General features: G+C 45.4%; 1 protein-coding gene across 3 annotated transcripts; it reads left to right on the top strand.

Moving 5' to 3' along the window:
• Window positions 1-29,767: 29,767 nt before the first annotated feature.
• ZNF831 (zinc finger protein 831) lies at window positions 29,768-139,752 on the top strand. 3 transcript variants are annotated; one of them, XM_070801369.1, is made up of 6 exons: window positions 29,768-29,987; window positions 65,713-69,261; window positions 70,360-70,499; window positions 82,743-82,894; window positions 133,692-133,852; window positions 134,634-139,752. In XM_070801369.1, the coding sequence occupies exons 2-6, from the start codon at window positions 65,749-65,751 to the stop codon at window positions 135,468-135,470; spliced, it is 4,803 nt and encodes a 1,600-aa protein (XP_070657470.1). In that variant the 5' UTR covers window positions 29,768-29,987; window positions 65,713-65,748; the 3' UTR covers window positions 135,471-139,752. The 3 variants fall into 3 exon arrangements, with proteins under 3 accessions (XP_070657470.1, XP_070657471.1, XP_070657469.1); XM_070801368.1 differs by lacking the exon at window positions 29,768-29,987 and adding an exon at window positions 46,789-47,301; XM_070801370.1 differs by lacking the exons at window positions 29,768-29,987; window positions 133,692-133,852; window positions 134,634-139,752 and adding an exon at window positions 46,783-47,301 and having other exon boundaries at window positions 70,376-70,499; window positions 82,743-82,880.
• Window positions 139,753-144,179: the final 4,427 nt, after the last annotated feature.

Below are 144,179 nucleotides of genomic sequence, written 5' to 3'. Positions count from 1 at the left end.
AGAGTGGCTACTCAGTTCTGAGAGGCAAGGCAGGGTGGTGGCCTAAAGCTCGTGCTGAGAACCACGAAAGCCTGAGCTCAGAGGACCCAGAAGTGAGGCCTTGGGCAGGTGGCCGGACTTTTCTGAGCCCCAAGCCCAGCAAATGTAAAATGGAGCATGATGGTACTGGACCCCCCTAGGTATGTTGTGTTTTCTGTCTAGATTAAATGAGACATCCCACATATAGCCTTTTATTTTTTTAAATTATTTTTTAGTTTGGCTGCGCCAGGTCTTAGCTGTGGCGCATGGGATCTTCCATCTTCATTGTGGTGTGTAGGTCCTTTAGCCGCAGTGTGTGGGATCTAGTTCCCTGACCAGGGATCAAACCCTGGGCCCCCTGCATCAGAAGTATGGAAAGTGGAAGTAAAGTGTTAGGCACTCAGCCACATCCGACTCTGCGACCCCGTGGGATTCTCCAGGTGAGAATACTGGAGTGGGCTGCCATTCCCTTCTCCAGGGGATCTTCCTTACTCTGGGGTCGAACCTGGGTCTCCTGCACTGCAGGCAGATTCTTTACTGTCTGAGCCACCACTGGGAGTGTGGAGTCTTAGCCAACAGACCACCAGTGAAGTCCCCCCACATATAGCCTTTATCACACAGTAAGTGCTTGGCAAATTTACATATTATTATTATTGTTATCACCAGCTTTTTAAAATATTCTAAAAATGTTTTATCATAAGACTAGGAAGCCCTGGATGAACAGCAGGCTGTCCTAAAGCAGGCAAAGGGCAGGTATATCCGCCATGCAGTTACGATCAACACCTCACCCTGCTCCACTGACCCAAAGGGTCCAGGTAAGGGAGTCATAGGAGATCAACGTTCCCTGCAGAGGATTTATTCCTCCTGCTCTTGCTTTGGAAGTAGGAACACCATCGACATTGTCTTTATTCTGTAGGAACACGTCTAAATAAAGATTGACCTTGCTCTGCAATTTCTTGGCTCTCCAAAGTGACCAGTCACCTCCAGTCCCCACCTCACCCCCCTTTTTGCTGAACAGTGAGAGCCAAAACCCCAAGTTAATGAGGGCAGGCGTCTGTCCCCAGACCGCTTCCAGGCCAGGCCACACTCATTCAGACCCTCCATGGAGCCATTTCACCCACAGCCGTGACCTCAATGCAGCCTGGGAACTCTGGCTCAGGAACGTGTAACTTTCCAAGAAAAAAGCTGGTCCCTGCCAAGAAATAGCATGGAGCCGTCCCCTCAGCTGACCTCCATGAGTGCTGGCACAAAGGCGCGCCATTGGGAGGTGCTGGCTCTGCCGTAGGAAATGTGTTTCTACTGGTTCTTGGGATGCTGCAAAATGCCTCTAGGGGTTTCAGCTGGGCTTCTGGCTTTTTCAAGGTCACCACAAAATCAAAGGCCACTGCCTAGGGCCAAAGTGCTGTCCTAGGCCCAATGTGGAGACAGCAAAGCAACACAGTGGCTTCATTTGCACAAAGCAGTGGTCCTACAGCTGAATCCTCCATGCCCAGCAACCCCCCCAAATGATTAGTCCAAGCCAGGCCCTGCCAGAGATGGGATGACCATGGATGTGTGACTCGTCCTGGCAGTAGGGGAGTCTAGGAAATATCCCCGTGGGAAAAAGCTCATCTAGAATGGAGGTCGCCATCTTGCTCTCACCCAAGGCTGAAGCTGACACCTGAGGAGGCCAGGAGCAAAGCCAATCACGTGCTGAGTCCAGAGTTCACCCACCTCTGGACTTCCTATTGGGCAAGAAATACATCCTCTTATGTTTTAACCTGTGCCCAGCTCTTCTGTCACTTAAAGCTGGGGATGAGCAACATTCACTGAGGTCTACTCCCAGGATGAGGAGTCAAGAGCAGGACCAAATGGGGCTCCTTGGCCTCTGGGATTCAGACAAGCATGTGGGTGATTACCATATAGCCACCATGCTAGGGAGAAGTGTGCTTTCAGGGCTCTAAGAGGAGCAGCTAACTTGGCTTGGGGAGATCACAGAAGGAGGTGATCTCCTGGAGGAGGGGGTGGCTCAGCTGAACCCTGTGGACCCAAGTCCCTAAGCGATGGCCTCCATCCCTGTGCCTGGTGGGATGGTGTCCCTTCCAACTGCAAGTCCTGCCCTGAACCTTGGACTTTGACCTTATTTGGAAATAGGGTTGTTAACAGATGTCATGAATTAAGATGGGGTCACACTGGAGTAGGGTAGCCCTAAATTCAATGTGACTGGTATCCTTGAAAGAAGAGGAGTGTGCATGCTCAGTCATTCAGTTTTGTCCGACTCTTTGTGGCCCCATGGGCTGTAGCCCATCAGGCTCCGCCATCCATGGAGTTTTCCCAGCAAGAATACTGGAGTAGTTTGCCGTTTCCTTCTCCAGGGGATCTTCCCCATTCAGGGATCGAATCCGTGTCTCCTGCATCTCCTGCTTTGTGGATGGAGTCTTTATAGCTGAGTCACTGGGGAAGAGGAGACAGAGTTAAAGACACAAAGGGAAGAGGCCACATGACAACAGGCAGAGACTGAAGTCCTGCAGCCACAAGCTAAGGGCACTAGGGATTGGCAGCAACCTCCAGAAGGTGGAAGAGAAGCATGGAGCAGCTTGATTCTGGGCCTCTGACCCCCAGAATTGTGATAGAATGAATCTGCTGTTTCAAGCTCCCCAGTTTATGGTGCTTGTTATGGCAGCCCTAGTGAACTAATACAACTGGGGGTTCCTGTGTATGGTCCCTACTTCCCCTGCCCAGCGCCCTCGTTGGATCTCAGTGGGAGGCGACAGCTATTGTTGCAGGATGCTGATGTTGTTGATGACAAGGAAGAGCCTTAAAAATGGGCTATGTTGGGACTTTCCTGGCAGTCCAGTGGTTAAGATTCTACCCTTGCACTGCAGGGGCATAGATTTCATCTCTGGTTGGGAAACTGTGATCCTGCATGCTACATGGCATGGACAAAAAATAAAATAAATAAATAAAAAGCTGGGCTATATTGACTCAAATCAGGGTTCATCTATTTGGGTTTTTTGACTTGGCCACATCTTCGTTACTCTGACAATATTTCTAATTTATTAGATTAGGCCCCTCCCACTCCCTACTGCACACGTGTGCACACACACACACATATGTGCATGTGCAGATGCACACACAATTTTGCTTCTAATACTCTGAGCAACAGTATCCAACTAGTGGCCAGAATAATCCTGAGATAGCAAAACCCCGGGGAAAAGCCAAGAAGACCACAGAGCGATGAAAAGTAATGATTTCTTAATCAACTGGCTTCAACAAAACACTGCAAGCCCGTCATGCAAATAACTGGAAGGTTGGTTCCATGTGAGTTAATCTGGAGAAAAGATAGTTTCTGGGTCAGAAATTGATGCCATGGAGCATGGGGATTGGAGTTGAGGTCCCAGCAAGGTGTTTTGGCAGCTAAGGTATGTCTATTTCTCCAAACACCCTGTCCTCGTCTCATTGTCTTGCTGATTCCCGGAGCATAACTTTGACTTTGCAGAGTTCTCCTTGGTGGGGCTCTGGCAGCAGGGGTTCTAACAAATGCAGTTCGGTGGTTCAAAGGAGCTCCATTTCCTGGGTTCACTTTCCTGTCCTGACTTCTCAGACTCCTGGATTGGCCCAAGAGGTTACTAAGACAGCTGTTTCCAGGTGCAAATGAGGCCCCCAAAGACAGGAAGTGATGCTGAATTCCAGTCCTGGGTGGGATTCAAGGGGAGCAGGTAGATGAACAGGTGTCTGCAGTGCCTGTGGATATGTTTTGGCCAAGGGCCATAATGCTACCCTTGAAAGTTTGGGTGGGCCAGTTTGTGTTACCTTGAAGACCTAGGGATTTTTTGTAACCATGGAAACAAAAATCTAGGCATTAAGAAGCCAGGGAGAAAAGCTGCTAGCGTTGCCTTGACAACAGATAAAAGCCCGAGTCTTTGTTGTTAGGAGTAGAGATAATGCACCTTCAATCTTTTAAATTCATTTCCTTGTGGGAAGAAACTCAAGTGGGCTTGAGTACCTTCCCAAAGCAGCTGATACTTGGAAGCCTTGATTGGGGAGGGGGTGTCTTTCCGAGGCTGAATCTGCTGAGGGGCGGAGTGTCCTGTTCTGCCTTCCGGTGGCTGAGATGTTCCTGAGAGTCTGTACAAAGGGCTATATCCTCATGCCCCAAGGAGGGCCTGATTTCTTCACTCTGTGGGTCATCAAAGTGCGTGACCTCTGTTCATGTGCTCTTTCCTGTTTCCAAGCTTACTTTGAGCAATGTGGCTTCTTACAGGGAGCAGAGTTCTTATTGTTATTGGGACAGATACTCAGATACCCTTTCCTCTTTCCAAATTCCCACTGCTCGGTGTTTGTAAGAACGGGTACAAAATGTCCAGATGGATTACTTCTGGTGAACCGAGCTCCCAGCTTTTATCACCCAGCAAAAATCACCCTTGAGCCTACAGATAAGTGCCCATAAATAGTCAATAGCTCTGGGCCACATGGAGACTTAATTACTGTGTGCCACCAAGAGATTGTTTTTCTTCCTTAATAACCTCAGAGGATATTGGACCTCGATGTGGTGTGAAACTTTGAGTTGATGCCCAGATGAAATCTGCATGAAGAGAGTCCTTGAGCCAACTTCAAGGGACCGGTGAGAGGCTTCATGTTCTAACTGGAAGAACAATGACGTTGCATCTTCTGGATGCTAAGTGCCAGTTCTCTGCGTGGGGGAAGACAGCACCAATACATGAAAGGAAAATTGGAGGAAAAGCTTTTTGAAAACCATTATACTGACATGTGTGGGATTTTGGACCCCCGTTCCGTCTAAAGGACACTGAGTAAAAGGAGAAAGAAGCTCACACCAACATGTTTATGACATGGCTAATGAGAAGGACAGGTGGAGAGGGTCCCCATCTGTCCCTCCCCAGACCCCAGCCTTGTCTCCAGAAGGGATGCCTTTCAACAGTTAAGTTATGTTTTTTAACCTTTTATTTTATATTGGAATATAGCTGATTAACAATGTGGTGAAAATTTCAGGTGGACAGCAAAGGGAGTTCGGTTCAGTTCAGTTGCTCAGTCATTTCCGACTCTTTGGACCCCATGAATCACAGCACGCCAGGCCTCCCTGTCCATCACCAACTCCCGGAGTTCACTCAAACTCACGTCCATCGAGCTGGTGATGCCATCCAGCCATCTCATCCTCTGTCGTCCCCTTCTCCTCCTGCCCCCAATCCTTCCCAGCATCAGAGTCTTTTCCAGTGAGTCAACTCTTGGCATGAGGTGGCCAAAGTACTGGAGTTTCAGCTTTAGCATCATTCCTTCTAAAGAAATCCCAGGACTGATCTCCTTTAGGACAGACTGGTTGGATCTCCTTGCAGTCCAAGGGACTCTCAAGAGTCTTCTCCAGCACCACAGATCAAAAGCATCAATTCTTCAGCGCTCAGCTTTCTTCAGAGTCCAACTCTCACATCCATACATGACCACAGAAAAACCATAGCCTTGACTAGACGGACCTTTGTTGGCAAAGTAATGTCTCTGGTTTTGAATATACTGTCTAGGTTGGTCATAACTTTCCTTCCAAGGAGTAAGCGTCTTTTAATTTCATGGCTGCAATCACCATCTGCAGTGATTTTGGAGACCCCAAAAATAAAGTCTGACACTGTTTCCACTGTTTCCCCATCTATTTCCCATGAAGTGATGGGACCAGATGCCATGATCTTCGTTTTCTGAATGTTGAGCTTTAAGCCAACTTTTTCACTCTCCTCTTTCACTTTCGTCAAGACCATACACATACACGTATCCATTCTCTGCCAGACTCTCCTCCCATCCAGGCTGCCCCATAACATTGAGCAGAGTTCCCTGTGCTGTAAAGCAGGTCCATTTTAAATATAGCAGTATGTACATGTCAGTCCCAAACTCCCTAACTATTCCATCCCCTCATCCCTCCCACTGGCAACCATAAGTTTGTTCTCTAAGTCTGTGAGTCTGTGTCTGTTTTGTAAATAAGTTCATTTTCAATAATTATTTTAATTGAATGTGTTTATATATTGAGAATAATGTGTGGAGAAATAAAGAGAAGGTGAGAAAGGACAGAACTTTTTATATATCAGTGGTTTGTTTTTTAGCTCCAGCCTACCCTAGGACTTTTTCTCCATAACCTGAGAAGCTGGGTACCCACTCTGATACTTCCAGAAAACTCAACATGAAGAATTCTGGATTATCCAGATTTATCAATTCAAGGACTACTTGTTACAATACTAAAGGAGTCTTTTAAAGTAGATTTCATTTATTCAATGGCTACAGCCAACCTACTCCTATGCTGGGGATATGGCCAGGGTCAATGCAGGAAGTTAAATATGCTTGTCTCAACTGTGCTACAGCGATTTAATGGACAAATGTGGAGATTTCACAAATGTATTATAAAATATGAAATATATCTGAATCACAAAACAAACACACAAAAACACACAAAGCCCATGGGGCTGAAAAGATTTAAACCAAGTTAAAAGCAATTATTTACCTAAATTTACAAAACCATGTTCCCTGACCCACCAGGTGACCAAGCCTCATACTTTTTTTTCACCAGTCTAATTTTCTCATATTAAATTTTGACAAAATGAAGCATTGTTGTTGAAATCAGAACATTTATAAATGAGAAAATGATCAGAAAGCATTAAAAACACAGGAGAGAAATCAATTTTGACATATTGCTCTTTTGTTGACTTTGTAGCCGTTGGACTTGCGTCTGAGCTGAGTACCTTTCATAAAAAGCTGCTTTATTAATAAAGATTAGACCGGATCTCTCTTATTATGTCTCTGGTAAGAGGTGAAGCCATGCAAGGGTTATTTCGGGTGACAATTTCCAGCCACTGTTTTCCACCCTGAGTGAGACAACACACGTTAATCGTCACTGCCCTGGGGATGCATTGTGCAAGTACCCTTAAAAAATAATAAAGAGAAAGTATCCAGAAAGTTCCATCCATCATCTCTTGTCTTCAACTTCTTCCTTTCACAGGCTGTCATGACTTCATCTGGTGATATTCTTCCTGGCTTCCGTTTAAAACATCCACCTTTGAGAAAAAATAGGCTTTCAACTGGGGATAAGGGAATTGATTACGCGGTGACATGGTGCTCCTGACATTTTCAGGAGTGGGAGGAAAGCGGGAATTTTAAAGTGGATGAATCACCGGGGAATAAGAGCAGGGGAAGAACAGCTGGAGAGGGGACCTCACAGCGGAGGGCACGGCACATCCCGAATGCTCACAGCGCTGTTCTGCATTTTGAAGGCCAAATGGTGGAGGAGAACTTATTTTACTGACTCATAAAGAACAAACGGGGAGGGGGTGATGGGGCACAGACAGGAGAGGTGGCAGATCCCGGAAGCAGGTTAACCCTCTCCTTGCTGCTGAGGGGGGATGCTGGGAAGGAGTCCCCTGGGCTTCTGTCTCAATCCTTCTCGGCTCTTCCCTGTCAGGCAGATAGAAGAGTTTTCACGTTTCCAGGGGAAAAACACCAAGTCACCCAAGGAGTTCTGATGCATGAAAAATTTCTTTTTACAATCTTTTGTTCATTAGTTTCTTTTCTAAGCACCCACCAGTGCCTGGGACACTAGGTCCCAGGCATCATAGATTTCAAGATTTCTGGGGTGTGGTGAGCGAATCAACCAGAACTTGGGAGGACCTTGTTTTTGGCCAGAGGGACACAGGGAGAGATGAGGCTGCAGATGCCATCTGTAACTCTAACGAGAGAGATGAGGCTGCAGATGCCATCTGTAACCCTAACCCGGACATACCTGAATCTATCTGCTTGAGGCCCACCTCTCTGATTTGATAAACTCCTTTGAGAAATAAGACGATCTTGGTTGGACTTCTGTCACTTAGCACCCAAGGGACATTGGGGAACAGGAAGCTAACATTTGCTAGGTGGTGGCAGCTCTGGGCATGCAGCAAGCACTCATTAGAGGGTGGGATTCACCATCATTTAGGGCAGATGGTCAACCCCATGTATGCCATGACTCTCCATTCTGTGGTATTGCATCCTTCATCAGCCACTAGAGAAAGGCAGCTACTCCTGCTTTCCTAGTCTAAGATAAGGCCTGCTATTTCTAGAGTTGGTTTTTAAGAATAGTTTTGATAAGAGTTCTGAAACCTGCCCCAGGTTCACAGGTGGAAGATATTTCACATGATAAGAATTCAGTCCATTTAAAGAGCAGACTGTTGACCCGGGGTGGATTCCTGGCTCTTGGCTGTGATGGTTGGACTGTTGGGTGAGACCTGCCATAGTCATCTGTTAATTTCAGCTGTGCAGCATTCATGTCCCCCCTCCGCCCCCCCCCCCTTTTTTTTTTCTGGTGACAGCATCTCTCTTTTCTACTGGGAACCTACTGCATTCTCAGTGCATGTGGATCAAGTGGCCTGATTCACAAGCATGGAGGGAGGTGATGCCACAGCTAGAATCTGAATGGTTGTGAGAATTAGAGAATCCAGAGCTCTTTCTAGAAGGAGCCAGGGAGATGAGAATTCTGAAGGTTCCATTTCCTTTGTACTAAATGATGACTTCTTGGCTATTGAAACTTGGTTTACATGTAATTGGTGCCTGAATCTTTCCACAAGAAATATGGAGATTTGTGGCAGATTGTTTGCTAAAATGGCCACATTTCTCTACCTCTTCTCTGGTCATCTCCCTCTCTTGACCCAGGAGCCTGCTTCCCTCTTGTGAAAAAGTCAGGGCTTGCTGAAGGATGGGAGACTCTGGAGAAGACAGCTGGATTGTTCTAGCTGAGGACATCCTCTTCCACTCTATGGTCTGATGACCCCCAGGTATGTAAGTGAGTTCAGTCAAGGTGAACCGGGCTGTATGTTCCCACCTGGAACTAACAACCCATGCACGAGTGAGCCTGGCTGAGACCAGAAGAACGACCCAGCTGACTTTTAGAGCAATCATAAATGTAGTGTTTATGTAGCAATCATAGATGTAATGTTTTAAACCACTAAGTTTTGGGATTATTTGTTACACAGCAAAAGCTGACTGTTACAGACATCATTAGTTAAGCTTGTTAGGTACTACATTTGTTGCTGTGCCTAAAAATTTGTCAAAACATACTTTATTTTCACAAGTCTCATGAAGCTTTGGGAGGTCACTGACTTTGAAAACTGCAAAGTATTCCTGTTGCTATGGATACCCCCATTGAGACAGGAGAGTGCAAAGAGAGAAACCTAGGGTTGCCTTGACAACAGATTTGAATATTCATGTCTGGAAAGCGCAAGACTATCAAAAATAGGAAGACTCAGGAGGAGGGGGGCGACATTAGTCTGGAAATGCTCACCTCTTTCAACACTTTGCCTCCATGGAGTCTCAGGCCGTTACAAGCAAGCATTGCCTGAACTGGGGGCTAAAAAGGGAGCAGCAGGAAGCTTCTCTTTCCATGGCCCATGCCTACAGTGGGAGGAAATTGCACAGCCAGCGAGTGGCGCGAGGCATAGAAATACTAAGTGCTGCCTTGAAGAATTTGTAGTTCGCTCTCAACCAAGTTTCATTCTAAGAATGAGAGCGGGCCTAGGCTGGGAGGGGTCTTGGAGTATCTGGTCCCTTCCTCCTTGTCTCCTGCAGAGAGGGAAACTGAGGTCCAGAGGGCGCTTGGGCTACTTGAGGTCCCCGTGACATTAGGACTTTGGTCTAATGGAGTGGCCAAGTGCTCCGGCTGTGGAGTCAGCCAGCCCTGGGTATATGTCCTGGTGCTGTTGAGTAGTGTGTGATGTTTCAGCAGCTTCCTGACCTCATAGAGTTGCTCTGTGAGATGGAAGCTGTAATAATAATGACTTCAGATATGGTGGGAACGCTGTGAGCTATTGCACAAAAGGCACTTAGCCCAGCAAGCTGGGTCTGACCCAGCAATGCTGACTATTATTTTTACTATTATCTTGTCACTCTGCCTCTGCTCTTCAGTATCATGGAAGTCATCCTGGGGAGGCCCTACCGGATCCAGAATCTTCTCTTGGAGACTTGATGGTGTCTTTTAAGATGCCCACTGTCATTTTCTGTATCTTCCAGTTGGAGGTCACAGCTTATAATTTTCAAAATAGCCATGTCTTTCATTTCCTCTCGTAGCAGCCTAGCCAGCCATGCAGGAGGGGGTCACAGTGCTTCAGTTTTTTCACTTTGTCAAGGAGGAAATTGTGCAAAGTCCCTTGGAAATTTCCATCTGCCCTGGGGGTTGAAGCCCTGTTCCCCAGACTGTATCTCCTCTTCCCCACCTCCTGGCCCAGAGGCAGCTGTCCCTGAAGAGTCGTGCATCCACACAGATGGGCCCAGACATGGGGTTTAACACAGCGAGAGGAAGGAAGTTTGGGACATCTGTTTATTCAAGAAAATCACCAGCCGTGCATGGACATCTTATGCATAGCAAATAATTGTTGGGCAAATATCACTTGCATATTCAGAGGCGACTTTCAGACCTGAACATCCAGTCCCACTGAAATGACGTGAGCTAAGAACTTTTGTAAGGGTGGGGTGGGAGAGGGGAGGGTTTCTGTGCGTGGTGTGGTGTGATGATGGAGAAGAGGGGTCCACAGTGGTCCAAGATGTTATCTGGGAAGGATGGTTTTGTGGAGCAAATTAGCAGCTCCAGCAAGAAGGAAGCAGGGTAAAGGGCAGTGGGCTTCAGTGGCAGGGTCCACACAGTGGAGGGGAGAGGGCCACCCGTCCATTCTGAGGGGGCTGGTGGGCTTCCCGAAGCTGCCCGAGTCAGCAAGTAGCAGCAGGGTCTTGTTTTCCCATGGACATCTCTGCTCTGGGTCTCTTCCTTACGGGATAACCTCTGGGTTCTGCCCAAGCTGCTTTTTCACAGAACAGACCCAGATTAAGAAATTGCAAAGTATCTTTGAAGTGGGGGCCATTTGAAAGGATAGTGAAGTTTCGACTTCTAACTAGCTTGGCACATGAGAGGAGGCAGCACAGACCTTCCTTCTGCCTGGAGCGCCTGTGTCCATATTCCCTCTGATGGTCAATGGTGTTGGTTCAGGTGCGTGGAGCGAGGAGCAGGGGAGGGAAGGCCTGTGATGCCAAATAATCCGTGTTGGTGGCAATGTCGGCTGATCAGCCAACAGCTCAGGAAAAATAAACTTTCTTCCTATGGCTGTTTCTTTTCATAAGGTTCTGAGTGGGAGACAGACACAGGGCTGTCTGTGTGTGTGTCCTGTAAAGTGAGCCCCCAGGGTTGTGGCTCAGGCCCCATTGGCAAAGAAGAATGGTCACTGTGTTGGTGGCCTCGCCTGGCCTTGGGTTAGGATGGGCGGGCTGGAAGCACAGCTGGCTACGCATCCCGGTTTTGAATAAGATTGTCACCTCTCTTGTCCCTCGGCAACACGCCACGCAGGGTTTGTTTTTGTGTTCCCGACTCGCCATCTGTCTCTGGGTTAGTGATTCAAGCTCTGTGATCATTCAGACTTCACAGTCGTGATTAGCGGTTGATCTGACTTTTATTGACCCTAAACCCTCAGATGGGCTTCCCCAGTGGCTAAGCCGTAAAGAACCCGCCTGCCAATGCAGGAGACGCAGGTTCGATCCCTGGGTTGGGAAGATGCCCTGGAGGAGGGTATGGCAACCCACTCCAGTACTCTTGCCTGGAGAATCCCATTGACAGAGGAGCCTGGTGAACCACAGTCCATGGGGTTGCAAAGAGTTGGACATGACTGAAGTGACTTAGCATGCACATAAGCAAACCCTCTCTGATGGGGAGGACCAACGTGTTGAAGTGAGCACAGCCATGTTGTCAGAGACCTTGGTGGGTACAGCATGCCTGGAGGGTCTCCTTCTCTCACGGGCTTCCCATCTGGGCTGGGAGGAGGTGACACAAAGCAACACTGAGCTTAGGATCAGAAGACAGGGCTCAGCTCAAGCCACCTCCCTGTGATGCTGAGTTTCCTCCGCAGAAAGGCGTGGCCCCTTGGCGAGGCCCAGCCTAGGATGCAGCGGCTGTTGCTGCAACAGGTATTGTTGGCCAGCTCACCTCATCCTTGGTGGTGGAAACTATCCGGTGTGGGTGCCCACCCTCCAAATCAGGAATGTGTTCAGGGGTAACAATCCCATCCCCACTCTGGGGTTGAATTCTGATTAGGGCCACTCAGCTTCGACAAGCCCATTGCTCTGACCAGCGCTAGCTTCAGGGAGCAAGTGTCTTGGGTCTGGCTAATGAGGCACCAAAGCGATCCATCAGGGCCCCTGGGAAGGGTTTATCGAAAAACGAGGGTCCAGTCTCTTGTATTTGGCCGGATGCTGTTGGGACTGGATATAACTCCTGGGATGGCTTTGGCCATCTTGTGACCGTGATAGCCTGAAGACAAAGCTTGCACTACAGGGCTGCAAGACCAGAGGGAGAGAAAGGAAGGACTCAGGCCCTTGATAGGGGCTCTGAGTTTGCCATCCCTAGTCCTGCCCTGCTGTGGGGGTCTCTTGTAAACTGAGATAAAAGCAAGTCCTTCTCCTTTGAGCTGGTCTGGTGTGCCGGCTGCTGTTACTTGCAGATCAGCGCATCCTCAGTGCCCTGTTCTTCTGAAAGTGGTCCCCGATTAGCAGCATTGGTGGAATCTCAACTCTGCCCCCAGACCCTACTCTTCATGGAGATTCACAGGTGATTCACGTCCACCTAAGCTTGAGAAGCCCTGCCCTAAAGGCTGTACTTTTGGAACAAGTCCTCCTGAGGAGAACACTGGTTTTGACAGTGATGGCCTCAGGTTCTCCCCAAGACAGGTAACAGGTGTTAGGGCTACAGTTTCTGACAAGTGCATCTCAGATATGCCAACAAGCTGTGGAAAAGCACAGGAAGGTGCAGAGGCCTTGACCGGTGCCTCAAAGGAACATACGAGAGAATGGTTGATGAGTTTCTGCCTCCCCAACTGTTTTCCATCGACCTGCATTTGGGTACAGCACTGATTTTCATCTAAAGCCATGAGGGCAGTAAAATCTCAGTAATTCAGGCCTCACCAATTTCGAAGTAATAATTTAAACTGGGGCCAGGCAGGCTGGACTGAGAGCAAGATTGAGAGCAAACTCTTGTTGGGACTTCGGCTTCCTAAGTGGAGGTGATAAGATGCTTCCAATTACACACGAACCTCGGTGTGTTCAAATTTAGGAGGAACTGTACTTGAAAATCAATCCATCAATAAATGTTTATTGAGTGTCCCTATGGACACATTCCTGGCCGGCAGAGCACGCTTGGTGAGAAATTACTTTTAATCATTATCCACGCTGGAAAGTAACGGATTTCTTTAGCTAACGCAATTTCTTAAACAGTCTGTGTTCCCATCAGTGGCCAGTTCTTCCATGTGTGTGTATCCGGCTTGCTCCTCACTCTCCTGAGTTGTCAGTTCCCCTCTTCCCAAGCTGTTTATCACTCAATGTTATTTCTGTCATCTTGAAATAAAAGGACTAATCTCCATCCACATTCTCCATCACCATCACCCTATTTCTCTGTTCCCCTTGACCTGAAATCTTTTCAAAGAGTTGACCATTGCCCCCATCTCTACCCACCCTCCGTTTTCCTTCAAGCCTGAGCAGGTGGTCACCTGACTCGTCTCCTTCCACCCCACACATAGTTGAGGGGTGGTGAACACCAGGTTGTCTGGGGACTTGGGCTCCCCCCACTTAGTGACTAAGACAGGCCCTGTGGATGTGCCCTCGGACTGCAGATGTGCTCAACTCCTCCCAACGTACGAGAGCAAGGAGTGTCCTCAGGACTTTCCTGGTGGTCCAGTGGTTAAGAATCTGCCTTGCGATGCAGGAGACATGGATTCAATCCCTGGCTAGGGAGCTAAGATCCCACATGGTGGCAGGCAGGTCAGCCTACATGCCACAAGGACAGAGCTCGTGTGCCTCAACTAGAGAAACCCACACACCACAATAAAGATCCCACTTGCTGAAACTAAGACCCAATGTAGCCAAAAGTAGGTAAAGAAATATTTCTTTTTTTAAAAAAAAGCAAGGTATTTTCTCTCCCAGAGCTTGACAGTGACCTTGGAAGCCACTGGAGAGTGGATTAATCCAAATCTGAGCCCCAGAAGTGATAAAATGTCACTAATTCACCCTGGGTAGGAAAACATCTGTAATTTGAGTGTTTAAGAGGTACTGTTAATGGTCCTTAGACGAAAGGTCAGGACCTTTCCCAGGTGTCCGCCTTTAGGACTCAGGACCCAGAATCCAGGTGGAACTCCTGTCTCTGCACTTACCAGCCCCGTTACATTGGCTGTCACTCAGGTGCTGTTCCCTTCCTGAAAGGGGAGTCCTGGTTACCTCCCAGGTTTCTGGGAGGCCCAGGAGAGCTGAGTGTGAAGCGTGGGGTGCACAGGAGGTTCTCAGCCTCCATTTGGGAAGCTTGTGGGAGGGTGAGTGGGATGCAGTGATGCTGTGTTTCTGCCCACCTGCCAGCATCTCTGGCTTCCCCACCCACATCCCAGGTTCCCGGTGGCTGACACCCAGTCCCCAGGTACTTAAGGTTCGCCTCCAGCCAGAGTCTCAAGTTCCTTGGGGGACAGGAACCACAGGCCTAATAATGATAGTGATTCTTTCTTACCATCTGCTCCTGCATGAAGCCCAGGCCCTGGTGTGGACACTGTGCTCAGCCATCTTGAGCATCTGTTCCTGGGATCACCCGATGTGATCTGGATGGAAGCAGAGATGGAGTTCCTTGCTCGCTGATGCTCAGCCGGCCAGATTGGTTCCAGAAGCCTGGCTTTCATTGGGTTTCCTGACCCACCCTGAACGATGCCCCAGGGGTGATCCTCACCTCCTCGTCCTGCACTTCCCAGACCCATGCGTGTGAGGGGTCTTTCTGGGGCCCTCGGGGAGAGCAGGGACCCTGCTTCCTGGTGCATGTGGCAACCTGTGCGTGTGTGTGTGTTGGGGGCTGGACTCGGGGGGCAGTAGCGGAAGGTCTGAGGCAGCAGGTGCAGGCGGCTATGGGTGTGCCGGGGTGAGTGGGTAGGGCAGCCTTGCAGGGTCCTGGCTCGGGAAGGTGTGGGGCCAATTCACCTCCCACCCAGATATGGCCACAGCCTGATTCTTTGTGCCTTACTGAATTCGCTCCCTTCTTCAAATGGAACCTGTTTTTAATTGTACTTTTTCTGATTATAAAAATGATACATGATCCTTGCAAAGAATTCAACACTAAAGTCTCTCCAGTTCTTCCCCCAGAGGATAACACCGCGGCCCTGTCATCTGGAGGGTCTGACTGCACACGGCACTCACACACCCCACTGCAGGAGCAATTTTGCACAAATGTGATTGTCATCGTGCCCTGCTCTGAAACTTGCTATTTTCTCACTCAATACTCTAATAGCAGTGTCTTTCTTTCTCAGCCAGATCATGTAGCGCAATACCAGCATTCTACATGACTGCGTCACATTGCAGTGTGTGCATGTCCTGTGATGAAGCTGGTCAAGCCTTTTATTGTTGGGGCTTTAACTTTAAAAAAAAATTTTATTGGAATACGGTTGATTTACAATGTTGGTTTCAGGTGTACAGCATAGTGATTCAGTTATAGATATACATATATTCATTCTTTTTCAGATTATTTTCCTCTATAGGGTATTATAGAATATTGAGTAGAGTTCCTCTGTGCTATACAGTAGGTCCTTGTTGGTTATCTGTTTTATATACAGTACTGTGTGTATGTTAATCCCAAGCTCCTAATTTATCCGTCCCTGCCATGTTTCCCCTTTGGTAACCATAATTTTTTTTTTTGAAATCTGGCAGTCTGTTTCTGTTTTGTAAATAAGTTCATTTATATCATTTAAAAAATCAGATTCCACATATGAGTGATATCATATGATATTTATCTTTGTCTGGCTTACTTCACTTAGTATGATCAACTCTAGGTCCATCCAAGTTACTGCAAATGGCACTGGGGTTTTAACTTTTTTCAGGGGGCATTTTCTGGCTTCAACAAACCACGTGGTACAAACACATTGTGAGTTTGTCTGATCACAATGTTGGGAAAAAAGTTCTGAGATGACTGATCGCTGTGCCAACAGTGCCAAGTTGGACTCCAAAAGGGTGACCGATTTCCGTGCCTATCAGCGGGGCAGGGGGAAGCCTGTCTCCCATGCCCTCTGCACCCCAAGTGTCAGCAACATTTTACTTTGTTGTGATCTCACGTTCACATGCTTATCTCTTGGTGGTCCTAGAGGTGAAGCATCTTATCATGTTCTTCTTGTGCATCTGCGTGCCTTCTGGAAACACCTTTCTCCATTCTGGGTTCTTTATTTGTAAACTGCTAAATTGCTAAATTGGTGAATTGACCCCAATCCTCGGCAAACTCTCAACTTTATCTCAAGCGGGCTTTGACTGGAGGAAGGAGAGCCAGTGAGGGGTGAAAGGCTGCTTCTGCAGCCACACAGGCCCCAGCGAGCGAGGCAAGACCCTGCCGGGCTGGGGTTCGGCTTCGCCTAGGGTCCCAGGACCTGACAGGGTCCCCTTGTGCTACTGACCGCAGCTGGAAGCTTCTCAACTGATCTGTTAGGGCCTATTCAACCTCAGGTCCTGCATGACTTCCGTGGGGTTGCCTTGGGCTATTGCTCTGCTTGTTTTTCCAGTAGGAAAACACACCTCACCTGTCAAGCTCTCCTCCAAAGTCAATTTTCGAGGTGATTTAAAGTGATGCAGGCTAATGCAGATCTGCACACAGGCACCTTCGTGCAGAACCAGACAGCCCTCCCCGTGGGCGGGCCAGTGGCCCCGTGTGTGGCTCCATTTGACAGCTGCCAAGTGGGAAGAGGGAACCCAAACATCCATGCCCAGTTATGAATGCAGGGCTGGGCACGCGGCAGGCAGGGACCACGGCTGGCTGAACTGGGGAGGAGTAAGCATGGGTCAGCCTCCAGGATGGGAAGGGGACCCACAAAAGCATCTCTCTTCCATCTTTCATTCTAAAGTTTGGAAAGCAGGATTCAGAGAGGGAGGGATATTGATGGCAGAGGCTGGCGCTGGCTGGAGACCTCACACCTTCCTCCTTCATGTCCTGCTGAGCATCCATTCTGCTGATTCTAAGCTTCCAGAGATTAGAGTATCATTGCCATGAAGCTGGGGTCACTGAGGACAGCAGAGAGGATGGTATTCTGATGTGGGGACAAGGTGAAGCCCAGACTCTTTCCTGGTGCCTGAGGGATGTCTTGGGTATTACCTTCATGCTGGCTTCCCAGGGCTTGGGAGGCCACCCCAGACCCCTCTCACATGGACAGTGATGCCTGGAATCTTACTGAACAGTGGACAGAGGGTAGTGGCGGCAGCAGCCAGTAGACCCCCAACTGCAGTCCTCCACAGGCCTTGAAGCGGCAGGACCCAGGCCAGAAAGTCTGCTTCTATCCATGAGATAGGATTTACTCCTATGGTTCACCTACCTTGCTTTGATCACTTACAATGGTCCTCGGGTTTCCCTGGGGGCTCAATGGTAAAGAATCTTCCTGCTAACGTGAGTTTGATCCCTGAGTTGGAAAGATTCCCCTGGAGAAGGAAATGGCAACCCACTCCAGTAAAATTGCCTGGGAAATCCCATGGGCAGAGGAAACTGGTGGGCTAGAGTCCGTGGGGTTGCAAAGAGTCGGACACGACTTAATGACTGAACAACAATAGCAACGGTCTGATTTTGATTCTTGCGCTGACCACTTTGCAGGGACCGTGTGCATCTTGCTCACCCAGCACCAAGGACAGTGGCTGGCATCTTGAAGAGGTCAGATGATCGGTGAATACATGGACGATCTCTGTTGGACTTTTGGTCTGCTTTTCTCTCTTCTGGCCTTTAAACAAATGGAAGTTGTGGCTTTTCTGCTTGAGCAGCCTGCTTGTGGAAGCTGAGCAGCGGGACCCCGGCTTCCCTGCCATCTGGGAAATATGAGAGGAAACCATCAGCTGCACTGTAGGCCATGGCTGGAAGGCTTGTGGTCATCATTATCTCAACCCAAGATCCACTTGACTCACTGCAAACTCTCTGTGGGACTCTAAGGCTCCCAGTTTCTTTTTGCTCATCTGTACAGTGGGGGTGGGCTGGGGACATCGGCATTCCTGCCTCCCAGAGCTCGAAGCCACATAGCTTGCGGTGTCATTTCAGCTTTGTCTCCGAGCAGCTGTAGAACCTTGGGAAAATCATTTCATATCTTTGTGCCTCAGTTTCCTCTCTTGCAAAAGGGGCTAAAATAGTTTCTGTCTCTTTGAAAAGATATATGCATCTAGTGTTCATAGCAGCGTTATTTACAATTGCCAAGATAAGGAAGCAACCTAAGACTGTATCAATAGAGGAATGGATAAAGAAGATGTGGTGTATATATACACCACACATATATATATGTGGTATATATATGTATGGCGTATATATAGAGAGTATATATATGGTGTATGTATACACACACACACACACACACACACACACACACACACACACAGTGGGATACTACTCAGCCAGTAAAAAGAATGAAATGTTGCCCTTTTGATGTTTGAGCAAATAAGCAGGGGTCTGGAATCTTGGCCGGGGTGGGGATGTCTCTTTTGAGTCCTGCTTTCCACAATCGTCCTGAAAGTAAGCAGTGGGGCAGGCTTCAAGCTCTGGTCTGTGACCCCGGAACCCATGCTGCCTTCCTCCACCCAGCTTGTCCCCATCCTCTTGAGTTCATGTTTAGGCCTCTGACTATCCTTTGCGGTAGATCCTGTAGCTCCCTCTGGATAGAAGTCCCCAAACTCCCTCCTCCTCTAGACTTCCGTCCTAATAGGTGTTTGGCTCATTCTAGGATGAAATGTTGGAATCCAGCCATGTGCTTTTCTGCCCCAGCAGACTCCACACTCCTGGAGGGCGTTGTGGCACAGCCTGTGGGTTGCCCGATATCATGTTTCCTTTGTATCTCAGGGTAACTGATTCCCTGGTTTTTATAAGAACACCCGGTCACCCAGAATAAAAATAAGACATTTCATCTTCTCTTGCAGCTAGATCTGGCCCTATGGCTAAATTCTGGCCGAAGAGCTGTGAAGAGAATGAGATATATACTTTCTAAGTCAAGCCCTTACAGGGAAGGAGTGCGCCTGCCTCTCATCCCTTTGTCCGTCTAGAAAGGAGACGGTGTGCCATCTTGGGTCACTTGGGCGGGACATAAGCTAGGAAAGCATACCAACCAGTTAGAAGAAGCCCAGCTCTCTGATCTGTCACCCATGTTTGCATTGCCAGTGTTGGAACTGTTATACAGCAGAAAAATAAACATTTATTTTGCTTAAGCTATTGTTATTTTTTATTGGGCTTCTCTTGTGGCTCAGCTGGTAAAGAATCCACCTGCAATGAGGGAGACCTGGGTTCGATCCCTGGGTTGGGAAGATCCCCTGGAGAAAGGAAAGGCTACCCACTCCAGTATTCTGGGCTGGAGAATTCCATAGACTGTATAGTCTATGGGGTCGAAAAGAGTCGGACTCGACTTTCACTTAACTATTGTTATTTTGGTTCTCTATTACAAAAGTTGGATGGCTTCACCAACTCAGTGAACATGAGCTTGAGCAAACTCCAGGAGATAGTGAAGGACAGGGAAGCCTGGTGTGCTGCAGTCTATGGGGCTGCAAAGAGTCGGACACGACTTAGCGACTGAACAACAAAAGTAAAAACTTTCATCCCAAGACAGCCATTTCCAGGTTGTTGACATGTCATATATGCTAATATGCCTGAGATGTGCTCTATAAACCCTTTTTTTTGGGGAGTGAATCAATGAAGCATAGCTGTCCGTATCAAAACACTTGCATTTCCATGACATTTTTCTATTTTGTGTGATAAATCCCTCTTCATTTCTGTCCACTGGTGAGGTTGGGATGAAGAGGTGGGGCAGTGATATTACCTGATGTCTCTAGGTCCCAAGAAGTGTTCAACCCCAAACTCAGTCTTTTCAGGTTCTCTTGGTGGCTCAGACTTTATGGGGATATGAAAGCTGGGGTCCTGGTCCGCACTCCATCCCCCAGAAGTTTCTGTTAGCTCCTCAGCAGTTAAGCGGGGTTAGGGCAAAAGGGTGCTTGTGTTGAGTGGAAGTTGTGAAGAAACAGCCCACCTGCAGTTTTCAATCCTTGATTTTGACAGCATCACCAACACAGCCACATCCTGGCAGAGTCTCCGGGTGAGGGGAGCAACATCCACAGAGGATTTACAGCAGCCCAGTGCTGGGTGGAGGATCAGAAAGTTCCTGTAGGTTCTTTTAGGGACAGCTTGTTATTCTAAAACAGAGTCCCTCTGACCTGTGTGGAACCCCAAGCCCTTCATTTTAATGCCTGCATCATCTCTGTGCCCTTGAAGAGCCAGGCCCCTCACTTCCTCAGTAACACCCCCTGGGCTTCACCCATTGGTCACCTGCTTCCAGACATGCATTAATTTCCAATTCCCAGGCGCCAGGTGTCAATCGTGTTATCAGTGACTCAGTAGATTTAGTTGCAGGATTAATGCCAAGACACGGTAAAGTATTTAAGGACATATTCCATGTATTAGTTTAAAACGGTGATTAACACTGGTTTTGGAGCATTTTGAAAGATTGATTAAATGACTGAAAACCACCTTCTGGCTTTGCCGTGTTTGTTCAACAAAAGCGTTTGTGGAAATTAGGTGTAATTCAACCACCTCATTATGCAATTAGTTGCTTAATTCTGTCTACAGGTATTCAGGGTCATAGTTAGGATGAAATGGTGGTTTCTAGAGCATGGCTGGGCTTTAGAACAGGTCTCTGTGCTTTTTAGGGTGCTGTGTCCTTCTGCCCCCTGTCCCTCCATCCCCACTGGTCCAGTCTCCCTGGCCTCCCCCTGTCCCCCCAGTCACCATGCTTCTCTGTAGCCCACTGCTTCGGTGCTGGCTCCTCTGCCTGCCTGTGTGGTCACCATTTCTGCCGTTCACCACGTCATTTTAGTTTTTCTCAGAAGCACGTGGTAGACGGCACTCCTCTCCCTACCCCTGGAAGCTAGATGGCCCTAGTAACTTGCTTTCACATCATAGACAGAGAAACATGTTTCTGGGCAGAAGGTCGCACAACCTGCATGAAATTTACCCCCATCCTTTCTGTTTGCCATGACAACTAGAGATCTTCCAGACAGCGTTTTCTCCATCAATCTTGGGTCTTGAAGTGAGAAAGATATATTGCAGCCTACAGGCTTATGGACACCAAGCGTAAATTGGAAACAAATCTTTATTTCTTACAACACAGAAACTTGGAGGTTGTTTTTTTCTGAGCATAACCTAACTTCTCTTGCAGATAGTAGGGGGCAATTTCCCCAGATTTTCCTTTGGCTAATGACTTTTTATTTTTGAGACTCTTCTCAAATATCTTATCCTCAGAATATTTTGCTTTGTCTGTCTCCTCCCAGCCAATTGTGATTGTAAGTCTTTTCTTGGTTTTCTTCAGAATACGTACAGCCACCTGACATTATTTCAGTTGTCGCCTTACTGCGTTCCATTATTTGGAAGTTGTGGGGTTTCCTTAGTAGCTCAGTGGTAAAGAATCCCCCTGCCAATGCAGGAGATGTGGGTTTGATCCCTGGTCCAGGAAGAGCCCCTGGAGAAGGAAATGTCAACCCACTCCAGTATTCTTGCCTGGGAAATCCCATGGACAGTGGAGCCTGGTGGGCTATAGTCCATGGGGTATTAAAGAGTTGGATATGACTTAGCAACTGAGCAGCAACAATTTAGAAGATAGATATTTTTTCACATGATCATACAGGTAAAATCAGAATGTATCTTACAGTCCATGCTGTGTTATGAAGGTCCTGACATTTTTGAATTGACCATGTGTGTGAACATCAAAATAACCATCATCCAAATCTGAAGTTCCCTTCTGCAGCGGACACATGTAACTAATATGCAACTGACCAGGGTCAGCATGCTACAAGAAGATCGTGGATTGGAGGGGAAGCTTCTGTAACCCTTATGCATGTCATGGTTGTAGGGATGGAGTGGAGAACTTGAGCAAATCGTAGACATTTAGCAACAATCCTGAAATGGGAACCAAAGCAGGAAAACCATATACGATTCTAAAGTCTGCTTTGAAGAGTCCAACACTTGGGACTTTAAATCCTTTGATGGATTCTTTAAAGAAATGCCACATCATCAGGGTTATGGATGAATGCATGGAGGATGGGAGGCCATGGAAAAAACCCAGACACTGATGACACAAAAGTCAGACTCTGTGTAAAGAAGTTCGAGGACTAATGACAATTTGTTTCACTTGTATTTTCATTTTTATGTATGCACAATAGTAATATGTGATAAAAAATATTTGTCTAAAGAAGTCTCAAAGAACCCTTTCAATAAGTAAAATTAAATGTTCTAAGTGATAAGAAAGCATTTGTATCATGGTTTAACTGGCAGTGTATTTTTCTTTAACAGTGGAACAAAAAATAACGGTGCCTATTGCAATTGTGTGTCTTAAGAGTTGATGAAATATGGTATTTCTGGCTGGGGCTGCTCTTATCTAATGACATCTGCTGTGTCACTCAATTCCATTTCCGTGGAGTTTAAGCAAGGCCTCTGGCCATTTAGAAAATTGGCTCGCTTGGCCTCAGAGGCGCTTTGATTTTAAATTTTACCACCTCAGAACCACAGAAGGGCTCGGATTTTGCTTTGGATGTCCACTGGATGCCTAAGGCTTGGATGCCCACAGGTTCTGCCCCGGGATGGGACTGGGACCCTAACCCCTAGAAGAAATTCATCCATTCCTAGACCTTGGGTGTGTCTTATGTCACTATCACAAGTTTTCTACTGAATTCATGAATCACCTGTACTATCACTGAATTAATACTTTTCCCTTTGGAAACCTTTTTTCAATAATTACAAAAAGAGTAGAGAGAGCTTCTTCACCCTCTTTCATTGGTAACATCATAATAACTATAGTACAATATCAGAAGTGGGAAGCTGACAATACAGCTTATTAAGGTGCAGACCTTAGTCAGGTTTCACCAGTTTTTGCATGTATTCATTTGTATGTGCAAATACAGTCTACGCAATTTTATCACACGTGGCCACTGTCAAGATACAGAACTGTCATCTCCTGGTTTATAGTCTGTGGGAAACTAAATAGAATTTGTATCCTGCTGTTGTATGAAAACTGCATAAATCTTATGTTGAATTGGTTCATAGTGCTTTTCAGGTCTACTATATCCTTCTACTTTGCTATTGATTCTATTAATTTTTGAGAGTATGATATTGAAACTCCAACTAAAAATCTTAATTCATCTACTTAAAAAATAATTGTAACATATAGTGGAACTATATGGAACTCTATTCTATATTTTCCAGGTCTTATGTAAATGTGTTATCATACTTTCATAATTTAAAAAAGAAAGAAGGAAAAGAGATATAAAACTGTCAGTTACTATGACCCCTTCGTGGTCTCACTCCACCCTCCATCCCTATGCCCCAGTCCACTAATCTGTTCTCCCATCTCTATAATTTTGTCATGTTAAGTTGAATCACACAGGATGTACAACTATTTTTTTTTCCACTTAGCATAATGCCCTTGACATTCATCCAAGTTGTTGAGTGTATCAACAGTCTTTTTTTCTTTATTGCTTAATTATATTCCATGGTGTAGACACACCACAGTTTATCTACCTGTTGAAGGATATTTGGGTTGTTTCCAGTTATTGGCTATTACAAAGAAAGTATCTATAAACATACATGGATGGATTTGTATGTGAAAATAAAATTTCATTTTTCTGGGCAAAATGCCCTAAAGTGCAATTGCTGAGTTGTCTAAATAAGTGCATGTTTGACTCAGAGAAGGGACCTATGGTTGCTGGGCTTGGGGGAGGATGGGGGAGGCAATAGTTAGGGAGTTTGGGATCGACATGTCCACACTCTATATTTAAAACTGATAGCCCACAAGGACCTACCATGTAGCACAGCGACCTCTGCTCAATGTCATGTGGCAGCCTGGACGGGAGGGGAGTTTGGGGGAGAATGGATACACATATATGTATGGCTGAGTCCTTTTGCTGCTCACCTGAAACTATCACAACGCTGTTCATCGGTTATACTCCAACACAAAATAAGTTAAAAAATAAGTGCACGTGTAATTTCGTAAGACACTGCCAAATCGTTTTTCAGAGTGACTGACCCATTTTTCACACAAACCAGCCACTGGTGGGTGATGCGGTTTATTCACATCTGGGTCAGCATCGGTACTGTGTTTTTTATTTCATCTTAGCCACTCTGACAGGTGCACAGTGATGTCTCATCATGGTTTTAGTTCACATCCCTTGTGGGAGATCCATTGAGCATCTTCTCAAGTACATCCTGGCCGTCTGGCCGTCCTTTCGATGGAATATCTGTTCATGTCTGTTGCCCATTTTCTAATTGGATTATTTTTTTCACTGTTATTTTTGAGAATTCTTTATATATTCCAAATACTAGTCTTTCGCCAGATACATGGCTTGCAAATATTTTCTTCTTCTTCTTCTTTTTAAAATAGAGACTTCACTTTGTGAGGAGCAGTTTTATGTTCACATCAAAACTGCAGAAGTCGGGAGAGTTCCCATATGCCCCCTACCCACCCACTCTGGGTCAATATCCCCCATCAGACGGTGCTTTTGTCAAAACTGATGCACCTACGCTGACATATCACTGCAACCCAAAGACTCTAGCTTTCCTTAGTGTTCATTCTTGCTGCTGTATTTCCTTGAATTTGGAAAAATATACAAAGACGTGTGCCCATCATTAAAGTAGGCTTCCTTATCACACATGCCCTGAGAACACTCTGTGCTCTGCTATTCCTCCCTCCCTCTACCCCTTCAGCTGTTTGCTATCGCTTGGATTTTTTTTTTAACTGTCTCTGTAGTTTTGCCTTTTCCAGAATATCATCTAAGTTTTCTTCAGTGCTATTTTCTAAGAGTTTGATAGTTTTGCATTTTGCATTTAGGTCTATGATCCACTTTGAGTTAATTTTTGTGAAGAGTCTAAGGTTTGTGTCTAGATTCATTTTTCTGGCATGTGGATGTCCAGTTGTTCCAGTACCAGCTGTTCAATAAAGCTGTTTTTCATGTTCTTAATAGCATCTTTTGCAGAGGAAAAGATTTAGTTTTAATGATGTCTAATTTCATTGGCTTTTTTCCTTTACAGATTGTGATTTTGGTGTCGTGTCTAAGAACTCTTTGCCTTGACCTTAGGTCCCAAAACTTTTCTCTCATTTTTTTTTCTCTAAAAGTTTTATAGTTTTATATCTTACATTTAAATCTACAATCCATTTTTGAGTTGCTTTTTGTATAAATTGTGGGTTTAACATAGATTTTTTTTTTTTTTTTTTGCCAAGACATCCAATTGCTCCAACATCATTTGTTGAAAAGATTATCCTTCCTCGATTAAATTGCTTTTGTGCTTTTGTCAACATCAGTGAAGCATATTTGTGTGGCTCTATTTCTGGTTCTTTGTACAGTTTTATTGATCTTCATGTTTATCTCCATCAATACTGTACTGTCTTGATTACTGTAGCTATAGAGTAAACCTTAAAATTTGATAATGTGATTGCTCCAACTTTATTCTTCTTTTTCAAAATCACTTTAGGTCTTCTAGTTTGTTTGGATTCCCATATAAGTCTCAGAATAGAATTTTTATTTAAATTGGCTATTAAGATGCATTTAAAAGGGATATACACAAGTTGGATCTGTTATTTTTATCAAAATAAAAATATAACTAGTACAATTTTGAAAAAATCATCTGGGACTTCCCTGGTGGTGCAGTGGATGAGAACCCACCTGCCAATGTAGGGGACAAGGGTTCGATCCCATGTCTGGGAAGATTCACATGACACGGGGCACCTAAGTCGTGTGCCGCAGCTACTGAAGCCTGCACGCCTGGAGCCTGCACTCTGTGATGAGAGAAAGCCGCCAGAACAAGGAGCCTTCACACCACACCAAAGGGAAGCCCCCGCTGGATGCAACCAGAGAAAGCCGTTGCTCAGCAACAAAAACCCAGTGCAACCAAAACCAAATACATAAAAATCAGCTGAAGACCATGTGACATGATCTCAGAAGCCACTCGATTGGCCCAGACGGTTCCCTCCTGGCACCCGTGTATTGGGAAAGGGGCTCTCTGTGGAATGCCGGTGGTGCTCCCTGGGAAAACACACAAGACCCTGCTCCCTCGTCTGGGGCTGGCTCAGTGGTGGCTGACCTCACAGTCATCTGTAGGATGGCTTGAAGCCTAGGAATTGGCCCAGAAGGTAGGCTCTGTCCAACTGTGAGGTCTTTTATGAACCAAGTGAGGCCACTGGATACTCCCTGGGCAAGTGGGAGTGTCGGGTGAAGGGGGCTGCCGGTGGGAACAGGGTGGCAGCCATGGGGGAGAGGACATAGGAGGGAGTGAGACACTCAGAAAGCAGCAGCCACTCCTGTGAAGAGCAGCTGGTTCCCCAGTGGGACACGCCTGAGCGGGGAGCCCTGGACCTCCTCTGGCACGTCCTCACAGGGAAGGCGGCAGAGCTAGACCACCAGGCACACTGTAAAATCCATTACTCAGAACTGCACTAGGTTCTGTTTTTGTTTTTTTTTTTTCCCTAGCATTTTATTTTGTATTGGAGTATAGCCAATTAACAATGTGATAATTTCAGGTGGACAGCAAAGGGATTCAGCCATACATATCCATATCCGTTCTCCCCCAAACTCCCCTCCCATCCAGGCTGCCACATGACATTGAGCAGAGTTCCCTGTGCCATGTGGTAGGTCTTTATTGGTTATCCATTTCAAATATACCCAGTGTGTACATGTCCATCTCAAACTACCTAACCATGCACCCCATGTAAACAGAAGCAGAGATTAGCTTTTGTTTATCCATCACCATTTTGCTCCTAGTGCCAAAGTGCTGGCATGGGGAATTTCTCAGATACACGGCCATTGCCTGTTCTGGTTAAAGAATGGGTAAGTGGTGAGGGTGGAGAAGGACATGGCAGTCCACTCTGGTATTTTTGCCTGGAAAACCCCATGGATGGAGGATCCTGGCGGGCTACAGTCTATGGGTCAGACACAACTGAGCGACTAACACACACTCAGTGGTTGGGGAGGCACTGGGCTGTCAAGACTCGCAGGCGGCCTTGCTCTGCTTTGGCTCCTGGAGGAAGCTGATGTAACTGGTGCTTGTGGGTCCCATTCTGTGTCCACACCAGAAAGCTGGCTGGTTGTTTTTCCCTTGAAAAAATAGGCCTGACCGGTCCTGACCCTCACTCCAGTCACAGCAGGACAGCCCCTACCTGCCTCTCCCGGGCTCCCACCTGTACTTCTTCATCATCCAGGAAAATCTGTTTCCAGGGCCAAGATCCCAGGTCCTGCCCTCGGGGTCCTACCAGAGTTGGGGTGCAGAGTGAGAAATGGGCAGTTTTCTTCCTCAAGGTTGGGCAGTCACCTGGAATACACATCTGAGCTTGAATTTCACTTTCCTTTTGTCCTCCAATAATTTGCTGTGTGCTGGGGCTTGCGTGGCAAGCCTGGCCCCAGATTTCTTTGAAAGAAAACCCCCGACCAGGCCAGATGCATTAGTATTGTCAGCACAACTGTTACCCTCCTTCAGAGAAAGGTCAACAAATAATTTCAGCTTTGTTTAAAGCTTCTTTAATGGATTCTGTAAAATGCTCTAATTACCAATGATTATTCATCGAAGTGCTTGCGAGCTTTTTAAAGCTTTTCTGCACCCATTTCACTTTGTTCACATGGAGTTCAAGTTCTCTGGTGTACTTAAGCAAGAGGAGGCATTTCATTTCTTTTTCTTATTTATTTATTTTTTTTAATCATGTGATTTGGAGTGTTTTCAGGGCCAGCAGGCTTTCTCTCTTCTTGGTCTGAAGCAGAAAGCTCTTACACGACTTCCCATCTGTTTCCATTTTGCCCCCCAATCAGAGATGAAATGCCACCTAAATGATAAGGAAGTCTCTTTCTTGCCAAATGTAACATAACTGCCTTCTGCTTTACTCAGAATCCTTGTGTGCATGGTCTCGCTTGAGCCCCACCAAGGGGGCTGAAGGACTCACCCGGACTGGGTCCTTCACTTCTGCTGGGCTGTTGACCTTCAGGATGGATCATTCTCTGTCTCGGGCCGCCCTGTCCATCTTCATGGGCATTCGACAGTATCCCCAGCCTCTACCCACCAGACGCCAGTAGCCCTGTCCCTAGTTGTGGCAACCAGAAATGTCCTCAGATAGTCTCAAATGCCCACGAGGGCAAGATCACGCTTGTTGAGGAGTTTTCACATGAAGAGGCCAACGCCCAGTGTCCAACGCCCCATCGACAGTGAGCCGTAGAGCTAGAGTCTGTCGGCACTGATGGGCCCAGCAGCCCCCAAATCCAGTAGGGCGCACCGTCTTGTCCTCCCCTACTTCTGTTCAACTCCCTCCATCATGGTCCCTTCTGACCTGAGCTTCTCTATGCAGCAGGTCTCTCTCTTGGAGTTTCTATGTTTCACGCTTCTTCTATTCTGGTTCCCTAAGTCTCACACTGTCCAGGATCAGATATGCCACCTGATCCTTAGAGTGTCCATCAAGGGTCTGAACAGGGTGCCAGAAAGCTCCCCCAGGGAGTCTGTCCCCCAACCCCACCTCTGCAACCCTGCCAGTTTGGGTCAGCTCTGACCTCAGGCAACCCCCATCCCTGGGCTGCAAAAGTGAGGTGGAGACCCACTGGAAGGGAGAGAAGCTGCACTGACTCAGCTCCACACAGCCCTGAGGAAATTGTCCACTTCCCTCATGTTCCTTGTCCAGCTGGAAGCACAGTCTCCAGTTCATGGTAACTAGCCAGAGCACCCGTGTTAGTAACAAGCTTAGAGTGTTCTGAGATGGTGACCTCTGACCTGCCTGGTTCCCAGGATCTCACTTTACCTGTCCTCTCTTGGCTGAAAGGGTTGATTTGGGGTCAGGCCTCCACTGGGGGTGGGGTACATGAATGTGTGTACAAAGTGTGCATACATATGAGTGTGTTGTCATGGGTGGTGGTGGTATTTGGGGAGAGGGGATTCTTTCATCTAAGGTCTACATGTTTTGGAAATATTGGATTAGACAAAATTACACAGGATTCTTTATTGAAGGACTTCTCAGTCTTTACTTGCCAACATGCTCTGCGACTATCTTAGAGTGATATGGGATGCAATAGTTTCCAAGGTAATTTGTCCACAGGATTTTTTTTTTTTCCCTTTTCATGGAGTATCTTATGCCACCATTCACAGAGTATTCCTTGAGAAGGCATTCACTGGATATGAAAGTGCACCTCTCTCCCGTTCGTCAGCCAGTTCCAAGGTAGCTTTGCAACCAGGAGGGATCCAGGTGGCCAAATATGGATGTACAAACCCTCCTTGGGTGTGATGGGTCTCAGTGGCTGGAATCAGGGCAAGACCCCAGAAAAGAGAAAATCCTTCCCAAATGTCTGGGCATGCCCACTGCCTGGGGGTTGGTCTGTATGACCTGACCTTCCCGTCCAGCTCAGTGGCCCTAAGGGTAAATGGTGTGGCCAGAAGACATGGGGTGATGGGGTGGGGGGAGCCGAGAGAGAAAGAAACCCACCCTTGCCCACCTTCTCCGAAACTCCAGAAGAGAGGTGCAAGGGAGAGTGTGTGGGGGGAAAGAAAAACAGAAGATTCCATTTGTACCGGATGGTTTTGTTTTTTTATCTGTTTGCAAATGTTCAGTGTAATGGTTTGAAACCCAGCCGTGTAGCTGCCGCCGCCCACACACAGAGCTGCAGTAGCACTGAGCATCGGCAGGCAAGCCGTATCTCCAGCATCGGCCATTACACCCGAACCCACACCAGGGCAGGCTGCACCCCTACCCCCCGGGTCCCTCCACCACCCCCCACCACCCTGCACCCCTGACACCCACCATCCTCCACACACACAATTAAAAAAAAATTTTCCAGCACTCGGTTTCCTCTAGAGAAGGCAGAAAGAGAAGCAAAGGCAGACATGGGACGAGGAGGGAGGAAACTCGTGCCTCATCGGAGCCACCAGTTTTCCGGAGAGCGCGGCAGCCCCCACCTGCCTGTGGACTGACCACTTCAAGGTGAGAGAGGTCTTTGTGATTTCTTTGTGCACCTGGAGGTCTGGGAGGCAAGGCCAGATGAAGGGAGCTTAATCACTGAGCCTTGTCTGTCACCTCCTGAGTGATTCTATCAGGCAAGCATGATGGATGCTCTCTTCCAAGCACACGCAGTTTTCTGTGACACAAGCCCCCACTCAGGTCCCCGTGAGTGCCTTGGAGTCAGGGGGCTTCTCAGGCCCCCTCCTCCACCTCTCAGCACAGCCTCCTGAGCCGAGACGTGGACTAAGGGCTGACCCTGCCTTTGGCTTGACCTGTTGATTTCCGACTGAGGCCACTGACCTTCCTCCTTGGAGTGAGCGCTGACCCCAAAGTGGGTCCCTACAGAGTGGTTCTCCATCTATGGGACTTTGGGAAACCTGTCTGCCCAGTGGCCCCAAGCCCGGTAATCAGAAGCAATCAGACCCAGCTGTCCAGCTAATCTCTATGAAATAGGCTTCCTTCCCAGTAGAAATCAACAAAGTTTAAAATAGAACGGACTGTAATCGGAAATGAAGCTATAGAGTTGTGTGTGTGTGAGGCAACACAGCAACATCCGTATGGAAAATATTAAGGACAAATTACATAGCTCACCGCCATGGGAGCCAGGAAAAGAAATGATTTCCTTGCTTATTAAGCATGTTTGTGGGTCGAAGGGGAACCGAGTGGGGACATCTCCTCTGGACACTTTCAACCTCTGGACCAGAAGGAGAGGGATTAGAGAAGAACGACAAAGATGGAGGGAAAGGAAAAAGGCCACAATGTAACGTACTTGGAGAAGAGAAGCAGAGAAAAAAAGCTCCAAATTCTGTGCAGTGAGGGATGAATCAGTTGGCATAGGTTTATTTTTAGTCTCTAAGATCTGCTGTTACAGTTTGCCTGGCATTAATTAATGTCATAGGCGTGTTTCAGATTCTGAAGGTCCTGAGCGTGTCATTCAAACCGGGAGGTGTCGACCCTCATGTCTGGGCGCTCTCGGGCCTCGGGGTCTGGTCTCCTGCACAAACACGAGTCCAGAATGTTGCGCTCTCTGACCTTGCCCTCTCCGGGTGTATCCGTTCATCTCCTGGCTCCAACCCGTGGAGGTCTGGCCACTGGCCAAGGGAGAATTGCAATTGTTATGCTTTGTTTTTCAAAAAGGAAAGGCTGTACGGAGTCGAAATTGGGGGGAAAAGATGTTGGATCATGGCTTGGAAAAAAAAAATGGCTTTAGAGGCATCTCTACCACTACAGAGAAGGACGGGGCTCCCTAATCTCCACACGGGGTGAATATTGACGAAGTGTGTTTTGTAAACAGAGAATCGCTCCCAAGGTAGTTCGGACGAAGCGTAATATTTTAGCAGGAACTCATCATGGGACTTGGAAGTGGTCAGATGTTGGCTGAAATCTCACCTGAGGCTACTTACCCTGAAAACGCCTGTTCATATTTTGGAGCCCAGGCTGTATTGAAAGAGCAGTTTAGATGCCGGAGCTGTCCTGAGCAGGGTGCCTCGCTCTCTGAGGTGAAAACAGGATAACAGCTGGCATGAGGAAGAGGCAAGCGTGAGAAACAACGCCGAGCAGTAGTGGAACCATTGAGACAACTGTCTTTGTACATTTGCAACAATTATTAGGTCAGTAAGAAAGTGTGAATGCATCCCAGCCCCTGATTCGAGAGGACATCTCTTGTCCTCTCTTAAATTCATTCAAATATCCCCCCGCGACCCTACAGTCAGACTCAGTCATTGACGACTAGGTGTTCAGAGCCGCCTATGTATGGTCTTCATTTAGCTCCTGAGTCTTTCATGGTTGGTCCATCTGAGACAGGGGAGTGGACAACCCCACCCAGGAACATTCCAGAGCAGTGGTTGACCTCTCTATCAAGTGAAGAAATACAAAGAGTGTGGCTGATCTCTGATGGCCACTGGGCAGGTTCAGTGCTCGGGTCCTCAAGAGAGATTAGCATCACTGAATTTGAGCAGTTCTTAAGAAGGAGGGTCAGGACCACCGAGAGGGTGTGAGTAGGCAGGGAACTGACTTGGGTGTTTTGTCGAGATTGGGTTCTGTCCTTCAACCCAGGCAGCGGACTCAAGGATCCCTAGTCCATGCATGTGAGCTGTGTGTGTCTGGGTGAGTCATTCCTTCCTGACCACACCAAGCTCCTTGAACATGGCCCATCACATCCTCTACCAAAGCTTCTTCAGCAACCACAGTTGGATTTTTCTGGGCCGGGAACACCTAGCTAGCAGGTGGTGATGAGTGGGGATCCAGTGGATGGGTAGCGGGAATTCCGTTCTAATGGGAACCTCTGGTTCCTTCCAGGTTTGCCATGTGTGTGGCCACTGATGTACGAGATGGGTGCCCACCTGGGCACATCAGACAGGGCAGATGACAGACCTTCAGGCTCTTGTCACCTGCTTGAGACCTGACCAGAGGATGCCCTTAGAAAATGAAGTGAAAGCTTCCCCCGGTGCTGAAAACCTGGAGTCTTTAGCAGCTTTGTAATTTGTTTAAGTGCAGAGAGGTCTGATATGCCAGGCCAGTTGAAGGGATAAATCCAAAACTATGATCAGAGAAGGTGACTGCTGCTGCTGACTCTGACTGCCCAGTGTTATGCCCGGGAAGGAGATGCTTTGCCTGCATCTCTTTTTCTAGTCCTTGTAATGCCTGGGAGGCTGCAGCCATCCCATCACCTTCTGATGGAGGAGGAAACGGAGCCTTATGTATGTTATTTTTTGCATTGCCTTCCATAGTAGATCCACCGATCTTACTATAAAATAACTCTTTCCCCTAAAAAAGGCTTGATGAAGGATTTTCCTCTCCCTCACTCCTGGGCGAGGCACCTGTTTACCTGTGGTGTCTGCAGGCAGAGTCCTGCCCATTCTGGAAGTACAGGGGCCCCATTGGAAGAGCCAGAGCTCAGCCCACTGGAGGGAGGCCTGTGGGGCCGGAGGGGTGGCCTCCCTGCAGGTGAAGGGCAAAGGTCCCCAGCCCCGTTCCTTGCCTGCTGAGTTCCCACCCCCAGCAAAGGTCTGCAGCTAGGCGACTGTCACCTATGGTCCTGGGAAGGGCCAGTTGTCTGCAGTGCAATGCGGAAGCTCGACGGGGTGCAGCGTGGAGGCGGGCGTCCCACGTGAGGGGCAGGGTTCTCCAGGGCCCCTAGCTCCCAAGCAGCCCCATCTACAGGTCCTCCCTGGCCCCCTCCTCCTCTGTGACCGCTGTGGGCCTCACATCCTGGGGGGGTCCCTAGAAACAGGGCCTGTTGATGCAAACACACGTGTCTCTCGCCACAGGAAACGTGGGCTCACGTCCACAGTGATAACCACCGCGCTCCTCCCAGACACAGAAGAGGAACAGCTTTTCAATGTTTAACTAAATTAGGAAACATGTGTTCTCCCTGCCCCTGTGTCTCCTTCTGGCGGTTCTCAGTTGACCTTAGGTGGAGCCTCTGCTCTAGCTTTCTATCCTACAGTGGGAAGCTGGACAGTTAGGCAGTAAAGCCCTGTTCCTCTGGTCTTAGCTAAAAGCTGGGAGAAAACATGGTTTTAGTGATACTAGAAACCAGTGGATCTGGGGTCCTAGGTAGGGCTGTCCGAGAGAATACAGGGTGCCCAGCTGGACTTCAGGGACGCTGTGAATTCTCTTATAGTATAAGGATTGCACAGGATATACTAGCTTGTTCTTTGTTGTTTCTTCTAGACTCAAATTTAACTAGGCATCCTGTATTTTTAAATTTTTTAATTTTAAAAACATTTATTTTTATGTATTTATTTGGCTGTACCAGTTCTCAGTTGCAGTACGTGGGATATTCAGTCTTGGCTGTGGCATGCAAACTCTTAGTTGTGGCATATGGGATCCCGTTTCCCAACCAGGGATTGAACCTAGGTTCCCTGCATTGGGAAAACGGAGTCTTAGCCACTGGACCGCCAGGAAACTCACCCTTCTGCATTTTTTTTCCTTTTCCCTTTAAAAAAAATAATTTTATTTATTAAAATTTATTTTATTTTTTTGGCTGTGCTGAGTCTTTGTTGCTGTGCAAGCTTCTGTCTAGTTGCAGCGAGTACGGACTACTCTCTGACTGCAGTTTTCTTAGGTTCCTCGTGCAGTGGCTTCTCTTGTTGCCGAGCACAGGCTCTAGGCAGCAGCAGCTTCAACAGTTGCAGCATGTGGGCTCTGTAGTTGTGGCTCCCGGGCTCTGGAGCACAGGCTCAGCAGTTGTGGCACTCAGACTCGGTTGCTTCTTGGCATGCGGGATTGTCTTGGACTAGGGATTGAACCCATGTCTCCTGCCGTGGCAGGTGGATTCTCATCCACTGAGCCCACCAGGAAAGCCCCCCATCATGCGTTTTTTTTCTTTTTTTTTAATTTTCCCATCATGCATTTTTAAAAATTGATGTATAGTTTATTTACCATATTAGTTTCAAGTGTGCAGCACAGTGATTCATTTAAAGGTATATATATGCCCACATACATATATGTTTTTTCAGTGCATTCCGCATTTTTATATATTTGCTACAAGTAGTAGTAGTAGTATGGGCTTCCCTGATAGCTCAGTTGGTAATGAATCTGCCTGCAATGCAGGAGACCCCGGTTTGATTCCTGGGTCGGGAAGGTCCCCTGGAGAAGGAAAAGGCTACCCACTCCAGTATTCTGGCCTGGAGAATTCCATGGACTGTGTTGTCCACGGGGTCGCAAAGAGTCGGGCAAAACTGAGTGACTTTCACTCACTCACTCACTCAGTAGTAGTATCTGTAGTACGGGGTATGCCCATGCAAACTTGAAAAACTTGCTCTGGGAGGAGCTGGGGTCAAGTTCTCCATCAGATTAGCTCCCTGGGCCCTGAGGAGAATAAAGTTGCCTATGTGCTGTAGTGGGTACCTGGCTCCGGGCACACAGTAACATTTTATATGCAGGGTGGTCTCCTTGGGTCTTTCCCGGGGAGGCATGATGAAATTCGCTGTCCCGGGGAGCAGCCAAGACCCAGGGATGCTGGCCTGACTTTCCAGGTGCTCAGATTCTGCCTCCCTGCCTAGGACTTTCTTAGAGTGGGTGGGTAAGCAGAGCAAGCGCCTAGGAAAACCAAGCTTTGGAGGAGCAGTAATAACAGGTTAGCTTGGAAACGCTCTATGCAGAGATGGGAAGGCTGTATCAACACATGCAAATTATATGCAAATACACTTGGCCGCCTGGCAGTGTGTACCTGTGGGAGGCCATGAGCTCATCCCACCTGCACCCCACTACTGTTCTGGGTCTCTGGCTATGGCAGGTGTACTGGGCTGAGTGCCACTGGGACCTGGTGAGGTCCACGTTCCTGGAGCATGTTTGGCCTGGAGCAGGAGGTGTGTGTGTGTGTGTGTGTGTGTGTGTGAACAAGCACACACACATGTTCTCTGGTGTAGCTGAGGATGCAAGGGGGCTGGTGTGGAGGTGGATGCATGAGGCAGGGGGAACACACTGATGTGTGCGTGACTTGCCATTGTGATCTGTGCACACCCAGCCAGAAACACAGCTCCTGTCTCTCAGGATAAGCCCTCCTCAGGATCTCTCTCCAGAGAGGAAGAGGCAGTCCCTCTTTCTGGTCATCCTCCTGCCAAGATGCCCAGAATGGGTGCTGTTGATGAGAATAATTGCAGCTGTAATGTTCCCACTGGCTTCCACCATGGCTTCCCAGGTGGCTCAGTGGTAAAGAATCTGCCTGCCAATGCAGGATATGCAACAGACGCGGTTCAATCCCCAGGTTGGGACAATACTCTGGAGAAGGGAATAGTAACCCACTGCAGTACTCTTGCCTGAAAAATTCCATGGACAGAGGAGCCTGACGGGCTGCAATCCATGAGGTCGCAAAGAGTTGGACATGACTGAGCACACACACACAAAAATGCTCCCATTAACACTGACTGGGGTTAGAGATCCACCCGCCTTTTGGGGAGCACCATGAACTTAATTAATTCAAGTGCCTGGGGTTATTATCGTCCCTGCCAGACAGAGCAGTCTGTGAAGGCTTTGAAAGACAAAGGAACTTGTCCACAACTAGTGAGAATGGAGCCCAGGTTCAACCTTAGGTGCCCTAAGACCCCTGCTCTGAGATTTTGGGAGCTTGGTAGAGCCCTGTCCACTGAGGATTGATACCTGAATCTTGGGCACAGACTTTTTGGAGAGAGTGAATTCTCATGGGAAAGTCTTCATGGAGATTTGCAAGTTTTAAGTGAGATGGTTTGGGATTTGTGCTTTTAGAGTTAACAGGGTTGGCCCCAAATGTTGGTGCCAACTGCACCCCCATATGTTGAGAGATGTTCCCCAAGAGAGTAACTGAGCCCAGAGACTGATGATGGAGGGGTGGGCTGCCCCAGCCCCTCTGTCTTGTCTGCTGAAGAAAGGAGCTCAGGTTAATGGCTAAGCATGGTGACATGAGCTTCTTCTCAGGCTCCCCAGAAGACCCCAGATCTGAGTTAGGTCTGAAGGTCTGGAGCAAGGCAATGAGATGTAGACGGAAGGACGGACACAGAACAAGTCATGGGGCCCCCACGCCAGCAGGAGCTGAAAGGCCATGGTGGGCTGGGATGCAAACAGGAAGTGGGGTTTGGGACGGAGCCGCAGAGGTGTGCAGAGGCCAGCACCCTGGCGACAATGCAGGTGGCAGAGACTACTTCAGGGAGCTGTGACTAGAGTGAGGATGTTGGACGGAATTTTGTTTGAAAATCAGCCCTCTGGTCATGGGAGGAGTGTGGTGTTTACAGGGGGCCTGGGGGTGAAGGGAGATCACTGGACCTTTGCTGCTGGTGGGCACACAATCCATTCCCATCCTGCTCAACTGCCTTCTCCACCCACAGCCCAGCAGGCTGAGCGGCCCCTGCAGACCGTGTTCCTGAGTTCACCGCTCTTGGCTCCCTCTCCTTCCCGCCTACAGAGAACACGTGCACTGGCTCCCAGCCCGCACTGCCCTGAGTTCTTCCCCTCGGGGCCAAACTCGGCACAACTGGACCCCACGAGAACAGGAAGAAGTCAATGCAATATTAAGCATGCCTGAGCCCTGCTGCCTGACTTTTGAGAAGGTCAGGGCCTGATTTGTGTTTGGCTCCCACTTCCCTGGGCTGGGCTTCCCATGGAGCAGAAGTCATGGTGGGAGGAACCGATTGCCTCACCGAGCGGTCTTGCTCCCAGGCCCACTGGGTGAAGTGCTTCATGGTTCAGGATGCTGCCCCCAGAAGCCTGGGTCTCCCAGCTGCCCAGACTTGATCGGGAGACTGGACAAACACACCTGATGGTCCTAGCCACCCCTGCCCCCACCAAGTACACCCGAGGAAGGACAAGTCAGAGGTTGAGCATCCCTGCCATGATAAGCTCTGGAGAACAGGAAGGTCCTAGAGGGAAAAGGACCTGGTAGGAAGTTGCTTTGGCCAGCCCAGCCTTGGAGAGGGAGTTACTGCCCCACTGTTTCGTGCCAGGGGGAACTCTTTCTTTGAAAAAGCTACAAACAACCTTTGCTCTCCCAGCACAGCTGGGAAGTCGGTCTGACAGTTGCTTACCAAGTACCTGTGTGGAGCTGGCTACATGTGTGTGTGCTAAGTCACTTCAGTTGTGTTCCACTCTTTGCAACTACATGGACCATAGCCTGCCAGGCTCCTCTGTCCATGGAATTCTCCAGGCAAGAATAGTGGAGTGGGTTGCCATGCCCTCCTACAGAGAATCTTTCTGACCTAGGGGTCGAACCCATGTCTCTTACATCTCTTGCATTGGCAGGCGGATTCTTTATCACTAGTGCCAGCTGGGAAGCCCCGTGGAGCTGGGCTAAGAAAGTTAAAATTTGTCACCATCTTCAAGGAGTGCAACTGGTGACAGAAGCTGATGGGTAAACCAATCATTGCAACATGCTGTTTGAAGTGCATGGGGAAGGATGTGCAAGCTACAGGAGCTCCCTGAGAGAGGACAAGTTCCCAGGGTGCCTGGACAATTGGGTCACACCTCACAGAGGATGCAACATCTAGCCAGGCTGGATCACTTTTTCCTGCTCCAGGGAGAGGAATCGTGAGTCCAGAACATAGTCACACACATGGGTCGAGCCTGTAGAATGAGTATGTAACACCTTTGGAACAGGAACTCATGTGGTCCAGTCTCAAAGCAGCTTTACAAGCCCCAGATAGGGGCTTGTAGGAGACAGCAGGTGATTTATCTGATAGGCAAACAGCAAGGTCCTTTGCTTGAGTTTCTTCAGTGCTGGGGAGGAGTCTCATGATCCACAGCAAAACTTGAAACATTTCTTCTTCCTTTTTCATCCACGTTCCCTCCTCCAATGTCCCTCTTCTCCAAACTCCAATGAAAAGCTCGTTCCTCTGTCCTGACCCTCTTTCTCTCAACAGATTTCCCAGCCTCCCTGCCATGTCTTAATGTTACTGTTAGTCGCTCAGTCATGTCCCACTCTTTGCGACCCTGTGGACTGTAACCCGCCAGGCTTCTCTGTTCGTGGAATCCTCCAGGCAAATACTGTAGTGGGGCTTCAGTATTGCCATTCCCTTCTCCCGGGGATCTTCCCAACCCAGGGATCAAGCCTGGGTCTCCTGCGCTGCAGGCAGATTCTTTACCATCTGAGCCACCTGTGGCCTCAAAAGCTCTACACCCCTTGTCCTCTGATTGGACTTTGGCCTCATCTTGTAGCATCTTCCTCTTTGCTATTGTTATGCATATCCATCAGCCTTCTGCTGGTTTTAAGTTGCCAAGTGGGTGCTCACCCTAGGACCTTTGCACATCAAACTCCCTCCATTTGGAACAACTCACCCTCAGATTTCCCCTTGGCTGAATCATCCTTGCATTTCAGCTGTCCTCATCATGTGTCACAGCACTCCATTCTTTTTTTTTTTATTCATCACTTATCTCTATCTGAAATGACTTCACTCACTTATGTGTTTTCTTCTATATGATTGTCTCCTACTCCAAAAGGTGAGCCCACAAGTGCAGGGGCCTTATCTTATTCTCCCCTGATCCTTTGACCTAGAACAGAAACTTGGAACCTGTTTGGTGTTCAAGAAATAGTTGGTGAATGTGTGAGTAGCTGTGGAATGCAATTTCCCAGGAGTGGTTCTATTTTCTTCTTCATGGCTTTTTTGGGTTGGTATCTGCCTGTTTGGTTTTTGTCCTTATTTTTCCTCAAGCATCTTGAACATGTATCACAGAAAAGACGAAGAGCAGTTTGTTATTGTCCAGTTCAGTCACTCAGTCATGTTCGACTCTGTAACCCCATAGAGTGGAGCGTGCCAGGCTTCCCTGTCCTCCACTATCTCCTAGAATTTGCTCAGGTTCATGTCCATTAAGTCGGTGATGCTGTCTAACCATCTCATGCTCTGCTGCCCTCCTCTCTTTTTGCCTTCAATCTTTCCCAGCATCAGGTTCTTTTCCAATGAGTCAGTTCTTAGCATCAGGTGGCCAAAGTATTGGAGCTTCAGTTTCAGCATCAGTCCTTCCAGTGAAGAACAGTTCAGTGATGGCAAAACCTTCTCTGGGCAGTGGGAGGTGACAGGGCAGACTGGACAAAGCACAGCTTCTCCTGGACAGGAAAACAAGCCAATCCACTGACTCAATGGACATGAGTTTGAGTGAAGGACAAGGAAACTGGGTGTGCTGCAGTCCATGGTATCGCAAAGAGCTGGACACAACTTAGTGACTGAACAATAACAACATGGAAGGGACACACCCGGAGGATGGGATGGTGGGAAAGAAAGCCAGAGCACGAGCTCAGAGGCCACTGAGAGAACAAAATCCCTGGGGTCTCCTAGGCCAGGACTTGGACTTGAGGAACAGTCATCATTCGGTTTCATGAGGACAAAGGGATACTTGGCTTGGAGAAGTAGCTGGCAGAGGCTGATATACAAATCTTGGTTTTAATCTGTTTATTGAAATGTTTAAACATATCATTTTTGTAAATACATCTGAAAGACACTGATTAATCCATCTCCCAAGGGGTGGGTGGGGTGGGGGTCTTAGCCCCACCATTTTGTTCCCCATCTGGATCAGTGAGCTCTTCCTCTTAAAAAAAAAAGAACAAGAAAACAAACTCATTACATAAGAAACTTTTGACAGGGGGTGGAAGAGGGGAACCAGTTTTTCTTTTTATTGCTGAAACGTGGGGCTTTTTCTTTCTGGTCTAAAAAATTAATCTACAGAAACAGTGGGTGACACTGACAAAAATCACTTCAGATGCTGGGAATGATTTCATTTTTACACTTGATGATTAAAAATCAGATCAGCCAAGTGCTCAAGAGCTCCAGCATGCCTTCCTAAATAGGGGTACTATGGGTAGGGAACGAAATGCAATTGCCTTCGCCTGGCTTTTGGTCTGTCACTCAGGCACTTCTGTTCTCTCTAGCTCTGGGAAAGCAGAGTCAGGGTGACCGTCTAGGAAAATGAACTGCTCAGGCAATTACGGCAGGAGCATCAACAACAAGGCAGTAATGGGCCCCGGAGGCTCTGAATCTTTCCCCGGATGTAGTACGATCATAGCCTGATGTGAGCCGGGAAGCTGGAGTGATGGGAGCTGTTCCGGAAAAGGGAGGGGGCATTTGTTTGCTGACCAGGGGTGGAGGAGGACAGTTTTGGGGAAACTGTCTTGAGAGTCAGAAGGACATTGTCCTGATGAACCTGTGCCCCCCGCCCACCGAACCACAGCCAGGGGCGTCTTCCTGCTTCCTCGTTCAACCCTCCCCTGAATGGGTCTGGACCAGAGAAACCAACCCAAACCCAGCCCATTCCCGATATCAGAAGAGTCTAAAGGGCTGGCACATTGTCTGACGTGACATTTCCCAAGATTGGTATCTAGACCTGGGGTACTGTATTTTTTTTTTAATTTCTTAACTTCTGTAAATTTAGGTGGAACCATTAAACACTATTATTATTTTTTTAATTGGAGGATAATTACTTCCCAATGTCATGTTGGTTTCTGCTGAACAACAATGTGAATCAGCTATGTGCTTGCATGCTAAGTTACTTCAGTCGTGTCCGACTCTTTGTGACCCCATGGACTGTAGTCTGCCAGGCTCCTCTGTCCATGGGATTCTCCAAGCAAGAAAATTGGAATGGGTTGCCATTCCCTTCTCCAGGGGATCTTCCTCATCCAGGGATTGAACCTGTGTTTCTTACGTCTCTGTCTCCTGCATTGGCAGAAGGGTTCCTTACCACAAGCGCCACATTGGAAGCCCTGAATCAGCTATACATATATACATTTGTGTCTATACTATATACATGTACAGATGTATCCCCTCCTTCTTGGGCTTCCCTCCCCTATGCCCCTCCCCTCGAACCCCACCCCTGTAGGTCCTCACAGAGCCTTGCGCTGAGCCCCCTGTGCTGACAGCAGCTTCCCACTGGCTCTGGTTTACACGTGGTCGTGTATGCATCTCAATGTTTCTCTCACAGTTCGTCCCGGCCTCTTCAGGAGAAGGTGTGTCTGCAAGTCATCTGCATCTCTGTTAAACATTTGAAGATAAACTTTATATCTTGGAGTCATGTTCCATTTACAGGAAAGTTGCAAAGTTAGCCCTTTGTCCCGCTGTGAGCATCTGACATGCACACAGGGCTGCACAATGACAGAGATGTAGTATGTTGACGCACGACTGTAACTGAATTCCAGATGTTATCTAGACTTTCAGTCTTCCCTGGATGCTGGCTTTCTATTCTAGGATCCAGACGAGGGTCAAGTGGTGTCTTCTGACATATCTTTTTAAAAAGTGACTACCTAGGGAATTATTTTAATGGATATTACAGAAGTATATCATGACCACATCAACTGTGATTACAGTTTGTAAACAATTAAATGACAAAAAAACATGTCAGTTTGAAGAAATATGTTAGAAGTATAAATGAAAATGACGCTCAGCTTGGGGATGAGGATCCGGCATGCAGTGGTCTGGCTCCTTTTCATCACCACCGCCCTTCCCCCGACTGAAAGGGAGGGCATGGTGTACAGTCCCCCAGAAATCTGGTTGTAGAATCCTGACTGTGGAACTGGCCCAAGGGAGCCTCCAGGCCAGCAGCTCTTCCACGATCCAACAGCGCCTCCTTCCTCAGCAGGAGGAAGGCAGGAGGTGGAGGTGGAGGTGGGGGAGCGGGAGACCCTCTGGTGGGAATAAAGTTTCCATCTCAATTATTCTGCTGACCCTTGACCTCCATTATCATGGATAATCAAAAACCGGCTGGATGCGGCATGTTTTAAATAAAAACATGGTTGAAGTGGCCCAGAGGACACTCAGGCAGTTAATTACACGACCACTCCTGCAACTGCTCTTCAGGGGAGTGCACTTTTCCATCTGCACAGAAATGAGAACAACGGCCGTGGGGACGCGTCCCAGCCCTGTGGAGGGCTCCCCTTAAGAGGAGCTCTACAGGTGAACCTCATTTCTCACTACACGGGGACTGTGGTTACAAACCTCTTTTGACAAGGAGAATGTTAAGGGAAATGGAATCCAGAGAGGAAAGAGGCTTAAATGAAAACCCGATTGCATGTTCCCAAGAGCGCGTGTGTGTGCCCCTGCCTCCCGCTTGAAGCCCGCTGTGAACACTCTGCAGTTGATAAGCTTGGAGACTTGGAGGTTTTTCCATCCCAGCAGGTCCCACCTGGCTGGTAGGTCTCTACGGGCCCCCATGCAAGGTCTGGGTTTGGCTCAAGGCTGGAGAAATCTGATGGGGTTTGTCTCTGGGTAGATAGTGTCCTCGGGCTGATCCTGTGCAGGCCATCAGGTGACAAAGAGGGAAGCCCAAACAATTACTTAGGACACCCGGGGAAGACAACCTGAGAGGGACAAGAAATGTGAGGGTCCATCTCAGAAGAGTCGAAGGAGAAGGGTGGCTGTCTGTCCTGACTGGTCTTGCATAGTCTCTTCACAAGTTGTCCTGCTGCTGCACAACAGTGAAAACAAGCAAACGACAAACAGACACATCCACTCATTTCCTTTCGTTTAACACATGCCCTGGGGACTATGATCTGCTCTGGACCCAGTTCAAGGCTTTGCAGAGGCCCCTGGAGGTAGGGGAGAGAAGGGCTGGCAGCAGGATGTGGAGAGAGGACCACATCTGGAGGCGTCTTGCAGTCACTTCAGATTTGACTCATCCGAAGCCTCGAGATCTTCTTAGCGCCCTGCTTGCTGGTGAGGCTGAGCCAGGTCCCCGGGCCCCAGATTTCCTGCACAGACTCATCCTTCTGCTGAGTCTTGGGGGAGAGCTGCTCTCAGAGCTGCAAGAAGGGGGCCAGGTGCAGCCACCCTGGGGATTTGTGCCATGTGGCTGCATCTCTGGGGGCCAGGGAAGATTCTGGGCACTGAATCCCAAAGGCAGGGGGTGATTAGGCTCCCCCTGGCCCCACTTCTGGACAGAAATTCATTGAACCCCAGAGGCACGGGGTCATTAGACTCCCCCCGTCCCCACTTCTGGAAGGGAACGTGTGTCAAAGGGGCACAGGGGCCATGCAGCATTGCTCCTCGTGTAAGTTCCTCTTCCCATCCAGTCTTCCTGGACCTGCAGGACATCTGCGTCCTGTCCTGGTTTTGCTGTCTTTTAGCTGCACCTGAGAGCTGTTCTTTAGAGAACTGTCATGACAGACTGCAATTTTGCCAAACGAGCCTTACTCTTGGCAAGGGAGTGATATATCTTTTTTGTTTGTTTCCTTGAGGGAGGAAAAAAAAAAAAAAAAGGCCCAAGAAAGCAAGTTCACAATAATTCGGAAATGATTTTTCTTTTTCTTTGGTGACTGTTGTCACATGCTTACTGGGTTAGTTATCTGGTTCCCAATCTGGACAGATGAATTATGTGACAGTACTTAGAAAAATTGGGAGGGGAGGGATTGTTTATTATCTTGAGATATAATTCACATACCATAATGTTTCCGTTCTAAAGTCTATGATTTAGTGGTTTTTAGTGTATTCACAAAATTGTGCACTTATCTCTATGATTGAATTCCAGAACATTCCACCCCCCTATCCCAAATAACTTCTGCACGTAGCAGCCGTCACTCCCTTCCCTAGCCCCAGCCCTAAGGAGCTATAACTCTACTGTCTGTCTCTGCAGATTTGCCTTTTCTGGACATTTCATATACATGGAACCAGACGACATGTCGTCTTTGGCGTCTGGTTTCTGCCGCTCAGCATAGCTCTGGGGTCCACTCAGTGTAGCTCTGGGTCCACTCAGCATAGTTAGGGGTCCACTCAGCATAGCTCTGGGTCCACTCAGCATAGTTCTGGGGTCCACTCAGCGTAGTTCTGGGGTCCACTCAGCATATTTAGGGGTCCACTCAGCATAGCTCTGGGTCCACTCAGCATAGTTCTGGGGTCCACTCAGCGTAGTTCTGGGGTCCACTCAGCGTAGCTCTGGGTCCACTCAGCGTAGTTCTGGGGTCCACTCAGCGTAGTTCTGGGGTCCACTCAGCATAGTTCTGGGGTCCAGTCAGAGTAGCTCTGGGGTCCAGTCAGAGTAGCTCTGGGGTCCACTCAGTATAGTTAGGGGTCCACTCAGCATAGCTCTGGATCCACTCAGCATAGTTCTGGGGTCCACTCAGCATAGCTGTGGTTCCATTCAGTGTAGTTGGGGGTCCACTGACATTGTTCCAGGGTCAGGATTTCATTCTTCTGTTGCCTCATGTCTCCATGGCATAGATATGTGAGATTTTTAATCTAATCATCCATTGATATGTTTATTTTCAATTAACTCCAAAGTCATGATTTTTTAAGTTACTTTTGTACAGGGAAACTTTCCCATTAAGCTATCTTCATGAAGTGTATTCACACTGTAACTTAGGAGGAAAGAGAAAATCAAAGCCCTTTCCGGATGTAGAGACAGATTCTTTTCTGAGGGCTTCCTTGGTTATGGGGGACTGTCTACCTACCGCCTTCTCAGTCCTTTCTGCATCCTCCCCCATGGCTCTCTACTTCTGGGAGTTTTGCCTTACTCCAGGGGCAGGCCCAGCTCTTCAGCTCTTCCAGTCTTCTCCTCTCTCTTCCTTGCATCCACAGCTGTCCCATGGCCCTCCCTCTCCCTGTCGGGGACAGCCAGACACTCACAAACCTTTGACCTTCGTGCATTTCCAAGCCTCCCCAGCTTGCCTCTTGCTGCTACACCTGCCCAGAAAATTCTTTAGCATCCTGCAACACCCAGCTCATCTATTTTATCCAGGAAGTTCCCCAAACTGTCTTTCCCTGGGCTTCCGTGATGCTTTATTTCTGTGTCATGGTCAGGGGGTGGTTCTATGATATTTAACAATGGGAAAATTGTTAATACCAATAAATTGGATTGGATGCTGGTGGCAGTGCTGGGATCTGGGATGCTGGAGGGTCCTGGGGAGGGGAAGGGACATTGGAGCTGTGCTCATGCTACACCACTGAGACATTGCTTCCGGCTTTCCCAGTTTTACCTGCATACTACCTGTGACCACTTGCACACCTGGTGGCTCACATAGCTGGGGAGGTGCCTGAGCGTTGATGCTAGAGGTATAGGGAGTGGAATCCATATGAATCTTCAGGATGTGGTTCTTCCAAAGACCAGCTCACTCACCCAAGTAAAATTCCTCCCCAAGCCCAATCTAGCTCAGTGTGAGGCTTAGATACATGACCAGCTGGAGGTTGACATGCAGAGAGTCTTAATCACTGGACCACCAGGGAAGCCCTGAGACTCTTTTTTGTTTTTTTTAACCATACCAATAGCTGCAATTAAAAAAAATTGAAGTTGATTTATAATGTTGTGTTTCAGGTACACAGCAAAGTGATTTAACTTTACATATATGTACATGTATATATGTATTCTTTTTAAAGTTCTTTTCCATTTTTGATTATTAAAGATACTGAATATCTTTAATATCTTCAGTTCCCTGTGCTATAGGTCCTTGTTATTTATTTTCTATATAGCGGTGCATGCGTGCTCAGTCTCTGAGTCACATCTGACTCTTTTAGACCCCATGGACTGTAACCCGCCAGGTTCCTCTGTTCATGGGATTTTCCTGGCAAGACTACTGGATTGGATTGCCATTTCCTCCTCCAGGGGATCTTCTCCACACAGGGATCAAACCTGTCTCCTGTGGCTCCTGCATTGGCAGGAGAATTCTTTACTACTGAGCCATGTGGGAAACCCATATATAGTGGTGTGTATCTGTTAATTCCAAACTTCTAATTTATCCCTCCCCACCCATTCCCCTTTAGTAACCATAAGTTTGTTTTCTATGTGACTTAGAGATTCATTTTGCCTCTCAACTTCCACCACTGAGAATAATTATTATTTATGTACTGAACTTGTACATACTGTATTCTTACATATTTATGGATTGTATTTATTATACTTTTCAATGCTCCATCACTCCTGTGTTTTCTCCTTACAAAGTAAGAGAGAGCAGGGCAAGGACTAGAGTGGGGAGTCAGAGAAAACTCCACCATGGATGCAGAATTTAGGGGTGCCCCAAACTGAAGTCATCAAGATAATGTTTTCATGCGATGTATTGAAAATAAAAATTAATGGTACAGCAGAAACCAACACAATATTGTAAAGCAATTATCCTCCAATTTAAAAAGTAAATTAAAAAAATTAAAAAATTAATGCAAGTGATTCCAAATTGAGCAAAGTACCAGTACTTTAAATAAAGACAGCATCACAGAGATCCTTGTCAGGCCTTCTTCACTTGCAGTGGAAATACCCTACCTGGGCCCTGAGAACCTGCAGTATTATGTGGGGAGGTTCTTGGACGCTTCTTCCAACCCCACCTCCAGGAAGACAACGACGCTGGCTCTACTTCTTACCAGCCTTCACAGGACAAACACGTCTCTGATATGCTGGGTGCCACACCTCCATTTCCCAGCAGCAGGCTCGGTAGATGCGCTGTTAGATCAATAGTCACAATTACTGAAGGTCTCAGCAGAGGCTGTATTTTTTTTCTCTCCCTCTCTGCATCTCTCTCTTCCTGTTTTTTAAAGGTTGTTACTGTGACATTAAGTGATGTATAGAAAAGAATTGACTTCCTATTTCTGAGCCAGACCAAGTTTCATCTCTGCATGTGTCTCCTCCAGGTTGTTCAAAACGGTGCTTTTCTCAGTTAAGCCCAGTGTTGACTCAAAGGCCAAGCCACAGGAGGTCATCCTCTTTTACTTTATTTTCTAATACACAAAGAGGGTGCCTCTGCCCTCGGAGATGCTGCCTGTAGAGTGGGCACCATTTCAGCAAAGAGGGTAGGAGGCAGGCTGGGCCAGCGCCTCTCTGCTCTGAGTTCTTTTCTGGGGCCACGGATGTCTCCCCAGCTTCAGGCCAGGTCATTCGTGTTTGAGTTGGAGCACCACTGGCCGCAGGTACCTCTCTCTCCATCAAGGTATGTAACATACTTCACGAGGTAAGCCTATAGATAATGCTAGTTTTTTAAAAAACAAACTCTTTTTTTTTCCTCACCCTGTACTCTTAATGATGTATTTATCTTCAAGCATACAGTTAAAAAGAAAATGCTGCATAAAACTGGGCTTGACCCAGTTCAGTAATTGTCCTGTGTGCTTACCATCACTGTTCTTTTTGTCAAAATATTTACTGCAAATCATAATGGCTGTCAGAAACCGAGTCTGCAATCCGTGTTCTCCTGAACATAGAAAAACCTATAAGGAAATTTGTTGCTGTTGCTTGGTAAGCAGTTCTTTTTTTTTTTTTTTTTAGTGATGGATCTAATTAAACTGAAGGTGTGAATTGGTTAGGAACATTAGTTCTATTAGCCCAAGAGTCAGAAAAAAAAACATACAGTATAATCTAAATATCAAGGTATTTGAGAGTCATACTATTTATAGCAGCTCTACTGAGCAACCACCCAAGGGGAGCATTTTTCAGTGAGATTTACAAGGGACCCTGGACCTGGGACCATGTATTTATACATATATTTGGGTTCCCAGCGTCCAAAATAGCTAAGAGCTGGAGGGTCTGTCAGATAAGCCCTGGAGCCCATGTCCTGAGAGGTGGCATGCCTCTCTGCTCCCGTCGCAAATCTTCCTGTAAGAACGAGAGCCAAGATGTTATCTGCCGGAATGCAAGGGGAGACAGGATGCAACTTAGAAAAACGATAACGTCGGGAGACTGGGAAAAGCAGAATCGACGTCAGGGCCAATTTAAAATAATGTGCCTTTTAACTAATTCTGGTACCCAACTAAGGGCAAGCTTTTAGGATCACAAGACTGATACCCATCAGAGCAAGCGTTTGGGTTCTGCACAGGCTTGGGGACTGTGGGAAGATTCAGAGAAGCCAAGAGATGAAGGTTTGCTCCCTCGGTTTTACTTTGACCAGAAAGACAGGGGAGGGGGAATCCCCCAAAACTTAAATAATCACTGCCTAGTTGCCAAGGGGAAATGAGGCCACCAGGAGAGCCAAGTGGGTACCAGCCAGAGGCCCTTCTCGTGGCAGAAACCACAAGCGTGTATGCAGAGAACCAAGACTGTAGAAGGGGGTGGGGAGGTCTGTGTCAGATTAACACAGAGAAAAACACCCAGTGCAGAGTGCTCACCACCATACACATCTGCCAGTTGTCCGATCCTCTGAACAAGTGGGCATAAGCCCTGACCTTCAGAGAAGGAAAACATGGCAAGGAGAGTCGAGGCAACTTTTTCAAAGCCGTAAGAGGTTGGGAATTCCCTGGCGGACCAGTGGCTCGGACTCATCACTTTCACGGCAGTGGCCCGGGTTCAATCCCTGGTTGGGGAACTAAGATCCCACAGGCCGTGTGGCATGGCCAATGATGCCTTGTATGTGCATGCATGTGTGCTCCGTCATGTCTGACCCTTTGTGACCCCATGGACTGTATCTGCCAGGCTCCTCTGTCCATGGAATCCTCCAGGCAAGAATACTGGAGTGGGTTGCCATTTCCTCCTCTAGGGGATTTTCCTGACCCAGGGATTGAACCTGAGTCTCCCACACTGGCACATGAATTCTTTACTGCTCAGCCACTGGGGAAGCCAGTGATGCCCTACAGTGCTTTAAAAAATAGTTTACAAAATCATAGAGCTTGAAGGGAGCTGAGTAAAGGGTCAAAGACAGGTATGGTCTTCGAGGTCTGGGAGTTCTGTCCTTCTGGGTGTGGCTGAGCAAAGATGACCAAGTTTCTCTGAATGGTCACAGTCAGGAATCTCTACAGAGTCTGTCAGGGTAGCCTTTCCTCTGCTCTGACTTGCAATGAAGTGAGAAGTCTCTGAGGGTCTTCACTGATATCATATTATCATTATAATCATTTGCACTCATATAATGGGGGAGCCTTGCCATTTATGGCAGTGATGTAAAAATGTCCTCTGAATATAAGGGCACCTGAGGACAAGTGAATTGACCTAGAGAAAATGATGCAGAGGAAAATGATATGCACCAAGTCAGTGTTTCTCCAAGGGCAGCCTTATGGCACCCAGGCCGAGGGATATGGTTTTAGGTCTCTAGATGCTGCAGTAAATAACATGGGCTCACATGCTATGAAGGTCACTTCCTGTTTCAGTGCTCTTTCTTTCTGTTTATTTACTATTTATTATTTTTATAAATTAGGCTTTTTGTTTTGAGATAATTGTAGGTTCCCATGCAGTTCCCATGCAGGGCTTCCCTGGCAGCTCAGATAGTAAAGAATCTGCCTGCACTGCAAGAGATCTGGGTTTGATCCCTGGGTCATGAAGATCCCCTGGAGAAGGGAATGGCAACCCACTCCAGTATTCTTGCCTGGAGAATTCCATGGACAGGGGAGCCTGGCGGGCTACAGTCCATGGGGTTCCAAAGAGTTGGACATAACTGAGCAACTAACACTTTCACTTTCTTTATTTCATGCTGTTGTAAGAAATAATCCAAAGAGATCCCATGTACCTTTTAGCCAGTTTCCCTACATGGTAACATCTTTCAAATCACAACCTGCATGTTGATTTAGTCAAGATACAGCCTGTTTCATCACCACAGGGATATCTCGTGGCCACACCCACTTCCCCCTCTCAACTCCTGGTAACCTTTCATCTGTTTTCCAGCTCCATAATCTGTCATTTCAAGACTATTACACAAGTGAAAAAAAAAAAAAAAAGAACTTCCACAAGAGGTAGCCATTCTACTCCTGGGTATATATTGAGAGAAACAAAAACATTAATTCTAGAAGATTGATGTACCCCAACTTTCATAGCAGCATTTTTTTTTACAATTGCCAAGGTATGGAAGCAACCTAAGTGTCCACCAAGAGATGAATAAATAAAGAAAATGTGGTATATACACACAATGGAATATTAGTCATAAAAGAAGGAAATGATGCCATTTGCAGTAACATGGATGGACTTAGAGATGATCATAAACCATAAAGTGAAGTCAGAGAAAGACAAATTAACTGAAGTCAAAGAAAGACAAATACTGTATAATATCATTTACATGTGGAATCTAAAATACAGCAAACCAGTGAATATAACAACAGAAAAGCAGACTCACAGATATAGGGACAAACTAGTGGTTTACCAGTGAGGAAAGGGAAGGGGGACGCGGCAACACACATCTAGGAGATTAAGATGTGCTAACTCTCAGCGGTAAAATAAGCTATGAGGGTATACAGTACAACAAGGAGACTATAACCAATACTTTATAATAATGGAATGGAGTGTAACCTTTAAAAATTGTGAATCACTGTATTATACACCTGTAATTTATATAAGATTATACAGCAACTACACATCCATTTTAAAATGGAAAAAATAAGAATAAAATAGGAAAAAAAAAGAAGAATGTCGTATAAATGAAATTACAGTGTCTGGCCTTGGGGTGTGGCTTTTTTCACACAGCATAATGCTCTGGAGATTCATCAGTATTGTTCCATGTAATAGTTCACTCCTTTTGATTGCTGAGTAATAAGGACATGGCTGGACCACAGCTAATTTAAATGTTCGTCTGTTGAAGGACATCAGGGCTGAGTTCAATTATCAGCTATTTACACATAAAGCTGCCATGACCATTTGTGCACAGTCTCCTGTGTGGATCTAAGTTTCCATTTCTTTGGAATAAAAGGCCAGGAAGGTAATCCCTGGGTTAAATGGTAGTGGCAGGTTAATTTTTTTTTTCAAGACGCTGCCGAAGTTGTGTCCAGAATGGCCTTATCACTTCGTATTCACATCAGCCATTCATGTCGTATTTCCACATTCTCGCCTGCACTAGGTGTTATCACTGTTTTTCATTTCCGCATCCTGATGGGTGTGCAGTGATATTTCGCTGTGGTTTTCATTTGCATTTCTCTGATGGCCAGTGGTGCTGAACATCTTTTCATGTGCTTGTTTCCATCTGTATATCTTTGGCAATGTGTCTTTCTTCATGTCTTTTGCTCACTTTTTGATTGGATGGTTGCTGAATTTTTTAAATTTAATTTTTATTGTATATTGGCATATAGTTTGAATTTTTTTTTAACTTAAATTTTTTTTTTATGTTAGGTTTTCATTCTCTAGGTTTAATTCCCTGGTCTAATATATGGCTTACAAATACTGTCTCCTGGACTATAGCTGATGTTTTATATCCTCTTCAAAGCAGGGGTTCTCAGAGAGGAGATATTCTTAATTTTGATGGGATTCAATTTATACATTTTCCCTCTATGGCTCATGCTCTTGGTGTCAAGTCCGAAAACTCTTTCCTATGCCCTGGATCCTAAAGAGTTTTCTCTTGTTTTTTTATTCTAGAGTTTATAGTTTTATAGTTTCCATTTAAGCTTGGTTCACATTTAGAGTTAATGTTAATATAAGTAAGGTCTGAGGTGTAGTTGAGGTTATTTTTTATCTCTGGATGTCGGTTACTCCAGCACTGTTTATTGCAGAGATTACCCTCCCCTCACCAAATTGCTTGAACTTATGTTAAAAATCTGTTGGGCCTACTTGTGCAAGTCTATTTCTGTTTTTTTTTTTTTTTTTTAATTCTGTTCAATTTGATCTATGTGTCTGTACCTCTACCAGTATGGCACTGTCTTCTTTACTGTAGTGCTGTAATAAGTTTTAAAATTTATTGAAAATTTAAACTGATTCCTCCCATTTTATTATCCTTCTTCCAAAACTGAGTTACCCTAGTTCCTCTACCTTTCTCAGTAAATTTTCAAATAATCTTGTTTATGCCCACAAAAAAAAGCTTATGGGGATTTTGATAGGAATTGAAGTAAGTCTCTCTATCACTCTGGGGAAATCTGACATCTTTACACCTCTGCTATGGCTAGTCTTCCAAACCATGAACACAATCTATCTCTTTATTTCTTTAGATTTTCTTTGAGTTTTTCATCAGTGTTTTGTAGTGTTCAGCATATAGGTCCTGGTTATGCTTTGTTAGTTTTACATCTAAGTGTTTCAGTTTTTTGAGTGCTTGTAAATGGCATTGCATTTTAAATTTGGGTTTCCGATTGTTCATTGCTAGTATACAGCAGTGGGATTGATTTTTGTGTGTTGATCTTGTAGACCATGACTTTGCTGAACTTGTTAGTTCTAGAAAGCTTTTTTCCTTTTCTCTCTCTTTTTTTCTGATTTCTTGGGATTTTCTACATAGATGATCGTGTCATCTGCAAATATAGAAAGTTTCATTTCCTCCTTTCTTGTCTCTGTATCTTTTATTGTCTTTCTTGCTGTGTGGCACTGGCCAGAATTTCTACATCTCTGTTACATAAAAGTGCTGAGTGATCTGTGTATAATCCTGTTTCTGATGTTTAGGAGGAAGTATTCAGTTTTCCATCATTAAGGATAACATCTTTAGATGCACTTCATCAAGCTGAGACGCTTTCCCTCTATTTATATTTTCTGAGAAAGTTTATCATGAATAGGTGCTGACTCTTGTCAAAAGCTTTTTCTCCAGCAATTGATATACATGTGATTTCCCCCCTTCTTTCCTCTGTAAATATGATAGATTACACAGATGCAGGCCTGGGGCCCTGGGTCGTGGGGTGTGTAATTCTTTCTACATTGCAGAATCTAGTTGCTGATACTTTATGAAGGATTTTACATCTACATTCATGAAGGGATAGTGCTCTGTAGGTCTTGTTTTGCTTTGCTTTTGGACTATCTTTGTCTGATTTTGGTGTCAGGGTAATACCTAGCTTCATGAAATTAATGGGGAAATGCCCCCTCCTCTTTTGTTTCCCGAAAGAAGTTGTATAGAATTTGTATTAATTTTTATGTAAATTCTAGGTAGAATTCTTCAGCAATACTATCAGGATCTTAAGACTTCTCCTTGGGCTGTTTTAAAATTACAAATTTGGGGGACTTCTCTGGCGGTCCAGTGGTTAAGACTTTGCTTTCTAATGCAGGGGGTGTGGGTTTGATCCCTGGTTGGGGAGCTAACATCCCACATGCCTTGCATCCAAAAATCCAAAACAAAGAACAGAAGAAATACTGTAATAAATTCAATGAAGATTTTAAAAAGATAATAAAATTACAAATTTGGTCTGCTTAATAAATACAATGCTAATCAAATTATCTGTTTTATATTTGGTGAATTTTTGCTAACTTGTGCCTTTCGAGGAATTGATCCATCTCATTCACGTTATCACATGCATGTGGATGGAGTTATTCATGGTAACCCTTGTGCTGTCCTTTGGATACTGCAAGTCTGTCATGATATTCTGTTTCATTCCTGATGTTAGGAATTTGTGTCTTCTGTCCTTTTTCCTTTCTAAATCTTTGTAGAGATTCTAAGTAGGATTTATTTATTTAATTTTTTAAAAATTTATTTTATTGAAGTATAGTTGATTTACAATGCTGTGTTAATTTCTGCTGTATAGCAAAGTGATTCAGTTATACATATATACATTTATTTTCAAGTTATTGTCCATTATGGTTTATTACAGGATAGTGAATATAGTACTTTGTGCTATATAGTAGGATCTGGTTTTTATCCATTCTATATGTAATAATTTTCATAAAGATCAATTTATTGATATTATTAAAGAACAAGCTTTATTTTTCATTGACTTGATTAGTTTTCTGTTGTAGTTTAGTCATTTTGTTTCCTTTTCTTCATTATTTCCTTCCTTCTGCTTATTTTGGGTTTCCTTTACTAGGTTATGGGTGTAGGAGCTTGGTTATTGATTTGAGATTCTGTCTTTTCTTGAATAAGCATTTAACACTATAAATGGCCTCTCAGCACAGCCTTAGCTGTGTCCCATAAATTCTGAGATGTTATATTTCCAGCTTCATTCATTCGCTGTGTTTTGGGCTTCCCTTGACACCTCCTTTTTGACTTGTGGGTTATTTAGTAGTTTGTGCTTTAGTTTCCAAGTGTTTGGAGATTTTCCTGTTGTTGTTCAGTTGCTGAGTGTGTCCAACTCCTTGCAGTCCCAGGCGCTGCAGCACATTAGGCTTCCGGGTCCTTCACTATCAGAGTTTGCTCAAATTCATGTCCACTGAGTTGGTCATACTATCTAACTATCTCATCCCCTGGCACCCTCTTCTACTTTTACTTTGAACCTTTCCCAACATCAGGGTCTTTTCCAATGAGTTGGCTCTTCGCATTAGGTGGACAAAGTATGGGAGCTTCAGCTTCAGCATCAGTTCTTCCAATGAATATTCAGGGTTGATTTCCTTTAGGATTGACTGGTTTGATCTCCTTGCAGTCCAAGGGACTCTCAAGAGTCTTCTCCAGCACCACAATTCGAAGGCATCCATTTTTCAGTGCTCAGCCTTCTTTATGGTCTGACTCTCACATCTGTACATGACTACTGGAAAAACCATAGCTTTGATTATAGAGTAATAGTACAGGGTTCTTTCTGAAGGGCACTTAGGCTTCCCTTCAATCAGAGGCCTCTGGCTCTGTGAACTGACTAAGGTCTGAAGAGTGGACGAAGGGGCATGATTCTCTCTGGTGACTCAAGTCAGGTTACTAGTGACCACACAACCACACATAGAGTTTCTTGTTATCCAGACCAAGCCATATCCTAGGGGCTGACCTCCTATTTTATCCCTAGTGGCGCCCTGGTCAGTCAGCTACCACGGAAGATCTCTAGGACCCAAGGAACTCTGACTCCTGGCCCCTCCCCACGGCCCTGGCTGAATATGCCCACTTTCTCATGGACAGTTAAGTGCTCCCGCTTGGCCTCTGCTCTCCTGGGATTCCCAGTGAAATCGGGGAGCCCATCTCAAGGCTGACACCCCCTAGACATACCTGACCTCAAAAGAGAGCAACCACAGAGGTTTTCAGGGATGTGAGTGCAATGCCCTAGAGAGGAGAGGGCCTTTGGGTCTTCTAGAAAATTGTGGTTGGGGAGTGGGTAGGTAGGTCTGAACGTGGCACACGGTATACCCAGGCCAGCCTTCTTAGTTACCTGAGCTGCTGAATTCTTGCCTCCACATCAGACCACAGGAGTTCTGGCATCTCAGTCTCATGAAATCTAGGTCACCACTAGATTTCTAGTGGTGGGTCCAGGTTTCTGTTAACCAACCAAGGAAGCTGCAAAACCACAGCCAGCCATTCAATGAATACATTAAGATGAGAACTTCTAATAAGCACCCCATCAATGAACGTGGCCCAATCACTGATGTTCTTTGTACCCCTTCTGTTATAACACTCTTAGGATCCACTCCCACACATGGATTCTCAGGTTTCTGCTGATATGTGTTATCAAGGATCTACAGCTATTTTGGTATATAAGCTATTTCCTCCTGGATAAAGCTCAGGGGCATCATGGGCTCAATGGACATGAGTCTGAGCAAACTCTGGGAGATAGTGAAGGACAGGGAATCCAGTGTGCTGCAGTCCAGGGGGTCACAGAGAGTTGGACAAGTCTTACAACAATAATATACAATAAAAAACAATAAGATAACAATAAGCAACAATAACTTAGCCTGTACCTGCTCCCTGAGTCATGCTGACATGCAGCTCTAGTTACTGACAAAAGGGTGGGGGGCTGTGGTGGGCTCTGAGAAGAGAGAACATCCCCATTCGAGGCGTCTATTAATGCCTCAAGGGAGCATACCATGGGGTTTTCAAGCTGAGGAAGACTGGTCTTCTTGGACCTTGGAGGAAAAGCTACTGCTACTGGTCAGAGAGGTTCAGAGTGACTTGGAGTCAATATTGTCAGTTTCTCAGGTCCAATCAGATGGCCTTATTCCAAGTTTCAGGATCTCATTCTTACCTGATTACTGACCTAATTTTCACCCTAGACACTTGGTGAGACTGTGAATCCAACTGCCATTTAAATGCACAACTTGCACCATTAAATTTTGTGTTTGATCTTCTGTCATGTCAGCCCTGAAATAAATTCTTTCAGGGCTGTTGTGGAAGCTGTCTGAGTCTCAGATCAGGACTTGAGGTGGGAGTTAATAGACCTGGGTTTATAGTTTTCTAAGTGCTCAATGGCAGTCAGAAAAGTCCATCTCATACCATGTTCCTGATTGTCATCATCACTGATGTGTGGCTGGTATTCCCAAGGCACGTGCCCCCATTGGCACTTTATCATGAGCAACCAAGGGTAATAGCTTGATTAACTGTGATGACACTGCTTGTCATGGGTTGCAAGCATCCCGTTTCTCATAGGCAAGGATCTAACATCACACTTAAGTTCAAGGGCATGATCCCATCTTTAGGGATCTGTCCCTTGGGGCCCCTTCCAGTACTGATTCTGTAGTATGTGTATCTAATCAGAAGATAGACATCACATAGTTGGTTACACTGGGGAAGTTTAGGATAAGGATGATTAACTAAAATAAAAGAGTAACTATAAGACATAAGAGGGCTTCCCAGGTGGTGCTAGTGGTTAAGAACCTGCCTTGTCAGTGCAGGAGACATAAGAGAGGTGGGTTTGATCCCTGGGTCAGGAAGATGCCCTGGAGGAGGGCATGGCAACCCACTCCAGTATTCTTGCCTGGTGATACCCATGGACAGAAGAGCCTGGAGGGCTACAGTCCACAGGGTTGCAAAGAGTCAGACACAGCTGAAGTGACTTAGCACGCACGTATGCACAAGACTTAAGAACATTGTTTATAGTCCCTAGGATTGCAAGAGATTGTCCACTAAAGGGCAGATTTTGGATGGAGTTCAGACTTCATTGAAGAAGTTGTGACTTAGTCACCCAACAGCAGAGATGTTGGCTAGTTTAGCCCGACTGGAGCTGGTCTGGAATTGCTGAGCACATAATAGGTAACCCTCTGGAGTGTGGGTAGGAAGCAGGCAATGACAAAAGAGATGAGGGTGTGCATTGGGAATATGGACGCTAGTGGGGACAGAGGCAGTCAGAGCTCATGGGCTGTGTGGAGGGAAGTCAGGCTTGCAGAGGGACTGGCCAGTGTGTGTGGACCCCTGGCCACAGACAGCTGTGCTTTGCCTGCATGGGTACCCAGTTTCACTGTCAGGAAGGCTGCAGCCACATCCTCTCCAGCCCGAGCTTCTATGGTTGCAGAGAGATGGCATCTGTGGCCTGTGGTTCAGGCAGGCTCTGTCGGATATCCTCGTATTGATTATGTGGTCACTGTTAGTATTGCGTTATAGATTCATAACTCATCATAGTCTATTAATGTCACTGCTTTACCAGCTGAAGTGAAATGTAGAAACTACCTCCTCTACCTTCTCCCACCTATAATTGTCTTAAATATTTCTTCTAAATACATTAGTGTTTTCTGTTTCAGACATCATTTGGAAAATTCAAATGGAAATATTGAATTTATCTATATTTTTTCTCTTTCCAGTGTTCTTTCTCCTTCTTGAAGTTCCAAGTGTCCTTGTTTTAGTAGTAGTAATATTATTTTTACAAGAATGGATCACACCATTAATTTATGATGACTTCTTATTTTATGCTATTTTATTTGAAAATTTGTTTGCCACACCACATGCCTTGTGGGATCTTTGTTCCCTGACCAGGTATTGAACTTGGCAGTGAGAGTGTGGAGTCCTTACCACTGTATCACCAGGGAACTCCCCCTCCCTTTATTATTTCCTTTCTATGTAGAGAACTTCCTTTAGCCATTCGTGCTGATGATAAATTCTCTGTGTTTTATTTGAGAATGCCTTCATTTCCCCTTCCTTCTAGAAGGGTCTTTTTGCTGGATATAGAATTTGTGGTTGACAGTTCTTTTCTTTAGGCCCTTGAAAAATGTTGTGCTACTTCCTTCTGACCTCAAGTTTCAGACGGGCTGAAATGCCAGACGGGCTGGCATTAGGATTTGTTTTTCCCCATAGGAAAGTTGTCATTTCTCTTTTACAGCTTTGAGGAAATTTTTCTTTATCTTAAGATTTCAGCAGTTTGGCTGTGATGTGTTTTGGTGAGGATTTCTTTGGTTTATCCTGTTTGAGATTCACTAGTGTCCTGATTCCATGGGTTTATACGTCTTTTGTCAAACTGAAGTTTTCAGCCATATTTCGATGAGTATTGTTTTTCTCCCAGTCCTCTTTCTCGTCTCCTTCCAGAACTCAGATGATATGAACGTTATAGCTTTTGTTAATCTGATAGGTCCCTGAGGCTCTGTTCATTTTTTATTTTTCAGCCTATTTTCTCTCTGTTGTTCAGACTGGGAAACCTCTATCGTTCTATCTTCAAGTTCACGGCTTCTTTTTTTCCCTCCCTTCTGTTCTGCTGTTGAGTGCACCCACTGAATTTTAAAATTTGGGGTTATAGTATTTTTCAGTTCTAAAATGTCCATTTGGTTGTCCTTTTACTTTTGATTTCCTTCCTGAGACTGTTTTTATTTGTTTCAATGCTATTTGTAAGTATTCATGGAGACATTTTTTCATGATGGGCCCTCTAAAATCTTTGTCAGATAATTCCAACACCTCTTGCATCTTGGTATTGGCATTTATGAATTATCTTTCATTACTCAGTTTGACATCTCCCTGATATGAAAAGTGATTTTGATTGAAATTTAGTCACTTGGGTACTACATTATGAGAGTCTGGATGGATTAAACCGTCTGTTTTTACTGGCTTCCTTTGATGCTGCTCTGGAGAAGGAAATGGCAACCCACTCCAGTGTTCTTGCCTAGAGAATCCCAGGAACGGAGGAGCCTGGTGGGCTGCCGTCTTTGGGGTTGCACAGAGTCAGACACAACTGAAGCGACTTAGCAGCAGCAGCAGTTTGATGATGCTCAGCAGGGGGAGAAAATGGAGAGAAGTACAGATTGCCCACTTGGTTTCTGTTGACCCCAAGGATGAGCTCCTCATTACTGCTTCATGGGGTGGTCATTCTGGCTCCCCACTCAGTTATCATGGGTGTCTCCCTGGAAAATTGGATGCCATGTTTTGGCTCCTCACATGGCTTCCACTGACCCCATGGGTATGAATGGCCTTATTGCTACTGAGTGGTGGTGAACATGCTGGTTCTCTTTTGGGTAATGGTATAGTCCTCCTTTGTTTTCCCCTCCAGTTATTATAAGCATTTATTTGTTGGTTGTTTTTGTTTTAACTGATAGCAGACGTGGCATGATGACCTATGCCTCATACATCTTGGCCAGTGACAATAAATGTCTTTTCACATGTCTTTAAAAACTTAATTGCTTTGGTTTTTAATTTTAAAAATTAATAGATAATTTTAAAAGAGTGGTTTAGATTTATAAATGGGCTTCCTTGGTGGCTCAATGGTAAAGAATCCACCTGAAATGCAGGAGCTGTAAGAGACACAGGTTCAATCCCTGGGTTGGGAAGGAAATGGCAACCCATCCAGTGGGTTCTTGCCTGGAAAATTCCATGGACAGGGGAGCCTGGTGGGCTACAGTCCATGGGATCACAGAGAGTCGAACATGAGCACACATGCACCCATAATGACATGTACCCAGTGCTACAGTATTATGCCGGACAGTTTTATTACCCTCAAAATCTTCTGTGCCCCATGTATTCATCCCTTCCTCCCCCCCATCCCCTGGAAACCACAGATCTTCTTACTGTTTTCATAACTTTGCCTTTTCCAGAATTTTATATAGTTGGGATCATACAGTCCAACTATATAGCCTTTTCAGATCGGCTTCTTTTGATTAAAAATATTCATTTATGTGTCTTCATGTTTTTTCATGATTTGATAGCTCCAGTCTTTTGTCATTAAAATTAAATTTTAATTAAAATAATTTCTTTTTAATGTTGAATAACATTCCACTGTCTGGATGCACCATGATTGACTTATTCACCCACCTACTGAAGGGCATCCTGGTTGCTTCTAAGATTTAGAATATTATGGCTTATTTAGAATATTTAGAAAATTATGAATAGAATCAATTGTTGCTTTAAACATGTTTGCAGGCTTTTGAATGAAAATAAGCTTTTGGCTAATTGGGTAATGATATAGTGAAGAAAGTGAAAGTGTCAGTCACTCGGTTGCATTCAACTCTGTTACCCGTGGATTGTAGTCCGACAGACTCCTCTGTCCATGGGATTTCCCAGACAAGCACACTGGAGTGTGTAGCCATTCCCTTTTTCAGGGGATCCTTTCAACCCAGGGATCCAACCTGGGTCTCCCACATTGCAGGCAGATTCTTTACTATCATAGCCACCAGGGAAGCCCAGTGATATAGCATCACCTTTCTTTTTACTTTTTAGAAGTTGTAAAATATGCATAACAAAAAACTGATTATCTCAACCATTTTAAAGTGCAGTTCTGTGCTGCTGAGTACATTCACATTCTTATGCACATAGTTCCCTGTTAAAGTAATGCTAGCCCAGGTGCCCAGGGATTGGGGGAAGCAAGTGGTTGCCTCACACAGCACAGCAGGTGACAGGCACGCAGGATGGACTGACGTTTGGGAAACTTGCAACTAGAATGACAGTCTTGGTACCCACGTTCTTTCTGGAAGTTCTATCTGCTGAAAGTTCCATCTTCATAGTCTTGTCTCTCAGGCCCAGAAGGTGAGTTTTTAAAACCTATTTGCAGCATGCCCACTTTGTCTTTTTGCCCAGGCCCCCTTGTGGGTTGCTCTGAAGAAAGGGGCCTTTGGAAATAGTCACTTTCCTCAGGTTCCTCCCACCTTTCTGTTCATCTCCCCGTGGGGCCACACACAAGCTTAGAGGAACATAGCTTCGGTGAGTGGGAAGCCCACACGTGACAGATGGAGGAAGCGAGGAGTCCAAGAAGCTCTCTGCAGGGTGGACCCTCAGGAGGGCGACGGGGAGGGGGCAGTGCTTGGCAGTGGGTCTAGCTGAGCAGGTGGTCCTCCTAGAGCCTTCCTGGGGCACCTGCTTGATGGCGATAGGATGGCTTCCCACCCCCTTGGTTCAGAGTGAGAATCATCAGCGCAGCCCTTTGTGGTTTTCCTGGGAAAAGTGCCATGTCCCCCCTCCCCAACCTCCGGAAGGTGCTGGTGGGCTTGCTACCTTCCTGGCAGCGATCAGCTGCTACTAAAAGGTGTCAATTTTGCTGTGATCACGCAACAGGCTGCAGAGAGCAAAATAATCATCGTGGCAGGTGTGTCAGAGATGTAGCGCTCTTTTTCTGGAATTTCTATTTTGAAGCCCCACTCCTCCCACCTCAAGGCAGTCAGTTCTGGACTTCTTTTCTCTCTCCCCTGATGATGGGCTTATTTCAGGAGACAGGTGGTGCTCAGCCCCCAGCTCCGCTCACAAGCCAGCCCCCCCTCGCTGAGTCACCCCTTCTCCTGCATTGCCCTGGGTCTGACCCACTTTCCGGGTCACTCCCAACCCCCTCTTGGGTACTATGGGAGTCGTCCTGGGCTGTAGCCCTCTGGGCTGTAGGGTTCTGGGCATGGAACCTTGGGGGCTTCTTCCATCCCTCCCACTGGACTCGTCTCTGCAGCTATTGCTATTGTGGGTCTTATCACCTCCCTCTGGCTTTCCTCCTTCCCACTTCCTCCCAACCCAAGGATGGTCCTCATCAGAGTCCCCTTAGGGTTTAGGCTTTGGAATTTATAAGTCTGTCCTCTGTTTCTGCCATAATAACTCCATTGGAAGCCCTGGCCATTCATCCTTCTCTGCATTTACCACTTAGGAACAAATTGCAGGCAGTCTTGCTGGGCATGAGATTTTCTGGGGCTACAGAGCCCACTGGGTGTGTCTCCTTGGCCAGCTGGCCATGCCAGCCATTGCGCCTTCAGCCCCCAGGGGGTAACATGTTTATATGATCTCTTGTTCCCCAACCTGGTTAGGTGAGCTCTAGGTGCCCTCAGTGAGGACTTGCTTGACGATACACTCTCTCTTTTTTTTTTTTTTTTTTTAAATATTTTTTATTGTGGTAAAAGTCACATAATATAAAACATACTATTTTACTATTTTAACATATTTCACTGTATAGTTCAGTGGCACTAAGTGCATTCACATTGTCATGCAACTCTCACCATCATCCAACTCCTGAATTTTTCACCTTCCCAAACTGAAACTCTGTCCCCATTAAAGACTAACTACCCCTCCCCGCTTGCCTCCTCTCCACCCTCCCCAGCCTGAGGCATCTATCAGTGTACAGTCTAACTCTGTGAATTTGACTATTCTAAGTACCCCGTATAAGTGGAATCAAACAGTGTCTGCATCTAATGTATATTGGAATGTATTTTAAGGTTAACTTAATCTATGGATGACACACTCCTTAAAGCTTCCTTCACCCTGCTTTCCCACTTCCCTGTCAGTATTACTTGAAATCACCTCCTAAACCGAATCCTTATCATGCATGGCCTTCTTTCTTGGGAACTGCACCTGAGACAGCCTCCCTTCCCGGAGGCTCTGAAGGGAGTTGGCTGCGCTGACTGATGGGGAAGAGACAAGGGGTAGGAGGGAAGGTGGGGAGGGGAGGATTCGCTCATTAATAGTTCAAAATATTATGGCGTATCACTGGAAACTCAGATGAACCAAGCACTTCCTCCCTGCCTGATGCCACCCTCGATGTTTTCATACACGTCATTCATCTGATCCTCCCAGTAGCTGTGCCCGAGTGACCTGGGAGCCAGGTGAGCAGAGACAGGAAGGCGGGCCTGATGGTTCTCCTGGGAAGCACCTGGAAATTTCTCAGCTAGTAGGAAGGACACGGCACCTTCAAGGAAGCCTCATCTTCTCTTCACGGCAGTGCTTAGGAATTCTAGTAGCTCCTACCAATCCCTGGGGATTTCTGTCTTTAAGTCTTTCCTTAAAAAATTACAAGGTCTCAAGTCTGTGAGATCTACAATGCAGACAGGTTTATGAGGAACAGAGAATGGGAACGACAGTCTTGGGACGAAAAAGAGAAAAATGATTAATTGTAGCATTTGCCAATTTCTGTGGTATAAATACTTCCACTGAAGCCAATCCCAAGCTATGACTGTGACATGTAGCTATTAAGTTGTGTCCAATTCTTGTGATCCCATGAACTGTAGCCCTCCAGGCTCCTCTCTCCATAGGATTTCCCAGGCAAGAATACTGGAGTGGCTTGCTACTTCCTTCTCCAGAGTATCTTTCCCCTGTGTTGTTGCCACCTTTTGGCTCTTTTGAATTGTGGCTATCAACATTTATGATTTATTTATTTGAATACCTATTTTTAATTCTTTTGGGTATATACGAAGACGTGGAACTTCTGGGTCAGGTAGTAGTTCTGTGTTTAACTTTTTGAAGAGTTGCCAAGCTGTTTTCCACAGTGGTTGCATCATTTTACATTCTCACTAGGGCTAAAATTTTTCCACATCCTCAGCAACATGTTACTTTCATTATTATTATAACAATGTGCTAGTTGACATGAAGTCATATCTCATTGTGATTTTGATTTACATTTTCTAATGACTAGTGATATTGAACATCTTAACATGTGTTTTTGGCCATTTGTGTAACTTCTGGGAAATAGATGGGAAGACAGTGGAAACAGTGTCAGACTTTATTTTTGGGGGCTCCAAAATCACTGCAGATGGTGACTGCAGCCATGAAATTAAAAGACGCTTACTCCTTGGAAGGAAAGTTATGACCAACCTAGATAGCATATTCAAAAGCAGAGACATTACTTTGTCAACAAAGGTCCATCTAGTCAAGGCTATGGTTTTTCCAGTGGTCACGTATGGATGTGAGAGTTGGACTGTGAAGAAAGCTGAGCACCGAAGAATTGATGCTTTTGAACTGTGGTGTTGGAGAAGACTCTTGAGAGTCCCTTGGACTGCAAGGAGATCCAACCAGTCCATTCTAAAGGAGATCAGTCCTGGGTGTTCATTGGAAGGACTGATGCTGAAGCTGAAACTCCAACACTTTGGCTACCTCATGCGAAGAGTTGACTCATTGGAAAAGACTCTGATGCTGGGAGGGATTGGGGGCAGGAGGAGAAGGGGACGACAGAGGATGAGATGGCTGGATGGCATCACCGACCCGATGGACATGAGTTTGGGTAAACTCCAGGAGTTGGTGATGGACAGGGTGGCCTGGTGTGCTGCAATTCATGGGGTTGCAAAGAGTCAGACACGACTGAGCAACTGAACTGAACTGATATCTTCTTTGGAGAAATGTCTGTTCAAACCCTTTGCTCATTCTTTATCTGAGTTGTCTGTCTTTTTGTTATTGAATTATAAGAGTTCTTTATATATTCTGGATTTATCCTGCATATGATTTGCAAATATTTTCTCCCATTCTGTGAGTTTTCTTTTCACTTTCTTGATAGTGTCCTTTGATGTACAAAAGCTTTTAATTTTGAAAGAATTCAATTTATCCTTTTATTTTAATTGCTTGTACTTTTTGTGTCATAACTAACAGCCCATTGTCAAATCCAAGGTCATGAAGATTTATTCTGATGTTTTCTTCTAACAGTTTCATAGTTTTAGTTTTTACATTTAGGCTTTAGATCAATTTCAAGTCAATTTTTGTATGTAGCCTGAGGTAGGGATTCAATTTCATTCTCTTGCATGTGAATATCCAGTTGTAGTAACTTTGCTTTTAACATGCTTTATTGAATTGCAGATTTATATAATTTAACTTTTAATTGTGGGCACATTTGGACTTCCCTGGTGGCTCAGATGGTAAAGAATCTGCCTGCAAGCAGGAGACTTAGGTTTGATCCCTGGGTCGGGAAGATCCCCTGGAGAAGGAAATGGCTACCCACTCCAATATTCTCACCTGAAGAATTCTATGGACAGAGGAGCCTGGTGCGCTATAATCCATGGGATAGCAAAGAGTCAGACATGACTGAGCATGCACACACACACAAATAATGCATAATTTTCTAGTGTAAGCAAGACCAATGCAAGAATTGAGACATAGATACATGCTAAAGAATTATTAATTGTTTCTCTGAAATTCAAATTTAACTGGGAGTTTTGTATTTTCATTTGTTCAGTCTAGTAAGCATCCCTTCAGATCAGTTTTCTTCCCTGTTGTCCTTATCCAACAGCAGAAACTCAGCACTCCAGAGTGGAAGATGCTGATTCTCTGCCCACTCTACAGATCTAAAAACCGAGGCCCAAATGAAGAAAGGGACTTGCCCCAAGGCATGGGGTCACTGTGGACTTTGAGGCCCTTAATGAGCTGCACGACTTTCTTTTGTCACGAAGTCAGCACATGTTCTGAGTGTCCCCTCTGCACAGGGCACTGTGCTGGGTAGGGGGATGTCACTGACAAGCCCACCATGTACCTGTGTGCAGGGCAAGAATCAAGAGTTCTCTTTGGAAAATTAAATAAAAGACAGGATTCAGACAGACCTGGGTCTGAACCCTGCTCTATCATGTTTCAGCTTCACGACAAGTCACTTCCACTTGCTGAGCTTCAGTTTCCCCCCTGTTTTTTACAAGAGCATAAGGGCATTTTTTTGCGGGGTGGGGGGGAATTGTTGTGGCTTCAGTAGAGGTGATGAAATGCTCAGTGGGGGCAGGCAAGTGTGTACTGTACAGTGAGAGAAGAGAGGTACCCACAGTAAAGTCCGGTTGTTGCTCACAGGTTTCCCAGCACCCCAGGCCACCCAGATGATGTGGGATGGATGTGCCAGAACTCGCCTGTCCTACCTCGCCTGCCAGGGACCAGCCGGCACCTGCTTCTGGCCCCCCAGGGGCCCCGGGTGGGCAGGCATCGCCTCACTTGACCCTGGGCCCCGTCATCCTGTCTCGGGAGCAGGGCCTGGCCCCCACCGTGTTCCTGAAGGCCCTGCCCATCCCGCTGTACCACACAGTGCCTCCGGGAGGGCTCCAGCCACGTGCTCCCCTCGTGACAGGCAGTCTGGACGGGGGCAGCCTGCCCTTCGTTCTCGGCCCCCTGCTGCAGCCTGAAGGGCTTGGTCCCACCCGAGCAGGGAAGCCGGTGGCCCCGGGGCTCACAGTGAACATCGTGGGTGCTCTGCCCATCCTGTCACCGGGCCTGGGGCCCGCTCTGGGCAGCCCAGGCAAGGTGCGCAACGCTGGCAGGTACCTGTGCCCACACTGCGGCCGGGACTGCCTGAAGCCCAGCGTTCTGGAGAAGCACATTCGGTCCCACACAGGGGAGCGGCCCTTCCCCTGCGCCACCTGCGGCATTGCCTTTAAGACCCAGAGCAACTTATATAAGCACAGACGGACCCAGACACACCTCAACAACTCCAGACTCTCTTCGGAGTCTGACGGTGGAGGGAGCAGCCTCCTAGAGGAAGGTGAAAAGGCTGCTGAGCCCACGGGGGCCGACCGGGCGCTATCACAAAGACCCCTTTCTCCCGGCACCCACGCCGCTGGGCACTGCCCAGTGCCCACCGTGCATGTGTCCCTGGTTGCCAAGAACCTGGATTCGAAGTTGGACGCTGTTCCCTGTCGGGGGTCCACGTTTGATATCAAGGAGGCCCCTGTAGACTCTGCTCCCGGGCTCCCGCTGGCCAGCCCGCAGTCGAGGTGGAAGCTGCCAGAGCCTCGGTCCCCGACGGCCAGTAGGCCGAGCTCAGCGCTGCAGCAACAGCAGGTGGAGAAGCCTGGAGACTCCAAGCCCTCGGAGGGCCGGCTGCGGAAGTGCGAGAGCACCGACTCGGGCTACCTGTCCCGTTCGGACAGCGCGGAGCAGCCGCCGGCCGCCGGCAGCCCCCTGCACAGCCTGTCGGAGCACAGCGCCGAGTCCGAGGGCGAGGGCGGCCCCGGGCCCGGGCGCGCGGAGCGGGTGGCTGGTCTGGAGCTGGAGAAGAGGCGGCTGGAGGAACGCATCGCCAGGCTCATCTCGCACAACCAGGCTGTGGTGGACGACCCCCAGCTGGCACACGTGCGGCCCCGCAAGACGGTCCTGTCCAAGCAGGGTAGCATTGACCTGCCCATGCCTTATACCTACAAGGACTCCTTCCACTTCGATCTGCGGCCGCCGGGACCCGGGAGGCTGCCGGCCGCCCTGCGTGCCGCGCGCTCCACCTGCACGCCCCAGGACAGGGCACGCCCCCTCTTCTTCCACTCGGTCCCCACGCAGCTCTCCACTGGCACCGATTGCGTGCCAGTCACCAGGAGCAACTCACTGCCCTTCGTCGAGGGCACCGGGACGTGGCCGGAGCCGCCGGAACCCCGGGACTCCTGGCCCCAGAAGCAGAAACCTCTGAGCCCCAGGCCCACCCCCGCCCGCCTAGCTGATGCCCCCGGCGGGCACCCTCGGGCTCTAGTCAGACAGGCGGCGGTGGAGGACCTGCCGTGTCCCCTGACCGCAGATGCCCTGGCCCCCGCGGAGGACCCAGAGGGAAAGAGACCAGCTGCTGAGGAGGGGTCTGCCAGCAAGGGCCAGGCAGCTGCTAAGAAACGCGGCCAGAGGAAACTGAAGATGTTCTCACAGGAGAAGTGGCAAGTGTATGGGAAGGACACGTTCAAGAGCATCTACCAGAGAGCGAAAGCCAGTCACCGTGGAGGCAGGAAGGCTACCGAGGTGACAGTGGGCGGTGGGGCAGCGCTGGAGCGTCCTCTCCAGCAAGAGGCCTCAGGTGGTGGGGACACTGTTGTGGGGGCCAAGCCAGGGCCGTGGGCAAGTCCACCAGTCCTGGCAGGCCTCTTGGTGACTGAGCCCCATAAGCAGAGGGAGACAGTGGCTGGAACAGGAGGCCCTGACCAGCTGGGCTCTAACAGGGCCGTCTCACCCCCAACCCTCAGCAGTGGAGAAGCCCTCTGTTTGGACAGCAAGAGCCCTCTGCTTCCTCCACATGAGGGCCCGGAGCTGGAGTGTCAGCAGTTCCCAGCATCTGGTCCCCCCAAAGGGGGTGACCTAGAGGCTCCCAGGCCAGACTCCAAGCTGGAAGGTGGCACCTGCGGTGGTGAGGGCACCAAGGAAACCTGTCAGCAGGCCCATGTGGTCCCGAGAGGGCCTGGTGGGAGCTCAGGAGAGCCCAAGGCCCTGGAGGACAAGCTCCCCTCAGAGAGGAAGAAGCTGAAGGTGGAGGAGCTAAGCTGCCAGGAGCTCCTGGGAGCAGGAGGAGAGATTCCTGGTGGCCCCATGCAGACTGCCTCACCACCACCTCAGAACCAGGACACTGACCCTGGGGAAAAGCCAGGGGGGCTGCCTGGAAGTGGCAACTCCACAGAGAGTGTCATATCTGGGGCCCTGAGGTGGGAGGGTCCTCAAGACACGGAGCCTCCACCACGTCCCCCTGGGTGTCCCTCCCAACTGGCCTCCCACCCTCCGGCTCCTCACACCCTCACTGACTCGGTGGACATGGTCTTTCCTCCCCAGTACCTCCTCAGGTTTCCCCAGAGAGACACCCGCCCCCTGTCACCTCTCCCCCAGAAGCTGGACCAAGGCCAGGACTCTATCTGCAAGAGAAGGGGGCCTGAGGTACAGACATCCTTTGCCGAGTCAGGGCAGGGGGCCCTCCTGCCTCCCTGTCCTATCTCAGGCCAGGCCCCAGCTGGAGAAGACAGCTGCTGGAAATACCCCAGCTGGTCCAGGTCATGTGACCAGAGAAAGGGGCTACAGAGAGAGGAGAGGGGCGGCTTGAATGCTGGTATACCAATAGCCAGGGCCCTCAAGGGGTCAGCCTCCTTCTTGCCTGCCTCAATGTGTGAATCCTGGAGGAGTGGGACCCATGACACCCAAGAAATCTCCAGGAGCAACACTGTGGCGAGGGCCGGGCCCTCTGGGGGTGTCCTCAATTCCTGGGAACCCACTGGAGAGCTGGGGGCACCTTCTGAGAGTGCTACTCAAGCCCCTTCTTCAGGGTCTCTAGCCTGCTGCTCCCACCAGGCTGGCTCCTCTCTCTCGGCCAGCATGGCCCCCCACTGGCCTGAGTTGGCCTTGCGCACCAATGCAGAACCTGCCAGGAGCTGCGGGGTCCAGGGCTCTTTTCCATCGCTGAGGGCCGAGCCCCGGCTCACGTGGTGTTGCCTGAGCCGCAGCCTCCCCCTGCCAATGGAGCAGAAGGAGAAGGATGCTTCTGTGTACCTGGGCTTACATTTGCCTGGAGGTGGCCTCCAGGGTGAGGGTCCGGACGCCTGGCTGGTGAGCAAAACAGTGTCTGGAGCATGGACCAGGATACGCCCTGGAGATGGAGGGCAGATGCAGATGTCGAAGGTAATACCAGCTTTGCCCCAGGGCCCTGGGAGCCGAGGGAGGAAGTTTGGCAGGCAGGACTTGTGATAATGGAGAGAAAGTGTGAGGCCGTCTGGTATAGCCTCTGCTGTCCTGTAGAATGTCTTCTCAGCCCACTTCCAAGGGAGTGAATAGAGGCCCCAAGAGTAAAATAAAATGAAAGAAAATCATGAAAAAAAGAAGTTTCAAAGGAAAGTATAACTGTACCTACCACTCTGGGTGAGATCTTTTTCATAACAGGACATAAACTTTGACTAGGAGCTTCCTGGTAGCAGAGGCAAAAAGTAAAAATGAAATGCTGCTCAGGGGAGCTCCCTGGGTAGTCAACAATTATAAATCAGAAACCCTTACTGAGAGACAGACACCAGGAAAAAACTCTTCAAAAGAGAGCATTATCATTCCAGGGATTCCAGAAAAATAGTTGCTATAATCAGATTCGACTGATTCCTGAGTTTCCTGGGAGCAGTGGCAGAAAGGTTAAGGAGCTGAGTGCTCTAGAGGGTTGATTAATCCTTGGTGATTAAAAAGGCTTAGAGTCCCACCATTAGAGGGACCCCATGCACCTGGATTGTATCATCAAGGATCCTGTCCCACCCTGGGATGTCTTGGGCCAGCGTGACTGAAGAGGGTCCTGTAGCCTCTGTTCTAATTTAATCGTGTGGAACAACAGGGCCTGGGTCCCTGTAAGCAGAGCTTACAGGCTGCTCTCCCTGGTAGTACTGTCTTCATCCCAAGAGTGGTGGATTAGGAAAGATTGTGTTGGGCCTGAGAAAGGCGGAATCTAAAACCCAAGTTAGCCTCCTTCCTCCAAAAGGCAATCAGTTACTGGGAGTGGATTTTGCTGAAGGAGGGCAAGGAGACAGCCATGGTATCACCAAAGGTCAGGGCTTTCCTCTGTGGATCCAGCCCAGGCAGGTTCCAGAAGATTCTGCCCAGGAATGCACAGACCAGTTAGCAAGGCAGTATTTTGATGCCTGATTTCTCCGGGCAGGCGTCCTGTCTGCAGTGGGAGACCCCTCTGTGTTGTTCCCACCACAAGGGCTGTGAGCAATATGACGCCAGTATCACTGGTATTTTCAGCTCTCTGACCCAACAGCCCGAGGGATGCTGTCCCGGGACCGGGTGTCTGAGCCAGAGTGGAAGAAACGACGGTCTCGTAGAAGAGCGAAGATGCCTCGTGGGAGCAGCAGGTGGAAACATCTGAGCACCCACTCTAAAAGGTAGGGCGTGTGGCCTCCTCTGTCACTTCCCCATCTGACGCTGTAACTGCAAACTGCAATTTCAATAAACCTGCAAAGAAAACTTCACCAGGGATTCAAAAGGCATCTCTGTGCCCAGAGAGAAAGGGAGAGAGAGCGAGAAAGAGAAACAGAGAGAGAGAGTCCTGTTTAGGAACTGGGGTCTAGAGTTTCATGGTTGTAAGACTCAAATGTTTCCCCATCAGTCTACTAGCTCTGTGTTTTTCAATGGTGCCCTTTTTAAGGCCAGGCATCCAGCAAATATTTGAAACAACTGAGTGGAAAACACATCCATCCAGTGTAAGTCCTGAAGAGAGAGCGTGTTAATTATTTACAGGTTTTATTGCTTTTTTAATTATGCAAGTGATGCATGTCCTTTGCAGAAAAATTAGAAAATGCACATGAACAAGGAGAAGATAATAAAATATCTTAGTGATCTCACCATTCAGAGACAATCACATTGAGGTGTGTGCCCTTCTAGACTTTTCTCTGTGATCTGAGTGCATATGTAAACTCCCAACTGCAAATGAGGCGGGGGGTAGGGGCAGGTGGATTTTAACACTCCTCTTTTAGCATGTCATTCTGATTGTCTTGCCCCTTTGCTCAAAACCCTTCACATTGCCCACTGTGTGCAAGTTACAAACCAAATTCTTTAATCAGCACCACGACTCAGCTGCTAAACAGCAACGCTGCCCTGCACCCGCGGCAAGGTTTTTCTGTCCCGTTTTCCCACGGTTGTTCCCTTCCCCCTCAGTGTGACTTGTGGTCCCAGTCCTCATCCATTCTCCATTTGACACTCTGAACCCAGATCCCTGAGGCTCTCTTGCACCTCCACACCACACCTCGCCCCCGCAACGATGTCTCCTTCCAGGAATGCTTGGCCTTCTCCTCCTCTTGTAGGTGTTTGATCCAGACCTAGGTGCTCATCAGGAGGCCACGCAAATCCCTAATGCTTGCCTACAACTACTCAGAGTCTCCGTGGCTGGAGATGACAAACCCTCTTTTGAGTCCCCTGCCCTTGTTTTACATGTCTGCCAGGACCACGTTTCCAGAGCTGGCATCACTGAGGGTTTACTGTGTGCCAGGCTCCCCATTTTTCTCACGAGGACACTGTGACCCCCAGAGGGATTGGGCAGCCTCCGCAGGGACCCAGATCTGAACCAGCAAGCCTTCTTCCAGTGCTTGTGTGTGGAACGGCAGCTTGCCCTGGTGTTCCCAGCCCATAACAGACAGGAAAGTCGCATAGGGTTTTCTGTAGATTTTTTGTGATGCTGTGTCAAATTCAGTGGGTCCGAGTGCTATCCAAGAGTCTGTATTTTTTTTTAATTTTTATTTATTTATTTTTGCTAATTCTATTTAAAATTTTTTAAATTGATTTTTTCTTTGTTTTTAATTGAAGGATAATTACAATGCTAATTCTATTAAAATTTTTTTTTAAATTATGAAAATGTAACACATTTACAGGAGACTTGGAAAATGCAGAACAAAGTTACATATAGTTTCATGATATATTATTTTTTTAAGTAGATAAAATTTTTAGTTCGATTTTCAATACCAAACTCTCAAAAATTAATAGAGTAAATATACAGAGAAGTAGAAAGATAGAGTAGACCTGAAAAGCATTATGAACCAATTCAACATAATTGAGATCTATACAATTTTCATACAACAGTAGCATACAAATTCTATTCAAGTTCCTATAGACTGTAAAGTAGGGGACACTGGAACATATCCAGGGACATAAGACCAGATACAAAAATTTCATGATCTAAAAGTATTGAAATCATATAGAGTCTGTTCTCATCACTGTTAAATTATGTTAGTGGTCAATATCAAAACATATTTTGGGATAGGCTACCCACTCCAGTGTTCTGGCCTGGAGAAATCTATAGACTGTATAGTCCATGGGGTCGCAAAGAGTCGGACACGACTGAGTGATTTCACTTCACTTTCACGTATTTTCAAGTGCAATATGACATTTATTGAGAGAGATCTTTGGAGAGTCTGTACTTCTAACATGCTCCTCAGTGATGCTGAGGATGCTGGTCCAGAGAGTGGGCTTGGAGAGCAATGCTACATCACCTTGACCACAGCCCAGGAGCACTGGTGTGTGGCTTTGCTCCCACATATCAAGCTACACACTACACTACATCTAAGTGACAATAATCACATAAATCTCCAGACCTCAGTCAGGGTCCCAGGAGATGTGAGGAGGGCCACAAGGCTGGGGGTGCCTCGTTTATAGCTTTCTGTTCCCAACACTTGAACTAGACTGGTTGAACACACGTTCATCACGATCACGTCCGCAAAGTCTCTCTAGCCATGGAAGGTAACATATGCACAGGTTCTGGGGATTAGGATAGGGCCATCTCTGCAGGGGTGAGTGGGTATTAATCTGCCTACCACACGCTCTGTCTCCATCTATCCCCTAGATGTGAATGACTATATTATAGGATGTGTGTATCCATTTATATATCCATCTACCCACTCACATATGTATGTATGTTTGCATATCTATATCTACCTATCTATCAATATCTATCCATCCATATACCTACCTACCTTGTCTATCTATCTATTGATATCTGTCTGTCCATCCATTCATCCGTCTACCTTGTCTATCTATTTATCTATCTATCCATCCATCCACCTATCTATGCTGTCTATCTATCTATCAACCTGTGTGTTCTCTCCTTAAGAAAGAAGCCCATTTTAAAATTCATGCCCCCATTTTCACTCCATTTGTCTTTAATATTCTACAGGAAATGAAATACTGTGGCAGAGATTCCCCTATGGGTCTCAGCTCACAGAGTATTGGAAACTCATGTATCAGCATATTCTCTCTCTCTCTCTCTTTGCTGTGCTGCATGGTTTGCGGGATGCACTGGAGAAGGAAATGGCAACCCACTCCAGTATTCTTGCCTGGAGAATCCCAGGGACGGGGGAGCCTGGTGGGCTGCCATCTGTGGGGTCGCACAGAGTTGTATACGACTGAAGCGACTTAGCAGCAGCAACAGCATCTCCCCGACCAGAGATTGAACCTGGGCCCTTGGCAGTGAGTGTGGAGTCCTCACCACTGGACTGCCAAGGAATTCCCATCTTTTTCTCTTTTTTTTTGGAAAAATAAAAATAAAGAAAAATACAGAAAAGTTTAGAAAATCTATAACAGATTCATGAGTGCTGATCCAGAATTAACAGATGTTAACATTTTATCATATTTGCTTCAGAGCCTTAAAAAAATAAAACAAATAAAATATTACTTTATGTAGTATTTAAATATTACATAAAATAAAGGAAATAGAACAAAAAGATAATTATGTAGCTTTATATGTTTGGTGCTATTTCCATCCATGTGTTCATACCTTATAATCAATGTATCCACTAATATATAAATTGTTTAGTATCTTTAAAATATATGTGTATATTAATATATATATCACATTGAATTTATCATCTTGCAGTTTGATGTTTAAACTCCATATTGTGTTTTTGAAGATATAGCCATGTTGATACATTCAGATAAAACTCCTTCATCTTAATTGCTATAGAGTATTCTATCCCGTGAGAATTACACATTGCATTTTCCATTCCCCTATTTATGGACATTTAAATTGTTTTCAGTTTTTTGTGTATGTGTTAACTTTGCCATGAACATGCTTATGTGTGCCTCCTTAAACACAATGTGAGAGGCTTTCTAAGAAATATACCTTAAAGTGGAATTACTGGGTTATAAGATAATCACACTTTCAACTTGACAATGTGAGAGTTTGCACGCTCCCATATTCTTACTAATGTTTGTCAGGAGCAGACTTTTCATGTTTTGCCGACCCAGAATGTGTAGGATTGTGTATATATCCTAGAATTGCATATATCCTTTGCCTGTCATACATAACTACAGGTACTTCCCAAGTCTGTTATCTGATGTTTAAGCCCATGCATTTCTATTTACCCACGAAATTGTAAACATCCTGCCTCTTCATTGCCTTTGGCATGTCAAGTCTTTATTCTGGGATTATTTTCTTCTGTCTGAAGCATATTCCTGGGAACTTCCTTTAGAGAAGAAAAATTTCACTTTTTATGAGTCTTAAAATGCATTTATTTCATCCTTGTTGTTGAAAAATATTTTTGCTGTGTCTCCAGTCTTAATTTCACTGTTATTTCCTCCTAATCCATCAAAGCTCCTACTGCATCATCATTTAGTTTCCGTTTTATGGAGAGAAGTCAGCGATTCATCTGCTCATCTGTCTTTTGAAGGTCTTTTTTCTCTGGCTACTTTTAAAGATCTTCTTTAATCTTTGGTGTTTCATACTTTTACTTTGATGTCTCCAGATGCACGTCACTGTAAATTATCCCATTAGGAATCCCCTGGGCTTCTGGTATTTGTTTCCTTGTTTGACATCGCGTGTATGCAGGCTCAGTCGTGTCCAACTCTTCTGTCCGGGGGGGTTTCCCAGGCAAGAATACTGGAGTAGGTTGCTATGTCCTCCTCCAGGGGATCTTCCTGACCCAGAGACTGAACCCGCATCTCTTGTGTCTCCTGCATTGGCAGGCAGATTATTTACCAGCTGAGTCACCAGGGAAGCCAGTAAGCTGAGGTTTTGGGAACTTCGTGGTGGGTTTCTCCAGTAATTTGTTTTGCTTCTGCTAGGTACCTGGGAGCACCCATTGACAACTACTTTAAAGAAAATTCTTACTTGTAGTTTTTTCCATGTCCCAGGGTAATGTGAATTCAGATTGCAAACCCATGAGAAGATAGACTCAGTGTTATAAAATTAACAGGAGACACTTTTGCCCTCTTTACTCAGTGATAAGATTGGAATTAAAAAAAAAGTTCTCTGGGCTGGTGTTGGGGGTAGGGTGTATTATTCTGAATTCACCGAGATATTGAGGATATAACCTCTGAGGTCTCAGCTTTACGCAGGACAAGAGGTTGGGTCTTCTGGCCACCTCTCACACAGGGTAGATTCTGGGTTTGAATTCTGCGCCCCACACTGCCCCACCAGACCATGAACACGGAACAACAGGCTCCTGTGGTTTGGCAAATGCCCTCAAAATGAAAACATTCTCACTTATTTAGGTTTCTATTTTCACTTGGGTTTTGACTTTTAAATATATCTTACCTTCTAATCAGAACACCAGTACATTTAAATATAAGTTGTAAACATTTTCATATTTTAATCTGCATTTTTAGTTGGTTTCAGTATCAGGGTAAATAGGAAGGTAGGCAACCAGAGTAGCTTAGCCCACTGTTCTGTGGAAATGGGCTTCTTATTTTTTAACCTTGTTTATGCTTCTCTGGCTTCCGTGGTAGCTCAGGCAGTGAAGAATCTGCTTGCAGCGCAGGAGACACAGGCAACACCGGTTTGATCCCTGGGTCGGGAAGATCTCCTGGAGGAGGGCGTGGCAACCCACTCCAGTACTCTTGCCTGGAGAATTCCATGGACAGAGGAGCCTGACCGGCTACAGTCTGTGGGGTCGCAGAGTTAGAAACGACTGAGTGACTAACACTTAACACTTAGACTTCTCTGATCATCAAGAAGTTGCATATTTTGATGTAGTCAGATGGAGCTCCCTTTTCCTTCATGGTTATGATTTTCTGATCTTGTCTAAGAAATTTTTCCTTACTGTCAGTCTCCCGGGGTCACAGATACAAAATGATAGTCTCATGTTCTTTCTCTATCTGTATTAACATAAAAGAAGGGTTTATTTTTATATTTACGTAGAAAACAACGGACCTTGGGTCAAATTTAGCTCTTGACTTGTTTCTTTATACCCTTGTGAGGAAGGTATGGTTTCTACATTTAGAAAAATGCATATAGGCATATATGTATATATACACATATATTTGCATAAAAATATATAAATGTATACATATATGAGCTTCCTTTGTGGCTCAGACGGTAAAGAGTCTGCCTGCAATGTGGGAGACCCAGGTTCAACCCCTGGGTCGGGAAGATCCCCTGGAGAAGGAAGTGGCAACGCACTCCAGTACTCTTGCTTGGAAAATCCCGTGGATGGTGGAGCCTGGCAGGCTAAAGTCCATGGGGTTGCAAAGAGTCAGACACGACTGAGCAACTTCACTTTCACTTTCATATACATATATATAAATATGTATTTATGTATGTGTTAAGTTGCTTCAATCGTGTCAACTCTTTGTGACCCCATGGGGGGCCCAGGAAGTTCCTTTGTCCATGGAATTTTCAAGGCAAAAATACTGGAATGGTTTGCCATGCCCTCCTCCAGTGGGTCTTCCTGACCCAGGGATTGAACCTGCATTGGCAAGGAGATTCTTTACCACTAATGCCACCTGGGAAGCCCATAAATATATGTGTGTGTAGTATATATACACACATAAAAATATGTGGTAGAGACTTTATATGGCTTGTAAAGTCTAAAATATTTATTATCTGGACCTTTACATAAAAGGCTTATAGACCCCTGGTCTAATCCACTTTTTTCACTTTTTTGCTGTATTTTAACTTCCTGTGTATACTTGGAATTTATTTCAGGGCCCTCTATTCTGTTTCACTCATCTCTCTGCTACCATCTCAAAATATGTAATGAAAATGGGTGTTTTCATTAATGAAAGTACAGGAGTTAAGGGAGAGGGATTAGAAAAGACAGGATCTGTCTTCAGAGTGGAAATCGGAAAATGTAAAAAGTTCATACTTGGACACCTAATTGCCCTGATGTTAACTAGTAGAGGTATAGAGATTCTGAGCGTCCACAGAAAATGTCTCAGCCGTGCCCAGAGCAGGCACTGGACCATGGAATTGGATTTTATTGATTAATTTGTAACTGTGTACAGTGCTATCTGAAGCATGAAACGCTCAGAGACTGGTTCTAGGAAGCTCCTGACAAATGAACAATGAATTGTGAAGCCCTGAGTGAACTGGGATGAACAAGGAGGAGATTGGAGGTTATGTGGGCAAAGGGCGCTTTGTAAACCCTAAAATGCCCGTTAATCACGGAAGCGGAGAACACAGGAGAAAACATTGAGGGCAGAATTCTCCTAATTGATGGTGTTTTTCCTTGTAAAGCGGAAGTCCGTGTGTCTGCTCACTTAGTCATGACATACTCTCCTCATTCAATGAGATAACTCTGAGGTGAGCTGTAGGCAGAGAACTAGTGCTGAGGCTCTGTCATGCTCTCCACGGCACCAGAGCCCTGATTCCAGGTCCTGTGTGGTAAGGGCGCTGAGGATCTGCTATGCCTTCCCACCGTTTCTGTTTCCTTTATTACTCCTTGTAGGATTAAGGGAGGGTCACGCGGCAGACACGTATTCCTTTTCTGGGATCAGCACATATCAAACCTGCAAGTCTGCCACTTGGGATCTGCCTTCCAAGACTTGCCTGATAGAAAGGGCGGTGGGAGTGGGGGTCAGGGTGGGGTTGGAGCAGGCAGGGTATTCAGTGGCTTTCCACCAGCATCGAGATACATGACAGCCCTACCTGGCCTGCTTTTGTGAGCCTCCCAGTGGACTCCAGAAAAGCTGATGTCCATTGCACTCGTGGCCTTGGTCCCCTGGTCATCAGGGCCCCAGCTGATGCTGACCCAGAGCAAGAAGGCTTCTTTCTGATTGGTCTTTCACGAGGTCTATCAATGAAGATACTGTGCTAATCTTACATAAGTTATGTTGGCTCTTAAAGGAAGACCTACAGAGAGAGACCAAGAGAGCAGAGGGTGTGTCAGGTATGAGTTGGATTTAAAATCTGGCCCTTAAATAGCCGACTCAATGACATGAGTTTGAGCAAAAGGACAGGGAAGCCTGGAGTGCTGCAGTCCATGGGGTCACAGAGTCCGGACACGGCTAAAGCAAATTAGCATGCACATGCATATTTGAGGAGGTTTGGTAAATGCACCTGAGTGCCGCTGGGGGAAATAGGTGGGCAGGATTCAGAGGAGGAGGAGCAGGGATGACCCTGGAATCTTGCATCTGAGGTTGGGCTCCCCAGAAGCAGGGCCTGAGATGGGGATGTTGGTACAAGTGGTTCACCTAGGGAGGGTTCTCAGGAGGCTCGTGAAGGGTGAGGGAAGCAGGCCAGGCGAGGGAAGAACTCAGAAGAGATGTGGGGTTGGATGTCCAGTCGTGCTTGACCCCACAGGAGCTCTAGAGTGTGACATGTGTCACAGAGATTGTCCTGCTCTGAAGCAAAAAGACTGGGGTCTCACACCCGGTGACAATGGCTCAGGGCCCTTCCTGGGGGTGTGCACACTCTTCCAGGCCTTCCAGGCAAGTCGGTTCCCACTGGCCAAGGGCCACCCTCTTGAGAAGGTGGTAAGAGTGCATTCCTGGCAGCTGGCACCCCAACAGCTGACATGGGCGAGTAGCCAAGGTGGAGGCAGTAGCTGAGGCACTCGTGGTACCTGCTGGAGCATGAGGGGCCTCGCAGGACAGTGATGGTGAGCTTGCAGTCCTGCCCCATCCTGGCTGTGCATCCCAGGGGGATGCTGCTCTAGGAGGGGCACTCGAACAATGTTCTGGAGAACCCAGGAGAGAAAGAAATTGAGCTTTCCCACGATTAAACAAAATTGGCTTTGAAGATAATGCCAAAGTCCACTTGGGCTCCCCGCCAGGGCCAAAAGGGTCTAGATTCCACTGCAGTGAGACCCGAGTCCAGAGGCTGCAGCTCTCCTGGCAGTCTCCTAGTTATTTCCATCAAATGCAGTTCTTCGCTTTTGTCCGTTTTCCAAAAGCAGGCCTCCCTGCAGTTCAAACTGTGTCATTCTTAACATCTGTGAGCTCGTGTCAATTACCCGCTGACTGGAGACAAAGGTGACCCACGGCACACAGGTGAGGAAGGTTCCCGCATCCCCGCACCATCCTTCCTGCCTTTGTCTCTGTACTTAGAAGTCACTCTCCCCCAGGCCTGCAGCAGCACTGGCTGGTCTGACTGGTTTATGATTAGCAGAACAGCAGCCCTGTGGCTCTTCACCTGGGCCAGATCATACTTTCAGGATCCTGAGGTCTTGACAAACAGGGACGGGCTGCTTCAAAGAACCAGGCAGGCACCCATGGGGAGTGACAGCTCCTGCCCAGGGCCAGGGAGGCAGGAGTGCTTGCAAGTGGAGCCTCTTCCAAACACGAATAAGATGAAGAAAAAGTCACTTTGTCCTTGTTGCTGCCGTGAAAATCAGCGCCTAGGAGGATACGGCACTCTGCAGATCTTATTTAAAATTCTGCCAATGGCCCTGGTGATGAGGGGACTGCGGCTGGATGTTGGCAACAGCTCAGACAAGTGAGAAAGAAAAATCGCCAAGCAGGTTGCCTTACCTTCCTCTGCAACCAGGTGGTTCTTAGCATCATGGTGGGAACAGAATTCTTGTAAACTGAGCCTTGGGAAGGGAGACCTTGTAGCTTGACCAGGCAGCTAGAAGTGGTGCAGATTTCTTTTCAATGGGCTGACCACCAATAATGGTCAAAATGGTGCAGGAACCTGAGTCAAGAGTCCGGTAGCAACTGGCTACAGGGTTGAGAGTCAGGGTACATGACAGGTGTTTGGTCTGTCTTTCAGTTCCTTCACCTGCCATTAGGGGGTGCTAGACTAGCTTGCTGGTCTGCTTTTGGCTGCACATTCCTTACTGGTAAAACATTTTTAGCCTGCACCCAAGAAATGCATGGAGAAGGAAATGGCAACCACTCCAGTATTCTTGCCTGGAGAATCCAGGGACAGAGGAGCCTGGTGGGCTGCTGTCTATGGGGTCGCACAGAGTCGGACACTACTGAAGTGACTTAACAGTAGTAGCAGCAAGAATGCATAACTGTTTATTTACCAGAGAAGGAAATGGCAATCCGTCCAGCACTCTTGCCTGGAAAATCCCATAGACGGAGGAGCCTGATAGGCTACAGTCCATGGGGTCGCAAAGAGTCAGACACAACTGAGCAACTTCACTTTCACTTTCATACATATGTTCTACTCCCCTAAAGTATTATGTACATTATAAAGGGCATGCAACAATAGATATAAGAAACTCCAGGTGAAAATAACTGTAAACAGAAGCTCAGTATTTAAAAAAAATTGTTGAAGTAGTGTTGATTTATAGTGGTGTGTTAATTGCTGCTGCACAGCAAATTGAATCAGTTTATATTCATAGGCCTTTGCAGCTCAGCAATAAAAATTTGCCTGCGATGCAGGAGATGTGGGTTCAATATGTGCATGGGGAAGATCCTCTGGAGAAAGAGATGGCAAAACCCACACTAGTATTCTTGTCTGGGAAATCCCATGAACAGAGGAGCCTGGCAGGCTAAGTCCATGGGGTGGCAAAAGGAGTTGGGCACGACTTAGCAACTAAACAACAACTGTATACATTGTTTGTTATATTCTTCTCCAGTATGGTTTATCACAGGATACTGAATATAGCTCCTCGTGCTCTTCAGTCCCACCTTGTTGTTTATCCATCCTACCTATAATCGTTTGCATCTGCCAATTCCAGACTCCCACACCCACCCTAACTCTTGGCAACCGCAAATCTCTTCTCTCTGTCTGTGAATCTGTTTCATAGGTAAGTTTCCATTTGTGTCATATTTTAGATTCTACATGTAAGTGATATCACATGGTATTTGTCTTTCTCTTTATGGCTTACTTTACTTAGTATGATATTTCCTAGGTTCATCTATGTCCCTGCAATGGCATTCTTTTATTCTTTTTTTACAGCTGAGTAGTATTCCATTTGGAGAAGGAAATGGCAACCCACTCCAGTGTTCTTGCCTGGAGAATCCCATGGATGGAGAAGCAGTCCATGGGGTCGCACAGAATCGGACACGACTGAAGCGACTTAGCAGCAGCAGTATTCCATTATATATATAAACCCACACCACATCTTTTTTTATCCCCTTAATCTGTTGATAGATATTGAGGTTGTTTCCATGTCTCGAGTATTGTGAATAATGCTGCTAAGAACACAGAGGTGCACGTATCTCTTCAAATTATGGTTTCATCTGGATATATGCCTAGGAATGGGATTGCTGGATCTTATAGTAGCTCTATTTTTAGTTTTTTTTATGGAATCTCCACACTGTTTTCTATAGTGGCTGCACCAATAGACATTTCCACCAGCGGTGCAGGAGGGTTCCCTTTTCTCCACATCCTCTCCAGCATTTGTTATTTGTAGACTTTTTAATCAGGGCTGTTCTGACTGGTGTGAGGTGGTACTTCATTGCAGTTTTGATTTGCTTTTCTCTAATAGTTAGCAATGTTGAGAAGCTCAGTATTTTCTTTCTCTGCCCTTGTTACACACCTCCCCCTCCCCTGGGATATGAAGGCTCTGTTTTGGAGGTTAGACCTGATGACCTGGAAGGGCTTCTCTATGTGGAATGTCTGTGCTGCCCAGTTTTTTCAGTGGAGACCCTTTGGACCCAACCAGTCCAATAATGGTAGCTACTAGTCACTTGTCAGAGAAGGCAGTGGCACCCCACTCCAGTACTCTTGCCTGGGAAATCCCATGGACGGAGGAGCCTCGTGGGCTGCAGTCCATGGGGTTGCTAAGAGTTGGATATGACTGAGCGACTTCACTTTCACTTTTCACTTTCATGCATTGGAGAAGGAAATGACAACCCACTCCAGTGTTCTTGCCTGGAGAATCCCAGGGATGGCGGAGCCTGGTGGGCTGCAGTCTATGGGGTCACACAGAGTCGGACACGACTGAAGTGACTTAGCAGCAGCAGCAGCAGCAGCAGCAGTCACTTGTGGCTTTTTAAACCCATTAAAATGAAATTGACCAGAAAGCTCAGTTCCTCAGACATATGAACTACATTTCAGTCACTACAGAGATGCCTATGGTTAGTGGCTACCATGTTGGTCAATGCAGAGTATAGAAGGCTTTCATTACTGTATAAAGTTCCACTGGACAGCCTGTCACATAAGTAGTCATGGTCTTATAATTCAGTGTTTAATTACAGCAACTGACCTTGAGTAAGCCCTGCTGTGTGCTAGGTGGTGTGGGAAGCATTTTCCAGGTGCTGTCTCGTTTTATGCTCACAAGAGCCCCCTGAGTTGTGCCCTGTGGTCATTCTCACATCCTGGCAGGAGAATGAGGACTGGAAGGAAGAGGGGTTCCCGAGAGCTGACGAGCTGCCTGGACCTCATGCCCTTTGTGTTCTCCCAGACTCCACATGGGGACCTGGACTTTTCTCTCTGGGCATCCCGTTTGGAATTTCCATGCCCACGAACTCCAGGGCACAGGCTTTCCACGGTGTTCATGCCGCCTGTGCTTCTTGTTCCCCAGGTACAGAGGGAATTTCTTGCAGAGCCGTGTCCAGCTGAGAGTCACTAGACTACGGAAACCACACTGGGTTCTGAGAAAAGATGGCCACCCACCCCGAGCCAAGGGGCCGGACCCATGCAGGACCCAAGGGCAGGCTTCTTCAGAGATGGCAGGTAAGACTTGTTCTCCTTGGAGATGGATCCAAACTGGGCACCTGGGAACATGCTGCTGGGAACGTGAAATGCTGCTGGGAATGTGAAATGAGCAAAGGCAACTGTCCTTGCTGTCTGAAGCCTGACATCCAGCAAGGGTATTGATGGCATATGGGGTGACGACAGAAGTGTTACCTCTGTGGGGCGGTCAAGACCCTAAACTGGGTGGGGATATTGGGAATCGAATATTGAGATGCAACAAACATCCTTGAGTATGGAGGGCCTGAGTCAGAACTCTGGGTGCCTCCACCTTCCCCCCATCATCTTCTCTGAAGAAGCTCACTGGCCTCTTCCTGCAGGGCCACTGTGAGGCTAAATAGGTCAATGGATGGGCTTTCGAGTGAACGTGAAATAAAAGTAGCAGGAGGAGTTGTAATGAGACAGCGGCTGGGAACATTGCTTCCATGGGGCTTACAAAAGGGGCTCTTCGTGATGCTCGGAAGTAAACAAAGGATGAACTAATGGAGACTGCTTCCTGGAAATGGGCTATTTTAAGTTGCAATCACTGGGCAAATCAATTAACTTCTCTGGACTGCAGTTTCCCCTCCTTCCTCCCTCCACTGGGCATTCGTGAGCCCAGCCTTAGCCTTGTGGACAGTGTTTTGATGGAGTCAGACCAAGACCTTGTGTGAGAAGGTGGTGGGGTCCCATATGGCCAGTGGTGACTGAATTAACTGTCTTTTGTGGCTGATTGTTGTCCATTTGGCTCAAGGGCTGACCCTGGGTTCTGCCTGCTGGTGGGGACAGTTGGTTAGGGTCCCCTCCTCTCAGTCTCTGCGAAGCCCCACCACCCCCTCAGGAAGATAGTGCTTCCATGCTGCCCCTTGAGCCCTCGCCACCCCCTCTCCTTGCAATCCCCGTGCCCTCTCTTAGGCAAGGATGAGGACTCGTTTTTTTCCCTTAATGAGAGTTTAAGTCAAAGTAGGTATTTGCTCCAATGGATGACCAGTTGTAGAAGGAAAAGCACTGTCTTCTGATGGAACATCAAGGGTTAAGACTTTGGTGGGCAGCAGGCTAGACAAAAATGCAATCAGGGGACCGGGCTTTGCCCTTTCTTCATTTTCTGTGACTCCTCATGTTGAACTCCATTACTTGCCTCCTTCTCAAGGAGATACAATCCAGGAACCTACCCATTAGGGTGTGCTTGGGTGATACCACTCCCAAGAAAGTCCAAAAGAACCCACCAGAATTCTACCAGTTGCCCCAAATGGCAGTGCTTTCCCACCAGCTCTTTTCCCAGCACCATAGAGAGCTGAATCAAGCTGATCCTGGAAACTCACATCAGCTACCATGTTTCTATTCCTAAGCTCCATGCAGAACTGAAAAGGAGAAGAAGACAGTGCCTGCCCTTGATAAATGAGGTACAGGGTAAAGACAGACAGACAGACAGGCTCTCTGTCCATCCTTTGCTTCAATCATGTGGGGAGTGACCCTGGAAGTCAGCGAGCTCCCTCCTGGGAACCTTCTATCTGTAGAGAGGACGCTGATAGAGGTCTTACCCCCACAGTGGCTCAGGGTGAGGGTCGAGCAAGGTCGTGTACAGCAAGGAACTTTCAGACTCTAAAGTAGATGAGAAATGTTGATTCTTAGCTCTGGAGCATAATAAGCGTACGTGTGTAAGGTCTGCGGCTTCCCAGGTGGCTTGGTGGTAAAGAATCCACCTGCCAATGCAGGAGACACGGGTACAGTCCCTGGGTGAGGGAAGATCCCCTGGAGGAGGAAATGGCTACCCATTCCGGTATTCCTGCCTGGAAATCCCATGGGCAGAGGAGCCTGGCGGGCTATAGTCCATGGGGTCGCAGAGAGTTGGACACGACTGAAGGACTGAGCACGCACACATGTGTAAGGTCCGGCATATGCTGAGTGCCGAGAGCATGTGGGGTGCGTGGCACTTAGTGTCCCTGTTGTTTAGTGAAGGATGAGGTCAGTGTTTCAGGGAGGAGCCCAAGGGGGAGATTTCTCAGCAGAGATATGGCTTCTTCTGGATGTTCAGACGTAGGGGGAATAGAACAGATGCTCTCTGGATTGGTAAATTGCTTTGGGCTGTGGAAGAAATTGCCACAAACGCGGTGGTTTAAAATAACAACAATGTATTATCTCTCAGTTCTGGATGCCAGAAGCTACCAATCTCTCTAGAGCCTCCAGGAGGGGATCCTACCCAGCCTCCCAGTTTCTGGGGGCTCCAGGTATCCTTGGCTTGTGATTGCACCTCTCCAGTCTCTGCTTTCATCTGCACACAGCTTCTCTCCTGTGTTTCTGTGGGTCAAATGTTCTCCTGTCTTTCTCTTATAAGGACGCTTGCCATTGGACTAAGGGCTCACCCTAAATCCGGGATGATCTTACCTTGAGACTCATAATTTAATTTCACGTGCAAAGATGTTTTCCCAAGTAAGGTCACAGTCACAGGTTCTGTGGGTTTAGGACTTGGATATGTATGTTTTGGAGGGATAGGCACAATTCAATCACGAACCACCTCAACAATTTTCCCCCGGTCTGAGAACCAATAGAAGGGACCTCAAAATGTGTTTCTAAGTGGAAAAGACAGTGGCATGCATGGACACTCATCGTCTGTGCTCTCCTCGTGTGCAAATGGCTCTGGCAGAAAGTTCTCTATAAACCTAAATCAATATGTATTCGTTAAAACAGGATCATGCAGCCCACCTCCCAGTAGGACATATTCACACGTGCAGGCATGTGGTCCAAGTGAGCTTCAATCCTGAGACCGGTGTGCTGGGTCAGGGGGCCCCCTTAGCTTCTCTTTGGGAGAAAGACCTGCTGGCAGTCTGGATGAGGGCAGGCAGGGCTCCACATGTGGTTGAAATGCAGTCACCACCTGTCGGTCCAGCCCTTTGCTCTGCCTGGGGAACTGTCAGCCCAAAGCAGGGAGCTCTTCTCTCCTCCCAAGAGGGTGGGGGCATCTTCCATACGTCCTCCAATGGAGGCGGTCGCTTCTTCCTAAGATGCGCGTGTACCCCCTGTGCTCATGGTGACCCAGGGGCCTCAGTACTAGTGGAGAGACCAGCTGGAAAGTCTCTGATCTTTCATGGTCCTCCTCATCCTGTCTTCCCTTCAAAAGCTTCTCTCGACCTCAGGGACCAGCCCTGCTACTCCGTATTGAGAACATCACACTCAGTAGCTTTCTGATCTCAACACCAGCCTGTTCTACCAAAATCCAGGGAATGGGGGATAAAACCAGCCCCAAACAGAAAAGAAAAATCAGAAACAAAATCTAAATGTGGAGCTAAGATTGGGAGGCCATACGCAGTGCAAAGCCCACTGGGAACATAGTCCCCTTCCACCCCCACCCCCATGTAGGTAATAATGTTGCAGCAGCAGAGCAAGTGGTAATAACAGATGACTGTGCTTTCGTGTTTGTTGTTGGAACAGTTAGTTGAGCCAGAGGTCTGGGTCACAGGTGCCCATTTTCAAAGGGCTTCCTCTCCCATGATTACGAAGCACATGGAATGTGTCCATCAAGGGCAGTGGGAGTCTGTGGGGTGTGGCCCCAGGGAATATTAATCACCCCTCATTCCTGATTGAAGTGTCAAAGATGGAGCAGGGATGTTGGGTCGGATAAACCAGCAAGCATGGGGTGAATGGGCCATTATGGACACCATTGCGTTGGAGGTGGGGTAGAATGCGTTAAAATAAACACCCCCTGGGAATCAAAGGAGCTCAGAGAGCTTACTGCCACCACCACCCAAAGCCAATATTTCACAGCAGAGTGACAGACACTCTGAAAGTGTTGGGTGTCTGAAGACGGAGTGCCATTAATAACTTCAAAGGAAGCTAGAGATAGGCCTTGGTCACCCACGATTTACAAACAACTTTCTTGTCTTCTTTGACCTGGCAGGTCCTGGTTAGAGAGATCAGAGCTGGCTTCTTGGTGAGAGAGCTGACCCCACTGTGTTTGTGTGTGTGTGTGTGTGCGTGTACGTGCAAGTGTGCGTACACACAACTTTGTGAGTGCGTGCGAATGTGTGTATTTTTGAGGCGGGAGGACCTGGTTTCCTCAGCATGACAATGATAGGGTGATTTGTTTGGGGTGACCTGAGGGGCTATAACGTGGCGGAATTTGAAACCCAGAAATGAAATGGAGAGTAATCTTTTGATGGGGGTGTGGGATGGAATTTCCCAATTCAAATCTGGGAAAACCTTTGGCTCACATCCTTGAAGGTCAGCTAAATCAGCAAAACATTTTCAAAGAAGTGGCCAGGAATATTTGTGTCCAGGAGCTGAAATAAGATGTTGTTATGGATTCTTTCTCCCTTTTATTTTTGGAGAATCTTCCTGTCAATAATTTATGAAGATGAGAGAGAGGATGTTTTTGAAAAATATTTTTTAAAAGGATGCTTAATTTCCCTCTTTCAACTATTCCAATAACTTGGGACTAATCATTCGAATTAACAGATGGCTTGGCAGTGAAGTCTTCTGCAAGCAGAAGGCCAGAGGAGTTATGAAGGATGGAGACCTAATTTATAAGATTTTATGATGATTGGCATCTTTAAGACTCTTCTGAGAACTGAACTTTTTATTTTTATTTTTTTGACTTTCCAACACCACTGAATTTAATGTTTTTTTTAAAAAAATTTTATTTTATATTGGACTATACAACGCATATGGTTGTAAAGAGTCAGACACGACCGAAGTGACCTAGCATGCATGTAGTCGATTTACAATGTTGTGTTAATTTCAGGCTATAGATAGCCAAGTGATTCTGTTATACGTATACATGTATCTATTCTTTTCCCATTCTTTTCCCATTTAGTTATTATAGTATATCGAGCAGAGTCTCCTGTGCCATACAGAAGGTCCTCGTTGGTTATTTGTTTTAAATATAGTAGTGTGTCTACGTCAGTCTCAAATCCCCAGTTTATCCCTCCCCCTCATCTTTCCCCTTTGGTAGCCATGTTTGTTTTCTATGTCTGTGGATCTGTTTTTCTTTTATAAATATTAGTAATATTGTATCTTTTAATTTTTTAGATTCCACATATGGGGTATCTGGTATCATATGATATTTGTCTCTCTCTGACTGACTTCGCCTAGTGTGATCATCTCCAGGTCGATCCGTGTTGCTGCACATGGCATTATTTCATTCTCCTGGTATGAAGGTCACATGCCTTTTATTTATTTAAAATGTTTTCATAGTCCTTTCTATGATGATTTATCGCAGGATGTTGCCCTTGTTGTTCATCCATTCTATATGTAATAGCTTGCAGCTGCTGATCCCAGGCTTCCAATCCAACTCTCTCTCCTCCCACGTGGCAACCACCAGTTTATCCTCTAAGTCCCTGATTCTGTTTCTGTTTCATAGATAGGTTCATTTACGTCATATTTTAGATTCCAAATGTAGGTGATATGATAGGGTATTTGTCTTTTTTTTACATACTTCACTTAGTATGATAATCTCCAGTTGTATCCATGTTGCTGCAAATAGTAACATTTCATTCTTTCTCATGGTCCCATAGTATTTCATTGTATACACACACACACACACACACACACACACAAATACCACATCTTCTTTATCCATTCATCTACCGATGGACATTTAGTTCCTTCCATGTCTTAGTTACTGTAAACAGTTGATGCAGTGAACACTGGGGTATATGTATCTTTCAAACTATGGTTTTTCTCTGGGTATATGCCCAGGAGTGGGATTGCTGGGTCATATGGCAGCTCTATTTTTAGTTTTTCAAGGAACCTCCATACTGTTCTCCATAGTGGCTACACCAATTTACATACCCACCAACAGTGTAGGAGGGTTTCCTTTTCTCCACACTCTCTCTAGCATTTATTATTTGTAGACTTTTTGATGATGGTCATTCTGATTGGTATGAGGTGATTTCTCATTGTAGTGTCAGTTTGCATTATTCTAATAATTAGTGATGTTGCGTGAAAGTGTTTAAAAACCTAAATTCAGTGATCCACCATCCAAGTTTCCAGCAAAGGAGTTAGGGGAGCTGGAAGTTTCTTTGTAGATTTCAAGTAGCCTTGACTTACCAGACACTTATCAAGCATAAGAATAGGAATGGTGTGTACAACTCTGAACAGAGATTCTTATACATAACATGTTTGACAACCACTGAGGGCAAGGAGGGTAAGCAAAGAGGCGATCCATCCATCCAGGCTGCCCTGACAACAAACAGCAGTTTCTAGCAAGGAATTTTCAAATGTCCCTGCTTGCCCATGAGGTGTATGCCGTTTAGTTTCTGCGTTAAGTGCCTGAAGTTGTGACGACGTCTTAATGGATTGGCTTGTTGGGGGATTAACTAAGATATTGGAGTGTGTCTTCTGCGTGGTGTGGGAGGTAGTGTTTCAGAAATCAGGGTTTAGGTTAAATGTGCGATAGGTCCTTGCTGGAGTGGTTTCTCTTCTCACCTGAGCACCTAATCTGCCTGATGCCATTTGAAGAACCGGGGGAGTTGTTTTCCATTTTGCGATTATTCCTTGTAATTGACGTCAGTAAAAGACCATCTTTTGTACCTGAAGGGGAAGTTCACTACTAAGCCTTGTCATGAAAATGATTATTTCCCAGGTTAGGGTCTTAGGGACTTAGGAAAGGAAGCTTTGCAGGTATGTGTTGTGTGCCCGCTTGCACATTTGCCTGCTCACATTGGAGTGTTATTTTTTCATTAGAAAAAGTCACTGAAAACTCACACGTCCATACAAAATGGGTAAAACTACCTGAGCAAAAGCCTCTACCAAACGATTCGCTTCTGTTGTGGTTATACAATTCCTGATGAAGTCACCGTTCCGAAAAGAATACTTTTCAGAACATGGGGAGCAGCGGGGATGAACTCAACATCATTCAATTCTATTTGCATTTCAAGTGGGACATTCTAGTCTCCAGGAGCTTAAAACTCATCAGCAATCAGCCTATTACCCTTTTCCTAATATCACAGTTATTGACCCTGGGCTGCAAAAAAGAATCTCATAATGAGATTTGTCCTGTTTTTGTGTTTATGTGCGCATTTCTTTCTCTCTAGTAGATGACATATCAGCTTTTATTTATTTTTTTATTATTGAAATCCTTTGTGTCAGAAGGACCTGCTCCATTAACTGAATCCTGTTCTATGTACTCTGATGTGCGGATACACGAAAACACTCCTTGGTATAAAGAGTGTTCTTATATATTTCCTTAGAAACGCATTTCGCGGAACTGAATGGAGAACGCTGATGTGGTTGAGGTTAATTATTCGGACTTTTGTGGGCACATTGGAAGTCGTGCTGCTTCTGCCGGTACACAGACTAAAATTGGAACACTGAAGAGGAGCCCAGCGTGGCCCTGTGCCCAGATGACACATCTAAAGTCATATTGATTGAGAGAGATGCTTTATTGAACGATAAGAACTCCATCGAGTTTCTGGTTTTGCAATTTCCTGCAGCTGGTGTGGCTTCTGGCAGTAAACACCGTGAGATTCAGGGTAACATTTCAAAGTGAGATTTTAGAGAAATCTCCCAATAACTAAACTCAGAAGGCACTTTCAGTTCAGGAGCTGCACCCACATCTAATCCCCCCAACAGACTTAAGATGATTCATTTTCATTTTCAGAGGGAGAAACTGAGACTCAGAGTCTCCAAGTCATCCAGTGACCTGCTCAGGGCCACCCAGATGATGAATCAGGGGTCCATGGTGTTTCCTAAATTCAATAATTCATGGACCATCTTCAGAAATGTCCCATCTGCATGTCATCTGTGTGATAATTTGCTTATGTGATCCACTTAAGCTCATTGGCAAAACCCATAAATTCTTTTATTTTCAATAGAAACTGTTTATCAATGCTGGAAATGGAAAGCCAGTATCATATGCCATTAAGAGAATGTTTTCCTGGCAAATAAATTCTGTCTAGATGGTTGTGGGCGAGAGCCCTAGATACACTCTCTTTGCTTAAAAAGAGACCTGGAAGACTTTAGATATACATTAGCATCCAATTGGGACTTTCTTTCCCCAATCAGAGGGTAGTAGGGAGAACAACCTTTTCATTGGGTGATTGCATTTTATTTAACGCTAAGCTTGTGACTCTTCCCCCACTGGGGGTCTGAGTCCCTCCCTGGGACTTTCTTGTGCTGTCACATCTGCTTTCCTCTGTCAATAACATTCCATTGGCTTCTGCTGTCTTAGCTAGGATTTCCTCAACTCTTGTAAGGCTTTCACCTGTATCAATTTAAACTCTATGTTCATCAGAGTTGGGCTGTAGAAGCTGTGAACCAACATTCTGCAAAGACCCTTCTTGAAGACTGAATCTTTTCTGCCTCATGGGGGTGGGAGCTTAGTGGTGTGAGAGGTATCCTAGGCAGTGGTGTGAGAGGTATGCCTAGGTATCCTAGGCAGTTTGAGGTATCCTCAAACTCTGCATTTATAAGTCTGAGATGCTGACCCAGAGCCTTCTGTGACCAAAGGAGGGATGATGGGAAATGCCCAGGGTGCAGAGAGGAGATGGAGGGACCAGGAGCATCTGAGACTTGGGTGGGGGCTCATCCTTCTCCTGAGGACAGTGAGGGGCCATTGAAGGATGAGGAGGGCAGAGGGCAGACCATCCATTGTAGGTGAGTGTGGAGAAATGATTGGGGCAGATAGAGTGGATGCTAGGAGGCAGATGAGGAAGTTCTTGAAACAAGTTGGGCAGGTTTGTGTTGAAAGTGAACTTGGAAAACAGGGATGCTCCACCTAGAGGAACAGAAAAGTTTAGTTCTTAATTATGTGAGTAATGATGAATCATACATCTTTTAACACATTCAATTATGGTAATGAGGCTCATGTTCACTTTGACCACCACCCCCATTCCCCATGCCCCCTGCCCCCTCCAGATGAAACTACAGTTTGGGATAGGAAGGCACCTGCCAGAGTGTTGTTTCTGTGCATGCGTGTGTGTGTGTGTGTGTCTGTGTCTAATAGGAATTGTACAACACTACCCATCTCACTGTGCAACTTGCCTTGTTTTACTCAACACCATTTTGTGATCTTCCCATACTGTTAATACATACGGAGCTATCCCAGCCTTGTAAATAGGGACGGAGCCTCTCTGGGTGGGGCTGCTGTGACCCTAGGCAGTCATTCTCTTAACAGTGAATAGTTCATCTTATTGCCAGTACTTCACATGGAACTACTGTCCATGACTCCCAGGCCCAGGTAGGGGGGTTTCTCTAGGGAAGACCCAAGAAGAATTGCTGAGTCTTTGTTATGTTGCATGTTTAAAATACTTTATTTTGTATTGGAATATCGTTGATTTATAATGTGTTAATTTCTGGTATACAGCAAAGTAATTCTGTTATACATATATATAAGGGATATATGTACCTATTCTTTTTCAGATTCTTTTTCCATAAGTTATTACGGAGTATTAAGTACAGTTCCCTGTGTTATACAGTAGGTCCTTGTTGATTATCTACTTTATGTACAGTAGTATATATACATTGACTATCTACTTACGTATAGTAGGCTATATATATTAGTGTATATATAATCTCCTTATTTACCCCTCCCCTCTCTCTCCCCTTTGGTAACTGTAAGTTTGTTTTCTACATCTGTGAGTCTGTTTCTCTTTTGTAAATAAGTTCATTTGTATCATTTTTTTAGATTTCACATATACATGATATTGTATGATGTTTGTCTTTGTCTGACTTATTTCACTTTGTAGGATAATCTTTAGGTCCATCCATGTTGCTGCAAATGGCATTATTTCATTCTTTTTTATGGCTGAGTAATATTCCAGTGTGTATATATACACCTCATCTTCTTTATCCATTCATCTGTTGACGGACATTGAGGTTCCTTCCATGTCTTGGCTGTTGTAAGTGCTGCAGTGGACACTGGGGTGCATGTATTTCTTTGAATTATTTTCTCCAGGTATATGCCCAGGCGTGGGATTGCAGGATCGTACGGTAGCTCTATTTTTAGTGTTTTGAGGAACTTCCACACTGTTCTCTATAGTGAAAGTGTTAGCTGCTCAGTCATGTCCGACTCTTCGCAACCCCACGGATTGTAGCCTGCCAAGCTCCTCTGTCCATGGAATTCTCTAGGCAAGAATGGTGGAGTGGTTGCCATTTCCTCCTCCAGGGGACCTTCCTGACCTAGAGATCGAATTTGGGTCTCCTGCACTTCAGGAAGATTCTTTACCATCTGAGCCATGGGGAAGGCCCATGTTCTCTAGAGTGGCTGCCCTAGTTTACATGGAGGAGGGTTTCCTTTTCCTCACACCCCCTCCAGCATTTATTGTTTGTAGACTTTCCGATGGTGGCCAGGCTGACCTGTGTGAGGTGATACCTCACTGTAGTTTAGTCATGTTGCACATTTTTAGTAGATATTTCCAAGTTGCTTTCTATTTCACATTCCCATCAGTACCATATTAGAGTACCTTTTCCTTCTTCGATCTTATCAAGCTTAAAAAAAAATCCGAAGATGTGTGACAGATGCTAACTGGAAAGCCTGTCACCAGGAGGGCCTTTCCACCCCAAGCTTGCATCTCACTGCAGGGAGAGGGGGTCCACTGCCAGACAGACCGTGAGCAAGGCTGGCAGAATCCGGTGGAAAAAAACATGGAGGGGTGAATAGACTATCTTGTTTTGAAATCACAGAGAAGAGAGTTTCTCTTGACCAAACTTTAAGTCCTCTGGGTACAATTTGATGTTCTCTCCAAATATTAATAGATTTGTTCCTCGGCTGAGGCACGATGTCTCAGTCTGCTCCGAGAGAAGTCCGTCACTGCAGAGGACACAAGGCCACATAAGACTTCCTCTGTGCCGAGCCAATTCATTAGACCTGGTGAGCAATTTGCAGAAGAGATTAATTGATTTGCAGGCTGCTGAGCTCTGAGCATTACTCAGCTACCTCCCAGAATGCTCAGGCCGCCTGGGAACTCGACCGAGCAAACAGCAATATGTGAGGCTTTAGTCAAAACCTGAGTGGCATCTTCATCCCTCATTATGGACAGAAGCTGAAGAGATGAATGTCTCAGTCTTCTCTGGTTTAGTGTGGGATCTGGGGCCACAGTCCAGACTCCCGGAATAAAATGAGAAGGCTTGCAGAGAATATGATAGCAATGTTTCTTTTTGCAAGCTTTGACTATCCCCAGACAGACACCTTGCTTATCTTATTCTGAAATGCTGCTACCAGCAGTGGATACCTGTATCTTTGGGTTCTGAGGAAAGAGACTCAGTTTAAATTGGCCTAGACAGAAACAGTATCTCAGGGAACAGAGAAAGGGGCTTCAGGCTTGGCTGGATCTAGGGGTACGAATGATGTCACCCAGATTCAGTTTCTGTCCATCGCTTGGATCTTCTCCTGGGGCATCATCACTGGTTCCTCTAGGACTTGCCTTGCCTGAATATGCTTGACTCCTTTCTGTAACCCCAGATCTCTGAGTCTAGGTGGCCTAGTTGGGAGCAGGTGTCTCTCCAGAACCAATCACTGGTTGAGTTGAGTGACTTGAGTGACCAGGTCTAAGTCACACACCTGCCCTTGTATGGAGGGATGGGTTGGGACCTTTAAGAGTAGAGGAGAGACAGTTTCCCAAAAGAGAGAGGGGCCCAGATGTCCAGACCACCTCTTACTCATGGTTGAATGGGATTCAGCTTCTGTGTGTCAGAGTTATGCCCTTAGAGTGAGGAGAAGCAGAAGATGCCATGAGTACTCTCCTAAGGAGCTTGGGGACCGGTTGGTGGATTGAGACACCTTTGTGAAATAGATGAGAGTTCATATGCAATTAGTCGGGCCCGCTCTGTGCCAGGCAGTGTGTGGGAGCAGGAAGAGAGGCAAACAAGAACACGCCACGGCCCCTGTCCTTAGGGAGAGCCCAGTCTGGCAGAGGCAGCCGGCACAGACTGGTAAACAAGTCATTACACATGCAATGCGGTAAGCTTGCTGATATGATTAAGCTTCCAAATGAGGGATCCTGACAGGGCCGGCTGGAGCGGGGAAGGGAGAGTGGGCTAGCGTAAACAGGAACAAAACAGGAGGGGGCCGCGCTTCCGCCACATCTCCCCGTGGCCCCTCCATCCGGGCCCCCACTGCAGGGGGAGCGCGGCCCCCTACAGAGACCTGCAGCCTGTCACTGCATCATCCCTTTTTCTCCTCCTTGGATCATAAAGAATCTTTGCTATCCACAGAAAACTGCTGGAAGTGGAGGCGCGCAGCACTTAACTACTATTTACTTATTTATCTAAGATGCTAAGTGTTTCCCTTGGCAGTCGCTAATAGATTCCTGTAGAAACGGAGCGACACATCCTGAATTCCAATTTCTGCACCAACAGAAGTTGGGAGCACAAGAGTATGAAGTGCACTCGTGCCTGGCTCCACTGGGGAGGCCAGAGGTCAGGACCACAGAGTCATTTAAAGAGGTTGAGATTTGGAAAGATAAACTGTATTATGCTCAAAATTTTCGTTTAAAACAAAAGAGGCACATGCCTTTGATCACGAATCTGAACTGGAGACTGTTCTGCTTTGGGAGGGCTTTCTGGAGACTGTCCTTACCTTGGAGTTGGGGGAGCCTCTTCTCAGCAGAACCCTCAAAAAGAGTCTTATTCTAGAATATTCTATGTTGAAGGACTGGTAGACAAATGGCATCAGAGGATGAAGCAAGAGGAGAAGTGATGATTTCAACAGACCTACCAATGGGGGACAAAACAATGGAGGGTTCCGGTCACCTTGTTGGGTCTTTCCTCTCTGACCTCCACATGGGACCTGATCTTCCGGAGGGGCCAGGCTGTTTTGCTTTGGGGAACAGGCGAGCCTTTAGGGTTAATTTTAAAGGTGAATTTTAACTAAGGGATTAGTAGCAAAGTGAGACCTGAATGGCGTCAACAACTCTTAAGTGATAAGTAGACCAACTGCATTGAGTCACAATGAGAAGGTCATTTGTAAGCCTCAGTTCCTTTGTAAGCCTCTTGATTACATCACAAAGGAAGTCACCCTTTGATGCTAATACATCTTTAACACCTGCCTGACTAAGTCTTGAGAGAGGTTGGGTTTCAACCTCTAACTAGAATTTGAGAACTAGGTTCTGTTTTTTTTTCTGTCTGTAGATTTACAGGTACCCTCTTAGGACAGATACTTCATCCTACCCAGTTGCTTCCTACAATAGACCTTGGAAAGCCAAATAATTTAAAAAATGCCAAATGCTCCTTCTTCCTCCCTCTCTTTCAGCCCCTCATTCGGCCAGTAGTAGTGCAGGGCAAGAAACTTTGTTTCTGGAGTCTGAAGAATTCAAGTCCTGACTTTTCTTCTTACTACTTCCTTGGCCAAGGTCATCCTTTCCCTTTCCCTCAGATCCTGATCTGTAAAATGGGGCCGTGTCTGAGTCCATAGGTATCAGAGACTCACTGACCTGGCACTTGAAGAGCCCATGAGGCCAGTCTAGATAGCCCACTCATCTGTCCAGGGGACTGGCAAGATACCCAATCTACATGAGATGGTGAGTTAGAAAGAGGCTGTGTCATGCATTGAAAGGACTTTGTGGGTGTCACAGTGGTTATCCTGGCTGACAGTGGGGGCTGTGGGTTATCCTTCCACCCAAGTCTGGGAAAGACTTCTACAGGTCAAGGGGATGAATCAAGGAACAGTGAAATTCAGATGGGGAGCTAGGTGGTATGGAGTCAGTGGGTGCTCGGGAGCACATGAATTTATGCACTTGGGTACAGATGGCCTGTGAGTGAGACTGGCCCCAAAGGTAGAGGGGACAAAGGGATTTGAATAATCCTTTGGGTTCTGGCGCCTTCCTGGCACTGTGAGTTCTGCTTAGGGACACTGCCTTTCTCTAAATAAATGCATTCACTGTGGCCTTTGCCCCAAGGTTGGATGCTGGCAGGGAGCACAGGGGAATCGGGTCCAACAAGCTTTGCTTCCTGCTTGAGCACTGGAATTTCTTCTAATTTTCAATATGGCCCCTTGGGGTCAGCAGGGGGATGTCAGGGCCATTCTCCATTCTAATTAGGAGTCCTGCCCAAGTTCAAACATGGAGGAAAAGAAACTCAAGTTGCATTCTAACGCTTTTTCTCTTTTGCTAAAACTCTATATTTTTGCTTGTTTATTTCCCTAACTTTCAGAGACACGAAGAAGTAATTTTTGTGCCCCCACCCGCTCCGCACAGACATTAGCGATCATTTTCAGTCACTTCAGCTCTCCCTTTTTGCTACGAGGCACCTGGCATGCCGGGAATGGACAAAAGCTATTTCTCTAAGTACTCGCGTTTGAAATTATTAAGTGTTCATTAAGCACCCCCGGGTGCAAAGCACTCTCGGAGATGTTTGTTTCTCAATTTTCTATAATTTCCTGATTTTTTTCCCCCTTCGCAAAAGGCAGATTGAAAAATGAACTCAGTGCATCTCAGCCTCTGAATCATAGTTAATGTACGACGCCCCCTCTCATAACCGCGCTGTTTTTCTTCTGCCTCCTCTTGTCTTCTTTCTTATCAATCTGAGATAAAGTTCTTATTCTTTTTAACCCCTATTCCAGAGTTGGGGTTGGTGGGGGTGGGGACTGGAACTTTTTTTGCTTTGTTCTCGACTCCCTGCCAGGAAGAAAGGAGTGCAAGAGCGGTGACCAGCACTCGCCGGGACTGCGGGTGGGCACCTCTGATGGGCATTGGGGCTGTGGGCGGCTCTGTGGCACCCGAACAGGTGCATCAAGAGAGCTGGGACTCTGCTCCCCGGGGGACCTGCCCCCTAGCTGGTGGGCAGCAGGGACCACCTCCCCGCCCCCGCCCCGAGAATCCCCCTGTGTGCGGACCCTAGTGGAAAAATACAGAAGCCCGAAGCCCCGACTCCCGTCCGCCCTCACGCCTGGTGATGCTGAGTCTTACATGAGTACAGAGAAAGGCTGTTTTTCTCTTTCTCTTTTTCTATTTTTTTTTAAAACAACAACCTCATATAACCTCAAAAGTTGCCCATGAATTTACCAAAACTTTTTTTATGAAACTATTCTAACCTCTGATGGGGGTTAAAAAACAAGCCCTGTGAATTTATTACCGAAGCGGGGAAAAAAAAAAAAAAACACTTTTTATTTGATGGAAATTGTCTTCCAAGCTTCAAGGGCGCCCCCTAGCGTCTAGGAGCAGGCAGCGAGGCTGGCTCCTTCCGTCCGGGAGCCCTGCTGAAAGCCCAAATTCGGGGTCCCTCTGTGGGGGACTCTGATCTCGCCCAGTTGTGGGTCCCGTGTGGATCGGACCCTGACTCACGTGGGGAGGGGACTGCTCTGACTACCAGAGGACCCCTTGGCACGAATTTATTTTCTGTTCTTTGGAATTTAGATGACTATAGCCCAGGGATGGGAGAGGAGGGTTTTCATCTTAAGACTCCCTCCCCACCCCATTTTTGAGATAGGCAGGACCACTTCTGCTCAAGAAATGGCCCTTGCCACTGTTTCAGCATGCAGGGGACCCCGGCTCTTTCCTGTCCTCCCATTTTTCTTATAAATGAGAAATGCCACCCAGATGTGCAAGAATAAAAACCAAAGCTAAGAGAGGAGGCAGAAGCCCCAGCCGAGGATGGAGGGAAGGAGAGGGGAAGAAAAGAGAAGAGTGATAGGATGAGGGTGAAATAAAGGACTAAACGGGGCCGGGCAGGGGTTTGGGTGGGCTGCAGGACCTTGGCCGGCTCCCCATCCTGGTATGTGAGCAGGATACGGGATTCTGCTGCAAACGCAGACTCCTGGCTCCTTGCACAACAAACAGGGCTTTTCAGTCTTTCTGTGTCATGTATGTGAGGTGTTTCTATCCTCCCCAGCTTGGAAACAAACCAGTTGTCCTTCAAAGCTGACCATGTTTTTAAGAAGCACACGTTAGAAATATTAAAAAAAAAAAAAAAAAAAAGGAAGCAAACGTTCTAACCCAGAGATGCAGGGAAGGAGCAAGCCTGCAGCAGCCAGCCCAGCAGGGGCACCAGTGGGACAGCATCTCCCGAATCGGTTTGGAGGGAGGCTGCGGTCCTGTGTCCTCGGCTGGTCTCAGCGGCACCCTTACCTCAGTTTCTCCATCTATAACTCCAAGACGAAAAATGCCAGTATCCATTTGATAGGGCTGTTGAGATATCGCTTATATCTATCGTTTAAAACAGGGCTTAATATCTTATTTGACAGTGAGCATCCCAGATCATGACTTTTAATCTCTACCAAGGAGCCAGAAACCCAGAATTTTCCATTAAGTTATATCTCCCGATTTTTACATGACAAGAGTGAATTCACATTTAAAAAAACAAGCGCATGCATACACACTGGTCTGAGCCCCAGTATTGTCAGGAGCTTTGAGACCTTTGCCAGCTGCCAGGGGGCTTGGGAAGGCTGCCCCCACTCCCTATGTCAGCCCCCACCCCTACATGCTGAAGCCGGTGTGCTTACAGTTCTTTTAGCATGAATGGATTTGAGGGAAATGACCCCTTTTCCTCCCCCTTCCCCGAGAATGTGGGAGGGGCACTTTTGAATCCATGCACACCAGGAAGCCACAGTGGAATGTGGCATGTGGGCACGCATGTGGGCAACCACGGAGACGCGGGAAGGGGAGACTTCTCCTCCTTGTCCCTGAAGCCCTCGCTGGCCCCTCCCAATAAGTGTGTGCTTTTCAGCCTTGGTGCTTCAAGGTGTGTCTTGGCTTCTGTCCTGGTTTTGGTGGCATCACCTGCCAGGCTGGCTTATCATGTGTTCCTGTACCAGGGGAGGCCTCCCCTCTGCCCAGCCCCTCCTGGGTTTCCTGTGTCCCCTCCTGACTGGCGTGCCCTTCTGCCCTGATGCCTGCACACAGCGTCCATCTGCTCTTGCTGCTTGGATGAGCTGGTTGCTCTTTGCACATGGCCCCACTTCCTTCACTCGGCCCTCCACGCTCTCAGGGGCCCTGATGGAGCATCTTCTGTGCTGTTACATTGTCTGACGGGTAAACCAAGCCCATTTCACTGAGCTCCCTTTGTCTCCAAAAATGTTGAGACCCGAGCTTCTCCAAGTGTCATAGACAAAACAACAACAGAAATTACATGGCACAGTGATTCCAAAAAGCATGAGAGAAAACACTACCGAGAACCAGAGACACGAATTCCCATTTATCTTTGTTCGAATGGATTAAATAGAGTATGCTATTGATTTTTTAAAATCCACACATTAATGGTTCAAAAGAAATTCGTTTTGTATGTTTTAATATGAAAGCAATTATTTTCCTTTTAAAACTGCTTCCTGGGTCTGTTATGGTTTGTTCTTTTCTTTCCCTTTTCATTCTGCAGAGCAGAATACTGCATGTTGCTAAGTGGAGGGAGGGGGGAAGCTCTTCATTTTTCCCTTATTAATCTCTATCTGCTATACATTTTAAATGCTACATTCTATAATGCTTAATTTCAATTAATTTGGATTCATTTAAGTAACATTTCATTATAGATTCAATGCACTCATATTTTTCTGTAAATTAAGAAATGAGGAACATTATTTAGTGACTTAAGTCATCCTGTCCGGAGAAGGCAACGGCACCCCACTCCAGTACTCTTGCCTGGAAAATCCCATGGACAGAGGAGCCTGGTGGGCTGCAGTCCATGAGGTCGCTTAGAATAGGACATGACTGAGCGACTTCACTTTCACTTTCACTTTCATGCATTGGAGAAGGAAATGGCAACCCACTCCAGTGTTCTTGCCTGGAGAATCCCAGGGACGGCGAGGCCTGGTGGGCTGCCATCTATGGAGTTGCACAGAGTCGGACATGACTGAAGTGACTTAGCAGCAGCAGCAGCAGCAAGTCATCCTGTATCAAAACTAAGAAAAACCACGTAGCCTTGTTTAGTCTGGAAGTTTCCTTGAAGAGGAAGAAGTTCTTTTGGGTTTTGTGTTTGTTTACCTTTCCCATCTCTTCCTGGATTTTCTGCAGCTTGTTTAGTAAGACTTGCGTTGGTTCTGACAGCTTGAGGCTTTCAATGCTTCTGAGGACAGAGGACATATTTCTCTCCAGTTTTGCTACTCAATAAATGTGAGGAGTCATGAAGCCGTCATCTGCGTAGTTAGATAAGGAAGAAAATGATGATTGCTCTATTATTTTGCTTCGAAGAATGGGAAACTAGATTAATCACTGTCCATTGGAAGTGCCTCTTTATAGAAGAGACTGGCTCCTTTCAGTGGAGTCATGATGTGTCCCCACGTTGGATGGTTTTCTGGGGACTAGGAGCAGACAATCAAGCTTTGAATTTTAAGTCTGTCACTAGGCGAGGTTTGGTAAATTCTTAATCCCACTTTGAATATGGTTAGGAAAGTGGTAGGGTGGGAGAGGGGAGGAATACCCATGGCACCCACCCACCTCCTTTGCTGGGACAGAAGGAAAGTAAGCAATGTCTGTAAGAGGAAAACAGTTTGTCATGGCTTATTGATATAATTGTTGGTAGCATGGGACCAAAATCCAACTCAAAAAGATTTAAGCACATAATTGCTTGTGAAACAAGAAGCCCAGAGACTCAAACAATATCACCAAGGCTCTGTTTATCCCTCTTCCTATCTGAGCTGACCTTCTTGGTTGGGCGGGGGGGTACTTTGTTCCCTGGCATGAAGTGGCCCCCGGCATGCATCCTACCCTCTTAACAATTGCAGTAGGAAGTGTCCTATTTGAATTGAATTGAAATCCAGCACCAACTCTGACTTAGTGAGATTTGGGTCATGTATCTAGCCCTGAGCCTTCTGTTTGTCCAAATGAGTGGATTTGCTTGCTCCTGGAGATGGGAAGTGGTGATTGGTTAAAAACCAGCCCACTTATATTGAGAAGAGATATTCCAAGAAGGTGGAGGAATGACTGCTGAAATCAAGGAACGAAAGACATTTATCACAACCCATTCTTTTTAGTTCTTGTTTTTATTTGTTTCTAAATTGGAGTGTAGTTCCTTTACACTGCTATATCAGTTTGTTCTGTATAGCCAAACAGCTAAATGTCCACATCAGTTCAGTTCAGTCCAGTCGCTCAGTCGTGTCTGACTCTTTGCGACCCCATGAATCGCAGCACGCCAGGCCTCCCTGTCCGTCAACAACTCCCGGAGTTCACTCAAACTCACGTCCGTCAAGTCAGTGATGGCATCCAGCCATCTCATTCTCTGTCGTCCCCTTCTCCTCCTGCCCTCAATACCTCCCAGCATCACAGTCTTTTCCAATGAGTCAACTCTTCGCATGGGGTGGCCAAAGTACTGGAGTTTCAGCTTTAGCATCATTCCTTCCAAAGAAATCCCAGGACTGATCTCCTTTAGAATGGACCGGTTGGATCTCCTTGCAGTCCAAGGGACTCTCAAGAGTCTTCTCCAACACCACAGTTCAAAAGCATCAATTCTTCAGCACTCAGCTTTCTTCACAGTCCAACTTTCACATCCATACATGACCACTGGAAAAACCATAGCCTTGACTAGACGGACCTTTGTTGGCAAAGTAATGTCTCTGCTTTTGAATATGCTATCTAGGTTGGTCATAACTTTCCTTCCAAGGGGTAAGTGTCTTTTAATTTCATGGCTGCAATCACCATCTGCAGTGATTTTGGAGCCCCCCAAAATAAAGTCTGACACTGTTTCCACTGTTTCCCCATCTATTTGCCATGAAGTGATGGGACCAGATGCCATGATCTTTGTTTTCTGAATGTTGAGCTTTAAGCCAACTTTTCACTCCCCTCTTTTACTTTCATCAAGAGGCTTTTTAGTTCCTCTTCACTTTCTGCCATAAGGGTGGTGTCATCTGCATATCTGAGGTTATTGATATTTCTCCCGGCAATCTTGATTCCAGCTTAATGCTTCTTCCAGCCCAGCGTTTCTCATGATGTACTCTGCATAGAAGTTAAATAAGCAGGGTGACAATATACAGCCTTGATGAACTCCTTTTCCTATTTGGAACCAGTCTGTTGTTTATGTCCAGTTCTAACTGTTGCTTTCCTGACCTGCATATAGGTTTCTCAAGAGGCAGGTCAGGTGGTCTGGTACTCCCATCTCTTTCAGAATTTTCCACAGTTTATTGTGATCCACACAGTCAAAGGCTTTGGCATAGTCAATAAAGCAGAAATACATGTTTTTCTGGAACTCTTTTGCTTTTTCAATGATCTAGTGGATGTTGGCAATTTGATCTCTGGTTTCTCTGCCTTTTCTAAAACCAGCTTGAACATCTAGAAGTTCACAGTTCATGTATTGCTGAAGCCTGGCTTGGAGAATTTTGAGCATTACTTTACTAGCATGTGAAATGAGTGCAATTGTGCAGTAGTTTGAGCATTCTTAGGCATTGCCTTTCTTTGGGATTGGAATGAAAACTGACCTTTTCCAGTCCTGTGGCCACTGCTGAGTTTTCCAAATTTTCTGGCATATTGAGTGCAGCACTTTCACAGCATCATCTTCCAGGATTTGAAATAGCTCAACTGGAATTCCATCACCTCCACTAGCTTTGTTCGTAGTGATGCTTTCTAAGGCCCACTTGACTTCACATTCCAGGATGTCTGGCTCTAGGTGAGTGATCACACCATTGTGATCATCTTGGTTGTGAAGATCTTTTTTGTACAGTTCTTCTGTGTATTCTTGCCACCTCTTCTTAATATCTTCTGCTTCTGTTAGGTCCATACCATTTCTATCCTTTATCGAGCCCATCTTTGCATGAAATGTTCCCTTGGTATCTCTAATTTTCTTGAAGAGATCTCTAGTCTTTCCCATTTTGTTGTTTTCCTCTATTTCTTTGCATTGATCGCTGAGGAAGGCTTTCTTATCTCTCCTTGCTATTCTTTGGAACTCTGCATTCAGATGCTTATATCTTTCCTTTTCTCCTTTGCTTTTCACTTCTCTTCTTTCCACAGCTATTTGTAAGGCCTCCCAAGACAGCCATTTTGCTTTTTTGCATTTCTTTTCCATGGGGATCCTGTCTCCTATACAATGTCATGAACCTCTGTCCATAGTTCATCAGGCACTCTATCTATCAGATCTAGTCCCTTAAATCTATTTCTCACTTCCACTGTATAATCATAAGGGATTTGATTTAGGTCATACTTGAATGGTTGCAAAGAGTCGGGCACGACTGAGCGACTGAACTGAACTGAACTGAATGGTCTAGTGGTTTTCCCTACTTTCTTCAATTTAAGTCTGAATTTGGCAATAAGGAGTTCATGATCTGAGCCACAATCAGCTCCTGGTCTTGTTTTTGCTGACTGTATAGAGCTTCTCCATCTTTGGCTGCAAAGAATATAATCAATCTGATTTCGGCGTTGACCATCTGGTGATGTCCATGTGTAGAGTCTTCTCTTGTGTTGTTGGAAGAGGGTGTTTGGTATGATCAGTGCGTTCTCTTGGTAAAACTCTATTAGCCTTTTCCCTGCTTCATTCCGTATTCCAAGGCCAAATTTGCCTGTTACTCCAGGTATTTCTTGACTTCCTACTTTTGCATTCCAGTCCCCTCTAATGAAAAGGACGTCTTTTTTGGGTGTTAGTTCTAAAAGGTCTTGTAGGTCTTCATAGAACCATTCAACTTCAGCTTCTTCAGTGTTACTGGTTGGGGCATAGACTTGGATTACTGTGATATTGAATGATTTGCCTTGGAAATGAACAGAGATCATTCTGTCACTTTTGAGATTGCATCCAAGTACTACATTTCGGACTCTTGTTGACCATGATGGCTACTCCATTTCTTCTAAGAGATTCCTGCCTGCAGTAGTAGATATAATGGTCATCTGAGTTAAATTCACCCATTCCAGTCCATTTTAGTTCACTGATTCCTAGAATGTTGATGTTCACTCTTGCCTTCTCCTGTTTGACCACTTCCAATTTGCCTTGATTCATGGACCTAACATCCCAGGTTCCTATGCAATATTGCTCTTTACAGCATCAGACCTTGCTTCTATCACCAGTCACATCCACAACTGGGTATTGTTTTTGCTTTGGCTCCATAGCTTCATTCTTTCTGGAGTTATTTCTCCACTGATCTCCAGTACCATATTGGGCACCTACTGACCTGGGGAGTTCCTCTTTCAGTATCCTATCATTTTGCCTTTTCATAGTGTTCATGGGGTTCTCAAGGCAAGAATACTGAAGTGGTTTGCCATTCCTTTCTCCAGTGGACCAAATTCTGTCAGATGTCTACATACATCCCCTCTTTTTTGGATTTTCTTCCTATTTAGGTCACCACAGAGCTTTGGTTGGAGTTCCCTGTGCTCTGCAATAGGTTCTCATCAGTTATCTCCCTTGCACATCACTGTTACTGTTCAGTCTCTAAGTCGTGTCTGACTCTTTATGACCCCAGGGACTGCAGCACTCCAGGCTCCCCTGTCTTTCATTATCTCCCAGAGTTTGCTCAGATTCATATCCAATGAGTTGGGGATGCTACCTAACATAGTAGTGTATACATGTCAGTCTCAATCTTTCAATTTACCCCATCTCCCCTTCCACCTTTCACCTTGGTATTCATACATTTGTTCTCTATATCTATCACAGCCCAGTGTTGTTTCCTGGTAGAGGAGAGCAAAGAGCAAGACCATTTCACTCTGTACTATAGGGTGACAGTTCTGGTGAAAGCCACTGGTGTCCTGCCCAGATCCCTTTTCAGACTGGGTGCACATCTCTTTATGTGTACCTTCTCCAAGGGATTGGCCCTTGACTGATGGGAATTACTTTCCCCCAACATACATGTAGTCATGTATGGATGTGAGAGTTGGACTATAAAGAAAGCTGAGTGCTGAAGAATTGATGTTTTTGAACTGTGGTGTTGGAGAAGACTCTTGAGAGTCCCTTGGACTGCTAGGAGATCCAACCAATCCATCCTAAAGGAAATCATTCTGGAATATTCATTGGAAGGACTGGTGCTGAAGCTGAAACCCCAATGCTTTGGCCACCTGATGGGAAGAACTGACTCACTGGAAAAGACCCTGATGCTGGGAAATATTGAAGGTGGGAGGAAAAGGGGATGACAGAGGATGAGATGGTTGGATGGCATCACCAACTCAACGGACATGAGTTTGAGTAAACTCCAGGAGTTAGTGATGGACAGGGAGGCCTGGTGTGCTGCAGTCCATGGGGTCACAAAGATTGGACACGACTGAGCGAATGAACTGAACTGAACATACACACAGTTGCTGAAGGGTGGTCCACAGTCCTTGATTGATTGATTGATGGAGGGACAGGACCACTCAGGCTTTTTGCCTTCAGGAAGAATGAGTTTTGTGATTATGGTTTGTTCTCCAGAGCTCCCTGTGGCCATCTCCCAAAATCCTTGTTGTCTAAACTTCTTCTGGCTTCTCTCACTCTTCCCAAGTTTCTTCTGTAACTGACTTCTTGATAAGTCAGTTACACAAGAGAGCAAGACACCGACTATCTACAAATCGTGAATCACAGCTATTAATGTTTACTAGTTTTACCTCAATATAAGGCAAAAGGAGAAGGGGGTAGTAGAGGATGATATGGTTAGATAGCATCATTGACTCAATGGACATGAATTTGAGCTAACTCGGGGAGATAGTGAAGGACAAAGGAGCCTGGCGTGCTGCTGTCCAGCAGGTTGTAAAGAGTCGGACACAACTTAGCAACTGAACAACAAGGCTATCTCCTATTTTCTCAACACAAAGATCCAAAGGAGTTTCTGGACCACCTGAAATACAACCTCAATATGGAGATGAAGTAGGCAAACTTCTCCTTATACTGTTTTATGTATTCAGCTAGTTGCACACAGTCCTTTAAACCACACATTACATAAAAGATCGGTGTAGGGACATTATGTCTTTTACTCACATTTCACAAAGCCATTCTGGCTGAACTTGTAGCATGAATCTTTAAGATGGCTTTTGTCATCGCCAGAGCCCCTGGTTTGAGTCACCTAATAGAGATTTCCGAGCACAGCATCTTCACTTTCAACTCAGCTCTTTGAGATTTAGTACTTTTAGAATCTGAGCACAATGCCATCGTAGAAATTTATCCACCACGTGAGCACCCATTTACATAACATTAGGACAGTCACTTTCATTTCTCAGGTAGATGCCTGTTTGAAATTTCCACGAAATAAACACATCCTATTTTGTTTTTTAAAGCAATCTTCAAGGGACTTGTTTGCAACAACACCCAACGCTTATAACTGTGTCCTCACCTCCCAGGAAAAATGACTAAATGTGTATTCAAGGTCCTCCCTCCCATCACCTTTTTGAAACCAAGTGATTCAGTTTACATATATGCATATCCATTCTGTTTCAGATTCTTTTCCCATATAGGCTATTACAGAATATTGAGTAAAGTTCCCTGTGCTAATTACAGTGGTTCTTGTTGATTATTTTATATATAGTGGTGGGTATATGTTAATCCCAAACTCTTGATTTATCCCTCCCCACCATCAAGTCTCCTCTTTGGTAAACATAAGTTTGTTTTCAAAGTCCATGCCTTATTTTAAAAGGACTTCCCTGTAGCTCAAATGGTAAAGAATCTGCTTCCAATCCAGGAGACCTGGGTCGGAAAGAACCTCTGGAGAAGGGAATGGCAATCCACTCCAGTATTCTTGCCTGGAGAATCCCAGGGACAGAGGAGCCTGGTGGGTTACATCCATGGGGTCTCAAAGAGTCGGACACAACTGAGTGACTAACATGCATTATTTTTAAAAGTCATTCATTTCAAAGTCTTTTATTGTAAACACTTTTATTCTCAAACTTCAATTCCATTCATTGCTCAGACAAATTATAATTTGTCTGCAGTGTATTATCTAATAAGAACCACAATAGGAATAATCCTAGCTAATATTGATGGGTGGTCCCCATCACTAGTCACTATTCTGAGCCCTTTTATTACCCCTTGTAAAATTCTTGATGGAAATACAAAAGTGCTAAAATTATACTCATTAAAATTTTTTTGTTGTTTTTTAATTTTTACAATGTGTTGGTTTCTGCCACACAACAATGCAAATCAACCATAATTATACTCTCCTACACTCATTTTAAAGATGCAGAAATAAGATTATACAGCAAGCAAGTGCTAAAATATGTGGGCAATCTGCCACTAGACCAAGGTTATGAAATCTTATGCTTCTCGTTCCCAATCTCATTAGTTATCATTGGACGTCCCCAAATGTAATATATTTACATCCAATATTTATAAACAAATATTCTGAAGGAATTTGTGTCATCCCAAAATATGCATATTAATCATCATAAATACACATCTCTTGTATCAAATGTAATGACACATATATTTACTATATAGCGGTATCTGTGTCAAACATAGGTTTACCTGTGATATGTTAGCTACTGTGGTGTAACAAAACACCCCTAAACTCAGTAGTTTATGAGTATTTATTCTTGCTCATGAATCTTTGGGTTAGTGGGCTATCAGGTTTGGCTGAATTGGCACTCAAGTCTTGCTGGGTTTGGTCATGCATCTGTGGGGTCCTTGTGGGAATGGCTGACACTGGCCAATCTAGGATGGCATCACTCACATCCTGGAAGTTGGTTGGCTATAAGCAGGGAGAGTGGGGCTGGTGGTCTTTCTCTGTAAAGGTCAGATAATACATGTTTCTTTAACATTGCTGACCATAAAGTCTCTGTTGCAACAACTCAACATTGACATGTTAGGGAGAAGATGGCCACAAACAATATGTAAATGAATGGGAATGGCTGTGTTTCAATAAAACTTTATAAAAGTAGACAGAGGGTCAGGATTGGTCTGCAGGCTGTAGGTTGCTGATCCCTGGCCCAGATAATTTGTAGATAAGAAAAAACGGGTGAAGGCTTAATATTTGTTGGTCAACAGGCAAACCAAATTTGTCAAGACTGTATGGGGATAACCAAAGTTTAGGGCTTGCCAGGTGGCTCAGTGGTAAGGAATCTGCCTACCAATGCAGGAGACACAGAAGACATGGGTTCGATCCCTGGGTCGGGAAGATCCCTTGGAGAAGGAAATGGCAACCCACTCCAGTATTCTTGCCTAGAGAATCCCACAGACAGAGGAGCCTGGAGGGCTACAGTCAATGGGGTTGCAAAGAGTTGGACATAACTGAGCACGCACACACATGCTAACCAAAGTTTAGATAATAGTCTAAAGTTTATTAGACTCCTACAGTAAAATATTTCTCATCACTGTGGTACTAAGTATGATAAAGCTTTGGCTTCTCTCTTGAAAAGTGAAAATAACTGAATTTAAAAGGATATGAAAAGTTTTATTCCTCTCACAAATAACTATTGTGTGTAACTAGAACAGTCTAGGAGAAGGCAATGGGCACCCCACTCCAGTACTCTTGCCTGGAAAATCCCATGGACAGAGGAGCCTGGTGGGCTGCAGTCCATGGGGTTGCTAGGAGTTGGACACGACTGAGCGACTTCCCTTTCACTTTTCGCTTTCATGCATTGGAGAAGGAAATGGCAACCCACGCCTGGAGAGTCCCGGGGATGGCGGAGCCGGGTGAGCTGCTGTCTCTGGGGTCGCACAGAGTTGGACACAACTGAAGTGACTTAGCAGCAGCAGAACAATCTAGGATGGTGGTTTCATGGTAGGGACCCAGGTTCCTCCTGTCTTGTTGCTCTGCTCTCCTTGTCTCCTTGCTTTTCTTGTTTTGTGGTCTAGGATGGCTTCTTCAGCTCCTGCCATCACGTCTGCAGTCCAGATACTGGAAAGGCAAAGGAGGACTGAAAGGGGACCAGCCCTTCCTTCAAGGGCCTGCCTTGGAAAGTGCATAGATCATATCCTCTCGCATCTTTTTGCCCAACACTTAGTTACCTAGTCATGGCTGCAAGAAAAACTGGAAAATGTCGTTTTTAGCAGAGCAGCACACCCTATCCAGAAAGTGGGTTTTCGTTGCTAAGAAAAAGGATCAGAAACAGGGAGGCAACTCTCAGGCTCTGCCACAAGGGCTAGAGATATAGACGGGGTAAAAGTCCAAACTTTAAATTCAATGAATATTCATGCCAGGAATGCCATTCTCCAGGTGCTGTGTATGTGCTAAGATTTTCTCTCTGTGCCTGAGCTCGTCTCTCTGGGCAGCAGTGACATCTTATTCCTTACCCTACTCTCCATCACAAGTTAAAACAAAAAAATGACAGAACTTTAAAATTCTAGTTTGAGAAAAAACATGTTTTTGTTTGTTTATCTCCAGAGAGCAAGTGATACCACTTGAAGAATCTTGTTACTAAACACCCGTGTTCATGCTGACAAGCTCGGGGGTGTGTCTCCTCCCCAGGTTCTCTCAGTCTCATGCGCTTCTGCTTTGAATCCCTTTGGCATGCTCCCCCCATGCCTGTGATGGCCAAACAAGGAGCCAGCTTGCCTCCTAGGTCCCCACAATTCCAGAGCCTACATCTCACAGTGCGTGGCTTCATCCTTTCTCTTCTGTTAGGTCTTTGCAGCTTTTTCAACATCGCCCACTGATGGAATCTCAAATTATATGGTGAGCTACAGTAATAAGAGTAGGAAAAACACCTTGCTGTTATTTACCCAGAACGAGACATCAAACTGTCATAACTGCGTGAGGGTGTCCCATTATCTACACGTATCCTACTGTTTCCTCCTGGTAGCCCCCCTCCCCCACTCATCAACCAGGGAGAGCTTGTGGTTATACCTATGTATCCCTGACAAGAAAATTAATTTTGATGGAATAGAGAGGGTGGAAGCTGTATGGAATGCGGAAACGTGAGCTGGCTTGTAAGTTTCAAGGCTCTGTTTCTCTTCCTGAGGAAAACAGGGTTGTGGTCACCTTTAATCTTCTTCTTCAGATTACCTTCAGGCTCAGAACCCGTTACCTTCAAAATTCATATGGAGATTTTAAAGAGAACAACCCCTTTAAAGAAAAAAAAAATTCTTGATGAATGCAGATTGACATTAAATGCAGTTTAAAAAAATGATCAGGGTTTTTAAATATGATTATCATCAGTGGGAATAGTGGAGCAGAGTCAAATCATTACTGATCTCATTCATGGGGGTGGCATGGAAGGACTGCTGTGAATTCATCAGAAAATGAGCTTTTCTCTAAAGCCTGACCAACTGCGGATGCACCCTGGGACCCCTGCCTGAGGCGCTGCGATGCTGCACACATATTAACCCTTGCAGAACCTCTCTCTGGAGATGCATCTACAGTCACAAAGGGCAAGAAACGTCTGTGCAGGAGTGAGAGCTGCCATTGGGAGGAATGAAGGTGAAAAGCAGCATCTGGCCTAAGTTTCAGAGTCAGGCTGACGAGGTTGCACTCTCATTCCAAGGGTATTTATCAAGCAGCTAATATGTGCTGTTCCCTCAAGCCCTTTAGGTGCTGGAAAAACGGGGACCACTGAGGCAGGTCAGGTCCCCTCCCTCCTGGAGCTGATGTTCTAGGTCGAGGGAGATGGGCTATAGACCACAAATTAATGACTAAGATAACAATATAGACCTGAGTTTTATCCCAGGTCCTGAGCATGGTGTGTGTGGTACCCACTCATCTAACTCAAGCACCCCAATAGGCAGTGCCGGGTTCCTCACACTGCACAGACTAGGATACAGCAGCACAGAGGGAAGGCATCTGTGCGTGAAGGTGAGTAAATCCTTCCAGCTCCTGGTTGACTCAGTAACCGCCAAACAGTTGGCTTTATGCCGCACAGGTTCGCCATTGTGGCCAGTGGTCTCCTCCCCACATCTGCCTTTTTGCTGCTCTGGGTACAAGGCTGGGGGGAGGTTGAGTGGCAAGGTGGCCTTGCCAGAATGCAGGGGAACTCTGCTGCATCTGTGAAAGAACCTACAACTCCATAAACAGGCTTCCCTGGTGGCTCAGATGGGAAAGAATCTGCTTGCCAGTGCCAGAGATGCGAGTTCCATCTCTGGGTCGGGAAGATCCCCTGGAGAAGGAAATGGCAACCGACTCCAGCATTCTTGCCTGGAGAATTCCATGGACTGAGGAGCCTGGTGGGCTACAGTCCAGGGGGGGCCGCAAAGAGTGGATCATTACTGAACACACACATACACAACTCCATAAACACAGGGACTGTGGTTGGATGACAGTTTTATTTATCAAACCTAAAGCCTACCTGTGCTTTATCCCAAACACATGGCAGAAACTGGGGACAGACTTTGAAGAATTCTCTCAAGGCCTTTCCAATTTTCCCAAGGGCCAAAACTGACAACTGCCTTCATCATGTGTCTGCTGTTGAAAAGTTAATCCTTGTGTGTGTAGTGTGTGTGTGTGTGTGTGTGTGTGTATGTGTGTGTGTATGTGTGTGTGTGTGACAACCACCACTCCTCCAGACCTTCTGAAAATGAATAAAAGAGAAAACAACCCAACTGAGCCTCTCCTTCCCACAGAATCCCTCTCTCCCCATTGTGGACTTTGGGTCCCTCCCTGAGAAGAAAGGTCAGCCAGGGGTCAGGGGGTCTCGGGGTCCTTTGGGGACTAACAACACAGAGAGGTGTGTTCCTCAATTTGAAACACAGTCTCGCCTCAGTCCACATAATGCCATTTTACAAAAGCTCCATTCCTCAGCTCTTTCTGTCCTTGAAGAATTGTTGTGTTGGTTCTTTTCCTTGTTGATGTGAAGATGGGCTTCTTCCATCTTAGCAGTCAATACCTGCTGAGGGAAACCCTAGCGTGCCTGGGAGCTGCGCAGCACACAGGGCCAAACTCGGAAGGCCCCGTGCTTGCTCTGCTGGGCTGCCTTGAAATTCTTTCTTCCTTCCAGTTTTACTGAGAAACAGCTGACACACAGCACTGTATCAGTTTAAGGCAGGCAGCAGTAGGAGTTGACTTACACACATTATGAAAAGATCACAATAAGTTTAGCAAACATCCATCCTCTCATAGAGATATAAAATTTAAGAAATTAAAAAAAATGTTTTCCTTGTGAAGAGAACTCTTTGTCCATAACATAGAGCAGCGTTCATTATGTTTATCACATTGTACATTACACCCCTAGTATTTTATAACTGGAAGGTTGTACCTTCTGGCCATCGTCATCTAATTCCCCCTCCTTCCATCCCCTGCCTCTGGTTACCACAAAACTTATCCCTTTTCCTATGAGTTTATTTTTGAAGTATAATTGACCTCCAACACTATGTTAGTTCCCATTATACAACATAGTGATTTGATATTTCTATACATTTCGAAATGGTCAGGATAAGTCTAGTTACCATCTGTCCTCATACAAAGATATCACATAATTATTAACTGTGTCCCCCACACTGTACATCTCATACCACAACTCATTTAGTTTGTAGCTGGAAGTTGGCACCCTGTAATCCCCCTCACCTATTTCTCTGTGCCCCCCATCCCTGTCCTCTGTATCTATGACTCTGTTTCTGTTTGGTGATCTTTGTTCACGGTTTTCTTTAGATTCCACATGTAAGTGATATCATGTAGTATTTTTGTGTGACTTACTTCACTAAGCACAATACCCTCTAGGTTCATCCATGTTGTTGCAGATGGGAAGATTTCACTCTTTTTATGGCTGGGTAATATTCCATTGCATGTATATACCACATCTTAATATCCATTCCTCCGTCTATGATGGGCATTTTATCCATTCATCTATTGGTGCTTCCATATCTTGGAATTCTTAACCATTTTAAATAACGGCCCACATTTTCATGCTCAGTGAGCTCTGCAAATTACATAGTTTGGGCAGACAGCACAATACCCTGGCTACTGTTAGAGAAACTGGTTTGAAATGGGAGAACTGAAAAAATACATATATTTTTTTTTACTTCAAGACCCATCAAGGAAGGAAAAATGCTTTCCTGACATATCTCAGAGGAAAAGCTGCATCGCGGATCCAAGATCTGAAGAATAAGGAGAGAAGTGTGGACTTCCAGAAGGTTCTTAGGTGCCTCTTGTGTCTGACGGCATCTCTAACTTTCCTTGTATTCTATGTCCTCGACAGTTGGGAGGACTCTTGCTCCGTGTTGTGGAGGGTGTCCCTCTACTGGGGTTTGTCTCATGGTTTTATCATGGTTAGACTGGGGTGGGGGGGTGGCTTTGGCGAGTGAGACTCCAGAGGTGAATTGACCTTCTTGTCACATCCTATCAAGGGTGTGCCATCACATGACTCACCGTTACTGATGTTGACCTTGATCACCTGGCTGAGGTCTCTCGGGTTCTCCCTTGTCAAGTTATCCCACACCTGCTCCCACCATTGGACTTTTTACCCACAGGAATTCTGCTTCTCTCTCCCGGTTATATCCAGGATCTCCTCTGCATCCCTGTTCCACCGCTGATTGCAAGCTCTGCCCTGAAGATCCCCACTCACCCCATCCTGTCCCTGTGATGCATGACGTAATTATTATTTCTAGAACAAAGATAATCCGGAGCCGTGACCAAAGACCAAGTAGTATCATCTCTACCCAAACCAAAACATTATTGGAAAAGTAAATTACTTTTATTTGCATTGAAAATATTTGATAGGAAGTGCATGAGAATGCTCACTGAGAAAATAGACCCAGAACCTATCATCAGAGGAATGATGTTATCTATAAAAAATAGGGAAGAACCATTGGGTACATTTCCACACTGAAACCTCTTTCGAATTTTATCCTTTACCCTGTACTCTTGCATCCATTCTCATCTCCTCTCCTTGAATTTATGAGCACAGGTGGGCACAGCCTCCTTCCCCTTGTCATGATGAAACACACACTCGATTCTCTGTCATCAAGGGCAAGGCAGTGGGGGAGGGTGATTTCAGTAGAAAATGGGTTGCCTTGGGGCCTCATCTAGGGGGAGAAATATTTCTGCACAGCCAGTCCCCAGTTAGATCCCCTTCCCCACACCCTGTAGGGGTGGGGACATAGTTAGCAGATGCAAATATAAGGCACCCAGTTAAAGCTGAATTTCAGATGAACTAGATATAAGCATCTGAATGCAGAGTTCCAAAGAATAGCAAGAAGAGATAAGAAAGCCTTCCTCAGCGATCAATGCAAAGAAATAGAGGAAAACAACAGAATGGGAAAGACTAGAGATCTCTTCAAGAAAATTAGAGATACCAAGGGAATATTTCATGCAAAGATGGGCTTGATAAAGGATAGAAATGGTATGGACCTAACAGAAGCAGAAGATATTAAGAAGAGGTGGCAAGAATACACAGAAGAACTGTACAAAAAAGATCTTCACGACCCAGATAATCACGATGGTGTGATCACTGCCTAGAGCCAGACATCCTGGAATGTGAAGTCAAATGGGCCTTAGAAAGCATCACTACGAACAAAGCTAGTGGAGGTGATGGAATTCCAGTTGAGCTGTTTCAAATCCTGAAAGATGATGCTGTGAATGTGCTGCACTCACTATGCCAGCAAATTTGGAAAATTTAGCAGTGGCCACAGGACTGGAAAAGGTCAGTTTTCATTCCAATCCCAAAGAAAGGCAATGCCTAAGAATGCTCAAACTACCACACAATTGCACTCATCTCACACGCTAGTAAAGTAATGCTCAAAATTCTCCAAGCCAGGCTTCAGCAATACGTGAACTGTGAGCTTCCAGATGTTCAAGCTGATTTTAGAAAAGGCAGAGGAACCAGAGATCAAATTGCCAACATCGGCTGGATCATGGAAAAAGCAAGAGAGTTCCAGAAAAACATGTATTTCTGCTTTATTGACTATGCCAAAGCCTTTGACTGTGTGGATCACAATAAACTGTGGAAAATTCTGAAAGAGATGGGAATACCAGACCACCTGACCTGCCTCTTGAGAAATTTGTATGCAGGTCAGGAGGCAACAGTTAGAACTGGACATGGAACAACAGACTGGTTCCAAATAGGAAAAGGAGTACGTCAAGGCTGTATATTGTCACTCTGCTTATTTAACTTCTATGCAGAGTACATCATGAGAAACGCTGGGCTGGAAGAAGCACAAGCTGGAATCAAGATTGCCGGGAGAAATATCAATAACCTCAGATATGCAGATGACACCACCCTTATGGCAGAAGGTGAAGAGGAACTAAAAAGCCTCTTGATGAAAGTAAAAGAGGAGAGTGAAAAGTTGGCTTAAAGCTCAACATTCAGAAAATGAAGATCATGGCATCTGGTCCCATCACTTCATGGCAAATAGATGGGGAAACAGTGGAAACAGTGTCAGACTTTATTTTGGGGGGCTCCAAAATCACTGCAGATGGTGATTGCAGCCATGAAATTAAAAGACGCTTACTCCTTGGAAGGAAAGTTATGACCAACCTAGAGAGCATATTCAAAAGCAAAGACATTACTTTGCCAACAAAGGTCCGTCTAGTTAAGGCAATAGTTTTTCCAGTGGTCATGTGTGGATGTGAGAGTTGGACTGTGAAGAAAGCTGAGTGTCGAAGAATTGATGCTTTTGATCTGTGGTGTTGGAGAAGACTCTTTAGAGTCCCTTGAACTGCAAGGAGATCCAACCAGTCCATCCTAAAGGAGATCAGTCCTGAGTGTTCATTGGAAGGACTGATGCTAAAGCTGAAACTCCAGTACTTTGGCCACCTCATGTGAAGTGTTGACTCATTGGAAAAGACTCTGATGCTGGGAGGGATTGGGAGCAGGAGGAGAAGGGGACGACAGAGGATGAGATGGCTGGATGGCATCACCAACTCGATGGACATGAGTTTGAGTGAACTCCAGGAGTTGGTGACGGACAGGGAGGCCTGGCGTGCTGCGATTCATGGGGTCAGAAAGAGTCGGATACGACTGAGCGACTGAACTGATATATATATTGTTGTTGTTTTTTAGTTGCTAAGTCATGTCCAACTCTTTTGCAACCCCATGGACTGTAGCCCGTCAGGGTCCTCTGTTCATTGGATTTCCCAGGCAGGAATACTAGAGTGGGTTACCATTTTCTCTTCCAGGGGATCTTCCTGACCCAAGGATCAAACCCACGTCTCCTGCATTGGGAGACGGATTCTTTACCACTGTATCATCAGGGAAGCCCCTAAACACACACACACACAAACACACATACATATATATACACATCCGTATGTGTGTGTTATATATATTAGCATAAGTATGCCCCCAAGCTTGGCAATAGGATACACTTATGTTACAAATGATCCATTGTTGACCTGACGTTCAGGTTTAACTCGGCATCCCGTTTCATCTACTACCCTTCCCTGAGGCCCTCAGACCACCGTTTCCAGCCTCTACCATCCTGCAGGAGGGGGGCTCCATGTACTTGAAAACGCACCTGACGGTTCTTTCAAATCTAATTCCACTTCTGCAACTTGATCAGTGTGGCGGTGCCCTGTCCTCCATGCCCAGTCTGGGGGGGCACAGGGCACCACCTTTTTTTGCAGATGGGTTGGCTTCTGGGCTGTCTGTTGTTCAGACTCCTAACCTGTTACCTCTGAAGAGGCTGGTTCAGGGTCAGCTGGTCGGATCACCTGTTCTGGGTCACCTGGGCACATGCATCTCCCCATTTGCCCTGCAACTGGTTCTTTTTGCTGTCTCTCTCTTTCTCTCCTTCCCTTTGTGTCTCTGTCCATCTCTGCCTTCTGGCTCCTTCCCCTGGATAAGGCTTTTCTTCCTGTGGCCTGAGGCCACTCAGCAAGTCACCTGGACCCCAAATGAGGTCAGTGGCAGGGGCAGGCATCCTCCAGGCTGTGTTACTCCACTAGTGAGGACAGGCCATCTTCACTTTCTCTCTTTTCCAAGCCAAACCCTGGAAGGAAAGGGCTTAGTTTTCTTTTCGAAAAATCCATGCGGGAGGCGGCATCAAATCTGTCAGTTCTGGCTAAGAAAATACACTCAGAAGCTGTAATCAGGGGCGAGTCTCGACCTTCTAGACACGGTATATCTCTATACTAAAACCTAAATTTTATCGTCTCCCGCATGCTATTTCATTTCCTCCTGCCCTCCCCACCTCTTGTATTTATTAGACACTGGGTATGGATTTCTTTCCCTGAGAGAACTTTCATAATAATGAAGTATACTTGGCAGACACTCACAGTGAATATACAGGGTTGGAGGCTATTCTGCAAGGAAAATGGTCAGGCTTGTTTTCCTCTGTGGGAGAGAAATATTTGAGATCAGGTAGACTAATCATTTCTCAAGATAGAAGTTTTGAAGGTTGCTTTTGCCTAAAGAAGTTGAAAACTCCTTGAAGGGGCAGAAAGTTTCTGAGATGTTCACCCTTATGATTTCCCTCCGTGGCAGTCTGCCATCATCCTGTCTCTCTGGGTACCAGCATCCTCTGGGGCTCAGTCCACTTCACATCTTTCTTCTGCTCTCCCCACGCTGACTTTTTTTTCCCCTCTTTTTAGATTTTCACGAGGGGTCTGACTGAGAAAGCCAAGAGAACCACTCTTTGTGCTTCTAGCCCTCATTCTTTGATGGATATTCATGCAATTTTCTCATTTTTCTGTCAGCATTCACAGAAAACGTGTAAACTACTTTATTTCAAAACCCTTAAGTTAGTTTACTCCATGATAATTTAAGCCATGTATTCTTTTTTCTGATTTGAATTTAGTAATAACATATTTTAAACAGAAGTCAAGATTTCCTGAATAAATTTTCGATGATGACTGCTGACGTTTCTGGGTTCCACCCCACCTCCTTCTTTAATATCCTTTTATTGGACCTTGCTCTACATATGTGATGAGTTGTCCTTTCTTTCTCCGGGCGTTTTAAACAGACTCTGGGACTTTTAGGAGGAGAAAATTTTGGAGGGGAGTGGTCGTCTTATCGACCCAGCTGTCTTTGATTCAAGAAAATAACCAAGGGGACTTCCCTGGGGGACCAGTGTTTAAGACTTCGGCTTCCAATGCAGGGGGTGCGGTTCAATCCCGGACCTGGAAGCGAAGATCCCATATGCCTCTGAGCCAAAAAAACAAAGCATAAAACATAAGTAATATTGTAACTAATTCAGTAGACTTAGAAAAGAAAGGAAGAAAATAACCAGGGGCCAGATGTGTGGTCAGGTGCACAGGTGCCCCAATCCCAACCCTGCCGGGGACCACCCCCAGGGGGGATTCCAGGGACTGCTGGAAGACAGGAGTTTGTAAAGATTGTCTTCTCTCCCTGTAGCCAGTTTTGCCTATTTTAAATTCTGTTTTTTCCCCCAGCCCCTTCGCCTTTGTGTATAGTGCAGAATTTTGTATCTGCTCCAAGTCTCGTCTCCCACTCCATTCCTTACCTCTTCCCCACGTGGAATTTTCTGGATTCCCGACATTATTTCTACTCCTTTCCAGGCAACAGTTAGAAGTATCTCCCACTTTCTGTTAGATCTGGATCTCCCTTCCTATAGTGCTCTTGACTTGCAAAACAGATTCCCTTTGTGGGTGATGGAGGAGAAATCTTCAAGGAATGATGTAAAGATTTCTTATATGCTTGAAAGCCTTGACTTTCTCCATGGTTCTAATACGTCAATTGCTGTTCTTAAAAATCTAGAAATCAAATTTCTTAATGAATTTCGCAGCATGAGCATTTATACATTTATTTCTATGGAGGGATATTCTTGCCTTTTTATTTTCTCTTTCTCCTTCATGTTGCTTTAGGAGTCCTATCTGTACTTCCAAGAATGCTTTCAGTTGTGTAACTGAGGTTTTACATTTCCAGGGCATTTTTAACCAGACTGATTATATGTAGAGGAAGACAAAGTCTGTGACTCCAAGACTGGGAGAGTTTCTGAAGTTCAAAAAAAAAAAAAATCCTGTAATTTAAGTTTCCCGTTATAAAAGGCAGAATTTCTAAAGCTGCTGGGAGGACAAAAGACTGACTTCCTAGGATTCTAAAAGAATTGGGTCCATCTCTTCCTGTTAGTACTCTTTCCCCTTTGTTACACGCGCTTCCAAGTTCCACGTAACCTTGAGGTTGGAGCCTCTTCATCACAGGGCAGAGTCAACCCTTGATATTTTATTTCCTGCTTCAGCTGAAAGAACTCATGACTGTCCCCCTTTATTTTCCTCCAGCATCCATAGAAACCACATCGAGGCTTTTGCTCAAAACACACTCCTTGAGTCTCTTTGCTACGGAATTGCAGTCGCAGGAGGGCTCTTTTCTTTTGAGGTGGAAATCTTGAGAAAAGCTGAAGCCAAGTTGAAAAGTCCTTCCATTATGGGCAAAGTCCGCCCGGTTGAGTTTCTTTCATTATTGAGAAAACCACACTTAGGAAATTGGGTTGAAAGCATACATTCTTGAGTAAATTTTGGTCTGAAAAGTTTTCAAAGAGTCTTTTGAGTTGCTTTTATTCCTTTCCTTTTCTCCCAGTCCCCTTGCTCCTCTATAATAGAGTTTAAGAAATGCTGTTGAATTCTGGGTACGGGATTTCACATTAGTGAAATATTTTACACTGACTCCTTCACTAATGTTGTTTAGAAGAAATATCTGAGTGAGAGGAAGTTTTCAGCTTTCTAAATACTTGCCTTTCCTCAAAAAAAGGTAAAGGCAGGTGTTCTGGAGAAAGACAAAATGCCCGAGTAGCACATGCGATGTAGTATCTAAACACGTTACAAAAACAGAAAAATGTTCTCTTGTTTTGTTTCCTGGGTTTCTTGTCTTATTGATTTTACTGCATTTTAGGTTTGAGGGAAGACAGAGATTCTCCCTGGATATTATCTTTTCACAGAGGCTAAACTTACAATGTTTCTTTCCTAAAGTGATTGGAAAACCAAAATGGATTGAGGCCAATGCCAATATTTTCTTTCTTGCTTTTGTTTCTAGTTAGAAATTAGTCCATTTCCCCCCTTATCAGGATTAATGAAGGAGAAAACAAATGCTCTTTCTTCTCAGCTATTATCATTGAAATGGATCAATTTCTTCTTTTTAAGAATGCAAATCCTGAGGACGAATTGAGCTTCTCAAATATCTCAATTGTATTTCAATAAATGGACAGTCTTTTGCAGCCTCATTTTATAGGCTCATAAAGAAACATTGAGAATCATAATTCAAAGAGGATATACTTTTGATTTCCATCTCGGTGTTACAGATTCCAAATAGTATTTTCAGTAATTGTATTTTTTTTTTCTCCTTCACCTCATGCCCACAGTGGCTCTCTAAATTTTAGGTACATACTTATGGTCTGGGAACAAACTTGCAACTTCAGGGTTGATTTTAAACACAGCTTTCCACTCAACATCTTTCAGGGGAAAAAAATATCTCTGAGAGGGAAATCTTAAATTGATTGCCTTTCATCAAAGAAGAGAAGTAAGTACCGCTAAGAGTAGTTTCTGAAGGAAAACATATGATTGCTTAGAAAATTGCATTAGGAGAGAGAAATACTCTGGCATGGAGTGGGATTTAGTAAATGTATTTTTCTGTCCCTCTGGTGGGTCCTTCAACTATATTCTCTCTGAAGAACCCAGCTGAGGTTTCATACTATTCCTTTCCAGAACAGAGGGAACCTACCTCAACAAAATAAAGGCCACACATGACAAGCCCACAGCTAACATCACACTCAGTGGTGAAAAGCTGAAAGCTCTAAGATCGGAAACGAAACAAGGATGTCCGTTCTCATCACTTTCATTCAACACAGTTTTGGAAGTCCTAGCCACAGTAATCAGAGGAGGAAGAAAGGAATCCAGATTGGAAAAGAAGTAAAACTGTCCGTGTCTGCAGATGACATGACACCATACATAGAGAATCCTGAGGATGCGAGCAGGGTTTGGTCAAGTTTCAAGATACAAAATCAATGCACAGAAACCTGTTGCAATTCCATAAACTAAGAATGAAAGATCAGAAAGAGAAATTAAGGAAACAGTCCCATTTACCATCTCATCAGAAAGAATAAAACACTTGGGAATAAACCTACCAAAGGAGGCAGAAGACCTGCACTCTGAAAACTATAAGACACCGATGAGAGAAACGGAAGCAGACACTGTGTTCTTGGGTCGGAAGAATCAATATTGTCGAAATGACTACACCACCCAAGGCGATCCACAGATGCAGTTCAACCCTTGGATGGTTCTGCAAGGTGACATCTTGATTCCTCAGGCTGGTCACTTCCTCTCAAGCCTAATTAGGTGTCCTCATGCCATGATTCATAACCCATCTCCTCTGTGGCATTTACCACAATACCAATCTTTATGTAATTATGTCTTAATTTTCCTCTCTTCAGCTACGTGTACACTACATCAGTGAGGCGGAATTGAGCTGCTTAAATCATTGACAATAAACCCTTATTTAATTCCAGGGTGAAGGAGGCACTTCTATGCTTTCTTTCTCACTGGAATCTTTTCTTTTGAATTTTCTGTCCATACCTAAGCTTTTAAGTGACTGAAATATTTTAACTGATTTTTTTTCCCATTAACATAGTTTAGGAAAAATTCTTCTGAGGCAAACATTATCAAAACAGCTATCTTTCATTGAAAAAAAAAAAAAAAAGAAAGGTAAAGAGAACTTCTCTGACAGGTACTTCCTGAAATAAAAGGTTTACTGAATCCTATTGAAAAGGTGGAATAGCTCAATATTATATGAGGATGGTGATGTAGTTCTCTGAAATTAAGTATACTTGAATTGTTTTTATCTTTTCACCCTTTCAACTTCTGTTAGTCATGAGTGAACTGGGACTGGTGGAGATGGAAGGTGGGTGTTGGTTTACTTCATGTCTCTCCTGACCTGCTCCCTTTGTCACAAATCACCTCCAAATGTTTCCCTGAGAGAAACAAAATGGCAGCCTGAACTCCAGGGTTCCCTCACCCACCAACTCCCTCTCCGCCTCTGACTAGAGCTAATGGCTCCGTACCATTATTTTTCCTGTCAGATTTAATGGGGAGATATTCTTTTCCTAAAGCCATTAGTTAAGTAATATTGCTTACGGAATCACTGAAACAAGGATAACACCTCCTTCTAAGGGTGTAAATCTTAAGAAATGATGAGGCAATTGCCTAAACACATCAATTATATTCCAAAAGCCTGAACTTCTTTTTTTTCTTCTACAATTTTCATTTAGAGTTAAGAAAGTTTGAAAGTAATGATCTCTAAAGTAGGTTCTCTTGATTCAATTTTGGCACTAAATAATTCAAATAATATTAGCTGGGTTTTTTTGTTCTTCATTTCATTTTCCTTCTTCCCCACAATTTGTCCTCTCTTTATTTTAAGGCATTCTCTTTTTGTCTGAGGATGATTTGAAGTTTCAACTTACCAAAAGATTTTAAGCATACTTTCCCACTAAATATGTTTTTTTGGAGAAAGTGGTAAGTGAAGTGTTCTCAAACTGATTGCTTTTCATCAGAGAAGGAGAAGAGAAATTTAAACCATAGAGAAAAGTGGTTTCTGGGAAAAAAAAAAGAGATTGGAAAATGATTACTTGGAAGTAGCAAAATTTCATACAAAAAAATGATAGAACAGAAGTACTTCAGATTTGATTAAAAGATGGAAAAATATATTTTTCTTTTCCTTTTGTGTGTCTCTCAACCTTTCCTCTGCCTAAGAAATGACCTATTGTTATGAGAGTATGATGGTCTTCCTTGTTCTGATAAAAATGATTTGCCCTGCACAATCTAGAGTTTTTCCTCATGACTTTCAGTCTGAGTTTTAAAGCCAACGTCATTATTGGCCTCTAATTTTTCTTTCAGACTAATAAAACCATACCATACTTATTGCAACAAAGAAAGCAACACTGACATATGCAAGGAAAATTTGACAATCCCCAGCCTCATGAACCCTAGAGGCTGCCAGAGTTGGGTTGATGCACCATCACGCATTTCTCTACATACATAAAAATATGGACAGACACTTTATTTTGTTGTTTACACAAAATAAGAGATCACACCATATTCAGTCATCTACAACTCTTTTCTTCTTAATACATCTTGTATGTAACTCTAGGCATATATTACAGATTGATGGATAGATCATTTTAATAATGGCACAAAAATCCCACAGTATAGCTGTACCATAATTTATTTATTCAACTCTTCCTTCATTGATGGATGTTCCTGTTGATTGCTATTGCTTTTCCTACCACAGCTATTGCTGCAGTAAATATTCTTGCTCAATTTCCCAGAGAGCAGTTGCTGGATCAAGGCACGTTTTATAATTATAAATTTCATTTTATAAGACACTACTAAATTACTTTTCAAAAACAGGATTACTCTCCCATAAATATCTTTTTGACAGTATTTTTTAAAAGAAACTTTGCTTCTGCAAAAGAGCAGAGGCTGAGTGGAGACTAAAGCCTTGCCTTCATCCTTGGTGCCCCCGAACCTCTTCCCCAACAAAGGGTCACTCGTTGGCCTCTCTTGGCAGCATTCAGGCCACAGATAGGTTGGTTAGCACAGTGATGTGGTTTGAAAATTAATTTATCAGTGTTTAAAAGGGAACCATGGAGCTCAGATTTCTGGTTTCTCATGAAAAACTGATAGCTCCAGCAAATTTGCCTCTTGGTCCTTGCTGGTCTCTGTGAGTGGGGCGTTGAGGGGCAGCCTGGCCCTTGAGGCTGGGCCAGTCCTTCTTCTTCATCCACAGCCCTCGTTTCTGTTACTGATCTGGCCCTGTAGCTTTTGAGTTTATGGTTTTTGGTTTCAACCAGGGTTTCCCAGTCGTGACCCTGTTGACCTTTGGGGTTGGGGCCATCCAGAATGGGATGGGGGTCTATCCTGTGTACCACGCATTGGAGAAAGTCCCTAGACATCACCTCTGGCTGAAAACCACTGTCTTTGACCCACTAGACACATTTTCTTCAGGAGCTGTTCAGAAAAGCTTTTCCAAGAGTGTTCCTGAGTCGCTTTCATTACTTGTCTTTATCCCGAAGGCATCTGTCTTGCTTCCTGAAGGAACATTGTTGAACTCTATACACGACCAAGCTTTAATGTTACGGCAAGATTTCAAACCAACCCTGTTCGCAGAGTTGGAAGAAAATATCTGAATGGAGAATGTGATCAAAATGCTTTGCTTTCATCTCAGGAACAGAGGTGTAGACATGGCCATGATTACAGGTGGTTTCTCAAGTAAAAACTCTTCCTAATTACACTCACATAAAAGGGCCAATTTCCAAACACTGGATGAAGAGGCTTGAATACGTCCCCAGAATAAAGGGTGACTGTGCCTTTTTTCCTGGTTTTCTGTAGCAGTTTCTTTTTGTGATTCAGGGCCTCGGGCCAGCAACCTTCTCCCCTTTTGTTCTCAAAAGAGTCCTCAGCATGTTCCAGAGCATCCGAAAGAATTTGGAAGGCAGAGAAGGGGTCTCTCCTGGGCTGTTCTCCCACTTAGCCTTCGCTGTCCTCCTCTGACAGGAGCTAATGACTTTCCTACATCTTTTCTCATTAGAATTAATAGAGAAGTATTCATTCTTTCCCTAAAGCTATTATTAATAGTTAAGTCGCCAAGCTCTGGAATTGCTGAAACAGAGTAATTTCTCCTTCCTTCCAAGGTGTAAATCTCAAGGAAAGATGAGAAGCCATCGTGAGTGTATCAGTTAGGTCCTGGGGAAGGGACCTTTGTAGACAATTGCATTTAGCAACAGGAAACTTTTAAAATAACGATACGGAGAGTGGATGGATTGCATTTAGTCTCAGCATTTAAAGTCTCAGGTGGCCATTTCTTTGATCATCTCTTTTCCTGACATGGTTTCATCATTCTATTTTCAATCTCCATTATAAAGTCACTCTCTTGTTGTCTGGACAGGATCCAACTGTTAACTTCAAGCACGATTTTAAACAGCAATTTCCACTAAACATAGTTTAGGTAAAGAATTTCTGTGCAGGAAGATTTCTTGTCCTGATTGCCTTTCATCAGAGGAATAGAAAAGAGATGAGAGCCACGAGGAAAGTGTTTCTGAATAAAAGATTCATTTGTGATTAGTTAGAGGCCAACTTTCCAAAGATTGCATTGGGATAGCACAAAAGTGCCCAAGGTTGCTCTGGATAAATACCTTTTCCTGGTTCTCTCTCTCCAGTCCCTGTCCATCTATGGAACTAGAATCGAGCACTACTTGCTCCCTATCACCCACGGCCCACCCACTTCTGATCATTTTCTGATTGGAATGAATGTCCCCAGCCTGTGCCTGCAAATAAATCTTCTTCCTTCCATCATTTTCAGCTGTACTTTTTTCTTCTCTGGAGTTCCTTACAAACAGAAATTGTAATAGAATGGCAGAAACGAATGGATTTGCTTGCAAAAAATTTTAGTTCAATCTGAGAGCCTTAAAACTATTGGTTGAATAACTACTTAAATGAATGATTCAGACTAGGTGGAGAGAAAACCAGCCCTAAACAGGTAGTGTGGGTTAACAGTTTTACAGCATGCATGGTTTTACTCCTGTTCATGGATACAGGTGGGGTCAGGACCCCCTTGTACCATCTTATCGCACCCTCTGCTTTTTCCTTCTAGCATTTGCTACACCTACTTGGTGATTTTTTTAATTGAAATTTTATATTTTGAAATATTTCTTCACATTCTTTTCCATTATGATTTGTTACAGGATATTGGATATAGTTCTCTGTGCTGCACAGTAGGCCCTTGTTGTTTATCTATCCTGTATATAATAGTTTGCAGCTGCTAATTGCAAACTCCCAATCCATCCATCCTCCGAGTCCCCCCACCCCCGCTTGGCAACCACAAGTCTGATCTCTGTCTGTGACTCTGTTTATGTTTTGTAGACAAATTCATTTGTGTCATATTTTAGATTCTGCATATATGTGATATCATATGGTATTTTTCTTTCTCTTTCTGACTGACTTCATTTAGTATGATAATCTCTAGGTCCATCCATGTTGCTGCATATGGCATTATTTTGTTCTTTTTTATGGCTGAGTAGTATTCCATTGTACATATATACCACATCATCTTTATCCGTTCATCTTTTGATGAACATTTAGGTTGCTTCCATGTCTTAGCTATTATAAACAGCTCTGCAATGAACTCTGCTTGGGGTGTATGTATCCTTTTGAACTATGGTTTTCTCTGGATATATATGCTCAGGAGTGGGATTGCTGGATCATATGGTAGCTCTACTTTTAGTTTTTTAAGGAACTTCCACAATGTTCTTCTGAGTGGCTGCACCAATTCATATTTCAACTGACAAGTGCAGACGGGTTCCCTTTTCTCCACATCTTTTCTAGCATTTGTTATTTGTAGATCATTTTTTGGTGTAATGATTTGCTGGCTGAATTTCTCTGCCATTAGACTGTCATTTCCATAAAGGTGTCTGCCTTGGTCACTGAATAAACTGCCTGTGTTCAGCACAGTTCCTGGCAGAGTGTTGACTGTGGTCAGTAATAAATATTTAGGCACAATTATATGGACTCATAAATAGCTCAAGAAATAGGGACTCAAGGACTTTCCTGGTGGTACAGTGGATAAGAATCCTCCTGCCAGTGCAGGGGACATGGGTTTGATCCCTGGTCTGGAAAGATTCCACATTCCACAGAGCAACTAAGCCTGTGAACCACAAGTACTGAGCCTTGGTGCTTACAGTTTGTGCTCTGCAACAAGAGAAGCCACCCCAAAAGGAGAAGTCACTTCAACAAAGAGTAGCCCTTGCTCACTGCAACTAGAGAAAGCCCAAGTGTAGCAGTGAGGACCCGGTGTAGCCAAAAATAAATATTTTTTCAAGTTTAAAAAGCAACAACAACACAAAACAAAAATATGGACTCAAAAAAATGTGCTCAACTAGTATTTGGATGAGCAAATAATTGCCCACATAGTGACTCCATTTAGAGCTCTGCCCAGCTTTCCTGAAGTAATCGCAAATTTTAAATGCTAGCCCATTGTGCATCTTTCAGTGGCAGGGATGCTTGTAAACAATTTCGTATCATATAAATTAGTAGTCTGGTGATTACTCCTGGGATCTTGTTGACACTTACAGTTTACTTAACGAGGCCCACGTGGAAGACTCCTTTTTACTCCTTTCTTATAATTCATCATCTTTGGACTCTAAATTCATGGAGGTTTGGGGTGGTTTGGGGCAACTGATGAAAAAGCATTGAATTTCTTACATTTCAAGATAATGATATTTGAGTAATATGTCTATTAGCATTTTAATATGGCCTCGCCATGACATAGCTGGCAGGAGGCTTGGCATTAAGGGTCTCACCAGTTAAGCTGTAAGTTTCATGGTGTCATTTCTTCATTCCATTTTCCTTCTAATTATTTACAGTTTCCTATTGCTGTTTTGAGATGGCTAAATTTAAATTTGTTGTCACACTAAGCAGTCTCTTCCTCTCTCCATGTGGTTCGGCAGTTATTTCTGAAAGTGAAAGTGAAGTCGCTCAGTCTTGTCCGACTCTTTGCGACCCCATGGACTGTAGCCTATTAGGCTCCTCCGTCCATGGGATTTTCCAGGCAAGAGTGCTGGAGTAGATTGCCATTTCCTTCTCCAGGGGATCTTCCTGACCCAGGAATCGAACCTGGGTCTTCCGCATTGCGGGCAGATGCTTTACCGTCTGAGCCACCAGGGAAGCATGTTATTTCTGAGGGAAATTATTAAACATGCAGCCGTTAATGGGGAGGGGAACAGAAGTGATGAGACATGAGTTCTCTAATAATAAGATGCTGATGATTGCATAAGAGCGGTTGAATCTGCAAAGATTGCCATAGGACATAGAAATCCACAATTTCTGAAGGTGTATGAAGTGATTCATAGAATGATGCCAGAACATAAACAGGACCCTGTTCTGTGCTTTAACATTGGACCTGGAAAGTTTTTGAAATGGGCCATCCATCTAAAAGCAAGGATGCTGTCCTTTCCCAAGAATCTCAATTCATTTAACACACTTTAGTGACATTATTTGGGCATTTTTCACAATGATTAAAGATAACTCTCTTTTCTCTGTAAGACTGTAGGTCACAAGCAAATTAAATCAATGGATTTTCTCCTCTCGCTTTCTCTGATGAGTCAGAAGTTATTGGTCAAAGGCACACATGGCCTTTTCGTTAAGCTTAAAAACCCAAACAACCTGCTGAGAAGATGCTTGACCAATCTGATTATTTTCTCTATACTAATTGGTTTTCACTCTTCATTGAATTGAATGAATTGCCTGATGGTTTTGTCACTGTAAGGGCACGGCTTAATCCACTTAGAGTGAGGCGCGTGGGCCTGGGACTCTAGAAACGTCTTTCATCATTATTGTCTTTGGGTGGTTTTTCATAGATGAGAATGAAAATGATCTCAAGTCTATGTTCTCCATTTCTCTCCCCACTGCCCTAGACATGCCATCCCCCCAGTCCCCTAGATGACCCTGGGAACCTTGTAACTGGTTTTCCCACCGCAATGCCCTCTCCTCTAATTCAGTCTCTGTATAGTAACCATGTGCATCTTTAGAGGATGTAGACTTCTTGATGGAAACACTGGTTTCTTCACAATGAATGGTGAATAAAATCTAATCCTTTCCCAGGGCTTCTTGCATCCTACAAGACCTGAGCCCCCTGCTCTCCACTGTGCTTCCAGCAAAGCCTCCTTCCACTGGGTCCATCCTCTGAGCTCCATCCCACTGCAGGTCCCCTGCCTCTGTTTCTCTTTCGTCTGGAATGGCCTTTGAGGGCTGCTGGTTCTTCCTGATCCTGAAGATCTCATTTCAGGTGGCACCTTATCAGAGATACCTTCTTCTACTAGGCAAGCCAGTTAACTGTCCCACCCCAGTTACTCTCTGTAATCTGCCCCTTGGATACTGCTACTCTCTATAATACTCTGTTTATTATCACTCTCAGTATCGTTCTCCCTTCCCTGTTTACTGCATCTCTGTCATAGCCTCCTCTGTATTGGTCCTCCCTGGAGTAGTCACCCCTCATTTCTTTCCTTCTTGACCCCCATCACAACCTCAATTATCTTACATGCCTCTGTTTCTCTTCCTTGTTGGAGCAAAGTCTCATAAGAACCAGGGCATCTTGGTCTTGTTCTCTGATTCCTTAGGGTTGAACATGGTGCCTGGTTCCTTGGAGGAGCCCAAAACATGTTTGTTGAGTGGATGAATGAAATACCAAAATCCTGGTGCTATGTCTTTAGATGACTGTGGTATTGTGGTGCTCAAGTAAAGATTGTATTAAAGGGAAAATTACAATTTCCTTTGCCAAATCATTGCAACTTGGATAGATGTTTAAGCTGATTTGCTCAAGATTAGTGCGTTCAGGTCATCTTGTGACCTGTCCCGGAGGTATAAAAAGTGGATCTGTTCCTTTGGGTTCAAGATGGAGGAGAGAGCATGTTCACTTTCTTCCACTTTCCCCTAAAAACCCAGAAATTAGTGAGGAATGTGTTTAGAATGTCCAGGCCTATGGGCACTAGGTAACCAGAGAAGAAATAGTGCCATGGTTGTGGGAATTAGAATGCAGAGGCTGAATGGTCACTGAGTAGCAGACCCAAGCGAACTTCATCCTGATTTAACAGTGGTCAAGTCAAGAATATTAAGAAATTCATGGTACCAGGTGGGACTGAAAACAGGAGTGTTGGTTGACCACTCCCCACCCCGCGGAAACCTCCACCCCACCACTGATTCTCAGATCCTGGTCACATCCTTCATTTTCACTCCCAAATAATGCTTGGGGCTTAGTCTCTGGAGACCCTACAAAATGCTGGGGAGCAAGAGGACTAGGTTGAAAACAGAGGGTTTAACCAAAGGTTGGCACTGGATGCTGAGCCCCTCCCTGCCCAATCCCAATTCGGACTACAGAATGCTGACACCTGCCTTACAATTTCCAGGCAGGACATCAGAGAACTCCTTCTGCAAAAGTCAACTAGCCTGTGTGGAGACCCAAAGTGGATGACTTCAGGGTTTTCCACGTCAACAAGGCGACAAGATAACCCTGCAGGGAGGTCCACGATGGACACTTTACATTTGTAGAGTTTCTAACCAGCTTTTCAGTACCTCTTTCTAAAACATGGGCAGATAGATTGCTGGATATCTCAGGGAAGCCTTTAAATATGAAAGAGATAAAAGCAAACAGAAACAAAGGAACCTAGAAGATAGACAGTGTAGGGACAGGCAAGTTTCAGCAATGACAGCAATGGCAACATCTTGCCTGAGACAGGTGAGAAGATGCTGGAGCCATGAAGTAGTAACAGGATGCTATAAAGAAGGGACAATAATAATAATTAATATTAACTATTATTATTAATCATTGGAATAATTAATAATCTTGAAATAATTATTCCAAGAGTGGGCTCTTGGAAATTAAAAACATGATACAGACATATCAATCCTACCTTTAAGGAAGACTGATGCTGAAGCTGAAGCTCCACTACTTTGGCCACTTGATGTGAAGAGCCAGCTCATTGGAAAAGACTCTGGTGCTGGGAAAGATTGAGGGCAAGAGGAGAGGGTGGCGACAGAGGATGAGATGGTTGGATGGCGTCACTGACTCGATGGACATGAGTTTGAGCAAACTCTGGGAGATAGTGAAGGACAGGGAGGCCTGGCATGCTGCAGTCTGTGGGATTACAAATAATCAGACATGACTCAGCAGCTGAGCAACAACAACAGACATAGACACTTGTAAGTTGGAATAGAAAGTTGAAGGAATTCCCCCAAAAGAAAAGAAAAAGAAAAAGAAAATAGGAAAGAAAAGAAAAATAGAGGGTTAACTCAAGAGGTCTAATAACCTAGTAAGAGCAGTTCTAGCTAAGAAAGAAAAAACATAAGGAAAAAATATATCAAAGAAATAATATATTTTTGTAAAACATAAAGACATGGTTCAGATTGAAAGGACCCATTGAAAGTGTACAGACAACGAATGGAAATAGATGCAGGACCATAGTGATACTCTCGTAAAAAGGAGCTTAGGAGTTTCCAGAGAGAAAAACAAAACGGTTTCCTCCAAAGGATTGGGAACAGTAAATCATGTTGGCTCCAGACTTCTCAACAGCTAGAGCTCTGTGGAGCCACATCTTCAGTTCTGAAGGAAGATGAATTTTAATTCAGATAGCTATCAGACAAGCCGCTAGTAAAAGTCTAAAGAATTTTATTTCACCCTTTCTCATGAAATTGCCGGAAGTTTTGCATTAGGAAAGAACACAAAGAGAGAAAACCCAGGAAAAAGAAGTATGTGTGTGTCTGTGTGTGTGGGGGGGGTGTGTGTGTCCAGGAACCAGAGGTGAAAAAAACTGTTAGGATGGAGGTGTAGGGAGATGCACTGGCTCAGCCCCACTTTGGGCCTAGTGAGCAGTGGTCCACTGGGAACAGGTCAGAAAGTTCTGAGTGAGATGTTTCCAAGGCAATGAAATGAATGAATAAAATGAAATAAAAGACAATTGGGAAGGAAATGGGAGGTGGTTTTGGTAATAAATTCGTGCAAAAAACTAGGCAGAAGAAGAAGACAAAATAATGATTAATTTCAGGAAAAACAGTGTTGGCCAGAAAGGCAATGTAATCACAGTACACCATCTGACTTGGTGGTGAAAAGCATGTTCCTGAACATAATGATGTAAACATTGCATATCCCCAACAAAATCTTGACAGCATAGTCATATAACATATAACTGAAGAGAGGAGAGAGGGGAGGGATGTGTGCCCACGGGTGGGGGTAATGAGGCTTGTGGATGAGGGTTCTAAACCCGCCTCTCCCCTCATGATATCATCAGCTGTTCTCCAAAGTGGAAAAGGGGAATCTAAAGTAATGCTACATGCTTGTCCTTAGGAGAAAAGGAGATAAACATGAAAGGAATCCCAAGTGGGAAAAAATGAGTGGGTGGGCTGTTTTTCTTAAGTAGAAAGACAACTTAAAAAAAAAAAAAACAAAAAAAAAAACAAAAAAAAAAAAAAAAAAAAAAAAAAACAAACCCTGTGCGTGTGTAATGTTAATCAAAATAAAAGCAGATTTAAAAGTAGATTGACAAGGGGGGAGTGGGTGGGGGAAGGAAGGACTGGAAGTTTGGGATTAGCAGGTGTAAACTACAAGGTCGTACTGTAGAGCACATGGAGCTCTACTACACTCAATATCCTATGATAAACTATAATGGAAAAGAATATAAAAAAGAACGTCTATATATGGCTAGGGCTTCCCAGGTGGCTCAGTGGTAAAGAACCCGCCTGCCAATGCAGGAGACATAAGAGACGCAAGTTTGATGCTTGGGTCAGGAAGATCCCCTGGAGGAGGGCATGGCAACCCACTCCAGTATTCTTGCCTGGAGAATCCCATGGGCAGAGGAGCCTGGCCGGCTATGGGCCATAGGGTTGCAGAGAGCCGAACATGACTGAAGTGACTTAGCACGATACATGTATAACTGGGTCACTTTGCTGTACAGCAGAGATTGGCACAAAATTGTAAATCAGCTATGCTGTTGTTGTTCAGTCACCTAGTCACATCCGACTCTTTGCGACCCCATGGACTGCAGCACACAAAGTTTTTTTAAAGTTCATAAACTGAAAAGTGGTTTAAACCCTTTTCTCTGGCAACACAGTCCTTATAGAATGCTTTTCCGCTCTGCTCTCATGATGGGATCTACATGCTCTGAAGTTCCATGATCCTTCTGACCTATATCCCAGGCCAAAATGATAAGATGGAAGAGAGAGTAAGGTTCCCTTGAAAGGGAGATGATATTTGGTGGGGACCGTCAAGACCATGTCTTTGTCGCCCCTCTTCCCACACTCATCACAAAAACCACCACAAAACAACAGCAACACAAAAACCCATCACCCTCCTGCTGTCAGTGCTCTGATGGAGATCAAGACATCCAACATAACAGGGAAATTTCCTTTCTCAATATTTCTACTCTGGCCTCAGTTGAATGACCACAGAATTCAAGCCAATCCAAAATTAACCAATGTGGCAAGGAAGATGACTCTAATGAAAAAAAAAAAAAAGATCCATATGAAATATTTATTAAAATCTGTAATCAAAGGATTTTTCTACCTTAGGAATTGGTTTTTCCATCTCTCTCCTTAGCAGAAGTGGAGACATTTTATTTACAATGTGAACTGATTCAAGGTAAATCGAGTTGGTGGACATCCCATGTAGGACGCAGTTGATGAGCTCGGAGCTGGTATCGAAGACATAGGTCAACCCCTGGGAAGTGGCTATTGGCTGATTTTATAATTTCAGGTGTGTCTCTGTGTGCCCCCCTTCAGGTGTGAATCCGTCAGGGGAGCCCTCTTGTGTCACCTCAGAATCATCTGTTTGCATTGAGAACAGAGAGCAGGAGGAAGAGGAGAGCGGACACGTCTCCAGGAGTTTCTGTCCTAACACAAGCTTAAGAACCATCGGGGACACAGACAGACCGATCGCAAAGGTGGGAATTGTGATTTCGAGTTGTCTGTACCCATCTGTGGTCCGGATTTATGCCTCTCTTTTCCTTGTTAGTGTCCAGTGTGGCGGAACTCACTCAGGACACCTAGAGAAGTTTCCTGGCATAAAAAGCCCCTCGAGGCAGATGCCTCAAACATGGTGCTGAATGAGTGGACGGTGAACCATTGGGATGATCTCAGAGTTGGTTAAAAAAAAAATCCCAAGTCCCTTTATAATTCATACTTGAATAAAGATGCTTCCCAGTTGGTGGCGGTGGTAAAGAACCCACCTGCCAATGCAGGAGATGCAGGTTTGATCCCTGGATCAGGAAGATCCCCTGGAGGAGGAAATGGCAAACCACTCGTTTTCTTGCCTGGAGAATCCCCCAAAACAGAGGAGTCCGGTGGGCTACAGTCAGGGGGTCGCAAAGAGTCGGACAGGACTGAGCATACACACACACCGAGTAGCACACATTAAGTAATGATCTAAAACTGGATGCTCAGAGCTGGTTGGATAACTGAGTGATTGAGTTTTCTTAAATCCAGATAAAAATACAGAGCAGTCTCAGTAGCTTATTGTGTGTCAACAGGGAACTCTCCTAGAGTTAATGCATCTATTAGTTATTAATGGAAACTGAGGAGAACATTGTATCGAGGTTCACACTTGGTAAAGAATCAGGACCTCCAGACCTTGTTCTCAATGAGGACCACATCTCTGACCACAAGTTTTTTGATACCAATTAACTTTTTTTCCCTCCATTTATTTTCCTTTGCACTTTGTTGCAGGAGATTTCATCTGCTGGCGAGCATGGGGCTGGTTGTCCTCTAATCACGGCTGTGGGGTCAGGTTTATCTCTGCCATCTGACTCCTTGGGGGCTAATGACAGCCTTCCAGCCCACAGCAAAGGTCTCGACGTGGGATCATTGGAGACTCACCTGCTGCCGTCCCAGCAGCACATCTCAACAGACCCTACACCATGCGTTTTCTCAGATGCTCAAGAGCCTTCTTCCTTTGTGTCCAAAGGAACCTCTCTCGGCCATGACCTTGCTACCTCTGCAGCTGCCTTCTGTCCTTCCCTGGGGGCAAGAGCAGGCCACACAACCCTGGGAATTCACAGTGTGGAACCGCAAGACCACAGCCAGGGTGAAGAGGAGACTCTCGCACAAAGCTCTCCAGACAGAAAAACGATAGAAGAGGGTGTGTCCCCAAACCTTTTGCCAGGGAAGCCTTCATCTGGGCAGAGAATTTCAGGTTCAGTTACACCAGGGTCCACTGGAAAAATTCATCTTGAAATACCAGCTTTAGGACCAGCTTCAGCTAGTTCACACCAAGAGGAAGGGAAACACAAGTCATGTTTTCCTTCTGGGGGGCAATGTGGGTGTAGGGAAGGACTGGTCCCCTGCCCTCTGGTAGGACCTGACAGTGTGAAATGTCAAGGAACTGGATTCATGGCTCTAAAGGATGATGCCGTCCCTTCTAACCCAGGGCTGCCCACGGAGGTCCCTGCAGCCTCTTTGAAAACCCTCAGGAAGAGAAGTTTGGAAGGAATGAGAAAGCAAACTCGTGTGGAGTCCAGCGACACCAGCAGCGATGATGAAGATCGGTTAGTGATAGAAATCTGACGCTTCCAGAGAAAGATGGTGTCTGTCGTCAAAGATGGTTGATACTTTGCAGTCGATGCCATCAAGTGGGCGGCAGAAATGAACTCTATTCATGAAGCCCCTGCAGAGAGGAAAGCCATCTGGGGTTCTTTCTAAGATGTCCCCAACCCACTCTGAAACCCAAGCTCAGCCTCACTCCTCCCCAGATGCCCTGCTCACAAGGTGCCAGCAGGGCAAAGGTGGCAGTGAAACAAAGTGTAAGCAGGGTTGACCTGCATGAGGACTGTGGCTTGACTCCTAGCTGCGTCCTCTGCTTTGGTTCCTCACTGCCTTACCCAGGAAACTGGCATTGACCCAGACAGCCACAATTGACTTGCTTCTGAACCAGGGTCAAGGTGACAGGTCTCCTCCATCAGTGAGCTTGGGGTTGGCTTCAGAGAGGGTAATGGTACTTGGGAAAGTTGGGGGAGCCTGCAAAGGAGCTGGGCAGTGAGATACTTCTGTTCATTCTGGATTCCTCCCAAAACTGAAGTTTGGGCTTAGTAATTTGCCTCCTTAGTGGAAGCTGTAAATACACTTCAAAATGCCTATGATCTGATGAAATACTGAGTGTCTCTCAATGTTGCACACATGGTCAATGCTTACGTGTGATTCAATGACACAGCATGTTTCGCTTGTATTCCTGGTGCCTTTTCTGTGGAGACCTCTGGAACCCGTGGTTTTTCCAGCTCTTGCAAAAGGAACATTGTGTTAAAAGTTGATAGAACAGTCTCTGTAATGAGTCATTTTTGAGGGGGAAAATTCACTTGTTTTCCTCCAATTCTCTCTGTCATATTGTGCTCTGAGCAATTTCAATTAGAGGGTTACATTTTAGTAATCTCTGCAGCTTAAACTGATGCCTGCTCATCGTGATGGGAGCCTTTCAGATTTCCTCCAGAAGCTTCAAGGTTACAAAACTAATTGGAGTTTTGACGCTGTTTTACATCTTGGTAATTTTATTTTGGGGGCTTGGTGTTACTTTGCTGTCAAATTAAATCAGCCTCTGTATTGTGCAAGTCAGAACAGCACAGAGAAAATTCCCCAGGATTCCAAGCCCATGCACCGCTGTGCAGAAGAAAATAGCTGATATACGTCAGTGGTGAGCAAAGCCTCCAAGTTACCACGCTCTTCTCCTCTTTAAATGGGAGAGGAGAAACTTCAGGAGATCCACACTGCTGCATTTCAATAAAATTTTATACTTGCTTTTGGTATGATTTTGTACCATTTGGAATTTATAGCCCAGCTCTTTTGGCTTCACTTTGATGTAAGGATGTTCCTACGACATAGTTCAAACGCAACGCAAAACATCTCGCACGGTATGAAGATGCTTTAATACGTCCTTGTCTGTGATGAAGGACGGTCAGATTTCAAGAGTCTTCAAGTGAAGTTTCCAATTTAAGGGTTGTTTATACAGAAACTCTGTGGTAGGGTCAGCTTCTCCCAGTGACTTAGCTTATGTCTGTGGTCATTTCAGATGTGCTTCGACATAACCTAGTGATTTCAAGTCCAGTCAAGGAAAACATAAGAAGGAGGCTAGGCGTTTGCTTCCTGTACTTTCTAAACCAAACAAAAGTGATATAATTATCTACCCTTTGATTTATCCTTGCCACTATAGTGAGAAGTCTAGCAAAGTGTTCTGAGTCCTGAAGGAAGAGGGAGAGAAGGCCTGACCTTGTGCAGAGCTGGCTAGGGAATCTTGGTGAAGACTTACGCCCTTTCGGCACCTTTTTCTCCTTCTGGGAAGGAGAGAGTATGACTAGATGCACTGAATGCTGCTCTGGGCCCCGATTCTCATGAGCGTGGCTTGGAGGAGGGCCTCATGAGGAGTAGTCTTGCACCCAAGAAGTTTGGGAGGGGGATGTGGGGAACTAAACCCAATTATTATTTTTTTGAAGAATGTGGACTCAGGGAAGCTCTTCTAATTTTTTCCCCAGAGTTCCAGGTTTAGGGGGGTGCAGTCAACCCATTTCTAAATGGTGGCTTATGATGTAAAAATTAGAAGCAAAGACAGAACACTACTGTGTAGGAGGAAGCCAGCATATCTGTAGGATGAGCTAGTTACTTTGTCTTGGGAGGCACTGGTCAGGGGGGAAGACTATGGTCTAGACCCTTCTTTCCCGGGTGGTTGCTGAGCTGCTGGCTGCATCACTGTACTGAGGTCAGTACATCACAGCTCCCAGTAGCACGACCTCAGGAGAATCAGGTGGGAGCTCGATCCTTCTGCAACCCATCATTGCTGGCTGCCACATCCCAAGCTCCATCAAACATGGCAGAATGCTGATTCCATCGCTAACTCTCTGTGCCTCTCATACAAAGGTGAGCAGGTCACCGATTTTCTTCTCTCCGATGGTCCTTTAAGCTAGTTGGTGGCAATGTTTACAAGTGTACCTTACTTCATATCAACATGAATTTGTGAAAAGCTGTATTTGAATGGATTAAAAAAAATTAAAAAATGTAGTTTGAATGACCCTAGAGGACTTGGCTCTTGAAAATCATCCCAAGGTAAATATTTTTTTAATGAAAAATTCTTTTATAAAGCAACAGACAATCTCTGATTTTATAAGTCTTAATTTTCTCAAGTTCTTAAGGATTTTCTTAAAGTGAACTGCAACTATAGGGGTACATTTTAAGGATATTATTGGTGAACTATAACCCAGTTAGGGTTATCAAAAATAAAATTTCAGGATTATTGATTGGTCATTGCTGCTATGACTGTACAAGTGTGTGCTGTGGAATGGTTAAGGGAAAGCAAATTTATTTTAGAACAGGGCAAAATGGAGTCTAAAAATCAGGGATTCCCCTTTCTTCCCAGTGCTGTTAATTTCATTGTAGCTTGAGGTAAGGGTCTTAACCAATGGGTGTCTCAGCTTCTCCCACAGAGAATAACTCCCAGGATGCTGTCATAGACAAAGATAAAGTGCACTTGGAATTCTTTCCTATTCTCTTGGAGTGAGGTATACAAATGCCATGAACTGTGATACTCAAGACACCACCAAGTGTGCCCCTCCAGCTGTACCTACACCCAGCCAGATCTCACTTGTTGACAATGCATAGAGAAAAGAGGTTTCACACTCCCCCGCTCTTGGCAAACTATACTGTTAAGTGGCTCTTAATGCCATGTGCTTTTTGATGGACAACCTGAATCTTCCTTGATGTAAGGCATGATGGAGACAACTCATGCCTCCTTGTTGTAAGACTTGATAGAGACAACTCATGCCTCATGATAGAGACAACTCATGGCCTTTGAGATTCGGGACCAAGCTAATACCCCTCATTTCACAACCCAGGAGAACTTATGGTTCCTCTTCCAAGAGGCTTAAAAAAAAAAAAAAAAAAGACAGGGGATTGGTGCTTCTGTGTTCGAATCAAAACCCTGTCAACAGCATGATGGGTAACTAAGGGCAAGTTAAACTTCCCTCTCCTGAAATCCCTCCTCTAGAGCTCAGATGAGGAGTGTGGCTTTGTACAATCGCATTGTGACCACAGATCTTGCCATGACAGATGAATGATTTCTGTCTCATGCCAAACTGTATTTCCTTGCATTTACATTCATTACTTAGAATGACCACATTATTCATTTTTTCTCCCAGCATAGAAATTTGCATTTTGCACAAAAATCTGCCTGGTGCAGCAGATTTTGTAGTTATGGAAGCTGTCATCATTATCGGAATGTACCGCTGCTCAAATCTCCAGACATAATTTAATCTGGTGAGGAAAAAAAAATGAGCTGCCTGGCTCTATGGAGGTCATATTTCTACAGCCATGGCAAACAGGGCTTGCTTATTTCTTCTCACTTCAATTGTAACTCCAGAACGCTTGCGAGGGAGACTCTTTGGCATTTGAAACACTACATTTCTCAATCTGTAAGCACAGCCTTTTGCTCTTCTTTCCCAGATACTCATTAAACCTAGATGTCAGGACCCAAGAAATCCTATGCGCTAGATCTGTACCCTGTACAATCCTTTTCATCCATGCTTTGTATGTTTGTGGGGATACACATAATTCAATCTGAAGTATAGGATGTTGAGTGTATTACTTTACCACTGAAAGAAAAAAGAGCCAGGGAAAATAATCAGCTTCTGTCATTTGGAGCCCTAGAGGATGACTCAGTACTTATATATGCAGCCAACTCTTTAGAACTTACTACACTATCCGTTGTTCAGAATCAAGAAGCTGTTGGCTTCTTGGTTGGTTGTTTAATGTATTTCCTTCTTTATATGGTTAAATTATTTTGTTTTGATAAAAATAAAACTGAAAATAAAAATGTCTTGTTTGATTTGTTAACATTTTAACTCAAACTACCACCAAAAATATATCCTAGATAAGTTGGATATCTGAATATTCCTGAAAAGTTGACCAGACATTTCATCCGCCATATTGGTATCCCATTCCACTCAATGAAAGAATTGGGTAATGGCAAATTATCACATTTTCTTGTGTTGCTCTTTTACCCCATGTGTCCCTTCTGTCATTGTCTGCCATATTTCAAGGCTCGTAACTTAGAAATGTGGTTTTAAATGTAGCTAGACTTTAAGGCCACATGAGGGCACTATCCACAGTGCAATAATCCCAAACTTTTCCCTGTGGAATTGATGTTACTTGGATATTTAATACTATTCATTAACTGAGAAAACATCCTTATTTCAAAAACAATGCCTCCTTATGAGTATAAATCATGTACTCTTGGCAAGAATAGTAGACTTATTTTTACATACCAACACAGTATTCTTTGTCTATACCTCCTGGAGCCATTTGAAGTCAACGGAGACATAATGCATTGGGAGAAAAAGTGTGAATGGAAACACGGGAAGAGCAGATATACTGACTGATGGATTTTCATAGTCTTTTTTTTGCTAACTCATCAAACGCTTATAGTCATAAATTGATCTATTCTTTCCAAACTTCCATCATTTGAGAACCATCTTACTGCTTTTTGCCGTATTTGTCCACACGTGGGTACATTCTTTATTTAATACTTTTATTTAAATCATCTCTGTTTAAAGAAGCTACTCTTTTTGTAAATTATAGTATCTGTGAAATCTCAGCCTTAATTTGGTAGTTGTGTGTATTTTCCAATGTGAATTAAAAGTATTAAGATTGATCATCGCATACCAGTTAAATATCATCTCTGTACTACCCAGGATAACCCCTCCCACACACACACTCTGCGGGGAAACATGGAACTAATCTAACAGATACTTGTGTTAGTTTCTTCAGTTATTCCAGCTTTTATTAAGCTCAGCTCTCTCTCAAGCCAACAGAACTGGTGAGGGCAAGTTGCACTGTAGGTTTATCAGATAAGTGTCTTCAGTCAAACTTTACAGCAGAGCAATTAACATTCCAAGTCAAAGGACGCTCACATCCATTAGTCTCGAAGGAACAATCATATAATAGCTGGTTGCGTCAATATATTTTTTCAGTGTTTTGTTGTTTTATTGGTTGGTTGGTTAATGAGTGCAGAATCATACACAAGAAAGTGTATTAGGGATTCGTGCTGAACCACCAGCAGTCCCTTCAGTTCTGGTGAAAGACCAGCTTCCTTCCTCTTGAATTTGAAGCAAATGGATTTGGCTGTGCTAACAGCCACCGAGAACAAGTCTCCAGTCGCGTATTTGGGGACAGCCTGTTAATCTCCAGGCTGCAAACGCAGAAGGAACTGCTTGGTGGCGTCTAAGACATTTGTCCCCAGCTGTGAATGACGTCTGTTCTTGGTCTCCCTCAGCTTCTGCCAGAGGCAAATTCAACACTCTTTACCTCTGAGGATCAAGCATTAGTCCATGTGATTTCTACCCATAAGTAGAGGAACTATTCTCTGGATAAATGCAGTTTTGAATGGTTTCCTATAGGAAATTGGCAGCTTTGTACATGCAGCATCTGTGGATGGGACTCAGTCCTGTCTCTGATCTCAGTGGCAGCCAAGTTGTCTTCTATGTGTATGTTGCATGAAACTGGGAAGAGTTCATTAGAAGTCAGCAGAAATTCAGACAGAGTCCCTAGACTTCATCATAAATAAAAGGTCAGGTATCTAGGCTTTTTTTTTTTCTATATGTTAGAGTTCCCATAAGACATGTTTGCTCTAAGGAGTCCCACCCTATGCCTGTGTGTGCACACGTAAGCCGTACTCTACTCAGAAAGTCCCCTTCTTGTTAAAATAAAGAGCTGGGTGGTGGAGGTCCATGAAGTACATAATGAGACAGCCACATAAACAGCCCCAAAGAGACTCCCTTGGAGGCAGGGCATGGTGTCTTGAGGTTCTTAGCAACTGGGACAATGCCTAGTTCATAGCAAGTATTAATGTACATCTACTAAATGAAGGAACAGAAATGGCTCACTAGGCATCAAGGGGAAAAAAGAAAGAGTCTAAGATGCGTGACTTGGCTCCACCCCTTTTCTGATTATTGCCTCATTATCAGAGACGAACAAAGTCATCTAGAGATGCTGCTCAACATCCTATGAGGCACAGAATGGTCCCCACCAAAAAGTATCCAGTCTCAATGCCAATACTGCTGAGGTTCAGAAATTCTGATCTAAGAAGCTGAGGTCACAGTCTATTAGAGACCCCAGAGCAGCCTTATACTTGGACTGGATGACAAGACTAGAATGGGGAGAAAAACTTGCCTTGGCAGGACAAGAAGCAGAGTCTAGGCTCCATATCCCAGTCCTGATGCTTTCTGTTACATCACCTCTGGAACTTCCCCAGTTGTGTTCAGTTCAGTTCAGTTCAGTCACTCAGTCCTGTCTGACTCTTTGTGACCCCATGGACTCCAGCATGCCAGGTTTCCCTGTCCATCACCAACTCCTGGAGCTTGCTCAAATGCATGTCCATCGAGTCAGTGATGCCATCCAACCAACTCATCCTCCATCATCCCCTTCACCTCCTGCCTTCAATCTTTCCCAGCATCAGGGTCTTTCCCAATGAGTCAGCTCTTTGCATCAGGTGACCAAAGTATTGGAGCTTCAGCTTCAGCATCAGTCCTTCCAATGAACATTCAGGACTGATTTCCTTTAGGATTGACTGGTTGGATCTCCTTGCAGTCTAAGGGACTCTCAAGAGTCTTCTCTAATACCATAGTTCAAAAGCATCAATTCTTTGGTGCTCAGTTTTCTTTATGCTCCAGCTCTCACATCCATACGTGACTACTGCAAAAACCATAGCTTTGACTAGACGGACCTTTATTGGCAAAGTAATGTCTCTGCTTTTTAATATGCTGTCTGGGTTGATCATAGCATCTTTTAAATTCAAAGCAAGTGTCTTTTAATTTCATGGCTGCAATCACGATCTGCAGTGATTTTGGAGCCCAAGAAAATAAAATCCGTCACTATTTCCCCATCTATTTGCCGTGAAGTGATGGGATCGGATGCCATGATCTTCGTTTTTTGAATGTTGAATTTTAAGCCAGTTTTTTCACTCTCTTCTTTCACTTTCATCAAGAGGCATTAGGACATGCATTTTGAATCCATGCAGTGTAGACCATCTATGGGTTATGGTCCAATTAACTTCATTTTTTTCACTCTTCATTCCACTTTGAGGAGAAAGAACTAGGACATGGGAATTTAAATCCATGTGAACAGATGTTTGAATATTGACTAGACATCTAGCAAATACAGATCTAAAGATCAGTTTTTACTGTGAGGGTAGATGCAACCCAGAGCCCCAAACAGTCTTCACTGACCTCTATAACCAAATGGAATGAAAGAGTATGAATACTGCTTCTGGGAACCAAGGAGTTTTCAGATCTGGTTTTGTTCTTATTTAGTCACTAAGTCGTGTCCAACTCTTTGCAATCTCATGGACTACAGCACACTAGGCTCTTCTGACCTCCACTATCTCCTGGAGTTTTCTCAGATTCATCACCATGAGTTGGTAATGCCATCCAACCATCTCATCCTCTGCTGCCCCTTCTCCTCCTGCCTTCAATCTTTTGCAGCATCAAGGTCTTTTCCAATGAGTTAGCTCTTCGAGTCAGGTGGACAAAGTATTGGAGCTTCAGCATCAATCCTTTCAATGAATATTCAGGGTTGATTTCCTTTAGGATTGATGGGGATGCACCAAATCTGAAAGGTTGTTTTGCATCTTCTTCTTTGTAGAGGAAATTGAGAACCTGAGGATGTGGTCCTGGCTTGAGTCAGAAGCAAGGATATGACTGATATCAAAGCCTCAAAGTCCAACATGCTTGCCATGACATGACTAGATTCTGCCTCTGAAATTGTCCATTATCTCCACTCTCCTTGATAAGAGCATCAAGAGGATCAATACATTTTATAAAGATTTTCTGCATCAGGGTTGGGAAATATCAGTGGAGTTCTGGTTAACTGGAAATCAGCCAGAATAAATATATTATCCAGACTAACCCATCCTCCAAATGTTCCAGTTAATCTAGATGTGACTGTGTTGGTTTTGCAAAAAGAAAACTCTCTCAAGACATTTGGACTCAAACAGATGTGATTGGTGCCTATGTGGTCCCATAATTTATGTATTTGAGTTGCTGTTCTATGGGCAATTTGGCAGGGATCACAAGTGTAGACAAAGAAGATGTTAACAGCAAAAAAGACATCACCAAAAGCATTTGGAAGACAAACACGTCACGTCTTCAATTATAAGACAACCTGATGCAGGGAGAGAATAAATTAATTTAAAAACCTCCTGCACAAAGAAGATAATGGAAAAATACATTACAAATAGTTATCACT

The sequence above is a fragment of the Bos indicus genome, chromosome 13 (genome assembly GCF_029378745.1).
Source record: "Bos indicus isolate NIAB-ARS_2022 breed Sahiwal x Tharparkar chromosome 13, NIAB-ARS_B.indTharparkar_mat_pri_1.0, whole genome shotgun sequence".
Taxonomy (NCBI): Eukaryota; Metazoa; Chordata; class Mammalia; order Artiodactyla; family Bovidae; genus Bos; species Bos indicus.
Note: the sequence above shows the minus strand (reverse complement) of the source record. Positions and strands in the feature narration are given on the sequence as shown.

What these genes read in the sequence shown, in the direction of transcription:
- ZNF831 (XM_070801369.1), top strand. Translation starts at nt 65,749, where the DNA reads ATGGATGTGCCAGAACTCGCCTGTCCTACCTCGCCTGCCAGGGACCAG. An exon ending in GGCAGATGCAGATGTCGAAG is followed by an intron (nt 69,262 to 70,359) that starts GTAATACCAGCT and finishes TGGTATTTTCAG; the next exon opens with CTCTCTGACCCAACAGCCCG. An exon ending in CTGAGCACCCACTCTAAAAG is followed by an intron (nt 70,500 to 82,742) that starts GTAGGGCGTGTG and finishes CTTGTTCCCCAG; the next exon opens with GTACAGAGGGAATTTCTTGC.